The sequence below is a fragment of the Ricinus communis genome, chromosome 9 (genome assembly GCF_019578655.1).
Source record: "Ricinus communis isolate WT05 ecotype wild-type chromosome 9, ASM1957865v1, whole genome shotgun sequence".
NCBI classification, from domain to species: domain Eukaryota; kingdom Viridiplantae; phylum Streptophyta; class Magnoliopsida; order Malpighiales; family Euphorbiaceae; genus Ricinus; species Ricinus communis.
The window spans coordinates 23,835,703-23,949,128 of record NC_063264.1 but is presented as its reverse complement, the minus strand read 5'-3'; the positions used below and the strand labels follow the sequence as shown (position 1 = coordinate 23,949,128).

Sequence of the window (113,426 nt, the reverse complement as noted above, 5' to 3'; positions counted from 1 at the left end):
CTTGAAATTGCTGAGAAAGGTAAGAAAAATCAGAGAAATGGAAGAAAATAGCACCTTGGAGCTTAGATAGGGGGAGGTAGAAAATTTTAAAAACTCCCCTTTTTATAGTCACGGGGGGTCAGCACGGGCGAGGGCAAGGCCGTGCTGAGCAGCACGACCAGGACTCGGCCTGTGTTGAACCCTAAAGCTTCATTATGGCACCATTTGTCATGGTTGGGGGCACGGTCGTGCTGGTCAGCACGGCCTGGTGTTGCTGCCTGTGGTGCCTTTGGAAGTCGTGGTGATGGATGAATTTTCCTTTATGCTTTACGTGTATCTTCATCACGGGCTTTGGCACAGGCATGGTGACTGGCACGGCCTGGTTATGTAACCTGTGGTGCCTTCAGAAGCCATGGTGAATGGCCGAATTCCCCCATTCTACATGTGTTTCCTCATCACGGGCTTGACTCCGGCCATGCTGATGAGCACGGCCTGGTGTTGTAGCTTGTGATGGCCACGGAAATCATGGTGGAAAGGGTGGAGTCCAGGCTTTCCTTCGCCATCTCGAGTCGTCGAACTCCCTACCTACATTTAACACATATATGCACACATTTAGGCTATAAATCAAGTAAATAAATCAAACTGGAAAGTCCCACTTCACCGATTACCAAAAATCTGACATAAGTTATTCCAACCCTAAGTTCATACAGTTATGTTTAATATATAAAGTAAGTGTTGTAAAGATCAACAAGCATGCAACGAATGATAACATAAAAGTGGACCGAAGAAAAGAACATAAAACTAGAATGGGAATACCTCCCAAGGGCGCTTCTTTTTTATTCTTGAGTCATTTAGCTGGACTCAATATGAATCATTGTTGCAGGTACAGAATCATGTTAACCCGCTGCTCAGTATCCAACGAGTTTCCGTGATACACCTTGAGCTTATATCCATTGACCTTGAAATCACCCTTCGCGGGACGATGAAGCTCGATTGTGCCATATGGGAAAACTTGTTTAACCATGAAGGGCCCCGACCATCGACTCTTGAGCTTCCCTGGGAACAACCGAAGACGTGAGTTATATAGCAATACTTTATCTCCACTCTGAAACTCCTTGGTACCTTTGAGCCTTTGATCGTGCCACTTCTTTATCTTTGCCTTGTAAATTGAGGAGTTTTCATACGCTTGTTGACGCCATTCCTCCAATTCACCCAGTTGCCACTGTCTTTCCTTACCTGCAGAATCAACATCAAAATTGCTAGGTTTAAGGGCCTAAAGAGCCTTGTGTTCTAATTCCACAGGTAAATGACAAGACTTCCCATAAACCAACCTATAGGGTGTAAAACCTGTGGAGGTCCTATATGCAGTTCTAAATGCCCATAATGCATCATCTAGTTTCGAGGCCCAATCCTTTCGACTTACACCCACAGTTCTCTCTAATATACGTTTTAAACCCCTATTAGTAACCTTAACTTGCCCACTGGTTTGTGGGTGATAGGGAGTGGAGAACCGTTGTCTTACACCATAGCGCCCGAGTGCCTTCTCCAATTGAGCGTTGTAGAAATGTGTTCTCCTGTCACTAATTAGCGCTCTAGGTGTGCTGAACCTAGCAAATAACTTTTTAAGGAACCTGCAAACAACTCTGGCATCGTCAGTAGGTAAGGCCTGTGCCTCTGGCCATTGGGAGAAATACTCAACAGCCACGAGGATATACATATTACCATTTGAGGAAGGGAAGGGTGCCATGAAGTCATTACCCCAAATATCAAATATCTCAACTATCTGCATATTGTTTTAGGGCATCTCATCACGGGCAGAGATATTACCTTACTGCTGACAAGCATCGTAAACCTGAACAAAGGTTCTAGCATCCTGGAAGATAGTTGGCCAATAAAAGCTTGCATCCAACACCTTCCTAGCAGTCTGGTTCGCCGCTTGATGGCCTCCTACAGGTCCTTCATGAAAATGCCTCAAGATCTGGAGACTCTCTTCGCCATAAACACATCGACGGATGACCTGGTCTGCACACGCTCTATATAGGAAGGGGTCTTTCCAAATGTAGTATTTCAAATCGGCAAGGAATATCTTCTTTTGCTGATGAGTCATATCCTTTGGTAAGACCCTAGCCACAAGATAGTTAGCATAATTAGAGAAAAAAAAGGAGAATTGGAATATACCTTTAATGAATACAAATGCTCCTCTCGAAATCGATCATCTATCGTACTCTCATCCAATGCTTCCAAGCTCGGATTCTCCAGTCTGGATAGGTGATCTGCTGCCAAATTTTCTGTGCCCTTCTTATCTCTAATCTCAATGTCGAACTCTTGCAACAATAAAATCCATCTGATCAACCTTGGCTTAGCATCATGCTTATTAAACAAATACCTCAAAGCTGAATGCTCAGTGAAGACGATTGTCTTTGATAAGACGAGGTATGATCGGAATTTGTCGAAGGCATAAACAACAGCCAATAACTCCTTCTTTGTAGTAGTGTGAACGGGTTATCGAAGCCCTTCAAAATAAATTACTGATTTTCCTAAACTAACTTGTAGAAATAGTGAAATCAAGTCGACTCCTAAGGGAACCAATGTGGATAGCTTCTCAAGGTAACATAAAAATGGGGGGATTTTAAATGTTTGAATCAAAATTATAAATAAGTAGAAAATAATGAAGGTTGAATATTAAAGTAAATAAAAATCAATCTTAATAAATTTTTAATTCAAGAGTGCTAATTCCATCCAATTGTAATCACGATCATAGGCTAAAATATCAAATTTTCTATTGAAGTACTTAGTCTACTTATTCGAAAAAGCCGCAATAAGTATAATTCTCCTAATATAATTGACTCAAACCCAACATCCAAATCAAAACCTACCATTAGTCAACTGGGCACGATAGCATTCCATATCAACTCGATGATAGCATTAAGAATAATGAGAATGACTAAACCAACATTAATTAATTGGGATAATTGTAATTGAATTAACCTTGTTCCTTTATGTTCCTAAAGTCTATCATGCAAGCTATCTAATTCGATAAAGTCGCAATCACACACACATGAGCCAGCTCCTTGCTACTTGTGTCAATCGTTCATGACAATTACAGATCACAAACTCAAAGTTTAGCAATAGAAAAATCAATATCAAAGTTGAGTAGTGAGTTCAATCAATATCAAAAATTCATAAATAATAAAAATAAGAAATAAAGAATACTTCAATTAAAGAAGAATTCTGTTAAGCACAAAGCTTCACAAAATCACAATTGGAATTTATTCATTCTTGAATTAGAAACTAAAAACTTAGCCACACATGGTGGAGTAAGAGCTCACAAGAAAAGAATTGTAGGGAATAGAAGAAGAATAATAATAATAATAAATATCAAAGCACTCTCAGCCATCCTTTACTTGGTAGAACTAGCCTCTTTATATAGGAAGCTAAACCTAAACCCTAATAAGAGAATCCTTATAAAAAAAAAAATTTCCTATATGATCTTATCCCTATAAGGAAGGATAAGATAAAGAGTAATCTAAACAAATTAAAATCCTAAATACATAGGAGAATGTTCTCTTTATCCAGCACTTCCAAAAAGAGAGGACATTATATAGAAGTGGGTCCACCACGAATTTATCTTGAAAAATTTGAAGCTCTCTTCTGCAGGTTCCAGCAACTTACGGATTGTAAGGCGTGGTCACGCCTTATTGAAAATGATCTTCTGCCCAAATTTTTGCTCTTCCTTCAAAAGACTTGGTTTTTGACAAGTGATGCTTTAAAACATGTCTTTTGGCTATATTTCACTCATTCCTTGATATTTCACCATCTAAATCAGAATAAACACAATTTCCACAACTAAGCATTATCCAATCAAAATGTAAGGGAACTAAACACAATAAGTATAACTATTTATGATCTATCATAGTATAATGTTCTTGGGCTCCTATTAATGTCTTGCTAGCATAGTAAATGGGTTGGAACTTTTTATGAAACCTATGTTTAAGCACAGCTCCAACTGCATAGTCTCTAGCATCGCACATTAGTTCAAAGGGCAGCCCTAATCAGGTGAAGCCATGATAGGGGCTGTGGTCAAAAGTTTCTTTAATAACTTAAAAGAAAATACACATGCATCATAAAAAACGAAAGGTGCATCCTTAACTAGTAATTGACTAAGAGGCCTAGCAATTTCAGAGAAATTTCTAACAAATCTTCTATAGAACCCAGCATGGCCTAAGAAACTCCTAACAACCCTAACATAACTAGGGGTGGTAGCTTAGATATTGTTTCTATTTTAGCTCCATCGACTTCCATCCCCGCATGTGAAATCTTATGCCCTAGAACGATTCGTTCTCTCATCATAAAATGACACTTTTCCCAATTTAGCACCAAGTTAACATGCGTTCTAGATTTACCAAACAGTGAGAGAATGAGTTACCAAAAACAAAGAAGTTATCCATAAATACCTCCATCGACTCCTCAATCATACCATTAAAAATGGCCATTATACACCGCTGAAACATAGACGGCGCATTGCATAGGCCAAAAGGCATCCATCTATAAGCGAATGTCCCATAGGGGCAGGTGAAAGTTGTCTTCTCTTAGTCTTCAGGTGCAATTGGAATCTGAGAATATCCTGAAAAACCATCAAGGAAACAGTAAAACATATGTCCTGCCAATCTTTCTAACATCTGATCAATGAAAGGAAGAGGGAAGTGATCCTTTCGAGTTGCATCATTAAGCCTCCTATAATCGATGCACACTCAGAATCTTGTTACCATCCGTATAGGTATCAACTCATCCTGCTCATTTCGAATTACTGTCATGGCTCCTTTCTTCGGCACAACCTGCACAGGGCTCACCCAAGAATTGTCAGAAATAGGGTAAATTAATCCTACATCTAGGAGCTTAATTACCTTTTTTTTCACTACTTCCTTCATGTTCGGGTTAAGCCGCCTTCATGTTCAGGTTAAGCCGCCTCTGTGGCTGAACTACTACTTTATAGCTATCTTCCATAAGAATCTTATGAGAATAGAAACTAAGGTTGATTCCGGGAATATCAACAATCTTGTAGGCGAAGGCCTTCTTATACCTCTTGAGCGCATCTAGAGTTTTTGCTCGCTCCTCAGGTGTTAAATCTGTTGCAATAATCACCGGTAACTTTTCTTCCTCATCCAAGAATCCATAGCTTAAGTGCTTAGGCAACTCCTTCAATTCTAAGGCTAGGGAGTCCTCAAAAGAAGGCTTCACTTTCCGCACTTCTAATCTGTCAAGAGAAAGAAAAGGATCACTATAACAGCTAGGCTCAGTAGCCAATAAACTAGCGAGCTGCTCCAACACTTACTCATTGGACAGCTCCTCCTCCTCTCCTTGCAAGGCTACCTGCAAAGGATCATCAAGTAATATTTCCTGTAAATGAGACTCAACCAAATCATCCACAATATCAATAGCAAATACAACATCATCATGGTCTAAAGAGTGTCTCATAGTAATAGCTAGGTCGAGAGTAATGGTCTCATCATCTACCCTAAGTTTAAGCTTTCCATCACAAACATTTATTACAGCCCTAAATGTTGCAAGAAAGGGTCTACCTAGGATTAAAGGCACAGTACTTTCACCTTCCATATCCATAACTACAAAATCTACAGGAAAAATAAACTTGTCTACCTTAACAAGCACATCTTCAACAATACCCCTAGGAATCTTTACAGTTCTATCAACTAACTAAATGCTCATCCTAGTGGTCTTAGGTTCATCCAAACCTAATTTATCAAAGAGACTAGTGGACATTAAATTTATACTAGCTCCTAAATCAACTAATGCACCACTAATAGGCAAATTGCCAATGACACAGGGAACAGTAAAACTCCCTGGATCTCTTCTTTTGAGTGGCAGCTTGTTCTGAAGAATAGCCGAACACTCCTCGTTCAAAGTCACGAGTCCCAAATCCTCCAACTTCCTTTTGTTGCTCAAAATTTCCTTTAAGAACTTTGCATACTTTGGCATCTGAGAAATAGCTTCAACAAAAGGCAGGTTAATCCACAGTGGTTTAAACAAGTCAAGAAACTTACCAAACTGCTTATCAACCTTCTCCTACTTAAGTCGAGCAGGGTAGGGGACTGGTGGCCGGTACTCTCTCACAGGGCTCTTTTGCCTGTCTTCCTCCTTTTCTCTTGCCGTTATATCGGGCTTTGGCTCCTGTCTAGCTTGCTTATCCTGCATACAAACATCCTCATCATTAGCTAAAGGTAGAGAGGTAGACAATTGCTTACCTGATCTCAAGGTGACAGCCTTGCAATGCTCCATAGGGTTTGACTCTATTGTGCTGGGGAGCGATCCTTGTGGCCTTTCAGACAGCATCTTAGAAATCTGCCCAATTTGACTCTCTAAATTCTGGATGGATGCCTGCTGATTTCTAAGGGCACTGTCTGCCTGCTAGAATCTCGTCTTTGTTGACATGACAAACTTTATCATCAGCTCCTCCAAGTTAGATTTCTTTTTGGTTGGTGGAGGGGGATGTGATGGTATGGCCTGCTGCTGCTGTTATGGTGGCTGCTGATGTAGTCTCTGAAAGCCTGGTGGACCCTTGCCGTTGTTATTTCTCCACCCAAAATTAGGATGATTATGCCAGCCGAGGTTGTATATGCTGCTATATGGGTTGTTCTGCTGTCTAGGGGCATTACCCATGCAGTCTACCTGTTCAATGTCAGTAGAAACAATAGAGGGAGAATTATTACTAGAAGCAAACATACCTCCCGCATTACAGTTTGCATTATAGTGTGGGCCACCGCAAAATTCATAACTTATTTGGGTTGCATGAACCGGCATCTGAAGCTGGTCTAACTTCTTAGTTGAAAGCTCTTGAGCTACCAAGGCTGCTGTGGAGTCCAATTGATTGACCACTCCCTGCCTTACTGGTCGGCTCCTAGAAGACTGCCACTGGTAATTGTTCATGGCCATCTCCTCTATTAAGTTCTGAGCCTGCTCAGGTGTCTTACTATTCAGCGCTCCTCCTACTGCTGCATCAACCATTTGTCGAGTAGCAACGTTCAAATCACTGTAAAAGGTTTGAACCTGCATCCATACTGGTAGACCGTGGTATGGACAACATCTCAACAAGTCCTTGTACCTCTCCCAGGTATCGTTCATGCTCTCGTCTTCCATCTGCATAAGAGAAGAAATGTCATTCCTTAATTTAGCAGTCTTAGCTGGAGGAAAGTACTTGTAAAGAAATTTCTCAGCCAATGATCTCCATGTCGTCATAGTATTGGCTGGGAGCGACTACAACCATCTTTTCGATTAGTCCTTCAGAGAGAAAGGAAACAGCCTCAACTGAATGGCATCGTCAGTTGTTCCATTTATTTTGAAGGTGTCGCAGATTTTCAAGAAGTTTGAGATATGAGCGTTTGGGTCCTCGCTCGGCAGTCCCCCAAATTGTACACTATTTTGCACCATTTGTATCACATTTGGCTTTATTTCAAAATTGTTGGCTGCCACAGGTGGTCGCAATATACTCGTTTGCGTCCCCTTAAGAAAAGGTCTAGCAAACTCATACATAGTTCTGGCTTCATCCACAGCCCGATTGTTGTCCCCTATCTCTGCTGGTCGATTCACAGAAGCTTCAAACTCTATCCGTACCTCCTCTCCTTCTTGAATACGCTTCCTCAACAAATGGAGGGATCGCTCTAGTTCAGCAAGAGGGCCTACAGTAGTAGGATTGGAGCTTCTGGTCATAAACTACCTGAAATGGATACACAACAACCAAAGAACACAAGAATAAATAATACTAAGGGATAAAAACAAATTGAAAAGACAAAGAAAATAGAAATGGCTAGATTAACAAAGAAAAACACAAATTCAATCTAGTTCACACAAAAACGTTTTTCCCCAGCAACGACGCCAAAAACTTGATAGGCTTTTTATATAGCTACAATCTAAGGCAGTGAACCTATTGATACAGACTAGCACAAATGGTGAGTATCAAGGTCGTATTCTCTGGAAATGGTGACCCTAGACCTATTGTAGCGTCTTATATTATCTAACCTAAACAAATCAATGAAGTGTTATGCTATGATTAAATATGAACAAATAATTAATTAAATGTCAAATAATCTGAAAGGATTTAGGAAAACTCTTGAAGGCAAAAGCAAACCCTAAGGGACCTAAGTTAATTGAATTTTAGTGAAGATAGAGATTAAATTGATTATCAATTGCAATTACCCGTGGACAAATCTTAACTAATTCGGTCTCCCTCTCGAGATAACCGATTCCTAAACCTAATAACCTAAAGTTGGAATCTCTTCCTAACGATCGATTATTCGATTAGCATTAAGGTTTAACCCGCCTCTATTAAGCTTTATTAATTCTTAATCTGGCTAGTCAATTACCATTATCTCTAAGTGATTATTAACTAGTTCTTGCTATTCAAATTTTCAATTACTAAATAAATTTCTCAATTACATAAAGCAATCTAAATACCACAATTCACAACGTCTCATGAATAAAGTGATTTCTCATTAAATAATGAAAGTAAGAAGGAACAAACATTGATAATTACAATCTCATAAACATTGAAATTAATCCAACAACATAAGAACCCCAATTGGGTTTGACAATTTAGCTACTCATACTAATAAGCAACACAAAATAAAGAATAGATTCAGAAAAGTAAATTAAAGGCATGTCCACCCTTTTTCTTCAAGTTGGATGAGAAACCCTAAATTCCCAATTCATAATAGCAAACCCTAATTTGCCTCTTGAATGCTCCCAAATCTTGTCTTGATCTTCAATTTGATATTAAAACAAGTGTAATCCTTCCTTCAATTGATAAAATGATCTTCTAAGGTCGAGAATTGAAGTATAGAAGTAGATGGTTTAAGCTTGTATAATGGAAATCAAGTCAGAAAATGAACCCTAATTCAGCAAATCATTTTTGCCTATATAATCCCTTCAACACAGCCGTGGTCAAGCCTGTGCTGATAAGCATGGGTGGAGTCCAGGCCGTGCTGGACCTATGCGTTCCACGTCTGTTGACTTCCTCGAGGCCTTGCCCTAGCCGGTACTGAACCACCATGGGCCGTGGTAGAGGCCGTGGTGGCTACCGAAATCGTGCCAAATTGGCACTCTTGGAGGGTAGCTACTTGATAATTCAGCACGGCCGGAGTCCAGGCCATGCTCAACCTCAGAATGCTAGTCCTTGCTTAATTTGATGGATTTTGGTCCATAATTGTGCGTATTTCCCTCGATTGTTGATAATGTCCATCGATAATGACCTGAAACGTTAAAGGAACCAAAAGACATGTGATTCTAGCATAAAACGAGATAATTATACACAAAAATGTAAACAATTGGGCATGTAAATATGTATAATATGATGCCTATCAGTTACCCGGATGGTGACTCCCATCTCCACATTAGTTTTTGTGACTAGTTAGCGTGTTCCCAATTAAGTTGAAAAATCTTGCAATGAGTCACTAAAGACACTTGGATGCATGCGCAAAACCGCCACCACACCCATTACAATACAACCATAGTCGTTTTGTCATTTTCCTATCCCTCTCTTATTCCTTACAAGACACAAGTTCATAAAATAAAGTGCCTTAAAAATCTAATAATAAAATCATACCAAAAGCTTAAGTAATTCTAAAATATCAAAAATACATAAGAGGGCATGAATTATTGCTTAAAGAAAGAGAAGAAAAATTAAAAATTATCGAAATAGTAAAGAAGATAAAATCAAGTATTTTAGAAAAAAGAAAGAGAATGGAAAGACACTTGATTTGTAGAGCTTGTAAAAACACTTGGAAAACTTGGTGTTCTTCGGTATGAGCTTCCTATTATAGGTGTGAAGAGAGATATTCACAGTTGAGACATTTGATCACGAACTCTTATGTGTTTTTCTTGCTCAAGTGAGGAGAAATGCCTTTCACAGCCGTAAGTAATTATAATACCAACTCACATGAGTTAACTATAGTTTAATCCTAAGTTAATTGCACTCATCTATATGGATTCTTCTTTTTTCACTTAGAATTCTTGTGCCATATCCTTGGAAATATCTAAAGGTTTGCCTTTAGCTTAAATCTACTTCTTTTTCTATCTACATTTATTCTAATATGTTCTAATTTTCTAACTAGTGTGTTTAAAGGTTATGACTTACATGATTAGACTATTTTAATCTTCATCCTTAACTTGTTTGTAATAAGAATAACTCCAACCTTCTCCCTAGTACATTCATTACGAACTCTATCTATTTCGGTATGTCTAAAGATCCATCTTAGAACTTTAATCTTAACCACATTCATCTTAGAGACATGTTGCACTATTATCACCCAAATACTCACTATTGTATGCCATGACATGTTTTATCATAGTATAATACCCTTTAAATTTATATGGAATCTTACTATCACATAATACTCTTCGTGCATTTCTACATATAATTCTACAGGCAATTGATGTGCGCTATCTGCACACGGCAAAGTGCATTATCATATCAAGTAATAAAATAATGAGTATAAGTATCAATACTGGGGACTTAATTATGAATATAATTTGTAGAGTTTGACTAATGTTTAGCAAATAAACATTGTTTCTTTGTTATAAATAAAGAGTAAACTAAATTGAAAGCAATAATAAAAGTGATTAATAAAATTTATCAAAGGAAGAATCTATTTAGGTGTTGAATCCCCCTAACAAATTAAAAACATTGTGAATCAAATAGCAATTAAGTCAAACTCAAGAGATGAATTGGCATTTCACAATTTTAGGTAAAAGCCTTAGTCAAGTGATTAAATCCCTAATTCCTAAGAGGAGGGAAAAGAATCTCTTTTCAAACTCACTCACTTAGGTCAGGCATTAAGATTAAGAAACTTATATATCAAAAAATCTTATAGATCTATCTCTAGTATCCCAATCAATTCCTAATCTTAAGAGTGATCAATTCATAAATAGTTATCTCTAATCAATTTATGAAAATAATACTCAATCAATACGTCGACTTATCAATTGAAAACTCATTTCTTAAGAAAACTTAAAACTCGATTAAGAAAATTTCTTAAAATACCCATATTGTTCTTTCCCAATTAAAAATGAAAAAATTATCAGTATTTTTATTAAGAAAATTTCTAAAATATTGTTACGATGAAAGAGGGTTTTTATAACAAAAGTCCACCGATAGCAATTTAAAAAAAATCCCAAAGGTTGGTATCTTTAACCTTGAAATCTTTCAAAATCCCAACCTTATTATGAGGCAATACTAAAATACACCGCCTCAACAAAATTCAAACACTTCATTATTGAAGATACAAGACTAGATCCTTCTTACTCTACTTGCCATATTCTAAAGGTTCTCCATCCTTTAGAATAGGGTCAAGACTTGTACAAACCATAAAGCTTTTCTCATCTCCTTTCAAAATAAAAAATCAACTAATGCTTAACCTACAATTATTGGAACTAGCAACAAGTATGGTTTAACATTTTTCTTATCCAAAAAAAAAACAAACTCTTCCTTGGATTTTTTACCTAGACACTACACTCAAAGTCCAAGTTGTCCTTATGGTCCACCTTTCAATGGTAGAACTACTTTAGTTCAATGCCTGACCTTTTTATTCAGAAGTGAAAGAGTCATATGACCTATTTAAAGCTCACTAGAAACCTGCTGAATCAGAATTCATATTCTTCCCTTTGTTTCTATTCAGTTTTAAATTTTTCTTATCATGCGTAATGCAATGGGATTATAACTATACTAACAGTTATGGTATAGCCACACTAATCCGAAAATTCAGAATAATATGGTGGGACTCCTTTAATGTCCCAAAAAAACCCTAAAACTAGCAGTGAAATAAATACTCATAAATCAGGGATGTATAATGAGCGACCATTCTACTTCGGCGTTCTTGGCACAAAAATCCCATGTTAAGACCTTGCTCGCTACTACTAATCGATGAAGACTATTTTGCAATAATGTCCAAAATAGATCCAGAACTAGCCAATCTAAAGACTCATCATCATCTAAGCCCATAATCAGTCTAGGTGACGATAATGAAGACAACTACTTTAGGACTTTTCCAACTATAGATAAAATGTAAAAAACTTTGTATAGCCCAATGAGCCTGTATATATTTAACTTTAGATTAATGGACTAAAAACCCAACAGGGCAATCCAAAAAAGTATATTGTACCAAACTTTTAAGTTTCACAGATTTTTACTTTTATTTTTAAATTATGTCTCCTATCGACACAAGAGGATAAAGAAAACTCCACATGAATATGAATTGGTATCCTAATCTCTTAGGACCACTCCATGTGAAGATGAGTTGGCGCTCACCTCCAGTCATGGGGAAGAACACCCTAGGACTTTTATAAAAGGGAGAAACCAAGTAAGAGGATGGGAGAAGTTAGTTCCAAAAATTCCAAAGAGTAGAGTCTCATCTCTTAAGTTTATTGTTTATAACTTTTAGAAAGAATTTCATTTTCTTCTCCTTTTAAAAATAAACACTATACTTCCTCCATTGTATATATTTTTCTGTAACAAGAAGAACCAGGAATTTGAAACCTTTGTAAATTTTGATTAGTAAAGCTTGGAAAATTACTATTACCACCACCCCCCCCCCCCCCCCCCCCGTGAGGATTGCCATAATTTACAGTCCTACCATACATTTTTAAAAGTAAATTAATAGCCCTTTAACGTTTGTTTTCGTCAACCATTATCTCATTTCGTCTCAATTCCATCGAAGGACTTAATTGATAACTAAGATTTTCAATTTAGTTCTTACATTTATTATTAAGTATTAAGTTCATCCAAACTTTAATTTTTATTTTGATGTAATTAAATTAGAGAACCTAAAACTATAATTTTAATTATTTTTAAAAACTAAAAATAAATTAATTCAAATCTACCTAAACCCAACGCTACTAGTGACGGAGACCGAGCGACTCTACTGCTAATGATCGAGCGACGTTATTTGGTTTGTCATTTTATCAAGTGATGTAGTTTTATTTTTATAATAATCAACTTTCTTTATTTTTTTAATTGTATGTTTTTCACTAAAAAAATGTGAGAAAGTAATTTTAAAAATAAAGTGAGAAAAATAAAATGAATTATACAACAAAGTGGAAAAAAGAAAAAAAAAAGTTTTTCTTAAACACCAAATTAAAGTTTAGAGAGTTTTGCTTAGTAACTAGAGTTAAAAATATTAATTTTATTATTTTTTGTTAAAAACTAAGAAGATGAAATTATTCTAAAATTAAACTTAAATTTGACAAAAATTTAATTTTGGATGAATTTAATATTTAATAATAAGTTTAAGGACTATATTAAAATTTTTTGTTATAAATTAAGTCCTTTGACCAAATTGGCAAACAGAAAAACAGAGAGAGGGCGGGTAATATTTGACGGAAGCAAGCATTAAGGCGATATTAATTCACTTTTAAAATGCAGGATTGAACTTGTAAATTATGGTAATCCTCCAGGGGGTAATAATAATTTTTCCATAAATCTTTTAGTACTTGACTAAGAAAAGCATAGAAGACTTCCTGATCAAGTGTCCCAATTGTGAATATCTCTCTTCACGCTCGTAATAGAAAGCTCATGCCCAAGAAGATCAAGTTTTGCAAGTATTTTTACAAACTCTACAAAACAAGTGTCTTTCCATTCTCTTTCTTTTTCTAAAATATTTAATTTTATCTTCTTTACTATTTCAACAATTTGTAAGTTCTCTTATCTTTCTTAAACCATTTTAATTCACCCCCTCTTGTGTGTTTTTGATATTTTAGTTTAATTACTTAAGCTTTTGGTATGATTTTGTTATTAAATTTTTAAGGCACTTAATTTTATGAACTTATGTCTTGTAAAGAATGAGAGAATGATAGAAAAATGACGAAGTGATGATGGTTCATTGCAATTGGTTTAGCACCAAATATGAGTGGAGTTATAGGAGTGACATTTGATATATATATGTATATATACACACACAAGGACACCAGAAGGAGACAAAATTAGCTATTGTAATTTAATGAATACAAATGAAAAATATGCACAATTTTCTTATGCACGGGATCCTCTATTCTAGAGATATGTACAGAGCATACTAGGATTATAGTTCAAGTAAGGAGAAATGCCTTTCACGGTCGTGAACTCTTTTCACAAGCGTGAATGCTGAGATTCACGGGAGAGATTTTTGTTACACGACCATGAAACTTCACTCTTAATGGGCATGAAGAATTCTTCAGGGGCGTCAAGCTACCTGTTTTACTTTAACTTATGATTTTAAAGAAATTCTTTTAAATCTTGCATAAAAACACATAGAGACAAAATACTAAAGACATTTAATGATTATTTATGACCATTAAAATAGTTTTGGAAACCTTAAGGTTTAACAAAAGTAATTAAATGGTATACAGTACCAAGATTTATATTCAAAAGTCAAAAATGAAGTTAGTTTCTCAAAGATAACGAGCCTTGCACCACCATCACCTATAAAATCCCCATGTTAAAGATCGAAGAGCTGAGCCAATAACAATCGAGAAGAAGAAGATAACTACGATACAAAGAAGATGAAGTTGGTTCAATTAGTTGATGATGATAAAGATAAAAATAATGATAAAGATGATTTTACTGATAACGACTTAGATTCGAGGTAAAAAAAAAACCTCACCTTAGTGGAGATTGAAAGTAAGAGTGATGATATCTCACGTTGACTTGTTTATGGTTTGAAAAATTGATTTCTTGTGTGTTATAATAAATCATTAATTTTCTTGTTTATATTATTTTTTGATTTTTATAAATAAATAATTTATCTTAGAATAAGTTCAGGTGAAGTTTGCTTTTAAAAATTAAGTTTGATTCTTTGTTTATCTAGCTTGAGGACAATAAATAAATAGAAAGAGCAACAAATAGGCAACATAATAATACTAGTTCAACATCAACAAAGTGAACTGACAAATATTACAATTATTATATAAATAAGCATAATGTCAACTCACTTAACTATGGGTTAATCCTAAGTTAATTGCATCTATATGGATTCTTTTCACTTAGAGCATTCTTGTGCAATATCTTTAGAAATATCTAAAGACCTTTAGGCCATTAGCTTACACCTTCCCTTTCTATCTATATTTATTCTAATATGTTCTACTTTTCTAACTAGTGTGTTTAAAGGCCTATGACTTACACGACTAAACCATTTTAATCTCCCTTTCCTTAATTTGTTTATAATAGGAACAACTCCAACCTTCTCCCTAGTACACTCATTTTGAACTCTATCCATTTCGATATGTCTAGGCATCCATCTTAGCATTTTAATCTTGACCACATTTATCTTAAAGACATGTTGTGCCTTTATCACCCAATACTCACTATTGTACGTCATAGCATGTGTTCATCAAAATGTAATACCTTTTAAATTTATATGGAATCTTAATATCACATATTACTCTTCGTCCATTTCTTCATATAATTCTAGAGGCAACTGATCCATGCTATCTGCACATGACAAAATGCATCGATCGTATCAAGTAATAAAGTAATGAGTATGAGTATTATTGCTGGGGATTTAATTATGAATATTATTTTTAGACTTTGACTAATGTTTAACAAATAAAATGTTGTTGTTGATTTGTTGTAAATAAAGAGTAAACTAAATTGAAAGCAATAATAAAAGTGATTAATAAGATTTATCAAAGGAAGAGTCTATTCAGGTGTTGAATCTCCCTAACAAATTAAAAACTTCGTGAATCAAATAGCAATTAAATCAAACTCAAGAGATGAATTGGCATTCCATAATTTTAGGTAAAAACCTTTGTCAAGTGATTAAAGTTCTAATTTCTAAGAGAAGGAAAAATAATCTCTTCTCAAACCCATTTACTTAGGTCATGCATTAAGACTAAGGAATTTATATACTAAAAAATCTTATAGATATATCTCTAGTATCCCAATCAATTCTCAATTCCTAAGAGTGATCAATTCATAAATAGTTAACTCTAATCTTTTTATGAAAATAATATTCAATCAATACGTCGACTTATCAATTGAAATAAACAATTAAACAATCAAAGGAATAAGACAACTCAAAGGAAAGATCTAATTGTATAAAATTGAATTAATCCATATAAAATAAGTTAGGGTTCATCAATAGCCAAATAACAAAGAGATTTAGTTCCTACGCATTTGCAATAAAGAAAGAAGAATAATGGAAAGAAGATCTTAAATTATTCATGGATGAAAAACAATGAAAATTCTCGAACTTGAATCTTCAAATCTTGAAAACAAAGATGGAATTGATGTTTCTTCCGTGAATAATCTTGAACAAAACTCTAGAAATTGAAAGAAATTAAATTGCTAAAGTTTTCTCTCTCTAAAAGTAATGTAAAAGTTGGAATCCCCTTCAAATAAATCGTAAAACCTTTAAAGAACAAAAATAAAACACTTGACACGGCGAGCACACGGATAACCACATGGTGGTGTAGCATCAAACAACTTTCACTAATGCGAAATGTGAACAAGTTACACAACCAAGTCACATGGGGGTGTAAGCTCCTCGTGTGAATTCTTCTAGCTTTAGGTGTTTTTTGATCGAAGCACACGTGAAGACACACGTCGGTGCAAGCTTCCCGTATGGAGACATCTAGCTTCAGACTCTTTTAGCAACTTATATGGGCAAGTCACAGGGGATTATTTGCCCTTATAAATCAAGAAGGGTAGTTGAATTGGTGAATTGAAGGAATTATGGGAAATTAAAATTTTGCTAAAGGATAGAGAGTATATAAAGAGAGAAGAACATAAGAATTTAGTGGTTTGAGTGTTAACAAACCCTATGTCCACTCTCCAATTCTTAATTGGGTATTCACTATATTTTCACTCTTTACAATAGGAGTTTTCCCAAGCTCACTCTCAACTTAGTGTTTTAGGGCTCACACCAAACCTTACAACTTGTGTTTTATGGCTCACACACAATCTTCACAAGAGTTTTATCTAGGCTAACTCTCAAATCCAAATCTAAGTATTTTGGCTAACACTCAAAACTTACAAGAGCATTCAAGATCTTAGAACAATTAAGATTGTAAGAATTAATGGCAAGAATAGAAAAAATTGAACGCACAATATAAAATCTCTTAAACTAGTTAATAACTAACTAAACTAACAACCAATAAATAAATGCCAGCTCATAAGTGCCACTTCCATTTCCAAAAATTGAACAACTAATTACAACAAAATGTTAAATAGACTAAGTTATGCACCTTGAACAAATAAGAAATTAATTTAGTAATATATAAACATGGATAAAATTAGAGCTTGATGGAAATCCCTCATGCACAACATAAAGGTTTATTGTACTAAGGTCCAATTTAATGATTTTATAAAAATATCAGCAAGCCAGGTCATGATCAGACAAATGCTTAGGTAGCATAGATCTCTCTTTGAACTTGTCATTCACCCTGTGATAGTTAATCTCAGATGCGTGCTATGTATATGGAAAATAGTAATTTTGAGAAAAAAAAAGGTAAATAAATGTAATTATATATTATTGAAATTAAAAAAAAATTAATATCTTGGTCTATTGTAAAAACAAAGCTACTTTAAATTATCTAATCATCTAAACTTATAAATGGATCTATCGCAGATTTAAATTCTATAAAATATAAAATCTTTTTTCATTATGAAATAAAAATAGAATAACTATCTATTTAATCTAATTTAAAGCAAAGAGTCAAATTGTTGGATATACTTAATTATTTGTGACTATCAAAATAGGTTTATGAACCCTCAAGGTTCAACATTACATTTCCTCCATTGCACTTTAATCAGATGGCTAATATCCTCTTCACAACCCTTTTCTTATTAAAGGATTGATTCAACGTATTTTAAGTGTGCAATATTGCTACTCATCTAAGCTTACCCATAACTTATCCATACTATTACTTTCTTAAACTTACAATTTATATATCCAGTCTTTATTCCATTTACTTTGATACCCTTTATCTTTAGTGCACTTTTTTGAAGCTCCAACTTGCTATTTCATCATGTTTAAGTCTTATATATCAGTACTATATTAATAAACATCATACATTAAAAGTTGTCCTTTATGCTTTCGGTTCATCCATGACCAAAGTAAAAAAGGTAACTTGGTGTAATTTGACTATGATAGGGAAGTCATGTCACAAATCCCATTAACAACATATAAATTTGAGTCTAAGAAAGTCATGTCTTTATTAAACTTGAGTCTAGGGTTATAATCACGTTGAGCTAACTCACGAGCTACTCAGGATCAATTCAAAAAATATTCAAGTTTGACTCGACGTTAATGGGACTAAGCTCAAGTAGCTTAACGAGCTGAGCTCAAGCTCCAAAATATTCAATTCGAGTTGGTTTGCGAGCCTAATCGAGCTTAGGACTTGAATTTGTAACTTCATTAAGATTTATAATCATTATTCAGTAGACTGAATATAGACATATATGTTCATTTGATTCCTTTATAATATCAATATATAAATAAAATGTGTAAACATACATAATATTAATTATTTATATTTAAACTTTACAAATTAATTATTTTATTATCATATATATGATAGATCTTTTTATAAAATATATATAATCTTATATAAACATTAATAATCATGTGTATATTAATAATTAAGAAACTAAATCTAATAATTAAACATAAAAAGTTAAATTTATTCTAATAAACCCGAGCTCGAGTTTAAGATTTTCAACAATCGATTCAAGCTCGTCTAATTAGGACCGAACACAAGCTTGAGTTCTTTAAAAGTTGACTCCATTTGACTTATTTACACCCTTACTAACTATAACTAGCTATATTGATAGTTGGCTCTCTTCACTTATATGCTCCTTTAACATTTTATATTTGAACTCCCACTTTCCTCTTTCAAGTGAGCACTGGATGCTTAAAGTTGCCACTTGAAGTAAAAGCCTTTAAATACTAGTAAATTGAAAAATCATCAAATTAGACTAATTGACAAATCATAAATTAAATCAGATCAGTCAATAAACTAAACTAATCAACAAATCATAATTTAAACTGCATTAACCTGTAAACCAACTTAATATTCAAACCATCAATTAAACTAGATCAATTGGTTAACCAAAATAATCGACAAATCATCACTTAAACCATATCAACCGATAACTTAATATTCACATCATCGATTAAATTGGGCCAACCAGCTCTAATACTTTGAACTATCTATAGTCATAGGTTCTAAAAGAAAATGAAAGAAGTTAAGAAAATAACTAATCTCAACCTTGCATATTCATGTATCAAAAGGCTAAAGAGTATTATTTATAAAATCTCTTAAACTAGCTAATAACTAACTAAACTAACAACCAATAAATAAATGCCAGCTCATAAGTGCCACTTCCATTTTTAAAAATTGAACAACTAATTATAACAAAATGTTAAATAGACTAAATTATGCACCTTGAACAAATAAGAAATTAATTTAGTAATATATAAATATGGATAAAATTAGAGCTTGATGAAAGCCCCTCATGCACAACATGGATAAAGGTTTATTGTACTAAAGTCCAATTTAATGATTTTATAAAAATATCAACAAGCGAGGTCATGATTAGACAAATGTTTAGGTAGCATAGATCCCTCTTTGAACTTGTCATTCACCCTGTGATGGTTAATCTCATATGCTTGCTATGTACATGGAAAATAGTAATTTTGAGAAAAAAAGGTAAATAAGTGTAAATATATATTATTGAAATTAAAAAAAATCCTAATTAATATCTTGGTCTATTGTAAAAACAAAGCTACTTTAAATTATCTAATCATCTAAACTCATAAATGGATTTATCGCGGATTTAAATTCTATAAAATATAAAATCTTTTTTTATTATGGAATAAAAATAAAATAACTGTCTACATAATCTAATTTAAAACAAAGAGTTAATTTACTTCATAAATTTTTATCGGATTAGATTTTAATTTTTTAATAAATAAGCCTAAAACTTATATTCAAACACCAAATCGATCCAAATTTTATAACATAGATCTAGAGAAGAGCATGAATTGGGTATGTGCATATTTATAAATAAGGGAATATTGGAATCATCTTTTTCTCTTGATTCTAATCAAAACTCTAATAAAAATTTAATCTTTTTTGGTTAACATCAATTCATTCTTAAATTTCAGTATTTTTCCAATCTTCTATTTCAATACTTCTCTGATCTGATCTCTTTTTCTTTTTCCAATTAGAGATAATTAATGATGGTAGAATTGGGAGAAATAGAGAGTGATGATAGATAGAATGATGGTTATGGACAATAAGAGCAGTGATAGTAGATGAGAAATTGTGTAAAAAACAATAGTTAAAATTCTGCTAAACAGTAATGATAAAGAATAATGTTTAATTTGAGTCCCGATTGTATGGTCAAAGTTTAATTTATTTTATTTCTACCCTTTTAAGTTAATTTGGCCCAAAATTTTACTATTTTAATTTAAATTAGTCCTTATATAAGAATGTAATAGTCATTCTCTGTTAAAAGATTTAAAAATAATTTATTCAAAATAAAATAGATTTTCTTATTAATTTTTCAATTTTAATAATTAAAATTTATATTAGTCAATGTATTTATATTTTTTATTGTTTAAATATTAGTTAATTTCCTAATTAATTTAATATAGAATAAATTATACTCTTTTTAGAATATAATAATTTAATAAGGACTAAATTGGCCTAAAAGGGGGAAAGAAAGTGAGAGCTGAATTTCTTCCGGGTAAAATTAATAAGGCAAAGCAAAATGAATGTGGTTTTTTGTTTCCATTAAAATTATGGATTATATTTTATTTATTAACAATAAAAATAAAAGGAGCGGTGAGTAAGCATCGAACGAAACGAGACGGAGAGAAGCGGTATCTCTCTCTCTCTCTCTCTCTCTCTCTCTCTCTCTCTCTCTATTTCATCACCACCTCTGTTTCTTTTTCTCTTTCTTGCACTTTCTCTCTCTAATTATTTTTTTTCTTTCTCTAAACATTCAAAAAAGGAGTGTGGAAATCTAGGGTTTCAGAGAAATTATAATATTAGGGTTGGATTATTAAAAATCGAAAGGATCTGGATCTCTGATTACTAAATTCATAAAGAAGAAAAAAATGAGCTTGGAATCGGTCCCTACGAACACGCATGGAAACCTTGATGAGCAGATTAATCAGCTCATGCAGTGCAAACCCTTATCTGAGCAAGAGGTTTTTCTTTTTTAACCTCTTTCTTTTGGTTACTTTTAAGAATATTTGTGTTAAGTTTGCCATGTTTTTGTTTTTTGCTTGTATTGCAGAAATGTTACTCGTCAGTTAGAGTTAGATCTGGAAAATTGTTAATTTTTGTGTTACATGTGAAGTGATTTATTTATTTTTAGAGATCTGTGCGGCCACGTTTTTCCAGATCTGTTCGTTTTGAATGGCTTTAAATTTGCCTAGTTATTTATATATATTGCTGTAGCTTGAAATGGAACACTCATTTTGTTCACCTCAAGATTCTATATGAGTTATTTGGATAATTTGGTTTTGGTTTTAAATTGGGTACTAAAATGTCGAACTTATGGGTCCGAGTTGAGGACCAGAGTACACATCTGGTCCGACAAGCGTTTTTATTCTGCAATTTAATGTTGTGTACTAAAGTTTTGAACTAATGTTGATAATTTATGTGGATTCGTTAGGATTATTGTACTTGAGGTTTCTGATTTATGAAATCTATCTGGGAGTTCTCTGGTAGGATTTCATTTGATGTCTTCTTTGGGTCAATTATCTCTTTTGTAGCTCTTCTAAGTTAATTGGGAATATTAACTGTCACTTTTGTGGTTGAGATGGTCACTATGTTGTGGTGGCCTTTTGATAGGAAGATAGTCAGAAATGATGCTTTACAAACACTCACAAATTCGTCCGTTGGATGAGGATGGGGGAGAAACTGGAACTGATGCGTACAAGTATGAAATGGACTTAATGAACTCGATGGATCTAAGTGAATCTTCTCTAAAATTAGTGGATTTTTTTGGTCAATCCTCTCCCTGCAGTTTGGAGAGAAATGAATTTTGGTGTCTGATTAAGTTTTCTATTTTGCATGAACTGAAAACCAACATCTTCATATAAGTCGTATATCTTAATTTTGTAGCTTTTCTTTTTGAAATTCTGCAAATCTCCAGAAGAAGTGCCCAAAATGAGTATTTCTTGTCTCTTGCTCATGATTCAGTTTGTTTTCTTAGTTGTTTGGGTTATTAGTCTTTTTACTGATCTGAATCTCCTTTTGGAATCTTTCAATATGGTTAATTGTCAATTCAAATTTTGCTGTAAGTGAGTTCAGTCGAGGCTTGATTCAGCTTAATGGAGCCACAAAAACCATATGCATCTTCATTATGTGTTCATGACTAGAATTAAAAATGCTGTACTATATCTATGTTCAAACCCAATCATTAATAATTGCTCGACTGGCTTATACAGAGCAACTGAGTTTTGTAATAGGATTTGTTTGTTACTCTTCCTTATTCTTTTTGTCCATTCTGGGTGAGCTTTAGTCAAGTTTGTGAAAAATAGATCTGCTGTTTGTGCAAGTGCGATGTTGTTGAATGATTATCTTGTGTTATATAACTGATGATTTTTTGTTCCCCTTGTCATTGTTGCTTATTGGGCCAATTGCTTAGGATGAAACCAAATGAGTTAAATATCTGGTTATAAATGGTTATCTTCAGACTTAAATTATCTTCCAAAGCCGCTTCAAATTCATATTTCTCAAACTGAACCTGGAATTAAACTAACATGAAAATGTCAATCCGCTAGCTGATCTCAATGAAAAGCCAGTTCAGTTTAAGATTTTCCCTGACCAATGGATCAAACAACATTCATGTTACTGCTACCTGGTATCAGTTTGAATGAAATGCAAACTGTCAGATCAATGATGATCAATGATGCAGATGTCCTCCAATCCGACTGAGTGGACCAATGTGTACCCTAATGTTGGGGAATGATATCCCAATATTGAGCAAGGAGCAAAACGGTGGTCGCTGAGTCATCTTAATTAACTATTGCTATTAGCTGTTCGCCGTGCTTATATGTGAGATAATTTTATAGTTTTCTGTAGGAGATTGCATGTTGATATCTACAACAGCTGCGTTCTACGTTTTTCCTTATTCTGTGTCTTATATTTCTTGATTTATTGCTTTTTTAATGGAGATTTTATGTCAATTTTGAGCTGAGTATTGTTAATCGTATTGTTTGAATTTCCTTCTTTATTATCTTTTTCATTGATAATGCTTTTATGATTTAGGTAAGGGGGTTGTGCGATAAGGCTAAGGAGATTTTGATGGAAGAAAGCAATGTTCAGGTATCAACTTTCATTTTCTCAATGTCATTGTTATTCTTTACTCTTCAGGGGTACGAGTATTGAAATTTTCTGAACAATTTTGTGTGCCTGTGTATGCTTGTAATTGTGTGTGAAGTTCTGTGCTTGTGCTTACACCTTCTATTGTGGAAGTTTACACTTTGTTGGACTGTTAGTAGTGATGCCCGGTCAAACTGATATAGGCCATGTTGGCTATTCCCGTTCCTTAAAATCACCTATCAGCTTGTCATGATCTATGAATCTTTGCTAAATTTTTGGCTTTTTTGCAGCCTGTTAAAAGTCCTGTTACAATTTGTGGTGATATTCATGGTCAATTCCACGATCTCGCTGAACTTTTCCGGATCGGAGGGAAGGTATTGTACTTACTGAGATAGGACTTTTAATGGTTGCTGAGGAAGTGAAGGTCAAAACTGATGTTATTTTTAGTTAATTTTTTATTTTCTTTTAATATTTCCAGTTCTTTCTATTGTTTAAGGGTCATAATAATGTTTTTTTTTCATAAGTTCACAGTTGAAAGGAAATTGATATATCTCTTTGTGGTTCCTCTGGAATCTGTCATGTTTTCTTTACGTTAGACTACTGTGGTCCTCATATATGTTTTCATCTAAGGAGTCTTATAAGGACTTAATAGAGAAACGTTTGAGTTTTGACTTTTAAGAAGAGGGATTTTTTTGACTGTTATTTGTCACTGTGCAGCATATTGCTGTCTGTGTTGTCAATAACTCGATTTTCTTTGTCCCTTCACACTTTTTTCAGAAAAAAAAAGTCTATAATTTTGGTTTACTAATTGGTTTCATTATTTTAAGTATTGATGTCTTCCTTTCCTCTTAAATCTTGATCTTAAATTAGCTTTTTTGATGTTTTTATCATGGTCATCAGACAAGTTAGAATATCCACATTTAAAATTATTAATTACTTGTTACTCTTTTTTTTTTTTTGTGTTGTTTATGGTAGTGTCCAGATACAAACTACTTGTTCATGGGAGATTACGTTGACCGTGGCTATTATTCAGTTGAAACTGTAACTGTAAGTTTAGTTCCTATCTTTTAGCTGTATCCTTTACTGTGATTTTTGTCCTCAGCGCCACTTCTCAGCTTTTGCCCCTTCGCTTCGTTATATTATGTGCTTGTAGTTTGTGCATCTTTCTGTGTACCTTTATGTTCCTGATCAAGCAGTCACTGTAGGTAATGGAGGTCATAAAAGCATGGACCTTCCAAAGAATGTACAAATAACTTGACCTGTTGCTTGTGCCACAATATTGGGGTTGGAGGGTTGCATAATATTGAGTATTATCCATATGAGGGCCTTTCTTTGTTGGTTGGGTATTTGTCGGAATTTTCTTTTTATGTGAAAAGATAATGTTCTTTCTTTTTTTTGGGTGTTCTATTATTTGCAATGCTTGGAGTCTGAGTTGATGACGTTGCTGTTTTCAATTCTGGAGGTGGTTTTACATTTTTTATTATCCTTAATTTGTGGTGATCAAACAAATTGTATTCTTTAAAGTCCCAATGTGGGGCTAAGGGTATGAAGCACTGGGATAATAGCCACACAGTTCAAGCCAGAAATTATTCCAGACTTTTTTAATTAATTGAAGTCTGATCCTGAATTTTTTCATGCTTAACACTTTCACTTGAAACTAACTGGTATTTGTTTATTCAGCTTTTAGTAGCCCTGAAGGTACGATATCCTCAACGCATTACTATTCTACGTGGAAATCACGAAAGCCGTCAGGTATGTTTCAGATTTTACTTGTATAATCTTCCCTAGTTTGGTTCGTTGGGACAAAATATATCTATAATTTATTCTACTAATTGTCTGGGTTGGACCTTTGTGTCCTTATAGCCAAAGCTTGTGCTCTGATTGTGGATTTCTGTTTCCTGTTTCAGATTACACAAGTTTATGGGTTTTATGATGAGTGCCTACGCAAGTGAGTATCTTTGAATACTTGATGTAATGATTACTTGTCGACTTTATTTCTAGTTTTTCGTGATATATTTTTGATTTTTGATTTCCATGATTTTCATGTGTGAGGTTATTTGTATATGTATAAGAAGTATTCCTCGTACGATTGCTGGTTTTGTTTTTGCTCATGTAGTGTGACCATGGGGATGGGATAAAAGTGATTCAGAAAGTGATAGACTGCCTACTAAAAGGAAAATGTATAATAAACAAGGGAAATAGGAAAAGAGACGTGACAATTCAGTTCTCAAATGAAGGTTGACAAGTTATTGGGGTTGAGTTATTTGTATGTGTTCTGCATAAATCCTTTTTTTCTTTTTGCTGTTACTTCATCTCTTTATCAGTAAGTTGTTCTCAATCACTTGCTATGCACTTTGAACTCGCTATTGTCTTTATATTAAAAAATAAAACAACTATTAAATTTAAAATAAAAATAAATACTTTTAGTGTTATAAATTGGTATAATATTTAAATATAAAATATCTATTCAAATTTTAGTTGATTGTGCTCATTTTTAATTGTAATCCATTTAATTATATATTTGATAATTTAATTAAATTGGCCTAATTTAAGTAGAGACATAGTAATGATTTTAAATAATATGTGATTGTTCTAAGCATGCACTGTAAAATGGATATCAATATATATGTATAATACATAACAAACTTACATTTTATTTATGTTTTTGGGATCTATTGGAATTAGACTTGATTATACTTAATGATGGAAGTTCTAATAGAGTTGAACTTTTAGAATTAAACTTGTACTTACTGAATTACTAATATTATTTATTATTAAATTAAATTAGTAAATGACCAAATTAACCAATTAATTAAAAAATTTAGCAAGCCTTATCAGTAAATTTATCTGTCCCCCCTTAGGTTCACCATGACATGTTTCAGGTACTCATTTTCATGGATAATTATTTCTTTGATCCCTTGGTTATGTTCTTTCTGTTTGTCTGTTGACAAGGCAATTGGAAAATTGCCATTTATAATATTGTTTCCTAAGTCTCCAGTAAGTTCTATGCATCTTTTAGCTGCATAATCAATTGCATTTTATAATTTGATAGAAACATAAGTGACTTGGGTTTTCACCAAGGACAAAATAGTTTGGTGCATTTCAAGGTTACTTTTTTCTCAGTTTTGGTATTAAATCTGTAAACTGCTTTTATTCACATTTCTAAATTGTTCACATAATTTGAAGCATTTTTTTTTTTTCACCAAGTATGCTACTCTACTTCCTTTCAGGTATGGCAATGCCAATGTCTGGAAGATATTTACTGACTTGTTTGATTACTTTCCTCTGACAGCATTGGTGAGTGTGTGTTTTACTGAAGGCAGAAGAAACTGATTAGCAAATTGTTGTACCTATGTGTAATTGAAAAGAGAAAAGAGTACTATATTTGTGTCTATTTTTTTATTACAGATCTTGTCTTATTCCTTGGGTATCCGGTATTCAACAATGTACTTATGCCTTTTTTTTTTCAATTTTTTTTTGTCTTAAAGGTTGAATCAGAAATTTTTTGTCTGCATGGTGGATTGTCCCCCTCTATTGAAACTCTTGATAACATTCGTAACTTTGATCGCGTTCAAGAAGTTCCCCATGAGGGTCCCATGTGTGATCTATTGTGGTCTGATCCTGATGATCGCTGTGGTTGGGGCATCTCACCGAGAGGTGCTGGATATACCTTTGGCCAAGTAATGAACTATCTTCTCATTGCTGACCTCAATTTCTACCGCATGACTGTTACTTCAGGCTGTCTGATTGTTATTGGTTCTTTTAGGACATATCTGAGCAATTTAACCATACAAACAACTTGAAGCTGATTGCTAGAGCTCACCAGCTGGTTATGGAAGGATATAACTGGGGACATGTAACTTTCATTTTAATTTCTATTGGCGTTTTTGCTTCAGTTTTAACCTGCATGGTTGATCCTCCATTATTTCTTGTGACAGGAACAAAAGGTAGTTACCATTTTTAGTGCGCCTAATTATTGTTATCGGTGTGGAAACATGGCATCTATATTGGAGGTTGATGATTGCAAGGGACACACATTCATTCAGGTTGGTCATTCTGATAATTGAGCAGTCTGTAGGTGGACACGCTATTTATGAATTTCAACTAAGCTTAAAAACTGCCTTCTGTACCTGTAGTTTGAGCCCGCTCCAAGGAGGGGAGAGCCAGATGTCACCCGGAGAACACCTGATTACTTCCTATGATGCAAGTCAGATCCAAGTTGGTGAGTACCCGGGTCTTCTAGGGCTTTTGCAAATTTAAGGTTACAACTTCGCTATGGTGTTGGTTGGGGTGGCGAAAAGCATGTATAATGGTGAGGAGGCTTCCCTAAATTGATGGTTTTATTGGTGATACTTGAGTCTCCTGAAGAGGAAGCAGAGCGAAGCTGGCGATGCAATTTGCTGCATATGTGTATCATTTAGTGTGGCATCTTTCATTCCACTTCCTTGATTTTTTCTTTTTTGTCTTTTTCTTTTCCCTCTTTTTTTTATCTGTAGAAGGGGATGGTTGTTTGGGGGTCTAGGGGGGATATGTAGAGGACCAATGACTCGACTTTAAAATGGGTGCCTTCTATTTTTAATTTTTATCATTCCTGTAGTTCTAATCAAGTATCCTCCAATATGAGCCTACGTTTCTAATTAACTTGTGCCTACTTTTGATCCAAACATTGTTTTTGGTCCAATCTTCTTGAGAACTCCTTTCATTTACAAATAATTTGTAAATCTCTAACATTGTGCATGGATTGGAAGGAGAATGGAAGAGAAATTTCTGATTGTCTGGTTTGACAGGTTATTTTTATCAAGGGGAGAAGGAATGGTAACAGTTCACCCTCATTTCCTTGATTACACTTCTTGGAAGAGAATTAAATTTTTCTAGGAGTCTTTCCTAACTTTTTGACATTGTTATGATGTTAAAACAGTGCTGCACCATTATCATAGGAAGTGTATATTAATTATTGTATTAGTTACGTTTGCTTCATAATTAGTATAGTAATTGTTATCAAATTATATTTAACATTTAAATTTTTTGTTCTTTTATGAGAGTGAATAAGGCTTTCAATATAGTTATAACATATTATAGTATTTTCTCACTTCCATTCATGTATCAGATCAGCTTAAGAGAAACAAAAGAACTCAGCTTAATCATAATTTGAAAAATTGTCAATCATGATATTGGTTGCAAATAATATAAAGGATAATAGTTGTGTGGTTAATTAAATAAAACATTTAATAATGTTGAATTTAGTGAAAATGATGGTGATTATGGTGAATCCTTCAGTTTTTGCACATTAAGAACCATTTCCATTACAATTAATCTTCTTATAATTACAATTACAATCTCCTTCCTTTTATCCAAGATAAAATGAAACCATTTCTCAATCTTTCCTCTTATTAATTAATTTTTAATCTTCCTTGAACGAGATGTAAATTTCTCTTTTTTCTTCCCTTCCTTTTAAAATGTCCATTTTTATTTTGTTCTCATGCAAAGCTTAAATGAGTGTCTTAAGTAATATGTGGATATTGATTTAGAGTTAAAAAGAAAGGTAAATATATATATGGTTGTTTTATCACGATAAAAGAATAATTTTATGAATTTAGAAATTATTCTCAAAAGAAGAATTCATTTAGAAACTATTCTAGAAATTTAGAATTATATTAAATTGATAAAATATTTAAGTTATGATCTCTTTTAATAATTTAATGATATGTATTTTATACGATTTCTATTAATTTGAAGCTAAACATGAATTTATAAAGAAAATTCTAAAATGTATTTATGTCAAACACAATGTTGGTGGTAGATTTTATGGGTTGTAGCGGGCCAAAAGCACATTGGATTAATGTTCATGTTATTAAGTTCATTTTTAGGGTGGCTCCTATATTTTGGAAAGGATTGTTTGCATAAATATCTCCTTTTATAATAATAATTGTATTTTTATTTTAAAAATATATCTATAAATATATATATATATATATATATATTAAAAATATTTACAAAAATATATTCAAGTCAAAATATTCTAAAAATTAACTAAACATCAATCAATACTAATTTTTTTTTAAATCACACATAAATTAAAATTAATCAAAAATCAATAAAATCAACTAGCTATAAAAACATATTTATTAAACCTTGAGGATTCCAAAATTATTTTGATGGTACAAATAATCATTAAATGTGTATTCAACTTTTTTTCCTTTGAAGTCTTAGATACATTTTCTTCGAATTACAAGTAAAGATAAGACAAAGTAGTGTTACGCCCGTAAACATTTCTTCCCACCTGTGAAAAATGGTCATTAACGCATGTGCCTCACATTTTCCACCAGTGAAGGAGGTAAATATAAAAAAGTAAAAAAAGGACAAAAAACATTACGACTTCCAATCTCAACCGTGAACTTTAGCCTTCACACCCGTGACATAAGCCCAGCTCATGAAGAGTCCCTTCTTGTGTTTTTGGAGATAAAGGATAGAAGACTTTACGTCTTCTTTTTCCAACTGTAAAGATCAAGCTTCATGACCATGACTCCTTGTTCATGCCCTGGAAGACCAAGATTTCTAGCCATGAATAATAATTCATGGCTAGATCGAATTTCCAAATTCTTGAATACTAGTTTGACGCTAAGGCTTTTACACCTGTGAAGAAAAGATCACGCCAGTAAAGATGCATTTATTATAGTGGTGGGATGGCTACTTAGACTTCCTATGATTCCTTAAAAGTATATAAAAATATATTTTTACTGTTCTAGGGTAACAAAGAGTATTATTTATGAGCCTCAAGTGTAATTACTCTCAACAACCCCAAAACCTTCTTTTCTACTCTTGTAAACAAGTGTCAAGTTTAAGCTTGGTTCTTGGATAGTTGAATGATTTAATTCTTGTATTCAAAGCTCAAAAGTAATTTTGGGTGAGTGGATAGAGAATTAATCGCTCTTGCAACTAAGATTGAGCATCTTAGTTTGTGGGTTTGAGTGTTAGTCTTCTAAGAGAAATACTTAGTATAAGTTGTGTGTAAGTTTACAAAACACGAAGGTTTCTATCTACACCTAAAGTTGATTATTAGCGAATTCAAACTCTCAATTATGATCGAGGAGAGGACGTAGACTAGAAGAGCCCAACTTCTATAAATCGAGTGTCTTTCTCTTCGTATCTTCAAGCACTTGATGTCCTAATCTTGCTCCGTACATGATTTTAATTTTTCAATCCTACATCAAATCCACAATTCACCCCCTCTCTTTTGTGATTTTGGTATTTCATTTGGTATTAGAGCCTTAGTCTTTTGACTTGTAAAGACTTAATCATCTAGAGAAAAGATTATAAAGATATTCTTAGATAGTGAAGAAGTAAATTTACGGGATGTCATTGAGGAAGGGTAGAGTGCTCCTACTAAGAGAGAAGGGAAAGTAGATGTTATATTAGATAGAATTCATTAGTCGGATACTTAAAGATAGGCAAATTTGAGAAATAAGAAGGCCATTACTATATTATATTGTGCCTTGAGTAAAGAAGAATACAATAGAATAAAGCATTGTACTTCGGCTAAGGAAATTTGGGAGTGCTTAAGAGTGAAGCATGAAGGTAAAAATCAAGTCAAGAACAAGAAGGTACAAATGCTTGTCCATGACTATGAAATGTTCACAATAAAACCTAATGAGAAGATTAGTGAAATGTATAGTAGGCTCATTGTTCTTCTAAATTCAATGAAGAAACTTGGCAAGTATTACACTTTGGAGGATATGAACAATAAGATCCTATGAATCATACCTAAGAAGAATTAGAAAGCAAGAGTGACTTCTATTGAAGAAGTAAATGACCTTTCAAAGCTTCCTACGGATGAACTCTTGGATAAGCTTCAAACTCATGAGATTTCCTTAAGTCACAACGTTGAGAAAGAGAAGGCAAAGAAGAGTATTGCCCCTAAAGCTAGTAAGAAGGCTAATGAGAGTGATGCTAGTGATGATGATGAAGAAATCGCCATGCTTACCAAAAAGGTTAGAAATCTCATCATGATGAGAAATTAGAAGAAAGATAAAGGAAAAAAGGAGCAATTGTTTGCTATGAGTGCAACAAATCGGGCCACATCAAATCTGAATGCCCTAAACTTAAAAGATTTCCAAAGAAGGACAAAAAGAAAGCCTTCAAAGCCATTTGAGATAGTTCTAGTGATTCCGATGACGGAGGTTCGGATGGTGAGATTGCCAACCTTTGCTTTATGGTTCTAGAGGATCCTCTAAGTGATGAGATAACTTCTATATTTGAATCTAATGATGAAATAATACTTGCACTTGAAAAATTGATGAGTAAATATGAAAAATATACTTGCAAAAATGTTGTTTTTAACTAGAGAATTTCTAGTCTTAAAGAAAAGGTTAATAATAAGTTAACGACTTCAAATAAAGAGTTAGCAAGCTCTCTAAATGAGCTTACCTTACTTGAAGAAGAATCAAAGACAAACTTTGAAAATGTGTCAAAAGAAAATGAACATTTAAAAGGGGAAATCCTTAATATGAAAGCCACAATTTCAAAGTTTTCAGAAGGCAAAAGAAGTTAGATGAAATTCTAGTTGCTCAAAGGTCTCATCTCACAAAAACTGGTCTTGGCTTAGTCATACTACAAACACCTCACCCAGGACCATATCTGTAAAATCTTTAACTTCTCATGCTCACATACATAAAGCCTCTAGTCAAGAAAAAAGTAGCTCAAAGAAACTGCATCAAAGAGGTCTAGCTACAAAGCTAAAAGGTCTAATATGGATCATGGAAAAAAGGTTAGTGATTCAAGAATAAAAGGTCAAAGAATCAAGAAGAAAACAAAATCTTTCAATCATTCACATACTCATGCCTTCTTTAAAAGAAAAGGTTATACATTTCACTGATATAGTCATTATTGTGGTGATTTTGGTCATTTATAACATAAATGCTTCATTAGAATGGCACACTTGGGCTACTCAAGTGAAGGACCATCAATTACTAACCCCCAAGGATCCAAGTTCATTTGGGTACCTAAAGTTAAATGATTGACTATTTCTTGTAGGTGTGCTTGAAAAGCGATGTTAACAAGTGGTACCTAGATAGTAGATTTTCAAGGATATGATGGGCAACACAAATTTGTTTGCATAATTGGAACATAAGGATGGTAGAAAGTTTAAATTTAAGGACAACAAAAATGGTAAAATCATTAGTGAGGGTAAGATTTCTCCACTCATTGAAAATGTCTTTTTAGTTGATGGCTTAAAACATAGCTTGCTTAGTGTTAGTCAACATTGTGATAAAGGATATTTAGTGACTTTTGGACCCAGAAATGTTTTGTACATGTTCACTCAATAACAAAGTCATTTTTAGTGGAGAGAGGGTGAACAATATCTATATGATTGACCTAAATTCTTTGACTAACCAAGATGTTAAGTGTTTTATGGCCATGAGAGATGACATTTGGACATGGCATAGAAGAATTGGCCATACGAGCCTGAACCTTCTAGGAAATGTATGTAAAGGAAATCATGTTATTGGCCTTCCAAAAGTTAGATTCTAAAAGGGTAAAGTGTGTGGAGCTTGCGAAATAAAGCAAGTAAATAGCTCTTTCAAACCAAAGAATAGGGTAACTTCATCTAGATCGCTTCAACTACTTCACATGGTCTTGTTTGGACCATGTAGAGTTGCTAGTCTTGGTGGCATGCACTATGCATATGTCATTGTAGATAACTACTCTAATTTTACTCGGATATCCTTTTTTGCTCATAAGGATGATAGTTTTGATGTTTTTAAGATCTTAACAAAAAGAATTCAAAATGAAGGGATTTAAGATTGCTTCTATTAGAAATGATCATGAGAAAGAATTTAAAAATAAAAGCTTTAAATCTTTTTATAATGAGAGTGGTATTTCTCACAACTTCTCATCTCCCAGAACTCCTCAACAAAATGAAGTAGTTGAGAGGAAAAATAGAATGTTGGTTTAGATGGCAAGAACAATGCTTAATGAGTATAACTTGCCTAAGCATTTTTGGGCGGAAGCCATTAATGCCGCATGCTATATTTCAAATAGAGTCTTTATTGGATCAAATTCTAAATAAAATCCCCTATGAACTATAAAATTGTAGAAAGCCTAGGATATCATATCTAAGAGAATTTGGATACAAGTGCTTCATATTAAATACCAAGAAAAATCTTGAAAATTTTAAAAATTTGACTCTAAAACAGATGAAGGTATTTTATGAAGATATGCCAATTCTAGCAAATCTTATAGTCTCTAATAAGAAAAAATAAGGTTGGTCTCAATATTTATATTCTACTGGGTTGAAGACTTGAAACTATTTACCCTTTAAACCCTAAGAGAGGTCTTTTTTGATTTAATTCATAAAAATCTCCTTCACCACCTACACTACTTGACAAGAAATAAAGACCACTGCCTCACTCAGAAAGAAAGAGAAATTAAATATCAAATAGATAGGATAGTTAAAGAGTCAATGTATATTGTTTTCCATGAATACAATCCCTTTTAGTAGGGTAAGATAATTGTTGATGTTATAGATACTATTGAATTAGAGGAGCTTAACCATCAACAAATAACCAATGATGGAGATCAAATTTCTTAACCTCTCTTGGAATCTCAAAGAGAGGAAGTGGAGGAATCCCTACCAACTCAAAAAGTTCCTTCAACTTATGTTGGCTTGGAAAAGGATTAGCACTTTAAGAAAGAGCATTCTAAGGAGCTTATTCTAGGAGATCTATCTAAAAGGGTAACCACTAGCCTTTCAAACATCTAAACCATCTAACCTTCCTCTTTCAAATTGAACTTAAAAATGTTTTAGATGCATTAGATGATTAACATTGGGTTCTTGCTATGCAAGAAAAACTTAATCAGTTTGAGAGGAATGATGTTCGGAACTTAGACCCTAGACCTAGTAATCATCCTATTATTAGCACCAAATAGGTTTTTAGAAATAAAATTGATGAACAAGGTGCAATAATTAGAAACAAAGCTAGGTTGGTAGCTAAATGCTATAACTAAGCAGAAGGACTAGACTTGATGAGACTTTTGCTCCACTTGTAAGGTTGGAAGCAATTAGAATGTTCCTTGCATATGCTTCTTACATGAATTTTAAATGTTTTCAAATGGATGATAAAAGTAATTTTCTAAATGGTTTCATATAGAGAAAAAGTTTAAGTTGAACAATCTCTCGGCTTTGAAGATCATAATTTTCTTAATCATGTCTTCAAATTGATAAAGGCATTTTATAGTTTGAAACAAGCTCATAAAGCTTGGTATGAAAGACTAAGTGCATTTCTTTTAGAAAATGGTTTTCCAAAAGGCAAGGTTGATACCATTTTATTCATAAAAAGGCATAAGCATGGCATTCTTATAGTGCAAATCTATATTGATGATATTATATTTGGTGCTACTAATGAGTCTTTATGTGATGAATTTTCCAAATGTATAAAAAGTGAATTTGAAATGAGAATAATGGGAGAGCTCAAGTTCTTCAGTGGGCATCAAATTAAGCAATAAACTGAAGGAATTTTCATTAACCAAGCAAAGTACACCAATGATCTTCTTAAAATAATTTGGGGTGGATGAAGCTAAGTCTAGCAAAACACTAATGAAACACACCATCAAGCTTGACAAGGATGAAAGCAAGATGGAAGCAAAAATCCGGTTAATAAGAAAAAAAAATTAAGGTATGATTGGTGGTCTTCTTTATCTTACCCCAAGTAAACTCGATATCATATTTGTTGTATGTTTATGTGCTTGCTTTCAATCTTGTCTTAAGGAGTCCCATTTGCATGTTGTAAAATGTATTTTAAAATATCTTATTAGCATCATGCATTTAGAACTATGGTATCCTAGGAATATATCCTTTGACTTGCTTACTTATTCAGATACAAACTATGTCAGTAGTATTCTTGATAAGAAAAGTACCTCATATACTTGCCAATTTCTAGGAAATTATTTTGTCTCTTAGTTTAGCAAGAAACAAAATTCTGCAGCCTTGTTTACAATTGAGGCAAAATATATAGTCGCGGTTTGTTATTATGCTCAAGTTCTTTGGATACAGCAACAACTCAAGGACTACAATGTGAGTGTTGATCATATACTAATTAAATGTAATAGCACTAGTGCTATCAATTTGTCAAGGAATCCTATTCAACACTTTACGAGTAAACATATAAACATTAAGCATCTTTTTCTTTATGATCATATGCAAAAGGGAGATGTTGCGCTTAAATTCATATGCACAACTAACCAACTTGCAGACATATTCACCAAACCCCTTTATGAAGAAACAATGAATTTCATAAAGAGAAAGATTGGTATGTTTGATGGAAGTGTGTTGCAAGTGGCTTTACGTTGTAATTCTATTTATGTTCTTGTGTTCCTGTTTTTGCTATATAAATTGAGGCATTGAAATGTGAACCTTGAGAGTTACACTCAAGATTGTTCTTCATTCCTAAGAAAATTTACTCCCTATATGTCTTATCAAGCTACCTCAGTTACAAAAGAAATCTTTTTGAAAATTTCTTTGTAATTTCAAAATTTTATTGATTCATGGATGTGAATTTTCCTTTTTACCCGTGAAAAATGACTATTCACAGCCATGACACATTTGTCACGTGCGTGAAGTCATCTTCTACTCAAATCAAAATTTTTGACAATAGATGTCATGACTGAAATTGCCACCAGTGAATTTTACTCTTCATGACCGTAAAGCATACTTCATAGGCGTGAATCTAGGCTTTTTCACAAAATGAGTTTTTACATAGAAGAGTTCACACCTATTGTTCCCACTTGAAACTTACACTTTACGGTTGATTCACGGCCATGAACATTGCATTTCTGCAATTTAATTTAAAATATTTCCTCTCACTTTCATTCAAAATAAAAAACTATTTCTCTTCTTCTTTAAATTTTAGCCGCTCAAACCTATTTTCATTAAACTTCATCACTTTTTCCCCAAATTTCTCTTTTATCTCACAAATCACTCTTATCTTCTTTATTTTTCGAGCCCTTACCTTTAAGTCTCTCTTTCTCCAATGGCAAAATGAGTCAAACTATGGGCTAAAAAAGGGAAATCAAAGGAAAGTAAAGGTGATATTATGAGTTCTCTCCTCAGTTCCTCTCAAAAGAAAACATATCCCATTCTTAAGACTAGAAATGTTGTTCATTCAAGAAGATTTTGTTGGAGCACTCTATCTAAGTTAGGTATAAGAGAATCTTTAGAGGAATTACTAAGAAACAATGGTTGGTTAGAATTTGTAAATATTAGGAAAGAAACCTATAGAGAATTGACCTTGAAATTCTTGTCTAGTTTTGAGTTGAAATGTAATGGGGATATGTCGTTTCAATTACATGGGAAAGAAAGACAAAAGCTTATGTGCATCACAGTTTGTTACTATTTTTGGGTTACCCCTTAAAGGTGCTCTTCATGAAAAGGAAGCAGAGGGTTTTTTACTCGGGTTTGCTTAGAGAGCTCTCACCAACGGTGTGAGTTTTGGAAATGTTAAGTTAGCAAATATACCTCATTAAGTGAACCCTTGCACAAGTACATCCATAGGTTCATGTCATTCTCCATTTATGGTAGGGGTGATAGCAACGAAGCCGTTATGAAACTTGAATTATTCTTTTATGGTGTATGACTAATGATGTTAACATTGCTTACAACTGATGGTTTGTGGATCAACTCTTCTCTATTGCTTATACGAAATCTAGCGATATTGTCTTTTGTAGTTTTATCACCGAGATTGCCACCTTTCTTGAAGTGATTATCCAAATGCGCCTCCTTTTTCATCCTTTGAAGACTAGTGAGAGTGCCTTGATTGACATCTCTAGCCTAGTGAAACTAGAGGTAATTAAGGAAGTAGCCCCTAATGTGTTTTGATTCTTAAATATGGAACCTATTTAGGAGGAAGGTGATTCAAAAGAGCTTAGGCAAGGCGGTGGAGATGCCTCTAGGAAACAAGCTCGAAGTGGTCTCATAGATGATGCTTCTCCTTTGGCTTCGAATTCTTGAATTCAACAAATTATCACTCACTTTGATTCGTAGTTTGATGCGAAATTTAGAGAGTTAGACATTCGATTGATCGATTGGAGGATCACTACGTGCATCTTTGTTCCAATATGGATTCCTTAAAAGCCATTATCCTCTACCTCCTCTTTCTTAAGATTAATCTTTTCCTTATTATTTATGTCCTTCGCTTTTACAACTTTTTATGCTATAGTACTTTTGATTGACATTTGGGAGATTTTTTTTATGGTTTGCTTTGTTTTTTTTCTCTTTCCTTGTGGCTATATGTTTCTTTTTTATGATGCCAAAGGCGGAAGAAACATTCCCATTCTTGCAGCTATTTTGTAACTATTATTATAGTATCAAACTTAATATTAAACCTCTTATGTTTAGTCGTGTGTTTGTTTTATCGGAATAGACGGTTGCGATTTTTTTTCTTAATCTTATGGTCATTTTATTTGTAACATCATGTGTGTGGAAATCATTGTTTAATTTATATTTTGGGGGAGCTATTATTATTTTTTATCTCTTTTAAATCATTGTTTGTCACCATAAAAAAGGGAGAGAATTTTGAATCTTGAGAAATCCGAAATTATTTTGATGGTCACTGTTGACCCTTAGGTTTCATCTTTGATTTTGACAGTGCAAAACATTATTACTACTAACAATCTTGTTTAGTATTATTATTGTTAGTAGGTACTCATTAATTTCCATTGATGCAATAAAACAAATATATATCAGTGTTAAAGTATGCAAGATGAAGATGAAGGCATAAGCAAGATAAAATCATGAAGTAATAAAGGTGAGAAGAGTGATAGAGCATATAAGGCCAATACAAAGAGAATGTCATATGAGGATAAAACAAATGCTAAAGTTTGAAGAATAAACTATACTACTTGGAAGCGTTTATGAGGATAAGCCATACGGTCAGCAGCCCTTTTCCGGATCTAGATATTGAGGGAGAATTAGAAAATCCTATGATGAAAGTTACTGCCTTCTCGGATCTTGAAAGGGGAAGGACAAACGAATCCAAGGCTAGTATTGAGGTTAATCTAGCTAGAATTATCTTTTTGAGATCAATTTGGACCTAATTATTAGAAGAAATTAAGTTTAAGGGTCAAAATGATAGTTTTTATAATATTAAAGAGTGAATTGCAACTTTTTCAAACTCCCTTTTATAAAATTAGAGAGTGAATTGCAACTTTTTCAAACTCCCTTTTATAAAATTAGATAGTGAATTGCAACTTTTTCAAACCCCCTCTACTTGCGTATGATTTTCATGTCTGCTATACTCGATGCTATTTAAGTTTAATACTTAATATATTATTAAATACTATTATGATTGCTTGTGATTTATGCCATTTTTAAATATTATTGATGCTATGATTGTAACCTCAGAATGAGATGATATTGAACATTACCACCTGATGGGTTGCATCAGGACTGCTTGCAGACCTGTATAAATCAGAGACCGGTAACAGAAAAATATTTATGTGATGTATGCTGGTCGAGCATAGCTCTTTAGGCTTACGGAAACTTTTATTTGTCAGAGGAAAGATTCTTAGTCGAGCATTGATTTCTAGGCGTTGGCTGTATTTGTAATTAAGTGACCAGACTGAGTTTAAGGACTCTGGTCGAGCTTTGCTCTTTAGGCGCTAGTCTTATTGGAATAAGAGAGCCGAATGGTTGATAGAATTGGAGTTTAAGGTTCTACTGATATACTCGTCTTGTATATGTTAAAATTAAATTTTTTCAAATTGTGACATGATCGCATTTTATTTTTCTATAATATTTTGTACTATTTAAATAAATATTTTTATTTAGATGGTTGTATTTATTTTTAGATTATATGATTTTAACTCACTCTTAAGACCAATAGTCTCAATTCTTAATTTTTCAGGTGACAGCTAGGTTTTCCATCATTCTTCTCTTTTGACATTCTGACTTTCTCTTTCTTTGGGCTTAACGTAACTAAATTTCTAATATTTTTAAATATTTAAAATTTTAGATATTTTGCAGTATTTACATTTAGACTTATTATTTCTATTTAGCATGTGAAACCCTAATGATGTATCAATTTTATTATTGCTGATAAGCCGACATAGATTCAGTAGTAATTGTATGGTTGAATATTGGTAAATAAAATATTGGTAATATTTGATAAAATTATGTTTTAATTGAGTCATTGATTAGTCAGACTTGCTATAGATTTCGGTGTCTTACACCTACTCATTCTTTAATGCCGGTCACGGGCTTACAGATAGGTCGTGACACATTTCATCATTAATGAAAACCATATTGATTAATGAATATCATATTTATTAATTGATTCAAGAAAACAATATATAACATAGGCATAGCATAAATCGTCATTACAGATAATAATTAAAAAAAATCAAGCTCAAATTATACTATAAATATCTATTTTAAAATATAAATATATTTTAATAAAATAAAATTAATAATAATAAATATTTAATACATGTCTAACAGATATAAATTAATAAATATTTAATACAAATCTAATAAACATAAATTATTTAGAAAAAAAAAAAAACGCAAGTTAGCATTTGATGGGCATGAACATTTGAGACAAGTGTACCTAAGCAAGAGCACATGGTCCGGACTCCACGACATAACGTCCCATTCCTACTCTTACCAGAATTGGCCTAATCTCTGTGTAATTGTATTTAATGGTCCATTTATTGGTCTATAATCTTATTCTTAATCCTAGTTTTTAATTTTGTTGAATTGAGCCTTTAATTTTCAATTTTTGCCACTTAGGCTCTTACATTATTTTTTTTTCCTTATATATAAAAATAATAGTGAATCTTTAAGTGGTTTTACTATACCACTAGACTAACCCATCAAGTTTATTAAGATTTTGAACTTTCATTGGATAAATTATTGATAAATAAATTTAATATTTACTATATCAATAAAATATGTGAAAAGTTGAAAACATTAAAATCTCAATTTAAAATAGAAAATAAATATTATAATGTCTTTATGTCCTAAAGGTATTAAATCTTAAAAATGTGATTAATAATTATGGCTATATTTTTAAAGGCCATTATAGATATTGATTCTAGTTCATTATTATACTTATTCTATTCAATAACTACTTTAGATAAGATATACGCATATAATACAAAAATGTATTATATTTAGGATAATCACTATTTGTTTTCTGTATTTTTTTATATTATATTAGCTATTTTTTAATATTTAAAAATTATGATTTTTTTATTTTATAATTTTATATTAAAAAATATTTTCATTAGAATTTCTATTAAAAATTATTATACTATTTATCTCCTTTTATTTGTTGTAACACAAAAATTTCCTTTTATATTCTGTTGTTATAGTAGACTCTTTTAACTTTTAAAAAGTCTACCTTTTTCATTTAAAGTCAACACATAAAAAATTAAATTAATAAAAAATTTAATTTAATCATTAATTTTACTATCAAATATCAACATCGTTTAAAATTATTTTTTATTAAAATAAAATGAGATTTTATTTTTTATAAAATTAATTTTAATATTTGTACAAAAATAGTTCAGTAATGTCCTTCCACTTGCTCTAATTTTTAGCTTAATTTAGTCCTAAGAAAGTGTAAACATTTTAGAAATACTTTTACTTAGAAAAATGTGAAAAATTCATATAATTTCATTTTAAATTATCAAATTAAAATAAATAATTATTTTTATTATTATTTTATTATACTAGAATTGCAAGTTTGATAAAAAATTTAATGATAAAATTAAATTTTTTATTAAATTAAATTTTTAATTGCATTAACTTCAAAATATAAAAAAATTTAATATAATAAATAATTATAGAAAATAAATTTTATATTATATCAAAAATCAAAAAGTAAATAGTATAAAATTAAAAATCTAATTTTTAACGCTATCTAACGGAACATAGAAATATTTTTTAATATAAGAAAATAAAAGGATATAATTTTTAAATATTAAAAATTAAGTAATATAGTATGAAGAAATACAGAAAAATATGTAATAGTTACCCCTAGTTATTTTCATTCTTCATCTAAGTTTTGTTTTTTTTTTTTTTTATAGTAAATAATATTACTCTCACAACAATCTATTTTGAAAGTTTTATTTTGCTTTGTTCATCTTCAGCGTCAAAGGAGCCATGGTACAGATAGAGGCATGGTTTTGTTGATGTCTTCAAAGCCCTTCAAGACATACATTTGAAGTTTAAAGGCCAAACACATGGTCTACAAAATCAGAAAATTCCATGAATATAATCCATTTACTTACTTTCTATTATTATTATTATTATCATTATTATTATTATTATTATTATTACTTGGAAAGAGACATCAAATTAGACCCACCTGAGGACAAAGCATAAAAAGCTTGTGCAAACAGGTTTAATGAGGTATCAAATGCCATCAAGATTCTTATTCTGATTGCACAAGAGGACATTGTTTGCAACAATCCTTTTGGCTTGGTGGGTACAAGACAAGTTCAGCATCTTTGTAAAACTCACTACTCAGTGATGCCAATATATGTCTTTAACCAAAAATACACTTACCAAGTCCATAATTCCTTGTTTCTCTTTTTCTTTTATACATAGAGTTGTTAATTTAACATATCAAACATTACAAAAACCTATGCATTAGTTTATGGGGTTCGTCCATTTCGATAACTATGTCAAAGAACTAGGCTGTGGATAAGGACATCCACTATTTTTTTTCTTTTATGAATAATTCCACCTAGTGGATATCTAACTTCCAATGTTTTTCTATTGTTAGAAGGTTTATAAGAGGTAACATTTAATTACTTAAAATTGCTAGCTTTAGTTATTACAGAAATGATTATACATGAATCCAATAAGACCCCATTATATTTGATTCGATTCTTGTTAATAGTTACACTTATAGATTTTATTAGTCACTTTGGATATATTTTAAAAATTTAATATAATATCATAGTAAAAAGAAAAATAAATTTGCTCTAGTTTTATTTTTCAGGTTTTTTTGGATGTCCAAATTTGATTGTGCGGTCTAATTATGACATTTATTTCAAGTGGCAACTATATGATATTGTAAATTGTAAGGCCTAATTACTAACTAGTTGGTTCTAGTTATTTTGATAAAGTTGAGGGGTGATTTAATAAAATTCAAGTTATATTAATTTAAATTCTTCTTTACCCGTTTCATTACTTACCTCCACCGATTTCAAAAATTAAAGGAACAAATAGAAAGAACAAAACTTGGCAGAACCCTCAAGTGAAAGATTCGAATTACTATGATATTATAATCCAAAAAGGTGCACATAGTTGAGCTATTAAAGTCTTGGTTTCAAGTTGACAGAGAGAAAGCCTGAAATCTCATCAGCTCATTGATACATTTCCAAGCTATTCTCCTTATTTCTTTTGTGAGCTATTACTCTTGTCAAAATTGTCAAATGAGCTCTACATTTTCACTAGCAGCTAAGCCTTGCATTAAAGGAAACGATAGCAAATTCTTGCATGCAAAATCTGTAGTTACAAGAGCTAAAGCTCAAGTGATCACAGCTCCAAAACAATCAGACACAAGTGCTTTTCCTCAGTTACTGACACAAAGGATTCTTCACACTGATATTCATGTGCGCCAAATAGTTGAAAGGCAGTCTCAAGCTGACTGCTTATTAGCCCAGCAAGATCCCTGTAGAAAGCCAGAATTCCACCCTTTGTTTCTTGAAGAAGCTTATGCAAGATGCAAAAACATTTGTGCTGAATATGCCAAGACTTTCTATCTAGGTTGGCTGGCATCATAATCCTTATATCCACTTCTTCTACAATGTATGCATAGTCCTGGTGCCACCTGTGCTTTTATTGTTTCTGTTTTCTGAGCTTGCACCATCCTGTGTTGTCTGATGCAGGGACATTGCTGATGACAGAGGAGCGACAGAAAGCCATATGGGCAATTTATGGTAGAGTGATTATTGTCGGATATGCAAATTCAACACCAATACAGTATTCTTTTTTTAGCTCTGAAACGAAATATATTCCTTGCAGTTTGGTGTAGGAGAACAGATGAACTGGTGGATGGACCGAATGCAGGGTACATGAGCTCAGCTGTTCTTGACAGATGGGAAGAGAGACTGCAAAACATCTTTGATGGACAGCCTTATGACATGCTTGATGCTGCACTGACAGATACTGTTTTCAGGTTCCCTCTAGACATTAAGGTCTGCACCTGCCTATGTAACTCATCACAAGAAATTGCTGAGTTAGATTATTTGTACATAATGGGCTGACACAGTTTTATGATGTATGATCACAGCCTTTCATGGACATGATTGAGGGTATGAGAATGGATACAAAGAAATGTAGGTACGAGGATTTTGAAGAGTTGTATCGTTACTGCTACTATGTTGCTGGCACTGTCGGCCTTATGAGTGTTCCTGTAATGGGAATAGCACCGGAAGCTTGTGTTTCTGCTCAGACAATCTATAGTGCAGCTCTCAACTTGGGTATCGGAAATCAGCTTACTAACATTCTCAGAGATGTAGGAGAGGAGTAAGTGATTTCTACTTCCCCTCTTTTTATCTTTTTCTTTTCTTTGTTGGGCTGTGAAAGGAGCCATGGACTGTAGGCTAGACAGCACCCGTTCTTTTGCAGAAACTCTCCCCACAGGAAATTTCTGAAAGCTTTCCCCCCGTCCGCACCCTTCAGCATAAATCTTTTTCAGAGTAATAATAGTATAAGCTTTATGATTTGTTGTAACAGTGCTATGAGAGGAAGAGTTTATCTTCCACAAGATGAGCTTGCGCAGTTTGGGCTGCGTGACGAGGATGTTTTTGGTGGAAAGGTAACTGATAGATGGAGGGAGTTCATGAAGGAGCAAATTACAAGGGCAAGATACTACTTCAACCTTGCTGAGGAAGGAGCCTCTCAGCTAGACAAAGCTAGCCGTTGGCCGGTATATGCTTTCATCGTGTTCTTCCATTTGTTTACATAATTGATGGAATTGCATCCTTTTCATCACTGAATTTTGATACATTTGAGTCTAGCATCAGAAAATCAAGAGTTAATTATTAAAATAGCCCCCTAAGTTGTTGGAGGGCCACTTGCTAAATTGGCTCAGGCCACCTTAGTTATTAGAGCTCAACAACAAGATGAAGAATATGGACCACACACCCTTTAGAGCCCATTGTTAAAATTTATCATCGCCAAACTTATATTCCATATACAATGTGATCATTGTTGGTGGCATTACAAAGAAATCAATGCATCATAGCTTTTCATTCCTTATCAAGTTGTCAAGAAGCTTTACTAAATTGATCTGTGATTTGCAGGTATGGTCATGCTTAATCCTGTACAGAGAAATCTTGGATGCAATTGAGGATAATGATTATGATAACTTGACAAAGAGAGCTTATGTTGGAAGGACTAAGAAGCTTCTCACATTGCCCTTAGCATACACTAAAGCTCAATCCCCACCAAGTTTGATTCTTCAATACCATTGAGACAGAGAGGGGAGGGGAGCATATACAAAGAAAAAGAAAAGAAACAAGAAATCTCTGATCAAGAAGAGAAATAGTATATAAATGTAATGCTAGCTAGGCCTGGACCATGGCTGTAAAGTGATTATGATTCAGTTGAGAAAGATTAGTTTTCTTCTTCTATCGCCATAAATTTCATACACATTTATGATTCATCACTCATTTTAAAAGTCTCAATTTCAGTCAAGAACTAAACCTATAAATTCTGTTTAATTTCTTGAGAGACTTAATGGTTAAAATAAATTTAAATTATTTATTTTAACCATTAAGTCCAAAGTCCAAAGCTCAATACTGCACAGATGGAAAGTTAGACCCATGAGATAACAATGTTAAGGAAAATTCAGTTTGTTGTGGCAATTAATCTCTCTTAAAAGTGTTAACAATCTAAGTTGTTCATTTTATGATCCTCTCCTCTCTTACAATGTTAATGAAGGTTCCAAGTAAATTGGAGATTGAGCTTTTGTAAATAGAAAGGTGAATATGCAAATAGTAAACCAACATAAACATGGCAGCTTCATTATACAAGGCAAATCCCATTAACATTAACAGCTTTAGCATATGCTAAAGGCAAAGTGAGAAGCTTCTCAGTCTTTCCAACATAAGCTGTCTTTGTCAAGTTATCGTAATCATTATCTTCAATTGCATCCAAGATTTTGCTATACAACATTAAGCATGACCATACCTGTAAATCAAAAATCTAGAAATCAGTTTGCTCTGATGCATGGAAATTAAAGCAGTGATTTTGGAAGTAAGAAAGCATGTACCGGCCAACGACTAGCCTTGTGAAGATGTGAGATTCCATCTTCAGCAAGCTTAAAGTAGTATCTTGCCCTTGTAATCTGCTCCTTCATGAACTCTTTCCATTTATCTGTCACCTTTCTTGTGAAAATATCCTCATGGCATAGCCCAAACTGTGCTAACTCATCTTGGGGAAGATAAATTCTTCCTCTCAAGCCACTGAAAAAGAATCCAAATTGTTGCATTTTAATGTAATTTTGTTAGATTCTTTTAAAATTGTTAATTTATTCATAATTTAAATTATTAAGTACAATTTCGACTGAATTTATGAAATAGGGGTAAGCCCAACTTTATCAAACAATTTCTCAAACCACTTTACAATTTTAGAAGTTGAAAAGCCAACATGGAATCCCTATGCTTAGATTTGCAACACTGCATCTTTTATTTTATAGTAATTACTCTTGACATTGAAAAATTATTATTTTTTAATCTTTTTTATTCCTTAAATTTATAATAAAGAGGGATAATATTAAAATTTTATATTTACTTTCGTATTTGTCATAAAACTTTAATTTATTTTCTTTTATTCATTCAACTTTATTTTTAGTCATAACTAACTAATAAATGTTTGAAGAGATAATCACTTTTTATTATCTGATTTTTACTCTAATATGCAAATTGCTCGTGTCTCAATTTTATTATTCTAAACTCCCTTTATATTCTTACAAAATTAACTACTAACTCTATGAGTTTAAAGTCAATACAGTTTAAGGACTAAATTGAAAAATAAATTACAATTTAATTCTTAAATTGCTTACCAAATATTAAAATAATCTAAAATTAATTATTTTTATCAAGTTTGAGTAAAATTTTTATTTTTAGCATAGTTGAATTAATGTTTATCAAAAAAATAAAAAAATAAAAATTTATAGCTATAACTATATATTGTATTTTAAAGAATTAAGATTAAATTGTATACTAATTTGATAATGTTGCTCTAAATATAAGAATTTTTAAAATATTTAAAATTTCAGAATTAGATTGTGCTAAAAACTAGAATAAGTAAAAATGATAATTAATTTATTTTATTAAATAATAAAATTAACTTATAGTAAAACTAACTATCACTCCCACTAAAATTAATAAATTCACTTTAACATGATAAAAGAATTAATTTTTGATGAATTTTAGACTTGGTGAAATATTCAAGAATTAAATTATAATTTTATTTTTAATTTAATCTTTTAACTGGACTGATTTTGAATCAGAGGATTAGTAGTTAATTTGTAAAAAAAAAAAGAAGAAGAATTTAATAATAAACACAGGAGGTAAATAGTAATTATTCCATATTTAACACACCATATTGTTTTTTAAATTATTGTTTCTCCATAGGCCATTCTTGCAACATATTAATCTTTCACTTGCTAAAGCGATTAAATCAAAAAATAATTGAACATGAATAATTAAAATATAATAAATTAAAATAGATTAAATATAAAATTTAATAACTATTTTATATAATTATCCTAGAAAAGAGAAAACAACTTTCCCACCCTATATTTTTGTTTCTACATTTAAAAGGAAAATTAAAAAATAGGGTAAGAAATTAAACCACAAAGAAAGAGTTAATGTCATAATGTAAAAGGAAAGAAGAAAGGACTTACTCCTCTCCTACATCTCTAAGGATGTTTGTGAGCTGATTTGCTATAGCCATGTAAAGAGCTCCATAATAGATAGTTTGAGCAGAAACACATGAATCAGGTGCTATTCCCAATACTGGAACAGTCATTAGGCTAACAGTACCAGCAACATAGTAGCAATAAAGATATAGCTCTTCAAAATTCTCATACCGAAATTTCCTTGTATCCATTCTCATGCCCTCAATCATGTCCTTGAAAGGCTGTAAATATAAAACATCCAAAATATTAGTCACTAGAAAATGTAATACACCTGCCTTAAAAGAAAGATAAAGTAAAACACTAGGAGTAGCTAAAAATTAAATAGGAAATGATTCGATTATACAAGGAAATTAATAGTCATTTAGGCACCTCAATATGTAGAGCAAACTTAAAGACAGTATCAGTAAGTGCAGCATCGAGAATGTCATGGGGGTTTCCATCAAAGATGCTTTCAAGTCTCTGCTCCCACAAATCAAGAACAGCTGAGCTCATGTGTTCTGCATTGGGTCCATCCACAAGTTCATCTGTCCTCCTACTCCAAACTGCATAAATTAAAACATTTCATTTCCCACAGTGCAAGAAAAGTTGTCAGATCTAAAAATTACAAGGTATTGTTTGAAAGTATGGCTTTTTTTGTATCTACATGCTTCAGATATATATCTCAATTTGAATAAGATCTCTACTGAATAAAATGTTTAAAAGAAATGGCTTTCTGCCATAAATTGCCCATATGGCTTACCATAAATTGCCCATATGGCTTTCTGCTGTTCCTCAGTCATTAGCAAAGTACCTGAATGGAGAAAGCATCTGAACATCAGTTTATAGTCACTTCAATTTCCTATGAGATAACAGAAAGAAATATAAGTGAAGTGATATAACTTGAACTTGTTGTATATAACGGGTTTCCCCAACAGAAGAATTGGAAAGAGGATGTAATTGATCAAACCTAGATAGAAAGTCTTGGCATTTTGAGCACAAATCTTTTTACACCTCTTGTAAGCTTCTTCAAGAAACAATGGAGGAAAATCTGGCTTTCTATGAGCATTTTGGTGGGGCAACAGGGAGACTGCCTGAGACTGCTTTGCAATAACTTCGTGCATGTGAAGATCAATACGAGGAAGAATGGAGATCCTTGATTGTCTATTAGGAGCTGACATGATCAGTGCTCGAGTTCTTTCTGTTGTAGCTGATATGAATGGTGGATGCAGCAAGTTCCTATTGTTTGGGTTAAGGCCATAAGGCTTAGGTGCAACTGAAAGTGTAGAGAACATAATCATCAAGTTCTTTTAGAGAAATGGCCAGCTGAAAAGGAGTAGAGATCAAATCATATATAGGAAAGGTTATTTGTCGGTAGAATGTAAAAAGGAAAGAACTTTGGTAAAAATATTTTAAGAGAAAAAACGTGGGAGAAGTGAATAAACAGTAGTAATACCTAATTTAATAACTTTAATATTATAGTTTGATTTTTTCACTTAACTAAATGACTCAATGTCTCATTTTAATAGTTTTATATTAGTGTTGGTCTGTCAGTCCTACCAACATTTATCACCATTGAATAATTTTATATTAGTATCAGTCTATCAGTTTTATCGAAATTTTTCATTACTTTTATGTAAATGTTACGTGGTTTGAATTTTTTCTTATTAAATATCAGATCGCCACCATTTGACAATTTAGATTGTATAGTTTACTTTTAGATAAAAAGAGATATATAGTTAAAAATTATGATAAAAAAATATTTTATTATTAAAAAGTATCAATTGTTAAAAACTTAGCCATTTTTATTCCGATCAGCCGTCATTATTATATTTCTCATATTTGATAATATGAGTTTAGAGCTTAATAACTCAAAACATCATTATTTGACCATTTAATCAATCTCATTGGATCAATAATTTCTTAAATAATAATTTAACGGTCAAATAATAAAATTAGAAGTTGTTAAGCTCCAGAGTCATGTTATCAAATATAGGCAACTTCATAATGATAATTGATCAGATCAGAGTGAAGGTGACTAAATTCTTATACACTGAAACCTTTTATAGTAAAATGTCTTTCTTTGTAATCACTTCTTTTTATCTAAAAAAAACTACATATTTTAAGTTGTAAAACAATGAAATCATGCTATTTTTTTTGTACTCATCCCTAACCTTTTTATCAAATCAAGGTATATTTTATTTTTAACAAAAATATTTTCTTGTTTATAAAAAATAATTAACTAATCTTTTTTTATTTACTGTATTCTTTAGCATAATTTAATTATAGTAAAATCTAAACATTTTAATACTCACAGTTAGCAATATGTTGAGATTTCATTTAATTTAGTTTTAGATTATCAAAATAAATAAATATAATTTCTATTGTTAATTTTATTACATTTATTATTAATTTAATTATACTAGAATTAAAATTTTGATAAAAAATTTAAAAATAAAATTATATTTTCTTCAATTACTTTAACCCTTTAATTGCGTTAGCTTTTAAAATATAAATAAATTTAAATAGAATAAACCAAAATTTAGACGGTAACTCATATATTAAACTAAAATTAAGAAATAAGTAGTGTTAACCAAACCTAGTTGATTAACATCAATTCTAACTAAAAAAAAAAATATTTTAGTATAAAAAAATTATAGAATAAAAAAATAAAATCTTTTGTTTATTTTAGGCCTTCGCGAGGACATCTCATTACTCTTTCTTCAAGTTAGGGCTGAATCATATGCGCTTGCTGGGGATATTGAATGATTTATGTAGCTCTCTCTCTACTTATACGAATCTCTCTTTCTTTTCAAAACAAACAAGAAAAATAGAAAAACTAATATAATTAATGAAAGTCTTGATCATATTTGACACGTCATGCACCCATTTTAATATTTTCTTTGAAGTAGGAGATAATCAATAATTAATGTCAATGCATTAGGTTCACCACCACAAAGGGGTCTATCCATGCAACTTAAAGAAATGAATTAGATAAACAAATAATTGAATCTGCCTTATAACAAGTAGATGTCTCAAATGAGTAGTACATATTTCTTATTAAAATATGTATAAATAATTTAATGGTGAGGTGTGAAATACTTATACTTCCTACTATTCATATATTAACTATTAGTAATATCCTAAATATCATATTGGATTGGTTAGTTTAATCTGTTTAATTGTAAATTAGTGATTAGTTCAGTATAATTGTTCTGAATAGCCATATTGCATTTAGTTGAATCGGTTAAATTAAAAATATCAATTCACCAATTTATTTATATATATTTATAAAAAATTATTAAAAAATAAATTACCATATTAAGGATTAAATAAGCTTGCATTTAAAATAGAATTTATAATTCACTTTCTTTCATCTTATATGTTTTGTTTCTATTATTTACTTATAAGCTTGATAACTAAAATGAACATCAATATATATCTATTTAAATGTATTATTTAATTATTAGATTTTATTGTCTAAACTTTTTGGGATACTATTAAAATTTAATAATTTACTGTAATTATCATTTTAAAATATAATCAAACCAATCTGACCGGCAATCAAACCGGCGAATTAGTCACGTTTTATTAGCTTCAATCCCACTAAAATGAATAGTTGAAAGGCCAACAACAACAACAACAACAACAAAAATTTGCAAAGAAAAGAAAATTTGTGTATTTTCTTATATGTTCTGATTATGTTTTCCTTTTATATTACATATGCACAAACTCTGGGCTTTTTTTTTCTATTTGTTTTCTATGCTAACTCTAGTCTTCCATTTCCCTATAGAAAGTCCAGAAAATGAATAACAATGCATTATTCATTCTCCTTCAAATCCAGGGAGATGGGCTTAAATGCAGCTAACACCACAGCAACTTTACAGGCAAGAAACCCCATTGTTCCGATCAACAGATCTTTTGGGGTAAACACCATTGCAAAATCTCCAGAGCTAAACTTCACTGCTAGAGAGGTAAGTCCTATTGCCAATGCCAAGCCTGATACTGGTCCCTTCAACCCTCTAAATAGATTTTCAATCCCGCCCGTATTACTGGATACGGGACTTGAAGATGGTAATCCATCGACAGACCTTTGCAGCAGCAACAAATATGAGAAGCCGAAGATCCCACCAATGAAGAATGCAAATGCTGAATTTTCATCAGCTGAGAAATTTGCTACTATTGTACCAAGAAAAATTAGAGCAGCATCATAAGATAACAAGGATAACTTCAAATCTGCATACTCTCTCATGCTTTCCTCATTGGAAATCCTGCCAGCAGATATTGATGTTGATTCAGGAGTTTTGCTCAATAAGTTGTATGGGTCAACCCTGGATAATTCTGAAACAAGACTAGGCCTTAGCTCCACGACAGATATGTCAGTCCCTTCTCCAAGTAATATGTCATCAACTTGAAATTCATACTGGAAAGCAGTGAACTGAATGTCTTCTCTATCATTTCCTTCTAATGAAGTTTCACAAGGACTAATGACTGTCAGGCTCACACCACCTAATCTCCATTGACCTGACTTGGAAATTCAAGACACAAAGGAAAGGAAAGCCCATCACTGCCATATAATAAACAAGTTTCTCCTACAATGATAATTCCAAAACCCGTATGGATTAAACAAGTTTAATTGAGGAGAGCATATACAAATTTAGTCACGTCTCAGGAATGGTTTGTCATGCCAAGCATTGTTGTATCTCAGAATAAATGAGATGAAATGGGCATTGACCATATATATCCTCTATAATTATAGTGCAGAAACTACATATCCTACAGTACATTAGAACTACATGTAGAAGATACCAACCTGATTCAATGCTAATCCAAAGAGCTTCAATTCCCTCCAATTTTGGTCCCTCAAACATGAATACATCAGCAGAACCTCTTTGGAAATGAACTGGGTTGCCCTCTACCATTTTCAAGGGTTCTGCAGAATTGGACTTCAAAATCACATGAATCGTCTGCAATATAGAGCTACCATTTGTATCAATTAAGCATAAGAGTACTCCAGCATTTGGATCACTCAGGCTTGACCCATAGGCATTACTTGTCTGTATCTTAACCTTGAACAGAGACTGAGATCCACCTGCATTGAAAGTCAGAAAATCCTTCTGTTGAGAGGTTTCTGTGCATACTTTAGGTTCTGTGGCTTCTAAGAGGCGCAAAGGTTTTGCATAGCCATGAAAGTCTGAAACAGAAGATAATTTAATTTAGTTCTTAAGAACTATACAGTAATAGCTTGTCAATAGAATTGGATACATAAGCAAAGAAGGATATTAACAATGTCTTATAACTCTATGTTTCCATGAAATTGGCACTCTAAGCTTTACAAGAAAAAGAAAGGCTATAAATGATTAATTCACTAGACAGAGTTGATATCAGTGAAGTGTAATTTAACTTTGCTTCTCAAGACAAGTTATGTTTTCCCGTATGCGGATAAGATCCAATGTGGAACATATTGCAAAAGAAGTTTGTATAACATGAGATGCATATGAAAGCTCAACTTTTCCCGCAAGACAACTACCAAGAGAGGAATCTCATGAAATTTAGTTGTCCATTCTCCAACTCCTCATCCTCCAAATACATAACATACCCCTCAAATTCAAAATATAGCAACATATCAATCACTCTATACTACTTGGCTCTATCAATGATAAAGGTGTAATATTATTAAGAATTAAAACTATCAAAGATTTTGAACAGTAGTAAATTTACTTTCAGTAGAACTTATAAGAAGTCTAATTGAAGGATACAGATTACCAGGCAACAAAAAGAAAAATTCATGTTCAAAACTAGCATATATAATTCTTTGTTATTGCTAAAGAAATGTTAAATTCCACAATCCAAATCCTTGCTTAAAGTTTGTGTTATCTTCAATTCCGAAGCATTTAAAATTACCTTGTTAATTTTTTTTTCTTTTAACTCTAATAACGAGGGCGCTAAGGAGGCGTCAGCTTAGCTGAGATGTCCAGTTGCGCCTGGTAAGACTTTGTAATCATCATTATTGCTTTGTATATATATATATATATATAAAATTAACTTGCCCTTAATCTATTTGAAACTAGTCCAATATTGAGAAATTACTAGTCATTTATATACAACCAAGACAATAACAACAATCCAATAGACTATTTAAGACAGATATCAGCAATGAAGTTGATATAGTCTGTCATTATTAACTCACACACAGACCATTAAGGAATAAAGACACTAACAACAAAAATTGCCTATCAAGGCAGAAATGCTCGATGAAATTAATTCATATAGAAAGGGCTTTGGTGTTAGGCTCCATTAACATCATACAGTACACTAATATCTCATATTACCGAAAGAAAGAATTAGAAAACATGAATATGATTCTAATAATTGAACTTAATAGACTGAAACTTATCTGAATGACTAGTCAAAGCTTTATCTAATAATAATAATATTAATATAAGAAAAAATAAGTTATTACAAATCAGAAAAAGAGATTCTTTTAGGCCAACAACAGTTTCAAGCAATCAAAAAAAGGAAAAAAAGACCCATTAACACCAAGTAGCAGTAGAAGCATATTGTTTGATCAAGAAAGAAAGAAGGAAAGACAGAAAGAGAATTGTTACCTTGGGGATGGTACTGTTTGTAATTCTTGATAACAGAAAAGGGAAACCTTCTTCTTGTTCTCGTTGTTATGGCAAAATTGGTTGAGATCAATGGATATTTTCTATTTTTGTGAAGGCCGTTTTTATGATTTGGTGCAACCATAGAGGTATAGCTCAGAGAAACTGATTCCATTCCCATTTTTCTCACAAACAGTAGAGATTAAAGATACTGTTATTGACGACAGCGGGGGTGATGAGGCTAAAAATCGTTTTTTCTGTTATTATAAAAATGAAGATAAAGGATGACAGGAAGTGTTCGTAGTCCAACGATTAGTATAATTGCGTTCCAAGCAATAAACCCGGGTTCGACTCCGGACGAACTCAAAACAATAGATACTTTTTTGTCTTTGTATGCTAAAAGCCCTCAAATGAGCTGGCACCCAAAGATCAATGATCAACCAGAGACCTTTACTCTGGCGGGAAGCGATCTTCGATCGAGCTCTAATATTTTCTTTTTAAATTTACCTATGTACCATTTTCCATCACTCTCGGATTTATACCGGAACACTCATCAAACTCTTATGTTCTATTGCCGTCCCATCCTGAGTCATCATGCAATGATAAAATCAATGATAAAGGAAGAACATATATGAATAGTAATTAAAAAGCATAATACATATGAATAATAATTAAATTAATAATTAAACTTGCAATAAAATAATCACGATAGCAAATCAAAAATTTATGCATGACACACGTAAGTAGATATATGACTTTAACTCACAGCTTTAGCGACTTCCTAGCTCTGCTCCGGTGCCTCGGTTGGAGCAAGCCGAACAGACGGATTATCTAATCATGGAAAACAATTTATCAATAACGCTGAACAATTTACAATTGATCCTAGGTCTAAATTCCTAGGACTGACTGTCTAAGAATCTCGACTCGGGTAAATTCTACCGAAAATTCGGCAGAACCTCCCCTATAATACGAATATTTACCCCCATAAAATGGGTCCAGGACCTTCCAGAAAAATACTTCAAATATTCAACAATTAATACAACGGGAGTCGGGTTCCCAAGACTTCACTAATTTTTCCGACTCCGCCACACAGCACAAAAAACACAATCTAAGGCAGGCAGTCCGACAACAAATATTTTAACACACAATATTTTATAATATTCAACACAATTCAATAGACACACAATTAAATCAAAGAATTCCAAAATCAACGGGCCAGAGAAAATTACCGAGACGCTTGATCGCTCGGTCAACTCGCCTCTAGCCGCCGGAGTCCAATCGACGATCCGAACACACCATCGGACTCGAAACGACGTGCTGATGACGATTCCCGCTTTCGATTTTTCGATCCGACCCTCGATCATCCGAAGAGATTTGCGGATGATCTCGGCCGTCGATTTGCAAATGAAGTCCGATGCCATTGCGAAGCTTGAGCTAAGAGAGTCGGGATATGCCCTCCGATTGTTCATAGCTCGCCGGAGCTCGCCAGAAAAACCCAAAAACGTCGGCTGCCCCTCCTAAATTCACTTCATTTGGATCTTCGGTCTTGGTACCACAGTGTCATTGCCAAACAAGAGCTCTACTTTAGAGCCGATCGCCACCCGACTTCGGCCAACACTGAAATGGCCGGACGCTTGCCAGCGATTCCGCTGACACCCTCCATCGCCGCCTAGCTTCCTCGCCGGCATCGCCGGTCGCCACCAGCTGGAATTCGCCTTCTTCTTCTTCCTCTTCCTTGATTCTTCTTTCTCTCTCCCCGATCCTTCTTTTCTTTTGTTCTTCTCCATATCGACAATTAGCCCCTGAACTTTCCTTCCTTGCAATTAGGTTCCTCAACTTTTTTAATTACTGCAAATTTCGTCCTGTAAAAATTCCAATTAACTCCCAAACTTTTCTTTAGCCTTTCAATTAAGCCCCTAACTATTTAATTTGGGCCAAATTAGAATTATTGAAATACATAATTACATATATACCCATGACCGACGTACTTATTTATAAAAATACCAAACATAAAATTTTCATTAAAACCCCATATTAATGAAATTATACTTTTAATCCTTATTCCAAAATAAATTTCTAATTTAGTCCTAACACACAATTAAATTAAATAACCAATTTGCTAAATATTTTCTAACTTAAAATTAAATTCCACTAGCTAATTAAAATACCAATTTTTCCAAGATTTTTTTATAAAAACACCTTTTACAAATTCTTCCATAATCCTCCAATATATAATTTTATTTATATATATACATTTTGGAAAAACTCCAATAACCGAAAATATAATTTATTTCTCAAATAATTTACTTAATTAACTCCTTAAAAATCAAACTAATTGGGTATAGAAAAATAACTCATTTATTTGTCTAATATTAAATTTTAAAATTACGTTTAAATCATTCCAATTAAACTGAATAAAAATATAATTAAATTAATTTAAATAAAACTCATTTATTAATCATTATTAATATTATCTTTATTAAAGAGAAATTTCAGGTATTACAAAATATATTAGTATGTAATTTTATATAAAAGTTAAATATTAAAATATTTTATGTAAATTTAATCTAAATTTTATATTTTTGTTTGACTAAATATATAAAGGTATTGAAAAGTCAATGTAACCTTCAAAACTCATTTAATTTTTATTGACTTTCTTAAAGAGATTTATGGACTAAGTGGTAAGTGTCAACCATATTTATGAAAATAGATAAGAATTACAATTTGAATGCAGAAATAATTTTAGCACAAAATCAAACTGCTACTAAGCCTACATAGAAGCTGTCGTCATTAACGGCTACTAGCACCTATCATCTTAATTTTTAAAGTTTTCTCATTTGCATCAAGTGATGTGAAGATTCAAGCATTTCTCATTCACGACAGTAGAGCTTTTATGTTGTGATTGTGAACCATTTTATGAAAAGGAATTGGCTTTACATCCTGATCAATAAAAGAATTGCCTTTACACCCAAGCAAACCCAGTAGAAGTTTTGGATCTTGATCCTAAACAATCGTAATACTAATTACAATTTCACTATTGGAGATTGAAAAAGAAAAGAAGAGACAATCTAGTTTAAAGAAATGTTCTTGGTTCTCTGAATCTTCATTAAAGGTCACCACCAATTGAAGCATCCTTCTTAAATATTTTCAGCCCTGCTATATTTGTAACACCTTCTTTGATTTGCAAAACATCATCAAGAAATACCATCCAATGGCACCCACAGTCATCAAACCACTCACCAGATAAACAGTCTTAGTAGCAACAGCCATTATGAGTACTAAGAACACAGATGGTATCAAACACATAACAATCAACCATGGTAGCCTCACTGGAATCTTGTAAGGCCTGTTCAGTTCAGGCAACTTCCTTCTCAACCAAAGGAAAGATGCAAATTCCAACAGCATACCTAAACTATACAAGAAATTAGCTGATGAAATAATATCAGTGAAATCCATAAATGATACTCCAATTATGATCAATGTTGAAACCAGTATCCCCACCCAAGGAGTATCAAACCATTTAGCCCTTTTGGTAAAAAACTGAGGCAAGAATCCCAAATCAGCCATGCCAAGAAGCTGGTATGCACTACTACTCATTTGTGCCTCAAACAAACCAATAGCAGACAACACTGCACCAACTTCAACCCAATACTTTAGCCATTTCCCTGCAATAAGTTCAGCTGCAGTAGCATGAAACCCTGATTCCCACTCACTTTGATCCACAGAAATAGCACCAATTACCGCAAAAAGTGGAATAAAGTAAGACAGACAAGTGAATATCACAGCAGTGAATAAGGCCACAGGGAATGTTTTCCGGGGTTTATCAACTTCTCCAGCTAGAGTACTAACATTATCCCAAAAATTTAAGTTCCAAAAAAGGGTATTGAAATACAAAGTCCAGTCTTTTTTCATACCCTTTTGGCCTAAACTAAGCCATCTATGAGGTTTAATCTTTGGGATTGCGATAACAGACATAATAATAAAAGGCGAGAGCGAAACTATACCAAGCACAACAGCAGCATAGCCAACAATGGCTAATCCAGTATAGTTAAGAAAAGATAAAAACAATGTTGAAATCATAAGTGCAACTTTGCGAGGCCAACCAGAAGCCAATACAGGAAGTACCTTCTTCAAGTAATCAATGCAAAGAACTGGGAAGGCAGCAATATTGATGACAACACTCAAGAATTTCCAAGACCCCATCAAGGATCCAAAAAAGGGACCGAAAGCACGATCAGCCCAAATAACAAAACCACCATTCCCAGGATAAGCAGTAGAAAGCTCAGCAGTGATAAGAGCCTCAGGAATACTCCATACGAATGGAAATATCAAGAACCCAAGAAGTGCATAGAGTGGACCTGCAGCTTGAACAGCAGGTTCTTCACCATAAGGGCCACCGGCTACTTCAAAATAGATTAGGAATATCAGAGGGATTAAAGTAAGTTTTTTGGGTGTTTTAGTAGAGGTGGTAACAGTGGTGGTGATTGGGAGTTCTTGAGGTGTATGAGGTGATTCTTGGGAGGTTTGCATTGTGGGTTCTTGGTTTTGGGATCTGATAACAACTGCACAATGATATGTTTTGCTGTTGATTGATGGTGTAGAATGAGATGATAGTCACGATTGCGGGATCATATAATTTTATATATCATATCATGCAATAGTATTTCAGAATTATATTGTGATTTTAATTTTCTTGTTTGTTTAGGATATGTTCTTGTAATTGAACGTACTTCCTAATTAGTTTAGGATATCTTATTAAAGTAGTTTGTCCGCTTGTTGGACTTCAGTTTTCTTATTGTTTTTACTACTCAGGTACTTATAATTAGAATAGGAATCCTTAGGAAGTTTGCTTTATATATATATATATATATATATATACTATCACGAGCGTTACATACATAAATTATTATTGTAAAAATAAATATAAAATATTTAATAAATTAATATATAATAATAATATTTATTAAATATATTTAATTATTTTATGAATATATTTTTGTTGTATAATAGGAAGTTCCTACTAGGAAGTCATGTGGCAATATATATCTTATAAATTTATTTAATAATTAGACTTCAAATATATTTATGTATCATAAAACTTTTAATTTTTTTATTTAATGACTTACATGTTTATATTATCCAATTATATCTTTTATTATTATTTATTATTTATTAATTGAATAATTTTTTATTTATTTTCTTAAACTACTTTAATTATATCATTTTTATAATTATTTCATATAAAATATAAAAATTAAATTTCCATTTTAATGAAGAAAGAAATAAAAAAATAATGTTTAAATTACAAAGAAAAGAAAACAAAAAATTGCAGATCAAAATGTAAATTTATAAAAGTACATGATTAAAATGGAAATTTTCTCTTGTGTCCTCGTGAGGTGTAACTTGTTAATTTTGAGAATGTTATAATTAATACTCCATGGATAAGACACTATAATATAATTAGGATGTAATATATTAATTATTAATTAATTTTATTAAAATTAAAATAAAAAAATAAATAAATTAGAATAAAATTAATAATTATTGATTTATTTTAGAAATATTTTAGTCAAATTAGATAATTATCTTTTATATATATATATTAGTATTGCTCGTGATGTGTGCTTCGCATAGATTATTATAATAAAAGTTATAATATAAAAATATTTAATGGATTAATATAAATATAATATTTATTAATAATATTTAATTATTTTATAAATATTTAATTATTATATGATTTTAACTTATGAAAGTATATGAAAATATACTGACTCATTAAATAATTTATTTGTAATAATTCTACTAATAAAATATTATAATATAATAATGAACAGATAATTAATATATCAAATTAATTTTTAATTTTATAATTTAATACTTTTAATAGTAATATTATTATAATTAAATATAAATATAATTTTTATTAGAAATTGTGGGCGACGGTTTCAAGCGTGCACCCAAGTGTCTATAGTGACTATGACACTGCAAGGTTTTTCAACCTAATAGAAACACTCTAACTAATCACAGAAACTAGCGTGAAGATGAGAGTCGCCACACGGGTAATTCTCTAGGACAGTTTTTCTAATTGAGTGCGTTTCTCAATTCTATAAGAAAGCTTCACCACATCCAGAGATGGATTTGGAAGCCCACTTCCTTATTTGTGTAGTCTTTAATTTTATTATTTAACATGCTATTTTCTATAAATGTGACAGTTATATTTCTACACATCAAGCCCTACAACATATGAGGTCCACCTAAGTTTGACCCATTTTATTAAAGCCCAATCCAGATTTAATTTTGTTAGTTTATTTTACTAGTTATTTATGTACAAAGCTTTTACCCAGTTTAGCCCAACTATAAATTATGTTTTGATTTTAGCTTTTAAGCCTAAATAGACTACTTTTTATGTTGAGGCCCAATTAAGTGATTTTAAATTTAACATGACCCGATTAATTCATCTAAAGCATGACAAAAACTTACTAAGTCTATATTGATATTAAATTTAGCCCAATTGCCATTTGATTAACCTATTGGACTACAATTTCATGTTAGGTCCAATTTTTAACCAAGAATTTATGTGTCCAATTTTTAATTAGGCAATCACATTATAGCTATTTGACTTTCATCAAGCATGTTATCCCTTGGAACCAAGAAAAGGAGTTGAATTGATAACCTTAAATTGCAAAATTGAATAATTTTAGGCGACACAAGGATTTAAGAAAGAGTAAAGAGAATTGGAAGAGAGCTAGGGTTAGAGAAATTGACATAAAGATTTATAATGGTCCAGAAATAATCCTCCTTACATCCACTCCTCAAGATCACACTTGAGTATTCCACTATAATCTTTAAGATTACTTGGGTTTTATAAGTTCACCCAAGAACTTGGTATTTTCCAAGGCTAACACTAAACCTCTTTCCTTTGTAAACTAATCCCTCACTAAATCCATTAACCTTTGAGTGTTAATGGTTACTCAACAACCAGTTTCTTGTCTTTTTAATTCTTAGGCTCATACAACAACCTTTTAGATAGTTAGTTGAATAATAGGATTCAACTTAATATATTACACAAAGAGAAAAATTGAGTTTAGAAAGTTGAAAAATAAATTTGCAAGAGTTTGGACATAACAAAATCACACATCTTGGTTCTTAAGTCTTTATGAAGGGTACTTATACTCATACCTACCTCTTAGAGACGTCACAAAAGATCCCAAACTCATTTAATGCAAATTAGGTGACTCAGTAAGAGGTTGTTTGTTGTCTTGAAAAGCGCCCTCGCGCTTTCTAAAAAGAGTCGTTGGAGCTCCAACATCTCCAAACACGTGGCTCTAACTTAGTGGTTGATATCTCAATGGTTTGTTTGGATGCATAAGCCACTGCCTTAGCATGCTGCATCAGAATGCAACCCAAATCCACTCTGGAAGTGTCATAATACACCGTGAATCCACCAGTCCTAGAGAGTAAGATCAACACCGGAGCTGAAGTCAAACAGTCTTTTAGCTTCTAAAAACTTCTTTCATACACGTCAGTCAGAGGCACTGCGATCCTTGAGAAGTCTTGCATAAATCGATGGTAGTAGCCTGCCAAACCCAGAAAACTACGAACCTCTCTCACCGTGGTCGGTCTCTGTCAGTCAGTCACTGCCTCCACTTTCTTGGGGTCCACTTGAATACCCTCTCTAGACACAACGTAACTTAGAAAAGAAATGTTTTCTAACCAAAACTCGCACTTGAAGAACTTAGCATACAACTGATGCTCTCTCAATGTCTGAAGCCTTAGATGCCACACGTGTTCCTCTTTGCTTCTAGAGTACACCAAGATATCATAAATGAATATAATGACAAAATGATCCAGGAACTGCTTGAATACCCGATTTATCAGATCCATGAAGATTGGAGGAGAATTAGTGAGTCCAAACGACATTACTAGGAACTCATAATGCCCATAACGCGTCTTAAACGCCGTCTTCAGAATGTCTTCCTCACGGATCCTCAACTTGTGATACCCCAATTGCAAATGAATCTTAGAAAAGCATGCGGCTCCTTGAAACTGATCAAATAGATCATCGATGCGAGAAAGTGAATACTTGTTGCGAACCGTCTACTAATGATTTGGAGATGGCAGCAGTAATCTTTGCCCTAATGATCTGAAGGCACTATCTCTATGGTGAGATGTGCGAGATATATACGGACCATAAAAGTTTGAAGTATATTTTTAAATAGCAAGAATTGAATTTGAGGCAGAAGAGATGGTTATAACTTCTGAAAGATTATGATTGTAATATTCTCTAGCATCTAGGTAAAGCAAATGTCATAGCAGATGCCTTGAGCAGGAAGTCAGTAGGTAGTCTTGCTTATATCAGTGCAGAGAAGAGACCTCTGACTAGAGAGTTGCACGAATTGTGTGACTAAGATGGAGGTATTGGAATCGGGAGCATTGTTAGCACATTTCAGGGTTAGGTATTTACTTGTTGACAGAATCAGGTTAGCTCAGAATCAAGACCCATAATTACAGAAAATCTTGGAAGAACTGTAGCAGGGTCGAGCTAATGATTTTGATATAGATTATGATGGCACTCTCAGGATGGGCACTAGACTGTGTGTTCCCGATATGGATAATCTCAAGAATGAGATTTTAGAAGAGGCTCACTATACAGCTTACAGCGTGCATCCGGACTCTACCAAGATGTATCACTATTTGAAAGGCAATTATTGGTGGAATGAAATGAAAAGGAATGTGACTGAATTTGTCTCCAAGTGTCTGACGTATCAACAGGTTAAATTGGAGCATCAGAAGCCGTTAGGGTTATTGCAACCGCTTCTCATACCATAATGAAAATGGAAAAGGATTACTATAGATTTGTTTCAGGTTTACCCAAGACTTCGGCTGGTTATAATTCTATTTGGATAATTGTGGATCGATTGACTAAGTCAGTATACTTCCTTCTTGTGAAGACTGCTTGTTCTGTGGCTAAGTATGCACGAGTGTATCTGGAGAGAATTACCAGTCTTCACGACATTCTTATTTGTATAGTGTCTCACAGAGGACTGCAGTTCACTTCGAGATTTTGGAGGAAGCTACAAGAAGAGCTTGGTGCCAGATTGGACTTCAGCACAACCTTTCACCCCTAGACTGACAGACAGTTGGAGAGGACAATTCAAACCTTAAAGGATATGCTTTAGATGTGCGTGATAGTTTTTGGTGGTCAGTGGGATTGTACCTACCATTAATTGGATTCGCGTCTAACAATAGCTACTATGCAAGCATCGAGATGTCCCCTTATGAGGCATTGTATGGCCAGAAGTGCATATCTCTTGTGTGTTGGGAAGAGGTTGACGAACGGAAGTTAGCAGGACTAGAGTCGGTTCATATCACTTCAGAAAAGATTCTTATTATCCGCAAGCGACTGAAGACAGCTTTCAGTAGGCAGAAAAGTTATGCGGACCCGAAGCTGAAGCACGTAGAGTTCAGTATTGAGGGGTACGTGTTCTTGAAAGTGTCTCATATACGTGGTGTGATGCGATTTGGAAAGAAACACAAATTGGCCCCTCGTTATATGGGAACCTTTGAGATTATAGACAGGATTGGGGAGGTGGCATACAAATTGTAACACCCAGAATTTTTATATATTTAATAATGAGTTTTTATTTAAGTTAATTTTAGCTTTATTTTTTTATTCGGTTTAATTGGAATGATTTAAATACAAATTTTGAATGTTCATGTTAGATAAATAAATGAGTTATTTTCCATATCCAATTAGTTTGATTTTTAAGGAGTTAATTAAGTAAACTATTTGAGAAATGATTATATTTTGGTTATTCAAATTTTTTTTTCCAAATGCATATTTATATAAGTAAAATTATATATTGGAAAATTATGGTAGAATTGTAAAGGATGTTTATAAAAGAATTTTGGAAAAATTGGTATTATAATTGATTAGTAGTATTAAATTTTAAGTTGGAAATTGATTATTTAATTTAATTGTGTATTTTCAATAATTCGGATTTGGCCCAAATTAAATAGTTAGGGGCTTAATTGAAAGGCTAAAAAGAAGTTTGGAGGTCAAATTGGAATTCTGCGGGATGAAATTGTAAGTAATTAAGAAAGTTGAGGGACCAAGTTGTAATAAGAAAAAGTTCGGGGGCCTAATGTCGATATTGAAAGGAATGGAAGTCGAGGAAGAGAGATGTCGGGGGAGAGGGAGGAGCGGAGGAAGGAGAGCTGCGTCGGGGCCGTCTGTCCGGCGCGGGTGGCCGTCAGCAGCGGCGGCAGCAAGCCCGGCGATGGCGGCGGCTCTGGCGCGAGGAGGAAGATGGCCGAAGCTTCCTTGCCATTTGTCTTGGCGTTCCGGCGTCGGTGGTCGGCCGATCTTGGTGCCGATCGACTCCTCTCGGCCCTCGGCTTTGTTTTGGCGGCGGTGTCGTGATGGTGGCGGAAGCAGAAGATCCGGTGGAGAGAGAAAATGGTGGCAGCTGGCGTTTTTGGATTTTTCCGGCGAGATCCGGCGGAGGATGGACGATCGGAGGACGTATCCCGACTCTCCTCAGCTCAAGCTTCGCGATGGCACTAGTTTCGTGGCGATCGGGCTTCGTTTGCAAATCGACGGTCGAGATCGTCCGTAAATCTCTCCGGATGATCGGGTGTCAGATCAGAAAATCGAAAGCGGGGATCGTCATCACCGCGTCGTTGTGAGTCCGATGGTGTGTTCGGATCGTCGATCGGACTCTGGCGGCTGGAGGCTAGTCGACCGAGCGACCGAGCGTCTCGGTAATTTTCTTTGGCCCGTTAATTTTAGAAATTCTTGGTTTAATTGTGTCTATTGGATTATATTGAGTATTTGATGATTTTTGTGAGTCATAAATAATTGTCAGTTTTGCCTGCCATAGTCGTGTTTTTGTGCTGTGTGGCGGAGTCGGGAAATAGTGAAGTTTGGGGACCCGACTCCTATTGTTTGAATCGTTAAGTATTTGGAGTGTTTTTCTGGCAGGTCCTGGACCCGTTTTTACGGGGGGTAATGTTCGTGTTGTAGGGGAGGTTCACGGTAGAATTCTCCGAGTCGAGATTCTAGGAGTCTAGACCTAGGATTAAAGATCGATTGTTTCAGCGTTTTGATAAATTATTTTCCGTGACTAGATTGTCCGTTTGTTCGGCTCGCTCCAACTGAGGCACCGGAGCAGAGCTAGGAGGTCGCCCAATTCTGTGAGTTAAAGTCATATATCGCTTATGCACGTGTCATGCATAAAATTTGATTTGCTCTGTGATTATTCATTTGCAATTTTAATTTTCATTTAATTATTATCATTATTTTCATGATGCTTTTAATTACTATTTAAATATGTTTTCCTTTATCACTAATTTTAATATTGCATGATGACTCAGGGATGGGATGGCGGTGAGAACATAGGAGTTGGATGAGTGTTCCAATATAATATGAGAGATAGGAAAAGGGTAAAGAGGTAAAAATTTTGAGAAAGAAAGATTAGGACTCACTGTCGAGCATCGCTCTCCGGGCTTAGTAGAGTGTGGTTGCTTAGGAGTAAGGTCCCCGGTCGAGCATTGCTCTCTGGCCGGCTTATTTGGAAATTTAAGTGACCGGTGGAGGTAAGGTCCCTGGTCGAGCTATGCTCTCTGGGGCGCCCGATCTTATTGGATAAGAGAGCCGAAAGGCTAAGGCCGAGAGTTAAGTGACCGGATCGGAGGTAAGGTCCCTGGTCGAGCTTTGCTCTCTGGGGCGCCGATCTGTTGGAATGAGAGGTTTGAGATGTTAGAGTTGAGGTTAGTTGAGACATAAGTGTTGAAATAAATCGAGATGTTAGAGTTGGGATTAGGGTTATATTGAAGTACTCCGTCCCGTTGTATGTGGAATAATTTTTGTTTAAGCATGGCATGACACATATGTCTTAACATGACACGTATGGTTCGCGTGATTTATTAATTATTTTTAAAATTAAATGAATGTGATATTGAAATGTTTGAAACTGTTTTAGATATATGATTTTAGCTCACTCTCGAGCGATCTCATTTCTTATTTTCGGATTCGTGATCGTTAGTCCTCTCGCGACTCTTATTCAAGAATCCGACTCCTTCATCATCGGGTGATGTATTTGATTTGGTATGTAAATTGGTAAATCTTAGATTCTCCACAGTAGTAATAGTAGATGTATCAGTTGTAAATTTTCTGAGTTTCAGGTCTCGCCTAGTTCTTCTGGCAGACCGATTAAATTATGTAAAATGTAGCATTAAGATAATTTGTAGCTTTAATAATATTAATTTGAGATGAGATTTGTTTAAGTCAGTGAGTGTCAGGCTTACTACGGGTTTCGGTGGCCTTACGCCTACCCATTCCCTAGTGCCAGTCACGGGCCCACGGGTGGGGTCGTGACACAAATTAGACTTGCTGCCAAATTTCTCGCATGTACATTTGGTATTTCATATATCCATGTTGAGAAAGTACATTTCAGACCCTTCGCATGTGTTGCAGCCACAATATGTGGAAGTAAGTGAAGATTTGACTTACGAGAAGCAGCATGTTATGATCGTGGATACTCAAATTCTCCAATTGTCCTCTAAGATTATACCGATGGTTAAGGTGTTGTCGCGGAACCATTCGTTAGAGGAGTGTACCTGGAAAACCGAGCAGAAAATGAGGAGCCTTTACCCTCATTTATTTTAATCTTGAGGAAAGCCTTGCCTCTTTTAAAATTCAAGGACGAATTTTTCTTAAGTAGGGTAGAATGTAATACCCTAAAAATAAATAAATAAATAAATTTTTTCTTTTTTTTCCTCCCTCCCCTCTTCTTCTTCTCCTTTTCCTTTCTTCCTCTTTCCTTTCCCTCCTTCGTTGCCTCCTTCTGCACCTACACCTCCCTATCGCCACTGTTGTTCTCCCCTTCCCCTCAAGCTGACACCGTTCTCCTCCTTTCCTCCCCTCTAGCTGCCGATGTCAACATGGAAGAGAGGGAACTGCCGCTTACCGTCGTCCTTTTGCCAAGCAGATACTAGAAACGAGCTCCCTACCGTCAAAAACCCCCGAGCGGAGCTTCCCTTGTCGTTTTTCATCGCCGCCAGCCTTGTTGAAGCCTCACTGGAGCAACGCATTTTTGGCCTCAATCCGGTGGCTTCCGGAAAGTTTGTGGCCAAGGCTTTTGCATTTTCGAACTCCTCGCAACTCAAACTTCGCGTAGGCGCCTCCAGATTCGAATTCTGACCACCATTGGCAATACCAGCTTTCAGACCCTGGTGTTTTCCGGAAGCACAAAATTTCGGATTTTCATATCGATATAATTTTATTTGGACCTTAAAAGTTATTTTATAATTTTAGAAAATATTGTTGCTATTAATTATTAATTATAGATAATTTAATTTAATTAGATTTAATTAATTATGACTTAGATATAAATATTATAAATTAATTGGTATGATTAATTATTATTCTATTTTGTGGTAGATGTGGTTGTGTTGATTAGTGTAAATAATAGAACATTATTGTATGGGTTGGTTGTGAAATAAATATTATGTCGGACCGTCTGTAAATTAATTGTGATCTATGGTGTGTTGCGGAGTTGAAAAAATAATGCAGTTTTGGTGGCCCGACTCCCGTTAATTAATTGTGAAATATTTCAAGTATTTCTAGCAGGTTCTAGACCCGTTATACGGAGGGTAAACGTCTATATTTTAGAGGAGGTTCTGCCAAATTTTCGGTAGAATTTCCGAGTCTGAATTTTCTTAGGCAGTCTAATCTAGGAGTCTAGGCCTGGGAAAAATTAAGAATTTCTTATTAACTAAGTAATTTTTATGAATAGATAATCCGTCCATCTAGTCAGCTCCAACCGAGGCGTAGGAGCAGACTCTAGAGCGCCGCAGAACTGTGAGTTAAAGTCATATAATTAACTATTTTTATGTCATGTCTAAATTAAATGCATTGTTAATTGATTAATAATAATTATTATTATTACTAGCATTATTAGTATAAATTTTATTTTTATTATTATCGATATCATTATAAATATTATTATCATTATTATTGTTATCATATTTATTGTTATTTTAATATTATTATTATAATTACATTTCATTTTCATGTTTGCTATACTCGAGGCTATTAAAGTTTAATTCTTAATATGTCTTTGAATAATTTATATTTGCTTATGATTGTACTATTTATAATTATTAATGATGCTAATGATTGAAACATCGGGATGAGGCGAAAGTAGAACATGCCACCTGATGGGTTGTATCAGGGTTGCATGCGCACTAGTATTAATTAGATACAGGTAGTAAAAGATTATTTTTAGATTTTTCCTTGGTCGAGTATAACTCTCTGGGCTGTGAGAATTTGACTGTCGGAGGAAGGTCCCTAGTAGAGTGTTGCTCTCTGAGCACCGTCTTATTTGGGAATTAAGTGTCTAGACTGGATTTAAGGATCCTAGTTGAGCTTCGCTCTCCGAGCGCCAGACCTATTGAAATAAGAGAGCCGAAATGCTACTAGTATTGGAGTTAGGGTTCTTTTGAGGCACTCGTCCCATAAATATTTAAATTGTATTTTTGTTGAATTATGACATGACACATGTTTTAATATAATATGATATGTTATTCTGATTTAATAAATATTTTATTAAGAAGACTGTAATCGTTATAGGATTATATGATTTTAACTCACTCTCGAGGCTGACAGTCTCAATTTTAAATTCTTCAGGTGACGGTTAAGTTCTTCACCGTCTTTCATTTGACAGCCCGACTTCCTTCTCTTTCGGGCCTATTATAATTAATTTCTACTTTTATATTTTGAATTATTTAAAATTCTAGACTCTCCGCAGTAGTATACCTGATATATTATGTTTGATTTGGTCTGTAACAAATTATGGAATGTTTATTAGCGTCCAGTTAAAGACTTGTGAATGACATGTTGAGCTGGTTTAATTGTATGTTTAAGTATGTATATTTGAATTATTGATTAATCAGACTTACTACAGGTTTTGGTGACGTTAAGTCTACCCATACCCTAGTGCCGGTCACTTGCCCACAGATCTGGTCGTGACAAAGTTGTTATCAGAGTAGAACCCCTCTAGTAGATGTGTCGTTCGAGGACGAACCAAGCGAAAGCTGGTGGGCATGTGACAGCCTGGCCTAGAGCAGCAGTTCGACGAGGGTAGAAAGTGGATGTCGAGGCAAGGATAAGATGCCTAGACAAGGACCAGCATCTCAGGCTTCTAGGATGGCAGCACTCTAAGGTACGGAGGTACATGAATGAATGGAATTGCACACCGAAATGGGGCGGGGAATGGTTGATAAAATATATGTAAAGACTTGAAACTAATCACATGCAGTGTTTTTTGGTTGTTTGGCTGTGGAGTTATAGAAACTCCAAAATTAAACGTGCTTGGTTTGAAGAAATTTCAGAATGGGTGACCTCCTCGGAAGTTCACAAAACCGCTAAAAAGACAAAACCGTGAGACCAGTGGGGACAAAGTGGACAATATCTCATCTAATCTGGTTCTGGGTCGCTACATAAAAGATGCAAAATTAGATTTTAATCGATATGATTATTAATTATTCATGCATATAGTTCGCATGTGTGAGAACATTAGCAATTATGAAAATAAAATAAGAAAATTTACAACGCATAAGGATTTTTTTAGATTTTTAGAATGATTCATTTGATTGGTAGAGATTAAAAAGATATGTAAACATTGAGATTATATCTTCACCTATTGTAGTTTACAAATCTTATTGATTTTCTTCTATATAGAGATGTTTGATTTATACAATGGACTAATTAAAATTCGATTAATATAAAATGGAATAAAATCTAAAGATAATAATTCTAATGTATATCCTACACCTCTCTCCTATAAATGCATGTTCTCTAAGGTTTAAGTTTACACAATTAAGTACCGAATCAAGAAAAGTTACATACTCACAAACAAAAACACAAAGCACAAATCATTTTTGTCGAACACATATATGGAAAAGAGTTCATATAATAGGGATGCTTTCTTGCTTGTCATATTCCTCATGGTGTCTTGTCAATCTCTTTTTGCCCTTCATTATTTTAGCTTTCTCACTTATTTATAAAATTATTGCAATGACATATGGTGGTTTAAATTGCAGACTTCTTATTAGAAGCGGATGCAAGAAAAGTTCCAGGAAAGTGCAATACCGATCCGGACTACAAAGGTGCATATGAATCTCAATGCCCATTCTGCTCATGCAACGTTTCCTCCCATGAATGCATATGCTCAAACTTTCAGCAGCCTATGGATACTGCTCAAGCCATGATTGGAGTAGCTGCATATGGCCACTAGTGGCATATATTTCTCTATAATCGAGATATATTACTGCAATGTTGTCATTGAATTTACTAAGTTAATTAATAAAAATTCCACATTTCTAAATCTCATCTTGTGCTTCTATATTACTGCATAATCTAAGAGAAGTGAATGTCGAAAATATTTTGAAGATTGTAATTGCGTTTAAAGAATTTAAACTAATTTTATATATAACAATAAATATATAAGACAAATCAATGATATGTAAAGATTTACAATATCGCTACTCCAATTAGACATGGCTTACTTTTTAATAAAATAGTCTCAAAATTTACTTTAAGAACTGTTCATTTGATGTAACATATATATGATAATTTATACCCTTTTAGTTACCTAGTACATTTTCACTATTGCCACTTTAAGTCTGGAGAATTCTCTTACTTATAATTTCGCTTTGTAAGATATTGATATAGGTACCAATTTTATTATCATTAGTCTTTCTCTACTAAAAACTAGGCAAAGTACAATGCTAACTAACAAAAAGAATCAATTAAGTCAATTATACATCTTTATGCAACACTTAAGAGGCAACATATATAAAAAAAAAATATCATCATCTATGTATGAAAAATTTACTTTGTATATTATTGCTTACTTTGTGAAGTGTATTTACGAAATTTGAAAATATCCATATAGAAATAATATGCAATACTACTTTGGTAGGTGAATGTATCGATTTTAGTAAATTCGTCGTACTAATTCGTACTCATTCACTTACCATTTAAAGTGGAAAAATATTAGTACTATTGCAACATAGAAATTTAACATATAGATAGAGATTTTGATTTGTGTATTTATTTTCAAGTCGTACGAATATCAATTTTAATTAAATAATAACTCTAATCTTAAAAAATAGCTTGTTAACTAATAAAACTAAAAATTACCAACTCTATTCGTAATATTGGTTTATCTAATTGAAATTAATTAATTAATTAATAAGTTACTAAAAGTTCTCATCTTACATGGAATATTTGGTACTATATGTATTTAATTTAGTATTTGTAAAATCTTTTTCATATAGATATTTTCATAAAGAAAAAAATTTAATTTAAATTCTAAGAATTGAAAAGATTTATAATAAAATATCATCAACGGTCACGCAACATGCGGGCAAATGATTATATTGTTTCTTAATTCAGAATGTATTTTCTTATGACACATGCAGGAAGATTAATTTTAAAATAGTATGTTTATATTATCAAATCTGCAACTAATTCAAATTGAATTAATTTCAACTAAATCAATTATATATATATATATATATATATATATATATACAAATTGAGATTATATCGCCAGCGCATAAGGATTTCTTTAGATTTTTAGAATGATTTCATTTAATTAGTAGAAATTAAAAAGATATGTAAACATTGAGATTATATCGCCAGCTATTGTACTTTACAAATTTGATTGATTTTCTTCTATATAGAGATGTTTGATTTATACATTGAGAGTAATAAATTAAAATTCCATTAACATAAAATGGAATAAAATCTAAAGATAATAATTCCAATGTATATCCTACACCTCTGTCCTATAAATACATGTTCTTTAAGGTTTAAGCTTACAAAATTAAGTAGCGAATCAAGAAAAGTTACATACTCACAAACAAAAACACAAAGCACAAATCATTTTTGTCAAACACATATATGGAGAAGGGTTCATATAATAGGATTGCTTTCTTGCTTGTCATATTCCTCATGGCGTCTTGTTAGTCTCTTTTTTCCCTTCCGTTTTTTTAGCTTTCTCACTTATTTATAAAATGATTGTAATAACATATGATTGTTTAATGGCAGATTTCTTATTGGAAGCGGATGCGAGAATAGTTCCGGGAAAGTGCAATACCGATCCAGACTGCAAAGGTGCATGTGAATCTCAATGCCCATTCTGCTCATGCAACGTTTCCTCCCATGAATGCATATGCTCAAACTTTCAACAGCCTATGGATACTGCTCAAGCCATGATTCGAGTGGCTGCATATGGCCACTAGTGGCATATATTTCTCTATAATCGAGATATATTACTGCGATGGTGTCATTGAAATTACTAAGTTTGATTAATAAAAATTCCACATTTCTAAATCTCATCTTGTGCTTCTATATTACTGCATAATCAAGGAGAAGTGAAGGTCGAAAATATTTTAAAGATTTTAATTGCGCTTAAGAAATTTAAACTAATTTTATATATAACAATAAATATATAAGACAAATCAATGTTATGTAAAGACTTGTAATATCCCTGCTCCAATTAGACATGGCTTACCTTTTAATAAAATAGTGTCAAAATTTACTTTAAGAACTGTTCATTTGATGTAACATATATATAATAATTTATACCCTTTTAGTTACCTAGTATATTTTCACTATTGTCATTTTAAGTCTGAAGAATTATCTTACTTATAATTTCGCTTTGTAAGAGATTGATATAGGTACCAATTTTATTATCATTAGTCATTCTCTACAAAAAACTGGGCAAAGTACAATGCTAACTAACAAAAAGAATCAATTAAGTCAATTATACATCTTTATGCAACACTTAAAAGGCAACATAATAGAAGAAAAATGTATCATCATCTATGTATGAAAAATTTACTTTGTATATTATTGCTTACTTTGTGAAGTGTATTTACAAAATCTGAAAATATCCACGTAGAAATAATATGCAATACTAGTTTGGTAGGTGAATGTACCGATTTTAGTAAATTCGTCATACTAGTTCGTACTCATTCACTTACCATCTAGTGAAAAAATATTAGTACTTGAGATATATATATATATATATATATATATATATATATATATATATATATATATATTCGACATATAGATAGATGTTTTGATTTGTGTATTTATTTTTAAGAAATATGAATATCAATTTTAATTAAACAATAACTCTAATCTTAAATAATAGCTTGTTAACTAGTAAGCCTAAAAATTACCAACTCTATTCGTAATATTGGTTTATCTAATTGAAATTAATTAATTCATTAATAAGCTATTAAAAGTTGTCATCTTACATGGAATATTTGGTACTATATGTATTTAATTTAGTATTTGTAAAATCTTTTTCATATAGACATTTTCATAAAGAAAAAAATCTAATTTAAATTCTAAGAATTGAAAAGATTTATAATAAAAATATCATCAACGGTCACCCAACATGCGGCAGATGATTACGTTGTTTCTTAATTCAAAATGTATTTTCCTATGACACGTGAAGGAAGATTAATTTTAAAATAGTATGTGTGTATTATCAAATCTGCAACTAATTCAAATTGAATTAATTTCAACTAAATCAATTATATAGTACCAAATATATCAACATCTATGTTTGCAAAATTTATAAAGAAACTTTATCATTTGGTAAAGAGAAGAGGATACTCTGCCCAGCTCATGATAACATGGATGGCCCAACAGGATTAAATAAGCTACAGGTATGTTAATTAGTACAGACTCAGCCACGGACTCAATCGGTCTAACCTTAACACATGCTTTAAAGGTTCCTGCCACTTGTCTCTTACTGTCATTGTAGGCTCTGATAATGGTAGAACTAGGTTCCAAATCCTTTTGCTCAAGGCCATACTTGACTAGATACTTTAATGGAGAAATGTTAACGTTAGAACCATCATCAATCATCACATATCCGCTTTTCACTCCTTTTACCATAGCCTCGATGTATAGTGAGCGGTTGTGGCTTCTCCCCTCCACATGTAGTTCCTCATCTAAAAATGATGTTACTGGCTTTCTCTATTAGATGGCTAAAGCAGCTTATTGTGGTGTAGACTGAGTAGTTAATACAACCTTATGTAGTGCTCTTGCTATGGCATTTCTATATTCAGATGAACATTCTAGAACTTTCCAGATCAAAATGTTGGACCGGGTCCTTCTCAGCTTTGCCATGATTAATCTTTCCCTCTCGTCTCTCACAACTTGCTTTTCTTTCTATTTTCTTGCTTCATCCTTTGAAATTGTTTCTTTGGATTTTTTCCATTTTAGGTTCTTTTTCCGCTTCTGGTTTTTCTTTTTTCTTTTATTTTGACTCTTTCAATATTGTCTTTTTGGGATTATTGTATATCTTTCCACCTCGAGTCAACCCATCTACTGACTCACTGGTTGGTTTGAAAGTTGACCCCTAGATTTCTGCCCAAATGTCTAGCGACTCTGCACTCCCTGCTAACTGATTTTCTCTCATCTCAAGTGTTTCCCATTCATCAAAGTTCCGAGGCACGTCTGGTAGTATCCAAAAATTTCTTAAAAATTGTGTATGATGGCTACAAGCGCGTTTTCTTCTTCACACTCCTTGTTTTCTATCACCCACTGGCTTATTTTCTCTCTATCGCTTCTTTCTCTCATTTTCTTTTCCTTAAAGGTCTCCGGCATCACCTCTACGAACTCTAGCACAAAACTTTCTAGCAGCCCAGAACTGATCATCATTGTATTATAGTTTGGTGTTGGTACCCTATTGTAGTTTGGCAAAGGATTGGAGCGCTTCGCCTTCTAATTTGTGATCTTACCATTGTCAATTAGATTTTGTATTTCATTTCTCAAGCTGCTACAATAGTCAGTATTATGACATGCCATCTAATGATAATGGCAAAAAGAATTTGAGTTATTTCCCATTTGAGTGACCCCAGGTCTTGGTGGGGGAGCCTTATTCAGCAAATTCAGTGGTTGCAACTTAGTCATAACCTGCGAAAGAGGCATTGGAAGCAGGGAGTACCTCCTTTATGGAGCTACAAAATTCACCCCAACTTAGGATACATTGACCTCTTTCGCTACTGAACTGCTAAGGGCATTTCTCTTGTAACTTCTTTTCTTCTACTCTATTTCTTTAATATTAGAGGCATAATCTCTGAAGTCCTCAAAAGTTCTAAGCGAGATTGGAACTAGCTTCTTCTAAACATAGGCATGTGTGTCTTTCGTCATATATCGCACTTAATCCTGCTCAGAAGGTCTAGTTACCATCTTAACTGCCTTCACCTTGAAGCGCAACATAGAATCTAAGATACTCTTATTAAGCATTTACTTTGTGATTTCCAGGTCACGTGTAATGACCTCCACTTCTTCTATACTCATATTAGCCTACAAACTTTTTGACCATGTCTTTCCAATCATTACGGAACCTTTTATTACCAATTACCAGCGGTTGGTCTGTCCCTCAAGATATAGCCCAAAAATCATAACAATTTATTCCTTAGTGAGGTTCTAGCATGTCAACATGGCCACCTTGTACGAGTTGATGAAGGCATGAGAATTGCCTATGCCATCACACTTTGGCAAGTCTAGCAAATTAATCTTCTTTGCTTGGTAGTCACTTCTACCAGCTCTTCTAAGTCATCTATTACCTCTTAGCCTTTGACCCTCAACATTTTCTAAAGCTTCTCAATCCACTTCTCCATTTCTTTGACATTGGGATCTTCGACAACCGAAACCCGTGGTACAATTGTCTGTTTAACCTGATTCTCCTCTTTTGCATCGGTAAACTCATACGGATTACTACCATTCTAATCCTTATTTGAAGCCTGACCAAAATCCAGTACCACCAGATTCTTTGGATTTGTACCAATACTATCCACCCTATTGGTGGTTCTATTGTTGGCTTGTGTTGCAAGTGTAGGCGATGCTACAGGAGCAGGATGAGTCAATTGTTATTGTGCGGTCAGAGCTTAGAGTGCTTCGGCTTGTTGTCTCATTAATTCCATCAGGCTCTACATCTGAGTCTTGACACTTTCCAAATCATTATGGACGACTTCTAATTCAGCATCGCGGGAGGCTTCTAGATAGTTTTCCATTTCAGTGCTTTTTTGTCTAGTCAACCTAACACATGTTCTGACCCAAGCTATTGTGGCCTTTGATGAAAGAAAAGGTTAGAAATAATGAGAGTAATTGCAAACTGCATGTATGAATGTATGCATGGAAATGCATGTATGCGTGTATGCTCTCTTCTTGAGCGAACAAACAGTTGATTTCAGTAATTGCCCCATAGATCCTATATCTATCTATATGAAGAAGAAATCTTGTAACGAAGGGGATTCTTATTTGTACAAATGGTACTTCGAACTTGGAACGAGCATGAAGAAATTAACGATACTTCTTTATCTTTTGAGTTGTTCTGCCGGATCGGTTGCTCAAGACCTTTGGTCTCTACCCGGACCCGATGAAAAAAATGGGATCACTTATTATGGACTTGTTGAGAATGATTCTGATCTAGTTCATGGCCTATTAGAAGTAGAAAGCGCTCTGGTGGGATCCTCACGGACAGAAAAAGATGCTCTCTTCTTGAGCGAACAAACAGTTGATTTCCTAAGAGGATCAAAGGATCCATTCCAAAGTATGAAGATATAGCCATCCTTTTCATTAAATCACTAATTCTTGTCCATTAAGCATAAGCGACCTTAACATTGTTCTTAAACCAAAAATAAATTACTGAGTACTTGTCCAAAAGGACTTGATTACAAAGTATAAAAGAAATTGGGAAATTGCATTAGCTAGTCATATTCTGGTGATTCAATCTTAAAGAGTTGGTCCTTAATGATGATCTTCTTGTCTAGAGCTACTGAACATCCTTCTTGAGACAGATGCACTCATCGATATCATGTCCATATACACCATGTTACAAGCAGTAGTTGTCCATCTCACAGTCAATGTAAGCAGGTATCCTTCGATATGATACTGGCTTGGGGGGCAGCAAACCTCGATGATGAAGGTCCACCAAATGTTAGAGTAAGACGTGAGGAGTCAAGTGTACTTCTTTTTCTTATTCGAGGCACTAGGCTTCATCTTGGTCTTCAGCTCATCCTCTCAGCGAGCTTTCTCCCCTTCTTATCAAACTCTTCATCTATCATCCTTGAAGTGGCAGTCGTCGTTTCCTAATAGCTCTGTTCTAGGAAATATGCCATCTTGTCCAGGTCATACAACCTTTGCCCAACCGAGTGAAATAGGGACCTTACTTGAGACTTGAGGATGTTAATCTCATCCTTGAGGCTTATGAATTCCATTTAAATCTCAAAATCCATCAATATTTGATTCATTATTTTTCATTTCTTATCCCTTGATCACGCTTTTCTCAAACATTCATCATGAAAATGGATTTTTAATTTTAAATAGCCCAAATCTAGGTTTTAGACACTAACGAAGGAATAAAGTCATGAATCATATTCATCATTTGTCTTAATGCATTCGCGCTTCTCTTTTAACATTTATGCCAATCTCGATTAGTGTTGGTCTTTGAGTAGTTCCAAGTGCGTTTTAAGAAAAATAATGAGGAGTCATAAGATTATGCCGGACAAGCATACGTTCACATGTTATTTAGTAACTGCTGTGTTTCATTTTGTCTATTAGCGACTTATTTTTCTTTCAATCCTATTAAATTTTATTAAAATATTGTGATAAATTATTCTCTCTCGAATGTATAGGTTAAAGATAATTTCATTAATCGTTTATTTAAACTGCATTTTAGTTGATTTGACCTTGATTTGAGAATTGAATTTTACTCCATTGCTATGATCTTTAATTGGTAGTTATTGCATGTTTATTTTACATCTTAAAACTTTAGTTATGTTTTTTAGCCTTATTTTTTGAACTTCTCTTAATTTTATTGAAGTAGACATACTCATTACTCCTTTCTACTTTCTTATTCTTTTATGGTGTCATAAAGTATATCAAGTGGTTTGTACTTTATTCCTCTTTTCTCAAAAAAAAGGTCTAATAAAAAAAGAAGAGAAGTTACAAATCAAAAAGGAAAACTCGAGAATATGAATAGTACTTTAGAATTATGACTCTAGTTCAGTAGCCGGGAGGTCGGCATCACAAATGTCCACACTCGCGTCAAAAGGGTAATATGACAATTTTGAGTATGCTCAAACTTAATCTTGTCTTAAAAATACTAATAAATACTTTACCATCATGAGGAATTGGGTTTAGTACTTAGGGGGAAAATTCTTAATTTTATTTCTTCAAAGTTTTTTAGTTGTTTAGAAAGAACGCTCATTTCCCTAATTTTAGACTTCGAGTCTTTTATTTCCCTTGCTCCTATTAAAAGAATACCTTAGTTTGTGGTTTATCATTCAAGGATTGATTCTTAGCTAATGATTCTAGGTTGTGTTTTCTTATATAAATGATTGATCTGTAAATTATTCAATATCTATTTGTTAAAAAGAGCATTTTTCATTTCTTCATTTTTGATTTTACTCAATTTGCTTGAGGACAAAGTGCTAAAGGCATTTACTTTTGAGTTATATTTTATATTCATTTTACCTCCAATTGAGCTTAATTTGTTTGTTTAGAGCTTTAGTTTTAGTTCTTTTAGGACCTTGGATGACATTACATGGCAAGGAGGTCTTTGGAATAAAAAAAGGATGAGAATCAGGCTAAGAGAATGCATTTTATAAAGGTTTGGAGTCATCACACAGGCATGGCACAGGAAGCACACAATTGGGTTGCTTCTCCGTATAGATCAAGAAAAATGGCAAATTGTGGTAGAACTTGACATAAGAAGGCATGCCCGTGTCCTTCCCATGTCCTTCCCATATCACCCAATCAAAAAGGGCAGATCATGTATTAAGTTCACATGAGTAGGTCACATGCCCATGTGACTCAAAAGATGAAGATTTAACCACGAATGAAATTGGGACGGCACACCCCCAACTATCTCAAAAGGCGAGCTAGCGAACATGTGCTTTCTCTTAGTAAGCACCCACTTTATACTTTGGATTGCTTGATTGGATAACTCGGTGCTGATTTGAACTACTTTCTCTACATCTTCACTGAAAGAGAACTTTCTTAACTCTCCTATTGGTTTTGCTTTAGCTAGACCTTCCATCATTGGATGCATCAAAGTTTCTACAGGGAGTGCTTGGCATGTCCCTTTTAGCACAGTAAGGTAGCACTCTCTCGCCATCTTTTGATTACCGAGCACAAAAATGACCCCTCTAGAAGTCAAAATTTTTATCTTCAAATATTCGATGCTCGTGGTTGCCTTTATTTCCATTAGCATAGATCATTCGAAGGCTACATTGTATGCATACAAAATATCAATTATTGAGAAAGAAGTTTGCCACTTCTTGGTCAGAACCTTTATACTATCCACATTTCCAATTTATTTATCGAGCTCTACCGTTAGCTTGGATATCCCCAAAGGTTATACTAGCTGGCTACATAACCGAGCAATGGAGTCATGCATGGCTCAGATTCATCACTCCTCCACTAATGGCTTTATAGCACTGTATAGTCATGATATTAACCGCACTTTCATGATCCACAAATAGCCTCTTCACCCAGTAGTTTTTAATGAATCCCGAGACTACTAAGGCATGTTGGTAAGGCATTCCAATTTCTTCTCCATCCTTTGCTAAGAATACTATATCCAGAAGCTTCTCATTCTCAATCATCATAACTCGGCCTCTTTTCCTCTTGAAGCTCTTAGCCATAAACATAGCTCCTCCAAAGATCACACAAAAGTCGCCCTTTTCAAAATCTCTCTTTCCTAGAGATCCCCCCTAATCTCTATCTCTTGATCCTCTAAAATGCTTAGAACTTCTATTTATGTCTGACTGACCTTCTTTTTCAACAACAAATCTTTTGAGGTGTCCTTTTTTAATCAAACAATCAATCTTTCTCTTGAGGTGAATACAGTCCTCTGTATCATGACCATGACCATTTAGTCCTTTTTTAAGACCGGTTATCCTCCGTCCGAGTATTTGTTATCCTCGAAATTTTTATGGTCGATGTGCGACTACTACCAATAGTATGTTTGGTTGTTGTTAGAGCTCGATTAGTGCTTGTCAGTGTAACTTGCCTTGCAAGCGTTTAAGTTAGAACACTTTCATAATACTTCTTCATCTCCTCTATCTGTCGATTATGCATACTAAGACATCCTCTAGTGTTGGTTGCCAAGGACTCTGATGAAGATTAGGTGGTGGAGGTTGGCTCTGAGGTGTGATGGGCGATCGAAAGAATGGTGGCTGAGACATAGGTGTTGAAGGTCTCTGCCTCATCTCCATTTGCCACGTAGTTGAAAAATCTTTCATGCGAGGTGGACCTTTCTAGGTATAATTTTCACTAAAGATCGGCTCAGGCATGAGGTAGTTGTCAAAAATATTTCTTCTCCAAGGCTAGGAAGATGGTATGATTGGTCTCGAGGGACTGAAGGATCATTGATTAACTTACGGAGGAATTGAAGATCTAGCAGGTGGATTACTGGCTCCAACCCTCGTTCTCAGTAAGAGAACATCCTTACTGTGATCCTTACCAGATGCCATTTAGCTTGGCGAGGTAGGGAAACAAAGCTTTTGCACAAAAGTTCCCCATAAACGTTGGCAATTGACAACTCGGTCATAGAATGAGCTATTAACAAGGTCTCAAAAGGCTGACTCGATCAATAGAGTACCTACAAAGATGGTTAGAAAGCACCAGACAGGGTTGTCTAGCCACTTACTCCAATGATTAAGTCAGTAATTTGTTGAAAGATGGATCAAGTATAAAATATATGTAAGAATAGCATGTACTTATAAATGTTGTACTGTAGCTCCTTATATAGACACTGGAAGTCTCCTCGTCCTAGTAGGAGAAGAGCTTCATAGATGTAGGTCATCCTAATTATATTAGGATTTATTCTCTTAACTGCCATCGGAGTCCTAAGTCAAGTCGGACTCTTCAACTAAAGGCTACTCATGACATGCTTTTTAAGACTTCTAGTTGTAGTAGAACCCCAAATTGGTCAATCTTGTTCTCAGTCATAATAAGTTGATTGATAATGCTCGATTATCAATAACCAAAAGCAATAAGTTACCAAATATTTTCTCTTTCAAATTATTAAACTCTATCAATATCTCTAAAATTTTAACCTTTAGCATCTTGTTCTCACTCTTGCTCATTAATACTTCTTTATTTAGCTATTGTTGTCTCAAGCTCTACCTTCAATGCATCAATTTTCTTCTTTTTTGCCTCTATTGATACATTTGTTTTCCCAACTTGAACAAATACTTCATTTCTTTTAACCACAAATTATCTATTCTTTCTACGCATTCCACTTACATAAATGAGTTCATACTCATTCATAAAAATATCGCACTCTTAATTTTGTAAATCAATAAAAAAATTAAATCTTGTCATCATACTCAATTAAAAGCAGTAAATACTATAGCATTTCAATGATTATGTACTCAAATTACAGAATATATATTTAAACTTACATTTGTGCGAGGACAAGTGTAGTATTGCCTCCCTAAATGATTACTGATAACAGAGTTTTCAAATACAATAAAATTTCCATAATCACTTTAAGAATTCACTCTTTCACCTTCCATTTCAATGATAATATCCTTTTTCACCTTCAATGATAATTAAGATGTCACCAATTTATTCAATTTGTAAATCTAACATTAACATAATTCAAACCAAAATGTACATATTTAACAAATTATCACAACCACAAAATTAGCCTCTCCATCTATGAAAATTACTACTAGTGCAAGAAGAAAACGTACATAAAAGCAAATTTCAATGACAGAGCTAAATCTATTTGCTTGCAAGCATAATTTTAGTAACAAAGCATTAAGGGGAAAAAAATAAATAAATAAAACATTGTACAAATCTCCTACAACACGAGCTAAGTATAATTATTCGAATTTAGACAAAACATGGCAAAAATGTTCAACTATATTCAAATTAGAAAGATAGATCCCAAGCACATAAACACTCATGAGAGTCGGAGTGCATAATGTTAAAGAAAAGAAAGCCAAGTTGCATTTTGTGTAATCGACACTTTAAAAGGAAGCAATCATCAAGGCGTTATGTATGTTGATGAGATCAATCTTTTTAATAAAGATTGATAGGAAATCATCATCTTAGCAATCATACACCCCAATAACTAATGAGTTATGATACATATAGAATGTAAGAAACACCCTTCAATCAAGATGATTCCAAAAACCAAATATCTCCTCAAGTGATGTTAGGGAAAACTAGTTCCAACAATGAAACTAGCACTTGAATTCAACTCCAAATGCCATAAACCAAATATAATTTGATAAGTTAAGAATCAAACACAAGATTTTGGTTAGAGAACGCCACAAACTAAAAAATAGTTTGATAAGTTCAAAGTTCATGCAAGAACTTAAGCAAAAACACTAACAAAGAGCAAACAAAGATTATCATTCATCAATTCATCTGACAAATGAATTTGGCTTTGATATTCATAACCAAAACAAGACAAAGAAACCTAAATGGATGTCTTTTGAGCTTTCCCACGTTTTTCCCTTTAATTATCCTTAAAACTCATTAAAAATTGTTGTTTTCTATATTGATGACACTCATTTTGTAACTCCCAAATGACAACTAAACATGTACACTCATCTGTAACTCCACACAACACACATATAACTCACCCCTAATAAAATAATTCTTAATTAAATAAAGATAAACTAAAACAATTACTTAAACTTAAATCCAAAAAGATAAGAACCCATATAAATATGAATTAAGCCCAAAAGTTTAATCATGGCCAAATGACTTTTATTCTTCGAAATGGACTGAATGCTTCATTATAAGGTTGGACTCTTGTTTTCATGCATGAGTTGCATTTCCATTTTGGACTTTTTGGTGCATGCCTTCGCAATGGAATCTCATGGCAGCCTTGATTCATATCAAAGATGTTACTAATTTTGCTTCTAAATGTTGTGTTAAGGGAAGGGGTTAATAATGTAGAAATAGAGTGGTGCAATTTTTAAAGTAGTAAATGATAAGGGTGGAGCAAAAAAAAGAAATGTATTGTCTCACCAAAGATCAATTTTGTTGCTTGCTTAGATTACATGTTAATTTTTATTGTCTAATCAACGCTTGTAACCCAACAGTAACAATGAGAAAGTAATTCATACCAAGGTTTGTCACTACACTACTGTAACTAAGAAAACTAATAATCACTTTGTCATTAGAAATTGCTGAAAAAATAATAATGATTTACTTTGCATTCTCAATAAGCTATCGTAATAGGACTATAGACCACCATAGAGAACAAAAATCAGTATTGTCATTATCACAAACAGCTTGTCTACATGATGGAAGAAAAAAAAACAAACTTTGCCAAGTGAAAAATCCAATTTTACATACTCCTCCTATACACTTGACTAACAATCTTCTTTTGTAATTCTAACTAAAAGTAAAAATAAATCACAGCTAAATAATTCAATCCATCAAACCTGTATAAATAATCACAACACTTACCATCATAATTCTTTAAAGAAAAGAACTAGTATCTCCAAAAAATAAGCGTAGATTCTTAAATGGAAAATGAGTATAGAATTCCTAAAGACAGAGAATGAGTATTGAATTCCAAAATCAATATTGGCATTATCACAAACAGCTTGTCTACATGATGAAAGAAAAAAAACCTTTGCTAAGTGAAAAATATAATTTTACACACTCCTCCTGCCCACTTAACCAACAAATCTTCTTTTATAGTTCTAACTAAAAATAAAAATAAATCGAGCTAAAATAACCCAATCCATCAAACTTATATAAACAATCACAACACTTACCATCAAAATCTTTTAAAAGAAACATATAGTAAAACATCTCAAGCAAACTGAAAATTGCATATCTGAGAATACTATTATGATAAACAAAATGCCAAACCAGGAGAAGAAAAGAAAGGTGGCTTTGAATGCGACACAATCAAACTGCTCAGGGAGATGAAATCGATTTTTTTGACACTATTGCTTACTCCTATTTTTAATTGTCTTTTTTTAGAAAGCTTCTCTTGGGGTAGTTTCTATATCTAATTTAGTAGGATTTTTAGTTGTAAATTATTGTCTATTTAAGTAGTTTGTTGATTTTTATATTTTAAGTGAGGAAGGTAAAAGACCATCAAGGAGGTGGCAAGAGGACTTAAAGAGCTTGAAATTGATATTTAGAATTTCATTATGAGGCCTAATAAATAAGTGATCCAACTGGTGGTTTAAATTAAAAAATGGCCAGTTAGAAGGGCCGATTAGAAATGCAGAATTGATAAAGTGACAGTCCTAACCGGTGGTCTACACGGTGCTTACACAGAAAGAGATAAAGAGCAAATTGGAAAACGGATTAAACATCAAGTAGCCACTTTAAAAAAGTATTTGGACCCTATTAGATTCCAACTTAAATCCTATGAGTTTTTAGGCTTTGAGGGGCTATAAAAGACATAAATTTGGAAGTTATAAAAAAATTTGTTTTGGGAAATTAAAAAGTGGCTAGAGGCAAAATTTGGAGGAGACACTCAATATCAGAATTGAAGAAATTCTATCAAGATTTAAGAGTCCTTTTTTCTTTGTTTTATTTTCTTGTTCTTTAATTTAATGAATTCAACTACTTTTGTTACTTTTGTTATTTTTGTTTACATTATGAGTAGCTAAATTTATTTTCTAGAATTGGGTGAAACTCATTAACTTAATTTATAATTTAATTTAATATTTTATCTTTTTAATTTATTATTCAGTTATTTTGACTTATTATTTTTATACTTCATGTTAATATTAATGTTATGATCCAATATTTATAATATATCTAGGTATTAAGCGAAGTGATAAAAGTTGAAGTTTAATATTAATTCAAGGATATTAAGGAAGAGCTATTAAGACTTAAACATAAAGTTGAGGTTTTTGAAATTTATTTTCAATTTGCCATAAAACTTAATGAATTAGTTTAATACTTTTGATCATGAAAGTAGACAAAGAATTAATATAAATATAGTGGGTATGATTTGAATGAGTATATTTATTAGTACAGGGTACATTAGTTTTTCAAGATTATATGAGCTAAATTAAAGGAATAATTTATTGAATTATAAAAGGATTAGTACGGTGGAAATTTAATTCTAGAGTCTTTATTAATTTAATTTCTTTATTAGAATTATCCAATTTTGATTATAATTATTTTTAAATTCATATTCAATTATTTTAATTTAGTTAGTATAAAATTATAATATATTTTAATATTAAGTATTACAAATTTTCATGGCAAGATAGTTTGGATTCATTTTTATATTAACTGTACAGTTGCAAAAATTATCATAACAATTTTACTTTGTCAATTGGTAAAAAAATCCTTGAGTAATATACATCAAAAGCTTGTATATGAATTCATACAAAATACAAATATTTTATATATATGTAAATGGGACCGATAAATTAATAAAATAGTCTATTGATTTCACTGTTTGTTCATAGGCCTGACAACAAACATTTGCATAATAATAACAAGTTATGTCCTCCTTACACTTTAGTCCAAATCTAGAATCTTCTCTCAAAATATTAATTCAAGCATAAAAAAAATTAATTAAATCCCTCAATATATATATATAATTCATTAAGTAAGAAATTTCTAGCTATTAAAATTACTATGAAATTTATTTATTTTTTAAATAATATTTTAGAAATTTAATTCTTATCTCATAAGTAATTTAGAAATTATTAAAAATTTAATTTTCAAAATAATATTCATTAAGCTACTTCTTGGAAACTATAATCTCAAAAATTTCTAACTTCATGCTTCAAAATGAAAATATAATTTTTTAAGAAATAGAATTATAATAAAAGTTTGAAATATTACGGAAATAATGAAACTAAATTTAAGCTTTAAACTTTAATTATTTAATATTTTTTAGTTTAAATTATTTAAATTTATATTTTATTTACTTAATTATTTTTATTCGATTTGGTAACTAAAATTATAAATAAGAATATTAATACTCAGTATAAATTCTCGAGATAATAATAACTCTTCATAAGTATCGTATAAATACTGCTCAAGCCATGATTGGAATGGCTATACACGACCACAAAAGGCAATATATTTTTCTTTAATTCAGATAAATTACATTTTACAATAAGATGTGGTTATTGAGATTGATAAATAAAGATTTTATATTTTTAGATCTCATTATGTGATTTTTTTATTATTATTTAATTTAGAAAAAGTAGAAGTTGAAAATATTTTGAAGAATTGAAATATTTTTTAAAAATTTAAATTAATTTTATATATAACTATAAATATATTAGACAAAAATGTACAGTAATTATATTTAGATAAAAAAATAATTATCTATAAGGCAATTTGTAATAACATGTCATCTTTACTTCTTATTTAATAAAATTTTGATTTAATATTGAACTATCATAACGATATTGGTAATATATTTAGGGTATTTTAAACGGAGCCACCTTAGAATTTACCTAACTAAGTTTAAGATTTCTTTTTATTTTTAATTGTGAATACAATGCGTTAATCGCTACTTCCCCAGAACGAGCCAAAAGAGGCAATTGTTGTATATCATGCCATCTTATCTTCCTTCTCACTGGCCCAAATCATGTCTTCCTCTTCTCCCAAACTATCTTGAAATAATCTGTTATTGTGCTGCGCATTATAAACAGACTGTCCTCTCATGTTTCACAATGAATCAATAGGGAAATATCAGTAACTCTATAATCTCAATTATGCAATTAGAAATCCAATCAAGAAAATCTCAGAACCAAGAACCCACAATGCAAACCTCCCTAGAATCACCTAATACGCCTCAAGAACTCCCAATCACCACCACTGTTACCACCTCTAGTAAAATACCCAAAAAACTTACTTTAATCCCTCTGATATTCCTTATCTATTTTGAAGTAGCTGGTGGCCCTTATGGTGAAGAACCTGCTGTTCAAGCTGCAGGTCCACTCTATGCACTTCTTGGGTTCTTGATATTCCCATTCATATGGAGTATTCCTGAGGCTCTTATCACTGCTGAGCTTTCTACTGCTTATCCTGGGAATGGTGGATTTGTTATTTGGGCTGATCGTGCTTTCGGTCCCTTTTATGGTTCCCTGATGGGGTCTTGGAAATTCTTGAGTGGTGTTATTAACATTGCTGCTTTTCCAATTCTGTGTATTGATTACATGGAGAAGGTACTTCCTGTATTGGCTTCTGGCTGGCCTCGCAAAGTTGCACTTTTTATTTCAACATTGTTTTTATCTTTTCTTAACTATACTGGTTTAACCATTGTTGGCTATGTTGCTGTTCTGCTTGGTATAGTTTCGCTTTCTCCTTTTATTATTATGTCTCTTATTGCAATCCCTAAGATCAAACCTCATAGGTGGATTAGTTTAGGCCAAAAAGACGTTAAGAAAGATTGGACTTTGTATTTCAATACCCTGTTTTGGAATTTGAACTTTTGGGATAATGTTAGTACTCTAGCTGGTGAAGTGGATAGACCCCAGAAAACCTTCCCTGTTGCCCTGTTTGCTGCTGTGATCTTCACTTGTGTGTCTTACTTGGTTCCTCTGTTTGCTGTGATTGGTGCTGTTTCTGTGGATCAAAGTGAATGGGAGTCGGGGTTTCATGCCACTGCTGCAGAACTTATTGCAGGGAAATGGTTAAAATATTGGATTGAAGTTGGTGCTGTGTTGTCTGCCATTGGTTTATTTGAGGCTCAAATGAGTAGTAGCGCATACCAGCTACTTGGCATGGCTGATTTGGGATTCTTGCCTCAGTTTTTTGCCAAAAGGTCTAAATGGTTTAATACTCCTTGGGTGGGGATATTGCTTTCCACTATAATTACACTTGGGGTATCATATATGAACTTCACTGATATTATTTCATCAGCTAATTTCTTGTATAGTTTAGGTATGCTATTGGAATTTGCATCTTTTCTTTGGTTGAGAAGGAAGGTGCCCACATTGAAGAGACCTTACGCAATTCCAATGAGGCTACCAGGGCTTATTATTATGTGCTTGATACCATCTGGGTTCTTAGTACTGATAATGGCTATTGCTACTAAGACTGTTTATTTAGTGTCTGGTTTGATGACTGTGGGTGCCATTGGATGGTATTTCTTGATGAAGTTCTGCAAGTCAAAGAAGCTGTTCAAGTATAGCAGGACTGAAGTTATTGATGGATGACAAAGGAGGCCGGGATGGTTGAATTGGTAAAAAATGAAACAGAAAAGAGTGCCCAGAACAAGTCTTTGTGCTCAAGATCCGCAATAGTGAAGTTGTGACTCGGCATTAGATTTTTGTTAAGATCAAGATCCACAATTTACTGGGTTTGCTCGGATGTAAAGGCTTTTTCCTGATATCACAATCTAATCATCTTACTTGGTGTAAGAAGGTGCAGATCAGATTGAGTCTGTTTATACTAATGTCATGTCTATCTCTTTCGCTGTTTGCTCCCTTGATTTTCAACTATTTTCTGGGGGATTCAGTTTTGTTGTGTGGAACACATGTGGTATTAATATAGAGCATTTTTAGGTCATAAACCAGGTCACTTCATGACCATTACTTTAGTTTAATAACACATCTTTAAAAATGCACAAGATATTTTGCCACCTAACAGCATAAATAATTGAAAACTCCATAGTCAAAAAGAAGTTTGGAATTGACTTTGTATGTCTTGGTTACCTAGCAAAGTGATACTACACTTTTAGGCCAAACAATTATTGAAGTATTAGGTAAATGTAGAATTCAGGATTACTTTTATTTCGGTTCCTTATAAACCGGTCTTCTACATATTCTATGGCAAATAAAAAGAAAAATAAAATAAAATTGGATCGGCCATAGAAAACATTGGTTTAATAAATAAAATTGTAGCAAAGTGATACTACACTTTTAGGCCAAACAATTTCTTTGGTTTAATAAATATCTAAATTTTATTATATAAATTACATTTAATAGTAATATTTAAATCCTTTCATCCACATAAACTTATTAAATAAAATAGCATTATAAAAATTGTTTGATTAATTATAGTAAAAGTTAAAGTTTTAAAGCAAATAAATTAAAAAATATATATCCATCCACCCGCTTAGCTTAATAGTAAGTGCATATAAAAAAAGTTCTAAGTTGGAATCTCCTCTTTATATCTATAACATAAAAAATAATAAAGTTTTCATTTATATATCTCTTATAATATATAATTATTAGGATTAGAATCTTAATCAGTTAGATAAGGAATATACACTTGTCAACCATTTACTACTATGCTCCCAGCTATAGACATTTGAAAATTAGAGGCACCATTTATTCAAATTCTTTGGCAAATTCCTATAAATTGGAAGCAGATCCTTGGCAGCCAAAAACTTTCCTTAACTTTATTTGGAAGTTACAACTAATAAGAATTCCTCATCAGAAATTGACTGAAAACCCAATTAAACAATTATGTTATGAGCACAAGATTTGCAAGTTTTGATCATGTTTGTTATGACAGTAAGAAAGCAAGATTTGGCTGGTCCACTTATGTCCTAAAATATAGATTTACTATCTTCTTTTGATAGTATTTTAATGGATCTTTGGTTATATTTCCATACAAAACATCCCATGTGAATTTATTATAAGATCTACTTATATATATGGCAGATGTGCTTTTATGGATGGCCTTATTTTTTGGAATATCTTTGAAGAATATAGGATTAGAATCTGACAGACAATCTTGATAGTCATATTCCAACTATTCTATTTATTAAATTTGAAATTAATTATTATATATGATTTAATGGTAAATTAATTCTTAATTTTAATTTTAATTTTTAATTCTCTCCAACTTTGTTAATTGATTTATTGTTATTATTCTTTTTTCTTAATATGTATTTTGCTCTGGGTTAGATGATGTGGGTGCTATGCAGGTCTTAGTCTAATTTTATTTAAAAAGAAAAGAAATTAAATCCACTTGCCAAACTTGACAAATTTCCATCATTCAATGCTTATAATTTAATCATATGCTTTTTAATCATTATCAAAAAATATAATAATAAATCTTCAATATAGATATCATGGGATGTGTCTTAAATATTAAATATATTTCTTCATCTAAAAAGATTGTATAATTTAACCATATTTTTTTAATCATTATAAAAAAATAGAAATAAATCTTTAATATAGATATCGTGCAACATGTCTTAAATATTAAATACATTTCTTCATCTAAAAAGATTATATAATTTAATCATATGCTTTTTAATCATTACTAAAAAATACAATAATAAATATTCAAATATAGATATTGTGTAACATGTCTTAAATATTAAATACATTTCTTCATCTCAAAAGATTATATATATATATATATATATATATATATTAAAAGACTGAAATATTTTAGAAATAATTTTTAATTAATTTTATTTTATTATAATTCTATATATAATTACTTTAATTTAATATATTACTAATATTATTTAATTAATTATTATTTAATATAATTTGATCTTAATTGATCCTTTTTTTTTTAAAAATGATTTAGGAGTCATATTTTTTATTTTTACTAATTTCTCTCTTTTTATAAAAATTAATTAAGAAATAAAATAAAAAATATTATTGAAACACAATTTTTCAAGATAAGTTAAAAATAGAGAGTTGATTATTCATTATTTAATAGAAAGGCATGTAAAAGTATTGTTAGAGATGCTCTAAGATATTTTTATTTTATTTTATTTTATTAATATTAATTCATATATTCACATATTATTATTATTATTATACTTTATTATTAAGATTATTGCAAATAAATTATTTGAATTGGTCAATATCTTTTTATATATTAAACTAATTATACATCAAAATATCCATATTATATGAAATTGAGTTTTATTATTATATTTTCTTGTAAATGTGGATTGTATATAATGTAAATAAAAAAAACTTTAAAATATTTTGAATTCAAAAAACTCATTCGTATTTTATTATTAGTGAATTCAGTACAAAATATCAATCAATATGGAATAAATATTATTTAAATATTTAAATATATATTTATTAATATTTAATGTCAATTCTTACTCCTTTTTATCATTAAAATATAAAACTCATCTTTATTATATTCTTGTTTTGCTTACAACTTTTTTTCTTTAAAAATAAAAATTCTAATTTTATTTTATTATAATTATATCACTATTAAAATATTATATTATAAAATTAAAAATTATAAGAAAACTTATTAAAACTAAAACATTGTACCCTTTCATATTTCTTTTTTCATCAACATGGAGATTTTATTTCAACATTTTTGTTAAATAATTATTAAAATAATATAATTAAATTATTTAAAAACAAATAAAAATAATCATTAAATTAAAGTAAATTAATTTTTATAAATAATAATTTAATTAAAATATACTTAAATAAAATAAACAAATAGAGCTTGCTATTGTGGAACATTAAATCAAAGCAAAGAAAAAAATTAGATGTATAAATTTATTTGAAATCTAATTATTTATTAAGTTTATAAAATATATAATAATTTATGAATACAAGAAAAATATTTATAAAATAATTAAAAATTATTTTTAATTTTTGCTTTTATACTCGTCACCATTTGTAGTTAAGGAAGATGTTGCATTATTTTCTGTGTATTTATTATGTGTATGAATCTTATCACATACAGTCCCAATGATAAAATGGCCCACCAACCATTCAAAAGAATACATTGAATCTTTGAAAACAACCACTAAAATTGCATATTACTCAACACATCTCAAAATATCAGTATAAACCATATGCAACATGGAACCACACAACTCTCACTCTCAGCTTCTCCTCCACCCACCACCATCCACCACCTCTAGGTCTCCCCAAAAACTAGCCCTAATTCCGCTCATCTTCCTCATCTTCTTTGAAGTCTCCGGTGGGCCGTACGGCGAAGAGCCCATCGTGGGTGCAGCGAGGCCACTTTAGGCCATATTGGGCTTCATAATATTTCCCTTGATTTGGAGCATCCCTGAGGCCCTTATCACGGCTGAGCTTGCTACGCTCTTCCCCGGCAATGGCGGATTTGTCATCTGGGTTGATCAGGCCTTTGGGCCTTTTTGGGGATCTCTAATGGGATCATGGAAATTCCTTACTGGGGTCCTGAACTTGGGCTCATGTATAGTTCTTTGCATAGACTATCTCAAGTTGTTATTTCCAGTTCTAGCTTCAGGTTTGCCTCATTATAGTGCAATCTTGATCTTAACTTTGATGCTATCTTTTGTACATTACACAGGCTTAGCTATAGTGGGTTACACTGCAGTTGCTTTAGGTGTTATATCACTCTCTCCATTTATAGTAATGACTTTAGTTTCAATTCCCAAGATTGATCCTTCTAGGTGGATAAGTTTAGGCCAAAAGGGTGTCCAAAAAGATTGGATCTTGTACTTTAATACTTTATTTTGGAACCTTAATTTTTAGGATAATGCTAGTACTTTAGCTGGAGAAGTTGAGGACCCTCAAAAGAATTATCCAAAAGCACTTTTCTGTGCTTGTTTATTAGCTTGTTTAGGTTATTTAGTGCCTCTTTTAGTTGCTACTGGGGCTGTTCCATTGAACCAAGCAGATTGGACAGATGGGTATCTAGCTACTGTAGCTGAAATGATTGCTGGGAAATGGTTAAAAATTTGGGTTGAAATCGGTGCATGTTTGTCTGTTGTTGGACTATATGAAGCTCAATTGAGCAGCTGTGTATATCAGCTTCTAGGGATGGCTGATTTAGGATTTTTGCCTAAATTTTTTGGAGTGAGATCAAAGTGGTTTAGTACACCTTGGATAGGAATCTTGTTGTCAACTATAATAGCATTGACGGGTTCTTATATGGATTTCACTAACATTATTTCTTCAGTGAATTTCTTGTATTGCTTGGGTATGTTATTAGAATTTGCATCATTTTTATGGCTAAGGAAAAAATGGCCTAATATTAAGAGGCCATATAGAGTGCCAATTGGGTTGTCTGGTTTAGTAATTATGTGCTTGATTCCATGTGGGTTTTTGGTCTATGTAATGGCTGTGGCTACTACAACTGTGTATATGGTGAGTGCTATTTTCACTTTTATTGGGATTTTCTGGTATTTTTTCATGAAAATCTGCAAATCAAAGAAGTGGGTTCAGTTTAGCAATGCAGAAGAATTGGGATTTGAAAGACTAGAATAGGAATTGGAATTTTATATATGTAAATATATATTCATCTTTCTTGTGGTTTTCTACTGTATTTCTAAATCAACAGTGCTTGATGCTCAGTATCTGTTGCCTAATTATGTTTTTTGAGTATGTTATGTAATGTGCTTCTTCACGATGGCCAGTGTCATACAAAATCCATCCTTCGTAAACAAGCCTTTCATGCTCAGAACTAGAATAATTTCTAGCCAACCGCAAACTACGCATTGCAGCCTTTTGACAATTTAGTCTAAAGCATTAAGAACAAAAGGACACCATTAGAATCTAAAAACCATGATAAGAAGAGATTAAGAAGCAAAAAAATTGGTTTAGGAGGATTAATAACAATGCTGCATGTCATACATGTACTTCCATTTTCTTCATTGCAGGTCTTGATAACAAATCAGTTTTATGAAATCGGATTGGAAAAGCACAAAACATTAAGAAGCAAAATAGAAATTCAGATAATCTATAAAGATTAAATAATATATATATACACACACACACATGTATATAAAACGACTAACAATTATGAATGTATTGTGTGTGCGCACACGTCTAATAATAACAATGAAAACATCATTTGATCAGAAATAATATTGAATGTTTCAGGCCAGATCAGAGGAGAAAAATGCCATCCATTATTACAAGTAGCTTAAACCATAACATCCATTGATATTCTATGCTCACAAATTTTCTAATGGTGCCTACACAAATAGAAGTTCAGAACAAAATACAAATTCCATTGAAAGAAATGTGCTCACCATTTCCTAGCTCTTGAGAGCACTAGCAGAAGGATAAATAGAGGAAAGTAGAAAGTGTAAAGGAGAGAGAGAGAGAGAGAGAGAGAGAGAGAGATAATCTTAAACAAGAAAAATAATGTTAAAGGGGGTTGACGCCTCATAACAAGGGGCAGATTTCAAATCTCAATTGTTGGTTTGCAGTTCAGATAAAGTAAGTGGAGGCAATCAGAATTACAGAATGTTGGACTCTTCACATAGCACCCTAACAAACTTCTATGTAACACCGAAGGTGGCATACAAACAGATACTACCCAACCAACTCTTGAAGACAGTAAAATTTAGCTTGCATTTGTAAAAGACACAAGTAATTGAATTACTGTTTATTGCTGAAATGCATTTATATATGAATAGAATGATAATTAAGATAAAGAATTCTATATTCATAATGCATGATCAATGATGCTAACTAAGTTGCCTAATATCTCTTAGAAACTTGGTCTTAATCTTCTGGAGAGTGGTAACAACATGTTTCATGTCTATCCTGTCATGTGGTAAATCTGCAGAACATTGTAAAGCCAACTTCAATATGGAGACTATGCAGTCTTTCTTTGCTGCAAGATGGTCTTCTTCTATCCCTAACAAATTGGCATCAATAACCTGAGTAACTTCACAAGACAATGATTGTTCAACCCAACTCTTCAAGCTCAGTTGCTCTGTGAACATTTTATCTGTGGGTTTCTTTTGAGTAAAGGTTTCCATTAATAGAACACCATAGCTGTAGACATCACCTCTTACTGATACAATCCCTTCTGATCCATACTCTACAATTAGAAATATTGATTGATTAGTACATTATATTATTCTATCAATCATTTGATAACAGATTCACCATCAAGTTAGGATTAATTATATACATAAAAATTACCTGGTGCCATGTAACCAATAGTGGCTAGTGTCATGGTTTGCATCATAGAACCCTCTTCACCTAAAAGTTTTGAAATGCCAAAATCAGCCAGAAAAGCAACCATATCTTCGTTTAGCAATACATTGCTAGGTTTTATATCACAATGCGCCATAGGAATAGTGTAGCCATGATGGAGATATTCTAATACTGATGCCACATCTAGCATAATATTCAATCTCTGAAGGTTATTCAAGAAATAGTCATCAGAATATAACCACTTCTCAAGGCTCCAATTAGGCATGAATTCAAGTACTAAAGCTTTAAAATTAGGACTGCTACAGCTAGTGATGATCTTGACAAGATTTCGGTGACGAAGATTACGCAGCACTTCACACTCAGTATCAAAGCTCTTGAAAGCTCTTTCTAGCTGCAAATTGAAAACCTTTGCTGCTATCACTGTCCCATCTGATAAAGTTCCTTTGTACACTGACCCAAAACTTCCCATACCAAGAAAGTTGCTTTCTTGAAATCCATTTGTTGCAAGCTGAAGTTCATGATATGAAATTCTTCTTATTGTTGTCAAAGCTAGGAAATCATCTTCAATGGAAAACTTTGCTTTTCTTTCGCAATATCGTTTTAACATGATAACAAAGGCAAGCACAAAGACTGCAAACACAATTGCTGGCAAGACATATCTAAGTACAATCTTACTACCAGGAGTTTCTGTTGCTCGAGAATCATCATCTTTGCAAGGGGAAACTTGTAGTCTAGCAGAGCCACATAATGCTTCATTTCCTATAAATGACTGAGCTGAGAAGTTGGAAAATGATCCTCCTTCAGGTATTTCTCCTTGTAAGTAATTGAAGGAGACATTAAAATACTTGAGATACAAGAGATTCTCCAAGGACTTGGGAATCATTCCAGAGAGATTATTACTTGACAAGTCTAAGAATTCCAAGCTCTTTATGTCGCCAACCGATTGAGGAATAGGGCCTTGTAACTTATTCCCAGATAAGTACAGTTGAGCAAGATCTTGAAGGCCTCCAATGGAAATTGGGATCTCGCCAGATAGTTGATTCTTCGATATATTTATCATATAAACAGCCCTCAAATTTTCAATCTCTGATGGGAGAGAACCGGTTAAGTAGTTTGAAGCCAAGTTCACTTGCAAGATATCTTTTAATGTCCATAAAGTTGAAGATATGGTTGAAACAAATCTGTTGGAGGCTAAGAAGAGGTTTCTTAGAGATGTAAGATTACTGAAGCAAGTAGGTATCGATCCAGAGAGCTTGTTACCTGTCAATTCTAAATTGTACAATGTCCTTAAATCACATAACTCACTTGGGATGGATCCATCCAAGTCATTTCCATGAAGATACAAACCTTGAAGATGTTTCAATGTTCCAATTGTAGTTGGAATTCTTCCTGTCAAATCATTATTTCCAAGATTTAGTCTTGTCAAACTGCTTAAATTGCCAATACTTTCATGGACACTACCCTTTATTAATCCATCACTGGCAAGAAATGACTCCAGAGAATTTGATAAATTTCCAATAGAATGTGGAAGATAGCCATCCAGTGGGTTGTAGCTAAGCCATAAGTACTTCAAGTTTTGGCAATTTTTCAGTGAGGAGAAAATGGTCAATTCTTGTGATGTCTTCTTACTACTCAGAAGATTAGCTCCAAGTTTCAGAGTCTGCAAATTCCTTAAATCTCCAAGAGAATCAGGAATGAAACCAGTGAACGAATTGCTAGGCAATTCTAAGATAGTAAGTTTAGAGGCATTGGAAATGTAGCTAGGAATTGGTCCACTAAGCTTATTAATACCAAGGTAAAGCCAAATAAGATTTGGAAGGTGAAGGCCTAAGCTTGTTGGAAGATTTCCTGACAGATTATTGCTGGTCATTGCAATCCATTTCATTGTTGAGATATTGAAGAGAGCATGGGGAATAGAGCCATTTAAGTTGTTAAAGGACAAATGCACTATTTGTAAATTTTGTAGGTTTCCAATCTCAAGAGGTATTCTACCTGCCACACATTGTGAAAATTATATTACTATACAACCAAGAATGTAAAATCTTAGCACCTACAAAAATAACCTGGCAATAAATATATATTTCAATTTCAGCCAAGTTTTAAATCTGAGTCTTCCCATTCCTCATTTGAAAGTACCCTAACAAATAAAATATTGCTATTAATTAATTATCTTATCTAAGAAAATATTTAGCATCTCTCCTTGTAGAAAACTATAACACAAGTTAACAACAACCAAATTAACAATAATGGGAACCAATTACAAGGCTTTATGCAAAACAGTTGTATTACCTGTGAAGTTGTTTCTGTCCATGGACAGTATCTCAAGAAGAGTACAATTTCCAATCTCCCTTGGTATGCTCCCTTCGGTATATGTATTATATCATAATATAAAGAAAATTAGACTCAAAAATTATGCTTCCTTTTTCACATGAGTTCAAGGTGTGAGATTAGACTAATGTACACATAGGGCGGATTATTTTAATAATATTAAAATTATATTACTATAAATAAAAATAATAATTTTTTAAAATAAATATTAAAATATTATCACTATTATTGGATGTAATAATTTTTTATAATTATTTAATGACAATTTTCTTAAATTTATAAAAAAAGGTTAAAAAAAAAGTGAAATAGAATGGAATGAAAGACAAAAATGAATGAGAAAAAAAAATATAATCATTAAATAAAGAGTAATTATCTAATTAATAAAATAATTAATTTTCATGAGAATTATCCAAAACTCATGAGTTTAATAGACAAGAAATTTGAATTTGAGAAAGGAGCAACGTTGGCTGCTATCAAAGTAAATGCAACCTTTCTTTACTTTATTTATTTATTTATTTGTAACACTTACAAATAAAATTAATCCCTAAACAAGAAATGTTTGATAGTAACCTTTTGATATTTTGTTGTATCCTTTTAGTATATGTTTGTTACCATTAAATAATTTTTTTAATTTTACTTTAATTATATCTTTATATATTTTAAACTGCATTTAGTATATTTTTTATATATTATAGTACATTTTTTGAATTATACATCTTTATGTCATCAAAATACAATAGTTGCAATAAAAAATATGTAATATCATTCAATTCACGTATACCAAATAAAAAGATATAAAATAAAAAACGATTAATTTATCTCATTTGATTTATTTCACAGTAAAATAAGTTAAAATAATATTCTTTCAGTATCGTATAGGTATACTTTTAGTATCTTTTTTTAGACGAAGTTATGAAAAAAAAATCTATAATAATATAAGTTAAAATAATAAGTTTTCAGTATCTTTTAGTATCTTTTTTTGGAGATTCTGAAAAGAAAAATTCATAATATTACAAATTAAAATAAATAAACTTTAGATATCTTTTAGGTATATTTTTAGTATCTTTTTTTCTTATGAAATTCTGAAAATTTAAAAAATATAAAATAAAAACTGACTTCACAATAATATAATTAAAAGTAATATCCTTTTAACATCTTTTAGAAATATCTTTGGCATTTTTTCTGATGAAATTTTGAAAAAAAAGAAAAGAAAAAGAAATTGTATAAATAAAAAAATTTAAAAATTGTAAAATAATTCTTTTTAAACGTAATGCCCTATGAAATTTCTTCAAAAGTTAATTTATGTGTTTAAGTTAGAAATATGATTTTCTTTCACTCAAACAAAAGAAATTAATCATATTTGAAATCGACATTGTTAACTTGTATCGTATTAGTTTTGTTTTATATTAATAAAATATTATATTTTAAACATAAAATCTTAACCCTAGCTTTTTCTTGATAAATATTTAACAAACTAATATATAAACATCTCAAACTCATAACTATTATCATTATAAGTTTCTTCATATTTTTATCAAATAGAAAATAAAATTAAATGTAACTTTAGAAAACAGAATAATTAGTATACGTGTAAATATACACTTTTTATATATGTCCATCAGGTAAAACATATTCATACCTGTTAAATAGTTATTATTAGCATAAATTTGCCGAAGGAAAGAACAATTTCCAATCTGCATTGGTATTCTTCCTGTAAATTGATCAGTGTCCATTAGTATATAACTTCCAATATAATATATACAAAAGGAAAATTAGTTACTCCATTGAAATAAAAGTAAATACCATGTAAGTTGTTGAACTCTAAGCCCAATATTTCCAAATTAACAAGATGTGTAATCTCTTCAGGAATTTCACCTGCCAAGATATATCACAAAACACCATTATAAGTTAGATGGGTACGTAGTAGTATTAATGTATTAAAAATATTTATTTTTTATTTAATATTATTAAATTATTATGTAGTTTAATTTTAAATTTTTAAATAAAATAAATAGTTAAAAATTATTATTTTTAATAAAATATTAAAATTATATTATATTAAAAATAAAAATTTTACTCATATTAATTTCATTTGAATGGTCGGTAAAAAACTCTATGTTTAACACAACATTATAATAGCTTTTTCATTGATGTTTAGATTACTTCGTTAGATTAAGATATAATTGTTTAATTTAATTTTTACTTTTAATATAATTTAATTATAATATATAATAAAAATAATAATAGAATTATATTTTTTAAATAGAAGTGTTTATTTTATATTAGTAAGTAAAATTAAATTATATAATAATTTAATAATATTGTTGTAAATGTAAGTAGTTTTAAAATGTTTAAATTTGCTTGAATTAAATTGTATTAAAAATAAAAATTAGAGCAAGAAAAAGAGTTTTAAAATAATTATTTTACTTAGACACTAAAACTAACTTGTGCTAAAAATAAGATTTTACTGAAATTTGATAATAAAATTAATTTTGAACGAGTTTGATACTTGATAATAAATTTAAAAACTTCAGAGGTAAATAGTATTTAGTTCTTATTTATTTATGCCGGACATAGGTGATTGATGCATAACAAGTGATATTAAGGCTATAGAAAAACCTAAGCAAGTACAGTTAAAGGTAGAGTTGTTATTGTAAAAATAAATTTAAATAATACTAAAACTTCTAGAGATTCGAAATTGAGGTGAAGCTCTTGAATATGCAAGACATGGTTCAAAGATAATTTTAAAGGGAAAGGTAAAATATGGATTAAAGATATTAAAGAATTTAAAATTGATCTGATTAGTCTGAAAAAATCCTTCTTTAATGCACCTTTAATTTTGCGGATGACTTGCTCCTCCTTTCAGAGGTCATTCTGCATCACGTTAGGCCTGGGGGTGGTGAAGAATGTATCAAGTTTCTCGTTTGTTGGTAAGTAACTCTTGCATGTGTGACAGTGGATACGCAAGTTTAAAATGTAGGATGTATTCCGCCTGCTACAAGTGTTGCACTGCAACAGACAGATTTATATTTGTTCGGGACTTGGTTGTTGTTTGAGTTATGTATAAATACAAGCTGCTAGAGTTCTCTTATATACTTTATAACGGGACAAGTTCAGGGGCCATTTATATTTAGCTTAAAAAGTTTACTAAAGAATCTTTAGTAATGGACATTTGTCTTTTGTGAATTGGTATAGGCTATTAGATAGTTAAAAGTCTGTTATATTTATACCTCCAACATGTATGTTGTGGATTATTCAGTCCATGCAATTCTTCTTTTTCTCAATCAGTTGCACTGTTTTTAGAATTTTGATTCTCTCGATCTTTGAATCCTATCATGGTATTAGAGCCTAATTCTTCTTCAATGAAGAGAATCTACGGTCCTCCTTCTTTTTCCTCCTCTAAATTTTAACCGATAAGTTTTACTCATGCTCTTTCTGTTAAATTAGATAGCAAAAAGTTCTTAATTCGGAAACAACAAGTTCTCTCAACCATTAAGGGTTGTGGATTCCAACACCTCCTGTTATCTGGTGTGACAACTTAAGCACAGTTGCTTTGTCTGCAAATGCAGTGTTGCATGCTCGAGCAAGCATATAGAGTTGGACTTTTACTTTGTTCGTGATAAGGTGGCTCAAAAGAAGGTTGATGCTCGTTTGTTCCATCAACTACTCAACTTGCTAATGTGTTTACAAAAGCTGTCTCTAGCTCTAAGTTTTCATTGATTCGTCACAAACTTAGAGTAGAAAACCTTTCTACTCTAAGTTTGAGGGGGATGTTAGAGATAATGAGTAAGTTTGTTGGAAAATCTTTAATAATGGACACATCTCTTGTGCATTGGTATAGATTATTAGACAATTACAAAGTCTGTTAAGTTTGTTGGAAAATCTTTAATAATGGACACATCTCTTGTGCATTGGTATGGATTATTAGACAATTACAAAGTCTGTTGTATTCATACCTTTAACATGTGTTGTATGAATTATTCAGTCAATGCAATTCTTCTCTTTCTCAATGAATTACACTGTTTTTAAGTTTTTATTTTCTCTCAAACTCTGAATCCTTCATTTTCTAATAGTTTGGTTTTACAGGTAGCTAACATGATTATGCCAATTGTATGGAGAAAGGAGTGGACAAAGTGTACTGGGCTCACAACGTTAATGGAAAACTTTTAGTGAAATTAACCTATGAGATTATGGAGATCTCTGAAATAGAACAACAAGGACCCAATTTGGAAGTTGGTGTGGAAGTGGAATGGACCCAAAAGATAAAATGCTTTAGTGGTTGGCCTTGCAAGTGAGATTGTTAACTAATGAAATTGCTCATCTTATATTTATTTTGAAGTAATTTTGCTGCAGATTGCTGGGAATATGCCAACCAGGTTTCACAAGCCTCAAACTCCTAGTTTAAATGTTTGGTTAGTATATGATAATAGTGGGGTGTCTTACCTTAGAGTTGTGACTATGTAATCTGCTAAAGGCTTTTTGCCTCGTTTATCTTCCAAAACAAAAAATAATAAAGACATATGGATAAATATATAAAAGTATCGTATGGTTTTATTATTTTATAATTTTTAGTATGTAGTTTTTTTAGAAAAAAAAGACATGTGCTGTTAAAAAGTCTAGATTTGCAAGGATCTGGCTACCTTTACGCCGATCGATATTGTTATTATGTTATCTGTGTTTGATTACATGAGTTTGGAACTTAATAACTCATAATTTCAATATTTGACCGTTAAATCACGATTTAAGAAGTCATTAATCTGATGAAATAGATTTAACGGTCAAACAATAACATTTTGAGTTATTAAGCTCTAAACCCATATTATCAAACACGAAAAATATGACAATGATGGCTGATTGAAGTGAAGATAGCTAAATCCTTGCAAATCGAAAATTTTTAACGATAAAATATTTTTTTTATTACGATTTGTAACTACATACATTTTTTATTTAAAAAAAAACTCATATACTGAAAATTGTAAAATAATAAAACCATAGAATAATTTTATGTATTAATCCTAATAAAGTATTATATGAGAAATTATTTGATCTAGTCCAAGGTTAAGGCCGGAACTATTCCTAATTATAGTGTAGTAGTATCTTTACTATATGATAACTGGTTTAATTATGCCCAGAGAAGAATGATGATGCTATTTTATATATTAGATATGTAAGGGTCTAATGCATATTTAAACACTTGAATTTTAACGAATTAGTCACTTTAACATCTTAACTTTTAATTTAACCTAATAAACACTTCAACTTGTATTTTTTATAATATTTAAATAATTTTTGACAAGCAACTTTATTTAATATGTCCACTTGTATTATATATAAGTATTTTAATATTACTATTAAACAAAATTCAAGTGTCTGTTAAGTTAAAATGAAAACTAGAAGTGTTTAATAGATTATAAAAATAAATTTAAGTGTTTATTAGATTCAATTAAAAATTAAGATGTTAAAGTGATTAAATGGTCAAAATTTAGGAATCCAAAGTATATATTAAATGTTAAAGTGTATTATGTATGGGTATTTATTTGTATAATTAGATTAAGGGATTTGAGAGAGAATATAATTAATTGATAATAAATGATCTGTGGATGTCAATCTAATTATTAGATGAACGATGTAACATATTATTTTATCTTTTTACTTGTTCTTTTCTCTTTTCTTTTTTTTGTGTGTATGTAAATGCTTCTGCACATAAAAGATCGATAAGACAAATAAAAACAAACAAAAGGGTACCTGTCAAGTTGTTGCGTCCAAGACTTAACCATTTTAGCTTGGTCAAATTGCCAATCGTTCTTGGAATACTTCCTGTAAATTTATTGGCATGTAATGCTAAGGATCGGAGCTCTTTACACTTGTATAGATCAGAAGGAATTTGGCCATACAGCTGATTCCCAGCAAGATTTAGCAATTGTAGTTTGGAATTTTGGTTGCACAAAATCTCTTTAAGATTGCCAGAAAGGTTGTTTACTTGGAGATAGATGAATTTTAGAGAAGGCAGATCAAGTATTTTTGGAGGAAAGGAACCTGATAACTGGTTTAGTCCCATGTTTAATACCTGCAAGTTGGAAAGGTTACCACCAATATTATCCAAAATATTTCCGCCTAGCAAATTGTCATTAAGGTCCAAGGTATTTAGTGTTGTAATGTTGAAGATAGATGATCTTCCAGCTGAGGATTGTTTCATTGATATATCTGCAAGTAATTAGAGGTAAATTATGAAATCTAAAATTAAAATTAAATGAAAAAGAAAACTGAAAAAGATATAATAGGATTTAGTTGCTATTATGATTCATTGGATTTATTTGAAACAATCATAACATTTCTTTTTTTTTTTTCCTTCAATTAAATGTCTCTTATTGGGGTTCAAGACCTTGTAGAGTTATGATTATAGTAGTAATTCAGTTAATATAACTCAATTACTACTGTAATCATTTTTAAATACAATGGTTTATTTCTCATTATATAAAAAAATTTATATTTTTGTCCAATAATACATTAACATGCTAACAATATTTACTGTTTAATGCACTAGTAATGAAGAGAATTCAAAAGATATATACCTGTGAGACTGTTATTAGCAAGAAGCAAGTGTTGAAGCTTAGGTAACATTGCAAGACTTGATGGAATCTCTCCAACAAAACTATTATTGGAAAAATTCATGAATTTCAAGCGGTGTAAGTTACCCAATTCATTTGGCAAATGGCCTGAGTAACTGTTGTTGCTCATGTCAATATGAACAAGAAATGAGAGATTTCCAATATGAGGAGGTACAATTCCCTTAATCCCCATATTAGAAAGAGTTAAGGCCACAACCCTATTGTGTCTTTCGCTGCAAGTAACTCCATACCAATGGCAAAAAGAAGTGGCAGAAGACCAATTCTTTGACATAAATGGATCAAAATTGCTATGTTCCTTCAAGACCAAAAGTGCTGAGAGATCAGTCAAGTTGCTCTTTGGAATTGCCAAAGAGAACTGTAGCCATCTTGTTAGCAACAAGAAAGCTAAATCACATGCCCAACTCTTGCGCATTATGTTTTTGATTTGTTTCAAAAAAAAAAAAGAAAAAAAGAAGAAGAAGAAGAATCTGTATGGTGCTAACTGCTAAAAATGAACACTTAACTTATATAAGTTGAGAAATGAACACTTGGCCAATAAAGTTTACAATGTGAATTCTTATTATGGCGGTCCTATTCTTACTACAATATCAGTGATTTTATTTAGAATATACTTTTAATTTTAAGCATTTTAATTTAATCAAAAGTTTGAATATGATTTCTTAAAAAGAAAAAAAAAAATATTCTATATAATTTTGATACTTTTTCATTAAAAAATTATCTTTCTTTTTATTGAAAAGTACCATGTGCAATAATTTTTTTTATATATTTTACTATCCTATAATAATTTATTTGTAGATTTTTAATTAAATATTAACACAATACTAATTTTCAATAACTAAATCTTTTATTAAATAATTTAACATATAACTAACTACAATAAATTTATGGGGAAAAAAATAGACAAAGGTTTTGCCTACTAAACTTACAGTCAAATATATCCAATTTTAACTTTTTCGTAAACCCTAAACTTAGTCCAAAAAGTTAAATACACCAAATTTAGATTTTTTAACAAATAGCCTCTTGAACTTATGTCCAATGGTCAAATACATCCAATTCAAATTTTTTAAAAAGTGAAATAATATTAGATTTTTATGGTTTAATTGAATTTTAAAAATTAAAAATAATATTTATTTTATTAAATTATTAATAAAATATCTAGTGATGTGCTATACAAGATCATATTTGGTAAAATTTAGAATTGAATTTAATTGACTCAAAAATGACAAGTTATAGACTTATTTGTTAAGAAAATTAAAATTTGACTTATATAATCCTTAGAGAAAAGTTCATGGAAAAAACTGTATAGTATGTCACTAGATATTGTATCAATAAATTAATAAAATAAATATTATTTTTAATTTTTATAATTCAATTAAAACTCAAAAACTAATGTTATTTCAATTTTTAAAAAGTGTGAATTTATGCGTATTTGACCCTTGGACACAAATTCATAGAACTATTTACTGAAATTTTTTAAATTGGGTATATTTGACCCTTAAATATAAATTTAGAAGGCAAATTGACTATTTGTTCTAAATAAAATTAATATATATATTTAATTTTATCCATAATAAAATTAAATAATTTCTAAAATAAAATTATATTATTTTAGGAGTGCTTTGGTGGTTAGTTTGATAAGAAATCACTTGAAAATGATTTTATTATTGGAAGTTAATAGTTTATTGATATTTTGTCCCAAAATAAGCATATTAAGTAGTATGTATTAAATTATAACAGAAATAAAATATAAAATATTTCTTTGTTAATTTCTTCAAATCTAAAAGGGCCTAAGGATTTTTTTTCTTCTTTTGTTCTTTCCCATTTTAGAATTAGTAAACTGATTTTGTTATTCCAATCATTATGATATTAATGAAAGCTACTTTCTATTAGAAAAGTAAATTTCAACATCAATCCTTAAAACTTTCTTCTTTGTCATTTTCACAGATTATAATAATTGTCAAATGTGATTTACAAAGAATTAAAGTTTTCTAGATGAACCGAAAGAGAAAGGATTTTAATTGAAAAATAAAATGGTTTATAAAGAACTTCATAAAACATCAATCTTCTCAATGATGAGGCAAAAAATTAATATAATAAATAAAGGAGATGAAATGTTCAATAATATTGATTAATAAATGAGAAATACAAATTCTATCAAAGTCAATAACACTTTTATTCTCGCCATCTAAACACCTTATGTAGCAATATTTAATTTTTAGTTATATAATATAAATATATTATAAATAGTATTTAAAATTTATTTTTCTTATCTTTTAAGATGTGTTTGGTCAGTATTCGGCCATTTCATGTTTGATAGATTGTTGAGTGTGGCAGAAGTTGACTACCTTAAATAATTACTATGGATGCAATAAATGTAAAATGCGCAACCATTTGACTTCTAATCTAGATGATTCGAGGATCCCCATTATCTGATTGACCAGTAGCTATAAATCATTGATTATGCTTGAATGTTCAGCTCGAACTGTTAGTGCCATCTTTAGACTTGCAAGTAATTCTTTATACTCGGCAACATCATTAGAGGCTTTAAAGTTAATTCTTACCATGCTTTTCAACTGAACATTGTTTGGTCCTTTTAGTATGCCTACTCTTATCCCATTAATATTAGATGCTCTGTCGACATGTAATGTCCAGTTGACAAAAGTTTTTCAACTTTTTATGTACTTACAGGCATGCTCATCTTTGCCACAAAATCAACTAATATCTGCATTTTCATAGCATTTCTAGGCTCATACTGAACATCAAAAGCTCTCATATAAACCGACCAATGGACAAGTCGTCTAAATGTCTCTAGCCTCTGTAATGCTTTTCTCAATGGCTGATTTGTACTTACTATTACCGCGTGTGCTTGAAAATACTGTCTGAGTTTAGTAATAGTGGTGATGATAGCCATGGCCAACTTCTCTATCATGAGGTACCGAGTTTCTGCTAATTTCATTACTTACTCGTATAATAGATAGACTTTTGCTCGCCCTTATCCTCTCTAACCAGTATAAAGGCGGCGATTTCCTTGGTCACTGCAAGATACAAATACAGACTTTCCCTACTCAAAGGTCTGCTGAGTAAAGTTGGCGAGCTTAGATACTCTTCATCTCTTTGAAAGTTTTCTAACACTCCTCGGTCCATTCAAAATTCTTAACATTCTTCACAATTTTGAAGAATGGTAGGCATCTTCTGGCAGAGCACGAGATGAATCGACCAAGAGCTATTATTCGATCGTTTAACTTCTGCACCTCAATAATATTGCTCGATAGTTTCATCTCTATGATTGCCTTGATTTTCTCGGTATTAGCTTCCACACCTTATTAATATTGCTCGGTGGTTTCATCTCTATGATTCCCTTGATTTTCCTGGGATTAGCCTCTATTTCTCTCTTTGACATCATGAATCCTAAGAACTTCCCAATTTTGACACTAAAGGGACACTTTTCAAGATTTAACTTGAGTTAGTACTTCTCTAAGATGTTGAATGCCTCTCTTAGATCTCTAGCATGATCCTCGACCATAGTTGACTTGATGATCATGTTATCCACATATACCTACACACTTTGCCGATTTGATTTTTGAATATAGTATTTACCAATCTTTGGTATATTGCTCCAATGTTTTTCAGACCATAAGGTATCACTGTGTAATAGAAGGTACCTATGTTCGTGATAAAAGAAGTCTTCTCTTCGTCGGACTTATACATTTTGATCTGATGGTATCCCTAAGCAGCATCAACAAAGCTATATACTTCATATCCACTTGTTGAATCTACTAACTGATCAATATTAGGGAGAGGATAGCTATCTTTTAGACAAGTCTTATTCAGATATGTAAAATCGACAAACATCCTCTATCTCTCATTCAGCTTCTTAACCAGAACCACATTTGCTACCCAGTCAAGATACATTACCAGCATGATAAAACTGGCTTTTAGCAACTTCTTGTCCTCTTATGTTATGGCGATCAGTCTTTCAAGAGCATACCTTCTCTTCTTTTGCTTAACCGGCTTGAAGCCTGGATTGACATTTAATTACAGGGAGATTATACTTGGATCAACCCAACTATCTCAGAAGGCGAGCTAGCCAACATGTGCTTTTCTCAGTAAGCACTCGCCTTATGCTTTGAATCACTTGATCGGATAACTCGGTGCTGACCTGAACTGCTTTCTTTAGATCTCCATCGAAAGATAACTTTCTTAACTCTCCATCGGCTCTACTTTAGTTGGACCTTCCCCTATTGGATGCATCAAAGTTTCTAGAGGGAGTGTTTGGCAATGTCCCTTTTAGCATAGTAAGATAGCACTCTCTTGCCATCTTCTAATTACCAAGCATAGTAATGATCCCTCTAGAAGTCAGAATTTTCATATTCAAATAGTTGATGTCATGGCTGCCCTTATTTCCATCAGCATAGATCGTCCAAATGCTACATTGTTTGCAAACAGAATATCAATTATCAAGAAGGAAGTTTGCCACTTCTTGATTGGAACCTTTATTCTATCTGCATTTCCAGTTTCTTTTTTGAGCTCTACTGTTAGCTCAGGTATCCCCAAAGGTTGCACTGGCTGGCTACCTAACCGAGCAATAGAGTCGTGCATGGCTTCAGTTTCATCACTTCCCACCTATAGCTTTATAGCATTGTATAGTCATGATATTAATCGCCCTTCCATGATCCACAAATAGCCTCCTCACCCAATAGTTCTCAATGAATCCTGAGACTACTAAGGTATCTTAATGAGGCATTTCAATTCCTTCTCTATCCTTCTCTGAAAAGACTATATCTGGGAGCTACTCGACCTCCTTTTCTTTTGGAGCTCTTAGCCACAAACATAGTTCTACTAAAGATCACATAAATATCTCTCTTTTCAGAATCTCTTTTTCTTGGGGACCCTCATAATCTCTATCTCTTGATCCGTTGGAGTTCCTGGAGCTTCTATTCTTGTTTGACTGTCCTTCTTTTCTAGCAACAAATCTCTTGAGGTGTCCCATCTCAATCAATCGATCAATCTCTCTCTTGAAGTGAATACAATCTTCAAGATCATGGCCATGGTCATTATAGAACCTACAAAACTTGTTTTTATTCTTGGAATCCGCAATTTGTTCTCTTAAAAGTTTTAGATAACTGATATCGCTTGAATTAAAAGAATTTTAAGTTTAATATTTCTCACCACTACCTATCAATATCAATTGATATTTATCACTTGTATATTAAGTGAATGACTATATTTATAATGTGTAGCTCATGATAATACAAATTTTTTTGAAAAAAGGCTAACTAAATACAAAATTTGACTTTAACATAAAATGTCTTATTTTCATGATCATAGCCTGAAAATGATAGTGTCTGGGAATCTCATTGTCACACTTCTTTTCATTTTCATAGTTGCTGAACTAGGGAATATCTAACCATTAAATATAATTTCATTGGATAGCTTTAATTGATATTTAATGTCTTAATTTTCTTTTTTTGTTTGAAAAAGAAATTTTATGCTTTTGAAGAAGTATTAGATGTTTAATGATATTAAAAGAAAACAAAAACAAAAACAAAAGAATGAACAAAGAAAAAGTAAAAAATTGTAATTTTTTAAGCCTGGCAGCTCATTATATTTCTATAAAAATAAATATATTTCTTTAATTAGATCTTAGGTTTCATCTCAAATCATCAATAGACCTCCCATAAATATTATGTTTCCTCACAAGAAATAAAGTCTCTTGAACTTCAACTTGCTAAGGAAATTCCTTTCATACTCACATTCTAATACACATTCCATATTGTTTAAAAGAATTTATTAGAATTGATTAAGAAGAAATGATGATCTAATGATGCAATGTATCTCCATATTACTTTAAAGAACAGACATAATTATATAAAGAAAATAAGTTACCATCACTAAATTTGGTCAATTCTCAAAAGGTCTTAATTTAGAATGGCAGCTAGCTAGCCTTTGAATGCTAATAAGATTTTTGACCCACAAGCTGAAACCTTCTAGATTAGAAGTAATGACGTCTGCACCAATACTAGGACACCATTCGTTTAACTAACTAATTAGAAATTTAAAAAAATATAGAAAATTTATTACATAAATTTAATTAAATGATTAAATAAATTAAAATAAAATTATTTTTCGATTGGGCCAAATGGAGATGATACAAAAAGTTGGATAGCCAATTGAAATTTGTTCAAAAAGTTAGGGAGTTAAGTTGAGACCACATCAGAAGTTGAATGGTCAAAACAGACTTTATTTTATTAACAAATATATATTTTAGGTGCTCTCATAGCTGAAAATATGGTTAAAGTTAGCAAAAAAAGCAACAGTTTAAATCAATTTAGCCAAAGGTAAGAAAAAAATTGTTCAGAAATCAAATTAAAATTTATTTTTAAAAATTATTATCAATATAGTAATTTTTTATATTTTTAAATGCTTGTTAATTGCTATGTAGAGTTTCTCTTACTTTTTAAAAAATTGAGGTGAATTAACTTGATTGTAAAATATTTTGAATAAATTTGTTCAAAAAGTTAGAATGATTTAAAAATTGAAGTGAATTAGCATGATTACAAAATATTTTGAGTAAATTTGGCAGAAAAGTATAATTTTAGAATGATTTGAACCTTGTCAAGAATTCCAAGGTTATTATGAAAATTTGAATTGATTTTATTAAATGGGAGTTAAATAAACGATAATATTAGAGTCCAATTAATAAATTTTGATTTGGGTTCAATCGATACCAAAATGACTAAAACTAGCCACTTGGTTGATTGGATTTTTACTCTTATAAATTGTTGAAAAAATCAAATCTTATACGCTTTCTTTTAAAATAATTGTACAAATACTTTTTATTTTAACTCCTTACATTTTTACACCTCTCATTTACTTTTTTACAGTTTTCTAATAGTTTTTCTTTCTCTTTTACTTTCTCTTACTAATGGCTTTTTTGTGCTGCAATTGCTTGTTTCTTTGTTGATGTAGCTTGAACATACGAAAAATTGGAGGCATTTAGATTTTAGAGAGGTTGTTTGTTTCATGAGAATTGAGGTTCTGATTTCATATTCACTAGAAAATATATTTTCGAAACTTGAGAAAGATAGAAAATTTGAGGAATTTCTAAGTTTGATTTGTATTTGTTGCTTTGAATTTGAAATAAAATTGTTGAATAAAATAACCATCATCGCTGCCATTGGTGTTTTATATAAGTGTAATGTATTTAAATTAGGAATGTTTTTATAGCATAAATTAAGGTGTGGGACTAGAAAAAAGTTTTATAAAAAAAAGAAAGAAAAAAAAAAAGAGAAGAAGTTAGGACGTAGACAGCGGTTTTCGGCTAGGTATAATTTTCTTGAACCTAACAAATTATTTAAAAATTATTAGAAGATATTTGGTCCATTAGTTGTTGATTATAAATACATAAATAATTTAATTTGATTAATTAGTAGCTTGATTATAGATATACTGTGAATTAATTATAATGGTAATTATTATTTAGCTTTATAAATTGAGGCTGTGAGTAATTAAATTAAAATGCAAGAAAAATATTTGCATGTTGAATCAGGAAATAATATTTATTATCGAACTCTTAATTATTATATTGTGAATTGGGTTGTGTTGCGGAATCGGAAAAATAATGCAATCCAGGGTGACGCAACTCCTATTAAATAACTGGAAAATATTATAAGTGTTTACTTAGCAGGTTCTGGACTCTTTTTTTCGAGGGATAGATATCCGTATTTTAAGGAAGGTTCCGTCGAATTTTCGATGGAATTTCTGAGTCGAAATTCTCAAACAGTCAATTTTAAGAATCTAGGCATAGGATTGTTTACTATATATTTTATTTTTATTGATTGCATTATTCTCATAAATAGATAATTCGTCGATTCAGCCCACTCCATCCCAAGCATAGGAGCAGAGCATGAGAATCGTCAGAACTGTGAGTTAAAGTCATATATCCTCAGCATATGTGCTAATGCCAATTTTTATATAGCATTTTTCACTAATAATTATTACGAATATTTTTAGTCTTAGCATCGTATTCATATATTTTCGCTATTATGGATATTGCTTTGAAATTTTGATTATTTATTATTATGTATTTAATTAATTGATTTATAGATTTAAATTAGTTATTTATTATTTATTTAATTAATTGATTTATAACTTTAATTTATTTATTTAATTAATTGATTTATGGATTTAATTATTTATTATTTAGTTAATTAATTAAGTTTATATCTGCAATAGATGTTCTGTTCAATTTTATTTAATAAGTTATTGAACAATGGTAAGATTACTTGCTATTTATGTCATTTTTCATATTATCAATGTTATGATTATATTATGACTCGGGATGAGAAGACAGTAGAACATGCCACCTGATGGGTTGCATCAGGACTGTTTGCGCACCGGTATAAATCAAAGACCAAAAGTAAGGGAATATTTTTGTGATATGCCTTGGTTGAGTATAACTCTCTAGGCTATAGAAATTTGATTACTAGACGAAAGGTTCCTAGTTGAGCATTGCTCTCTAGGCATAGGCTATATTGAAAATCAAGTGACAATGCTGGATTTAAGGACCCTGCTTGAGCTTCATTCTCTGAGCGCCAATCCTATTGGAATAAGAGAGCCGAAAAGCTGCTAGAATTGGGTTAGAGTTCTACTGAAGTGCTTGTCCAGTGTGAATTAAAAATCACATCTTTTTAAATTATGGCACACATTTATTATTTTATGATATTTTACATTATTAATTAAACATTATAAATATATATATATATATATATTTATTTATTTATTTATTTATATATTCAAATATATAATTTTAACTCACCATCGAGGCCGGCAGTTTCAATCTTAATTTTTCAGGTGACATCTAGGTTCTTCATTGTCTTTCTCCAAACAGTCCGACTTCCTTCCCCTTCGAGCCTATTGTAATTAATTTATTTCTTTTGCATTTCGAATTATTTAAAAATCTAAACTCCCCATAATAGTGGTTCTAAAACTTAAATTTCATTTTGGTCTATTAAAACTATGAAAAATTATTAAGTAATCATGTTGATGGATTAATTTAATTGTGTTGTGATTATGTGAATGAAAATTGTTGGTATATTTAAGTAGTAATATATATATATATATATATATATATAAATGTGTGTGTGTGCGCGCGCGTGTGTGTGATGTGAGTTATTAATTAGTTAGACTTGCTATGGTTTCAGTGGCCTTAAGTCTACCATTTTATAGCGCCGGTCACGCGCCCAAAGATCGAGTCGTGACATATAGAATATATTATGTTGCATTTACAAAGAATAGGCTATTAACTAGAAAAATTAAAGATATGGATACACAATCAAAGAAGTAGGTTTTTAGATCTATTTCTAAATGTGGCAATGCTTCCTTAAGGAATCTAGTTATGTCATGAACGAAGTAAAAATTGTCCAACTGATTTACCCAGGTGGCGACGCTTTTTCTCCGCGATAGTCTCTTTGACTAGTTATTGTGTTCCCAATTAGATTAAAAAATCTTACAGTGTCATAGTTGCTAACCACACTTGAATATGCGTTCGAAAACATCACCCTCACTAACTATAATTAAATTAGATAGGAAACCAAATAAGCCTTCTCAAAAATAAATGGTAGCTCATATTAGGCGTGGCCAAATTAGATTTTATAGTACATACAACTTTCTCAAATAAAAAAATTAAAATTATTTAAAAATTTAAAAACTAAAATTAGCAATAAAAATAAAAA

General features: G+C 32.1%; 9 protein-coding genes and 1 pseudogene across 9 annotated transcripts; 5 read left to right on the top strand and 5 right to left on the bottom strand.

Moving 5' to 3' along the window:
- The first annotated feature begins 20,828 nt into the window (after positions 1-20,828).
- Positions 20,829-27,942, top strand: LOC8271539 (serine/threonine-protein phosphatase PP2A-2 catalytic subunit). Its single transcript, XM_048378903.1, has 11 exons — positions 20,829-21,176; positions 23,248-23,304; positions 23,592-23,675; positions 24,277-24,348; positions 24,982-25,053; positions 25,209-25,249; positions 26,532-26,598; positions 26,790-26,981; positions 27,068-27,157; positions 27,240-27,347; positions 27,438-27,942. Exons 1-11 carry the CDS (start codon positions 21,084-21,086, stop codon positions 27,501-27,503), a joined length of 942 nt encoding a protein of 313 aa, XP_048234860.1. The 5' UTR covers positions 20,829-21,083; the 3' UTR covers positions 27,504-27,942.
- A 14,621-nt stretch (positions 27,943-42,563) lies between these two features.
- On the top strand, positions 42,564-44,945 carry LOC8271540 (phytoene synthase 2, chloroplastic). Its single transcript, XM_002527021.4, has 6 exons — positions 42,564-43,072; positions 43,195-43,245; positions 43,331-43,503; positions 43,599-43,834; positions 44,045-44,237; positions 44,614-44,945. Exons 1-6 carry the CDS (start codon positions 42,739-42,741, stop codon positions 44,782-44,784), a joined length of 1,158 nt encoding a protein of 385 aa, XP_002527067.1. The 5' UTR covers positions 42,564-42,738; the 3' UTR covers positions 44,785-44,945.
- A 365-nt stretch (positions 44,946-45,310) lies between these two features.
- Positions 45,311-48,555, bottom strand: LOC8271541 (phytoene synthase 2, chloroplastic). The gene is made up of 6 exons (XM_048378899.1): positions 48,184-48,555; positions 47,977-48,027; positions 47,607-47,779; positions 47,223-47,458; positions 45,585-45,777; positions 45,311-45,502 (listed from the first exon to the last, which is right to left on the bottom strand). Exons 1-6 carry the CDS (start codon positions 48,512-48,514, stop codon positions 45,338-45,340), a joined length of 1,149 nt encoding a protein of 382 aa, XP_048234856.1. The 5' UTR covers positions 48,515-48,555; the 3' UTR covers positions 45,311-45,337.
- A 2,313-nt stretch (positions 48,556-50,868) lies between these two features.
- On the bottom strand, positions 50,869-54,071 carry LOC8271542. Its single transcript, XM_048378896.1, has 3 exons — positions 53,822-54,071; positions 52,027-52,407; positions 50,869-51,737 (listed from the first exon to the last, which is right to left on the bottom strand). The coding sequence occupies exons 1-3, from the start codon at positions 53,997-53,999 to the stop codon at positions 51,034-51,036; spliced, it is 1,263 nt and encodes a 420-aa protein (XP_048234853.1). The 5' UTR covers positions 54,000-54,071; the 3' UTR covers positions 50,869-51,033.
- Positions 54,072-56,722: 2,651 nt separating this feature from the next.
- LOC8271543 (probable polyamine transporter At3g13620) lies at positions 56,723-58,529 on the bottom strand. Its single transcript, XM_002527024.4, has one exon. The coding sequence runs from the start codon at positions 58,346-58,348 to the stop codon at positions 56,975-56,977; it is 1,374 nt and encodes a 457-aa protein (XP_002527070.2). The 5' UTR covers positions 58,349-58,529; the 3' UTR covers positions 56,723-56,974.
- A 4,126-nt stretch (positions 58,530-62,655) lies between these two features.
- LOC125371221 lies at positions 62,656-63,428 on the top strand. Its single transcript, XM_048379758.1, has 2 exons — positions 62,656-62,911; positions 63,028-63,428. Exons 1-2 carry the CDS (start codon positions 62,656-62,658, stop codon positions 63,426-63,428), a joined length of 657 nt encoding a protein of 218 aa, XP_048235715.1.
- A 22,982-nt stretch (positions 63,429-86,410) lies between these two features.
- Positions 86,411-88,413, top strand: LOC8271546 (probable polyamine transporter At3g13620). Its single transcript, XM_002527027.4, has one exon. It carries the CDS (start codon positions 86,612-86,614, stop codon positions 88,055-88,057), a length of 1,446 nt encoding a protein of 481 aa, XP_002527073.2. The 5' UTR covers positions 86,411-86,611; the 3' UTR covers positions 88,058-88,413.
- Positions 88,414-91,650: 3,237 nt separating this feature from the next.
- Positions 91,651-93,049, top strand: LOC8271547 (annotated as a pseudogene).
- A 1,111-nt stretch (positions 93,050-94,160) lies between these two features.
- Positions 94,161-97,267, bottom strand: LOC8271548 (receptor kinase-like protein Xa21). Its single transcript, XM_025158755.2, has 3 exons — positions 97,025-97,267; positions 94,721-96,727; positions 94,161-94,616 (listed from the first exon to the last, which is right to left on the bottom strand). The coding sequence occupies exons 1-3, from the start codon at positions 97,044-97,046 to the stop codon at positions 94,258-94,260; spliced, it is 2,388 nt and encodes a 795-aa protein (XP_025014523.2). The 5' UTR covers positions 97,047-97,267; the 3' UTR covers positions 94,161-94,257.
- A 752-nt stretch (positions 97,268-98,019) lies between these two features.
- Positions 98,020-104,104, bottom strand: LOC112536145 (LRR receptor-like serine/threonine-protein kinase EFR). Its single transcript, XM_025158752.2, has 5 exons — positions 103,636-104,104; positions 102,809-103,267; positions 98,867-98,938; positions 98,703-98,774; positions 98,020-98,051 (listed from the first exon to the last, which is right to left on the bottom strand). The coding sequence occupies exons 1-5, from the start codon at positions 104,102-104,104 to the stop codon at positions 98,020-98,022; spliced, it is 1,104 nt and encodes a 367-aa protein (XP_025014520.2).
- Positions 104,105-113,426: the final 9,322 nt, after the last annotated feature.

Excerpts from the sequence above, each read along its gene's own strand:
- LOC125371221 (XM_048379758.1), top strand. The coding sequence starts at position 62,656 with ATGGAAAAGGATTACTATAGATTTGTTTCAGGTTTACCCAAGACTTCG. Across the intron at positions 62,912-63,027 it reads GAAGCTACAAGAAGAGCTTG|TGGGATTGTACCTACCATTA; the intron begins GTGCCAGATTGG and ends TTTGGTGGTCAG.
- LOC8271543 (XM_002527024.4), bottom strand. The coding sequence starts at position 58,348 with ATGCAAACCTCCCAAGAATCACCTCATACACCTCAAGAACTCCCAATC.
- LOC8271548 (XM_025158755.2), bottom strand. The coding sequence starts at position 97,046 with ATGGACAGAAACAACTTCACAG. Across the intron at positions 96,728-97,024 it reads GGACAGAAACAACTTCACAG|GTAGAATACCTCTTGAGATT; the intron begins GTAATACAACTG and ends AATGTGTGGCAG. Across the intron at positions 94,617-94,720 it reads TATTGGTTACATGGCACCAG|AGTATGGATCAGAAGGGATT; the intron begins GTAATTTTTATG and ends TTCTAATTGTAG.
- LOC8271542 (XM_048378896.1), bottom strand. The coding sequence starts at position 53,999 with ATGGGAATGGAATCAGTTTCTCTGAGCTATACCTCTATGGTTGCACCA. Across the intron at positions 52,408-53,821 it reads CAAACAGTACCATCCCCAAG|ACTTTCATGGCTATGCAAAA; the intron begins GTAACAATTCTC and ends CTTCTGTTTCAG. Across the intron at positions 51,738-52,026 it reads TTGGATTAGCATTGAATCAG|GTCAATGGAGATTAGGTGGT; the intron begins GTTGGTATCTTC and ends TTTCCAAGTCAG.
- LOC112536145 (XM_025158752.2), bottom strand. The coding sequence starts at position 104,104 with ATGCGCAAGAGTTGGGCATGTGATTTAGCTTTCTTGTTGCTAACAAGA. Across the intron at positions 98,939-102,808 it reads TGGACGCAACAACTTGACAG|GTGAAATTCCTGAAGAGATT; the intron begins GTACCCTTTTGT and ends ATATCTTGGCAG. Across the intron at positions 98,052-98,702 it reads TAATAATAACTATTTAACAG|AATCTCCAAAAAAAGATACT; the intron begins GTATGAATATGT and ends TTTTCTTTTCAG.
- LOC8271540 (XM_002527021.4), top strand. The coding sequence starts at position 42,739 with ATGAGCTCTACATTTTCACTAGCAGCTAAGCCTTGCATTAAAGGAAAC. Across the intron at positions 43,246-43,330 it reads AGCCATATGGGCAATTTATG|TTTGGTGTAGGAGAACAGAT; the intron begins GTAGAGTGATTA and ends TATTCCTTGCAG. Across the intron at positions 43,504-43,598 it reads GGTTCCCTCTAGACATTAAG|CCTTTCATGGACATGATTGA; the intron begins GTCTGCACCTGC and ends GTATGATCACAG.
- LOC8271541 (XM_048378899.1), bottom strand. The coding sequence starts at position 48,514 with ATGATTATGTTCTCTACACTTTCAGTTGCACCTAAGCCTTATGGCCTT. Across the intron at positions 47,780-47,976 it reads AGCCATATGGGCAATTTATG|TTTGGAGTAGGAGGACAGAT; the intron begins GTAAGCCATATG and ends TAATTTATGCAG. Across the intron at positions 47,459-47,606 it reads AGTTTGCTCTACATATTGAG|CCTTTCAAGGACATGATTGA; the intron begins GTGCCTAAATGA and ends TTATATTTACAG.
- LOC8271539 (XM_048378903.1), top strand. The coding sequence starts at position 21,084 with ATGAGCTTGGAATCGGTCCCTACGAACACGCATGGAAACCTTGATGAG. Across the intron at positions 23,305-23,591 it reads TGGAAGAAAGCAATGTTCAG|CCTGTTAAAAGTCCTGTTAC; the intron begins GTATCAACTTTC and ends GCTTTTTTGCAG. Across the intron at positions 25,250-26,531 it reads TATGATGAGTGCCTACGCAA|GTATGGCAATGCCAATGTCT; the intron begins GTGAGTATCTTT and ends ACTTCCTTTCAG.
- LOC8271546 (XM_002527027.4), top strand. The coding sequence starts at position 86,612 with ATGCAATTAGAAATCCAATCAAGAAAATCTCAGAACCAAGAACCCACA.